The sequence below is a fragment of the Poecilia reticulata genome, chromosome 6 (assembly GCF_904066995.2).
Source record: "Poecilia reticulata chromosome 6, P_reticulata-male-v2, whole genome shotgun sequence".
Lineage (NCBI taxonomy): Eukaryota > Metazoa > Chordata > Actinopteri > Cyprinodontiformes > Poeciliidae > Poecilia > Poecilia reticulata.
The window spans coordinates 15548512-15665454 of NC_088835.1; the positions used below are offsets into that span (position 1 = coordinate 15548512).

The 116943-nt window shown below is 40.6% G+C and overlaps 10 protein-coding genes, 3 long non-coding RNA genes and 1 other non-coding gene across 23 annotated transcripts; 7 read left to right on the top strand and 7 right to left on the bottom strand.

Moving 5' to 3' along the window:
- Positions 1–8863: 8863 nt before the first annotated feature.
- Positions 8864–25406, bottom strand: LOC103466192 (uncharacterized). 2 transcript variants are annotated; one of them, XR_014087863.1, is made up of 4 exons: positions 25007–25406; positions 12428–16783; positions 9599–9661; positions 8864–9509 (listed from the first exon to the last, which is right to left on the bottom strand). It is a non-coding gene; the product is annotated as an uncharacterized LOC103466192 (transcript). The 2 variants fall into 2 exon arrangements; XR_014087862.1 differs by having other exon boundaries at positions 8864–9512; positions 25007–25405.
- Positions 25407–25825: 419 nt separating this feature from the next.
- Positions 25826–51286, bottom strand: slc41a2a (solute carrier family 41 member 2a). 3 transcript variants are annotated; one of them, XM_081608039.1, is made up of 12 exons: positions 51075–51286; positions 49465–49732; positions 49295–49363; positions 48804–48911; positions 47709–47780; positions 47463–47607; positions 45696–45842; positions 45380–45527; positions 45036–45115; positions 26863–26994; positions 26532–26680; positions 25826–26450 (listed from the first exon to the last, which is right to left on the bottom strand). In XM_081608039.1, the coding sequence occupies exons 2-12, from the start codon at positions 49606–49608 to the stop codon at positions 26283–26285; spliced, it is 1362 nt and encodes a 453-aa protein (XP_081464165.1). In that variant the 5' UTR covers positions 49609–49732; positions 51075–51286; the 3' UTR covers positions 25826–26282. The 3 variants fall into 3 exon arrangements, with proteins under 3 accessions (XP_081464165.1, XP_008409836.1, XP_081464164.1); XM_008411614.2 differs by having other exon boundaries at positions 49295–49732; XM_081608038.1 differs by lacking the exon at positions 51075–51286 and having other exon boundaries at positions 49295–51056.
- On the top strand, positions 35500–38322 carry LOC145551966 (uncharacterized). Of its 5 annotated transcripts, none has more exons than XR_014087866.1 (6): positions 35508–35879; positions 35948–36329; positions 36433–36483; positions 36595–36786; positions 37329–37440; positions 37561–38322. It is a non-coding gene; the product is annotated as an uncharacterized LOC145551966 (long non-coding RNA). The 5 variants fall into 5 exon arrangements; XR_014087868.1 differs by having other exon boundaries at positions 36620–36786; XR_014087864.1 differs by having other exon boundaries at positions 35532–35879; positions 35948–36007.
- LOC145551967 (uncharacterized) lies at positions 38143–40789 on the bottom strand. The gene is made up of 3 exons (XR_014087869.1): positions 40190–40789; positions 38783–39047; positions 38143–38660 (listed from the first exon to the last, which is right to left on the bottom strand). It is a non-coding gene; the product is annotated as an uncharacterized LOC145551967 (long non-coding RNA).
- Positions 51287–51948: 662 nt separating the features above from the next.
- washc4 (WASH complex subunit 4) lies at positions 51949–66808 on the top strand. The gene is made up of 33 exons (XM_008411611.3): positions 51949–52108; positions 53556–53695; positions 53773–53826; positions 53911–53976; positions 54072–54117; positions 54207–54274; positions 54365–54447; positions 55345–55387; positions 55488–55591; positions 56531–56651; positions 56743–56866; positions 56946–57073; positions 57163–57323; positions 57404–57530; positions 58059–58184; positions 58311–58418; positions 58518–58664; positions 58774–58853; positions 60008–60113; positions 61005–61121; positions 61617–61785; positions 62828–62982; positions 63062–63136; positions 63210–63314; positions 63401–63535; positions 64070–64178; positions 64278–64344; positions 64439–64525; positions 64670–64817; positions 64924–65020; positions 65118–65314; positions 65545–65635; positions 65781–66808. The coding sequence occupies exons 1-33, from the start codon at positions 52048–52050 to the stop codon at positions 65843–65845; spliced, it is 3510 nt and encodes a 1169-aa protein (XP_008409833.1). The 5' UTR covers positions 51949–52047; the 3' UTR covers positions 65846–66808.
- Positions 66809–67100: 292 nt separating this feature from the next.
- Positions 67101–76425, bottom strand: cnot2 (CCR4-NOT transcription complex, subunit 2). Its single transcript, XM_008411612.3, has 15 exons — positions 76271–76425; positions 73848–73973; positions 73667–73739; positions 73333–73480; positions 73068–73241; positions 72905–72984; positions 71751–71876; positions 71457–71581; positions 71210–71327; positions 70724–70880; positions 70550–70611; positions 69687–69736; positions 69496–69596; positions 68662–68806; positions 67101–68575 (listed from the first exon to the last, which is right to left on the bottom strand). Exons 2-15 carry the CDS (start codon positions 73953–73955, stop codon positions 68489–68491), a joined length of 1554 nt encoding a protein of 517 aa, XP_008409834.1. The 5' UTR covers positions 73956–73973; positions 76271–76425; the 3' UTR covers positions 67101–68488.
- Positions 76426–77194: 769 nt separating this feature from the next.
- Positions 77195–82261, top strand: lrrc10 (leucine rich repeat containing 10). The gene is made up of 2 exons (XM_008411610.3): positions 77195–78335; positions 78508–82261. The coding sequence occupies exon 2, from the start codon at positions 78648–78650 to the stop codon at positions 79497–79499; it is 852 nt and encodes a 283-aa protein (XP_008409832.2). The 5' UTR covers positions 77195–78335; positions 78508–78647; the 3' UTR covers positions 79500–82261.
- Positions 81610–84305, bottom strand: bscl2 (BSCL2 lipid droplet biogenesis associated, seipin). Its single transcript, XM_008411608.3, has one exon. The coding sequence runs from the start codon at positions 84303–84305 to the stop codon at positions 83055–83057; it is 1251 nt and encodes a 416-aa protein (XP_008409830.1). The 3' UTR covers positions 81610–83054.
- A 364-nt stretch (positions 84306–84669) lies between these two features.
- Positions 84670–92050, top strand: fnbp4 (formin binding protein 4). Its single transcript, XM_008411609.3, has 17 exons — positions 84670–84801; positions 85245–85316; positions 85725–85849; positions 86045–86219; positions 86448–86595; positions 86686–86785; positions 86865–87209; positions 87524–87716; positions 87818–87933; positions 88012–88116; positions 88315–88448; positions 89425–89585; positions 90056–90336; positions 90423–90537; positions 90710–90903; positions 91295–91452; positions 91550–92050. The coding sequence occupies exons 1-17, from the start codon at positions 84678–84680 to the stop codon at positions 91638–91640; spliced, it is 2637 nt and encodes an 878-aa protein (XP_008409831.1). The 5' UTR covers positions 84670–84677; the 3' UTR covers positions 91641–92050.
- A 363-nt stretch (positions 92051–92413) lies between these two features.
- On the top strand, positions 92414–100204 carry agbl2 (AGBL carboxypeptidase 2). 3 transcript variants are annotated; one of them, XM_008411607.2, is made up of 21 exons: positions 92414–92608; positions 93527–93656; positions 93806–93973; positions 94069–94173; positions 94447–94594; positions 94712–94967; positions 95309–95710; positions 95812–95954; positions 96661–96817; positions 96945–97071; positions 97159–97259; positions 97643–97755; positions 97867–97939; positions 98087–98191; positions 98291–98368; positions 98451–98516; positions 98642–98732; positions 98842–98958; positions 99042–99069; positions 99160–99356; positions 99843–100204. In XM_008411607.2, exons 1-21 carry the CDS (start codon positions 92597–92599, stop codon positions 99920–99922), a joined length of 2697 nt encoding a protein of 898 aa, XP_008409829.1. In that variant the 5' UTR covers positions 92414–92596; the 3' UTR covers positions 99923–100204. The 3 variants fall into 3 exon arrangements, with proteins under 3 accessions (XP_008409829.1, XP_017160803.1, XP_081464166.1); XM_017305314.2 differs by having other exon boundaries at positions 92417–92608; positions 93809–93973; XM_081608040.1 differs by having other exon boundaries at positions 92419–92608; positions 98454–98516.
- On the bottom strand, positions 95993–97270 carry LOC145551968 (uncharacterized). The gene is made up of 2 exons (XR_014087870.1): positions 97179–97270; positions 95993–97086 (listed from the first exon to the last, which is right to left on the bottom strand). It is a non-coding gene; the product is annotated as an uncharacterized LOC145551968 (long non-coding RNA).
- Positions 100205–100517: 313 nt separating the features above from the next.
- Positions 100518–102418, bottom strand: tmem17 (transmembrane protein 17). The gene is made up of 5 exons (XM_008411602.3): positions 102255–102418; positions 101953–102056; positions 101482–101595; positions 100900–101043; positions 100518–100771 (listed from the first exon to the last, which is right to left on the bottom strand). Exons 1-5 carry the CDS (start codon positions 102367–102369, stop codon positions 100694–100696), a joined length of 555 nt encoding a protein of 184 aa, XP_008409824.1. The 5' UTR covers positions 102370–102418; the 3' UTR covers positions 100518–100693.
- Positions 102336–106579, top strand: LOC103466183 (E3 ubiquitin/ISG15 ligase TRIM25-like). Its single transcript, XM_008411603.2, has 7 exons — positions 102336–102423; positions 103864–104484; positions 104646–104741; positions 104827–105060; positions 105253–105409; positions 105489–105533; positions 105632–106579. The coding sequence occupies exons 2-7, from the start codon at positions 103903–103905 to the stop codon at positions 106150–106152; spliced, it is 1635 nt and encodes a 544-aa protein (XP_008409825.1). The 5' UTR covers positions 102336–102423; positions 103864–103902; the 3' UTR covers positions 106153–106579.
- Positions 106580–106982: 403 nt separating this feature from the next.
- Positions 106983–112160, top strand: LOC103466181 (E3 ubiquitin/ISG15 ligase TRIM25-like). The gene is made up of 6 exons (XM_008411600.3): positions 106983–107846; positions 107936–108031; positions 108885–109130; positions 109215–109368; positions 109448–109516; positions 109598–112160. The coding sequence occupies exons 1-6, from the start codon at positions 107268–107270 to the stop codon at positions 110119–110121; spliced, it is 1668 nt and encodes a 555-aa protein (XP_008409822.1). The 5' UTR covers positions 106983–107267; the 3' UTR covers positions 110122–112160.
- Positions 112161–116943: the final 4783 nt, after the last annotated feature.

Consider the following 116943-nt stretch of genomic DNA (forward strand, 5'->3'; position numbering starts at 1 on the left):
CATAAAGAACTTCAAATCGTGACTCATCTGACCATTTTGCCTCACTCCTTTTTAAATGACTCCTGGCCCAGTGCAAACGGCTGAGCTTGTGAACCTTGCTTAGAAATGGCTTCCCCTTTGCACTGTAGAGTTTCAGCTGGAAACTGACGATGCTTTCTGGAAGTATTCCTGAGCCCAGGCTGTTATTTCCTTGACAGTGGCATTCCTGTTTGAGGTGCAGTGACGTTTAAGGGCCCTGAGATCACGAGCATCCAGTAGAGTTTTACGGCCTTGACCATTACGCACAGCAATTGTTCCAGATTCTCTGAATCTTTTGATGATGTTATGCACGGTTGATGATGATAACTTAAAAGTCTTTTCTATTTTACCCTGGGTAACACCATTCTGGTATTGCTGCACTATCTTTCTGCGCGACCATGGTGGAATTGGTGATCCTCTTACAATCTTGGCTTCAGAGAGACACTGACACTCTAAGAAGCTCTTTTTATACCTAATCATGTTGTCAATTGACCTAATTAGTGTTAATTGGTCTTTCAGCTGTTTGTTATATGTTCAATTTCCTTTTTCCAGCCACTTATTGCTACTTGTCCCAACTTTTTTGGGATTTGTACACTGTGAAAGTTTGAATCAACATATTTTTCCTTTAAAATGTTACATTTACTCTGATTAAAATTTTGATCTGCATCTATGTTCTATTACAAATAAAATATTGACATTTACCATCGCCACATCATTGCATTCAGTTTTTATTCACAATTTGCTTAGTTTCCCAACTTTTTTGGAATTTGGTTTGTAAATGTCTTGTTTCTTCTCATCCAGACTCTGCTTAAAGTAATTTTTTTATCACACTATCCAGAACCATCAAAACGTTGAATCAAAATTCAACAGTACGCTGTTGTAGTTCACCCATGCTCCCTTTTGTGCACCACCCAGGTACAGTATGTGTACCAATTTCAGGACCTGACCAAAACCTCTCATTGTTTTTACCTTGAGAAATAATTAGATTTGGCAAAGTATAAAACGAGCTTTAATGCCAAAACTGATCAAATGTTTGATGTCATACAAATGGATCAGCTACAGAGTGACATTCACCATCCAGCGCTGGGCTCCACTCAGCTCACCTCAGGGGTGACACCAAGTGACGCTGAGGCCTGAAAGGCGTGCAATAAGTTAAGTGTTCTGTTGTTTTTAAACTACTGTGTGTGTAGATTGTGTTTCTGGCTGTTTTCATTGTATGTGTACTTATTACTTGTTTGGCAGCTCTTACTATGCAGTTGTGGTGTATTTTGTCAGTGGTCATCTTCAAGATGACGGTATGGTGATGCTTCAGGAATAAAAACTCTGCAGACAAGATTTTATCCAAAACTCTGCAGACAAGATTTTATCAACGGCAAAGATTTTATTTCAAACTGCAGCCTAAGTCAGGAAACCAAATCAAGGGAAAATCTTTGCCCAGTCGAAGAAGATTCCTTGTGGATCTCTGGACAGCATCCCTTTCGTAGGGTTCTGACCAACACATGTACAGGTATTCTCCAACTTGTATACCCTATAAAATTATCACATGCTTTGTTTCCACTTAGCTCCTGAAACTAAATATCTCCTCATGTGCTTAAATCCATTCATCCCTTGTTTGTCTGGAGTCAGTGTGTCTGTCCTTTGCTGAGAATAATGTCCAAGTCCTCTGGGAAGTCAGATACTACGCAATACACACAATACACCCCCTTGAGTTCAAATGTCACCTGGCTCTCTCTCTAGCTCTTGGTGAAGGCAGAAGCTTTTTTCCTCTGCTCCCTTCCTGCCCATGCTTGACCTGCTTGCTGTTTTTGTGCTGTCTCTTTCTCTATTTTAAAAGCCTTTCTTTGCACATCCTCCAAATGTACAAATTATGAATCTGTTTTTTAATCTAACTGATCTCTCAATACAATTGATCAAATTTTCTCGACAAGTAGACTGGGTACAGGAGAGCCTTTTGTCCTGCAGTGGGACATACCCTGGATTTATTCATGATAACAGGATTTCTGCTGTTAGGAGCTTACAGACACCTGGCTTACCGACACCCAACTTCCCTATCTTATCTCTCTGTACTGTGTCATCGGACTAAATATGTGAGGCTTTGGGATGCAATTCCACTCATACCCAGATGTTGAAAAGATCTCGGCAGCAGAAAGCTTTGATATTCTTGGTTAGAGCCCTGTCCTGGTGTGGCAAGATCCTTTTTAGAACAGAACAAAGTTGAACTGCTGACTGTCCTCCGTGGGCTCAATCCCTTATCACTCCATGATCTCCATCTGTTCTCCAAGTCTGCTGCAGCAGGGTTGTGATCCTTGGGTTGAGCGTAGGGCAGCTGTCTAATCAGAAACCCGAGGTGTGGGCTAACAGATCTTGTTCCTTTCTGAGCAGTGCAAAGTCTTCACCTCCCTGGGGTTTCAGGGCACAGTCCTCCGTTGATTCTGCATCTTCGTGTGGCTGTCGACTCGAGCACTGGGGAACAAAGAACGCCTGGTTCCGCTTTCTCATAATCTTTATGCTCTCTGGCTGTTCTATTTTAAGAGTGGGCGGTTATTGGTACCATCCGATTCAGTGGAAAACAGGGGTGAATACTTGCGTCATCAGACTCTGTGGCAACAGTTAACCTCTTTGCACCTTTTCCTGTTTATCCCGTAGCCTCTCACTCCTCCACCCATGAGTTCATGACACAGCATAAGGCATCTAAGTTCAGCTCCTGTCTGCTACAACTGAATCATGCTCGACCATCTGTTAAATCATCTTCTTCACTGAATCAGATTCATCACTGGAACAAAAATAACATTCTTTAATCATCATTAAATCAGAATACAAGATTACTTTTCCACTCTCAGGTTTCTTGACGACCTGTTTTCTGCAAGTCCTGGAAAGATCTCACCAGTCCTGGCCAGGTTTCACGACGCAGAATGTTGCTAGCGTCGATTCAGTGGAACGACCAAACTAATTTGGGTAATTGGGAACTGAGGTGTATTGGTGAGACTTTAGGGAAAATTGAAATTTATAATCTACCCAACCTGAGACATTCTGCATCTGAATTGGCTTTCCCTGTGCTGCCTTGGAAGGGCTGCATATTTCCAATCTCCTTGAAGATATGTAAACAGAACGCTCCTTGCCACCTCACCCCCTCTTTTTGTCCATGCAGCTGTGGAGCTGAGCACTTCCAAGGACATTCCTTGCTAACAACATCATATCTAACTTCTACCTAGAGGCTGAGCAATGTGGTTTCATGGGGGCAAACGTGGGTGGTCTAGAGAAACAGGTGTTTGAGGTTATGGACAGCAGCAGATGTAAGGGGTGTCGTTGGTTTCTTTCTAAATAAATGCCGACTGCGGGCTGCAACCTATGTTATCCTCTCCAAATATCAGAAAGTTTCAAAGATGTGTAGAATAAATTATGTTATTGGTGATCTGTTCACAGTGGCGGAGCCAGAGGGGGGGCCAGGGGGGCCAGGGGGGCCAGTGCCCCCCCTGTCATCTGATTGGCCCCCCTAGTGGCCCCCCCAGATGATTGACATGTAACAGCACCAGGTTATTCCTGTACATTATTTGGAATCATTCTAAGCCAACCTAATATCTAAAGAAGAAAAACAATAATAAATATATCAAAAGAAAATGTATAAAACTTTATATAAGTCCATGTGACATAAATAAATAGATTTTTATCAGGTGTGATACCAGCCTCCTTTATACTCATAACAAGCTGATATTCTTCTCCTGGATGTTTCAGTTGCTGCTGTGATGCAACTCAAAGGCTAAAGCACTTCATACCTGGTGGTGATGGTAAAACACCAATAAGTTATTTATTGATCCTCCGCAAAAAAGAGAAAAAACCGAAGAGGGGCCGACAATGTTCTAGTTTGGATCAGAGGTGGTGCTGGAGTTTTTTTCGTTGTCCGTCAAAGAAAAAAATAATTTTATTTCCAATTTGTAGTCATCAAACGAAACATTTAGTATTTCTCTGTTAGAACGTTTTTGAAATCAGGTAACATTTCATGAAATGACGTGTTTAGAAGATTTCTAATCACGTGATTTCCTGATCCAGCATCACTTCCCTCAGCGGAAGAAAAACCAGCAGAAGCGGATCAGCTGCTGGACGCTCCAGAGCCTCTGGTCCGTTAAAGCGTCCAGATCAGAGGTGATTCTCTGACAGATATTGTTCTTAGTTTGATTAATAATGAGCTCCACGATGTTCTCTGCGTAAAATTGAAACTGTCTACGGACCAAGTGGTCAGCTGATCACAGAAACAGAAACCAGCGAACTGCTCTCTGTTCTTATCAAGACGAGGTGAGGAGGAAATCTGACATGTTAACTCAGTTTTTACTGGTTTGGTTTTTAAAACACCATTAACGTCTGGACAGAAACCAGCGAACTGCTCTCTGTTCTTATCAAGACGAGGTGAGGAGGAAATCTGACATGTTAACTCAGTTTTTACTGGTTTGGTTTTTAAAACACCATTAACGTAAGCAGTGTAACTATATATTGTATATTTGGCGTTTGTCATCTCATGTGTGATTAATTGGAGCGTAACCGTGGAGCATTTATTGCCCAGCGCTCTGCGCTTGTTTCTGCCTAACGGATCTGCACTTTAATTTCTTTCCTCTCTCAACAGTCAGCTGTTATTCCTCTACATAAACTACAATAAGTAGATCACATTCTCTTTAGGTTTTCTCTGTGTGCTCCAAACTCATTAAATGTAAACTCATTAGAAGCCCGAACCACCATCAGGCAAATAATTCTGGTCCGACCCGAAATATTGTTACCCGTCAAATTACCTGTCCAAGCAGAGCTTCCTAACCAAGGTGTCCATAACTCTTCAACACGCTGTCAAAGACGCATTTAGTTCAGTCCATGAGATGATATTCAGAAAGGATATTTTATTTGATTGATTTTAGTTTCCTCTGTGATGAACTCTGCATAAAGTCTATCATGTCTCCATGTGCGCCAGTCTAAGGTGTTAATTATAACATGTCAAATGACAGAGGGGCTTAAAAAATAACCAAATATTCAGTTTGGTTATTTTTTAAAATTATATATATGTGCACACACACATTTAAAATTTTGCCCCCCCAGAGGTAGTCCTGGCCCCCCCTTGGCCCCCCCAACTTTAAAAGTCTAGCTCCGCCACTGTCTGTTCACCGCTTCAAATCACGAATCGTTAGCGCACTGTGTTAGTCGAGATTTGCGAATGGGGAAGGGGATCGCTGTATTATTCAAAAATAATTTTGGCCGCACGTCAGAATTAAAAGAGCAGAGTGAGTTATTGGGTTTTATTTAAATGTATTTTTTCAATAGCTAGACCATATCCTGATTTTTTTATTTTAACAGAAAAGCTGGTGGGACAGCGTGCGGTCCTTATACAGGGTCAACGTTTCATATACTATCTAGTAAATAAGCAGCGGCCGACTATACCGCACGGGTACAAAATTGACTCATTGTTTTTTTTTTCATTTTTGGTAATTCTATCAGATTACCAAGGAAAAAGCAAGCCAGAAACCGTCATATAACGATCTCAGACAGAGTCTGGAAGACATGAAATCTCACTGCGTTGAAAATAACGTGAAAAGAATAGCAATGCCACGGTTTGTAGAAAAACTTCTACGGATAAATACCCTTAATTTTTCTCTATTTGAATAATTGAACGCATTGTTTTATTTCCTTCCGAATTGGATGCGGCTTGGATCGTCTGGAATGGACAAAAGTCTCACAGATTCTGCAAGAGGTGTTTAAACAGACGGATATTACTCTGACTGTTTTCTTCAAATTAGTTCCAGACACTTTAGCTTCTTCGCCAACAGGTGTTTGTACCATCACTCTGTTTTCGGACAAAAGAGTCTATTCATTCCCAAGGTTCTAACGACATTCCGGCACCTTTTCACTACATTAGATCATTTTCCTGTCAGGAATAGGGGCGGGAATGTCTAGAACTGGTTATCGTTAGAACCTTGGGAATGAATAGACTCTACGTCCTGTTCTCAGTCTTGCAAGGATAAAGTATTGTTTGAGGGTGTAAAAGGAAATTTCCTCTTTAGCCTTATTTCATCTTTGATGGAACTGATTATTTCTTTTACTATTTATTTACTGATTAATCTGCTGTGTTTTGCAATTTCTGAAAGATGTGTTTTTTCCATTAAAGAAGTTTCCAGATAATGTTTAGATGTTGGGTAAAATGCTTGATCTGGCAATTGTCTCAAAGTACTGTCATGTGTGGAATGTAGTTTGTACCCTGGTTTGACCCTAAACCCACGAGACAAAGAAGAATTAGAAGTTTCTCCTGAAATCCTTATCGTTTCTCTTTCCTACCATAAAATCATCCTCTCCAAGAGGTGGGGGACGGTTCATGAGGAGGGGGTCAGGATTGTCTCTGTGGTCCATCTGGCAATAGAGATAAGATCAGACTTTGTCTTTTCCTTGCTGTGACTATATACTGACGTGATGTGTGTCGTTCAGAGCTCTTCTCCTGACTGCGTTCAGTGAGACGGGTCTTCGAACGAATAAAGAACCTTAAAGACAAAGATCAATCTTTCTCCTATTATTGAAACAGATTCTCATTCTTTGATTAATGGCGTTTCCATAACAAGGGGGAAATCAATTATGTTTGCTTGGTAACAAATAGTGACAGCTAAATATGGGAAATTTCTTCTGCTAACGTAAGCCCATGTATATGTCCTCCTCCACAAATATCTCCTGTAAATATCCTCCTTCTTTGTTTACATTTTTAAAAGCCAGGCTGATTCAATGTTGCCAGGAAGTCTAGCAGAGGCAGCTGTGAAGAAGGTCCTTATTAAAAAGAACCACAGCAAATTCAAGGTTAACCTTGGCAAAAACAGACAAAACATACACTGGAGGTATTTTCCCCTGGATGCAAAGAACACTGTGTTTGGATGAACATCAACAAAGGAATAAAAATTATGCATGACGAGATAAATGTTAACTTCTACTGTCACCTACTAGTTATTTGTTTTGACATCTGCAGCCAAATGTTTGCAGGAAATTGAACACACAAAATGAAGTAATTCAAGACATCCTGATGTCAAGGGAAAATGTACATAAAGTTGAAACAAATCCAATAATTCAATACTACCATTAGTATAATACTCATTGGTTTAAGAAAAAATTATGAAAATAATAAATGACAAAAATTTAAAATATCAATAAACTATTAAATAATAAAGGGGGCTGGGGGGGAGGCAAATAACAAAAATTAAAACCAAACTGCAGCTGGTGAAGCAGGGAGTTTGCATGATAGGTATTTTTCTAGAACCTACATAAAAGAACCACAGACAACGTATATGTCTGTGGACATAAGACTCTGTCAACTGCTCCTCCGAGCCGTTCACAGAGCGTTCGAAACCCTTTGGTTACAGCTCGTCTTTTATTATCAAGCAACAGAGACGGAGGATAGGCAAGACAGACAGCAGAGAAAACAAACGGCCACAAGAAACAGCCAAAAGAAACGACAGGGGTCGTAAAACATTTTACCCAAGCACAGCAGAGGTTGTAAAACATTTCACCTAAACAACTAGCAACCCAGTTCCAGATGCGATATCTGATCTACGGTCTGAGTCCGGTTCAAATCTCGGTCAAACTGTTTCACATGAAGATGAACAGGCAGTTGTGACCTCCAGGTTAGTTCATACACACACTAAAGAAGAGAACACTTTAAACTGACTAACAGACTGAATATGAACTAAAGTAACAACAAAATGATACCAAAAAATCTCTATCATTGCAGGATCAACTCAAAAATGCTTCTTTCACTCCATTTTCTGATTGTACTCTTACCATCTTTGAACAAGTCTTCCCTTTTAACACAATGTTGGAGGCAAATATATTTAATCTGAATAGTTAAATGAAGTTGAGATCACACCCACATTGATTGACAGAGGAAAAGGAATGGTCTGTAGGATTCTTATGTTTATAAGAAGTACACTCTGCTGCATCTTTGTATGCAAGAAATCCCATGCACTCTTCTTCTGAGAAAGCACAGATGTTGAGCTGAGTACACGAAAGGTATTTGAGAGAGAGCGTTAGAGTGTGGTGGGGGTTGGGTCTGAAATATGAGTCAGTATTTAGACAAACTGCTCTGATAATTTGTATCTGAAAGTTTTCACCCAATCAGGTCGAGACACAAATTGCATTCCACGGTCTCCCTCCTGAGTGGGTGGATGGTAACTCATAATTGTGGTTGATGAGAGACGCCCAATCTGAAGGCATACAGGTCGACTCCCTTTGGAAGGCAGCCTGCAGTCTACCTGTTGTCTCTGATCTTGTCTGTTTCAAAGAAACAGCTGTACTTCCTTTCCACTTTGTTTATCATTTCTTGTCCTACAGATGTGTTTGTCAGTTCTTGGATTAAGCTCTGGTTTGTGAAAACTCCTCTTTGCTGCATGGAGAAACATGATCTTAGTTTCTCCATGCAGTCAGCACAGTTGTTGCTTCACCTCTGCTGACAGATGCCAGTGACCATCTGCTGACCGTTTCCTATTTTCCTGCAAGCTTCCTCACTATAGTTACCTTTTTTTCAAGACTATTTTTATCGAGTGCCTGTTTCAACACTTTGTCTCAAGTGTTGAAAGATTCATCACTTGTGTGAATGTTACATTGGTAATAATACATTCACACATTTTATTGTCTTCCGAGGTCATTGTCAAAATCGCATCGTTTAACATGCAATCATTAGCTCCACATATTTGAATATAAATATATAACATGCATGAGCATGATGCACAAACTGTATTCAGAAAGATGGAATTTGAACCCAAGAACTTTAGTGAAATAAAACCGCTTGTAAAAGATTCACTTCCTGTCTCTGTTCAGAAAAACATCAAGCTTTGACAAGTTGTTAGAAAATTGAATAGGTTTAATTGACTGTTAAGCATCACTTTTTATAAGACTTTTATGGCGCTTTGTACATTGCGAGCATTAAGTTGCTCTCTCATTGTTCTGATGTGTGTGTGGTTTCTATTTCAAAAGTATTCCATATAAATCTTTTCATTACGTGTGAACAGTTGGCAAAAAACAATTTACACAACAAACTAGAAAGACAAGTTTAGAGTTGAACTTTTCAAACAACCCAATAGGTTTCCGAGACAAAAACAAAAAGCACTATAAAAAAATAGAACACTTCTTGGTACAAAAAAAACAACAAAAAAACAAGCAAAGCTTGCCAAACATTTGGCTAATGCACTCATATGCAGAATATAAAGCAATCAGTTTCAATGTGTAGGCTTTTTAATGTAAAGATGAGGAAGCAGAACTGAGGTCTCTTACAGAGAGTAAACCTACAACATAGTATTAATCTACTCCCTGAGTATAGAAAATCAACACTGTCGGTAACAAAGTTTAGTAACATTTATGCATCAGTCAATCATCTGTCGATGTGCATGTCTTCTCCTTGTATTTCTTCTGATACTCATGGAAGAGGCCGACATTCTTAGAGACACGTAGTGGCTTGTATTGCTTTGCTTCTCTTGGATACCAGGTTCCTGCTAGGAATTTGATACACAATGATTAATCTCAGTACTTTTGATGTCAAATGTAATTTATATTGGAAAAAAAAGGAAAAATATTTTACCTTTTGATTTTGCTGCAACTTTCTTGTGAAATGTATCTTTTTTTTCTGCTGGTTTCAACTTATCTGGGGAAAAAAAGAGCATAAAATTTTATTTGAGTTACACAGAGAGAGAAATGAAGCAGATTCAATGTTGAGAGGTTTAAATTTTTCCAATCGATGTGGGCCAGAGGTGCAAGATTATTAAATTGCCATTGCATATGGCTCCCAGACCATGCTTTGGAAATCCTTGGTTTACAGAATCTAACAGCAATGTAAACTCAGAAATAGCTACCCCATTTTAGTCTTTGTTGTAGTGCACCTCAGAGGGGAGGCTTTTCCTGTAAAAGCCAGCTAGTTGCTGGTATTAATGTGAACAGAACATTTATCAGATTGTTGACACATGCTGTGCCAAGTTTCTTCAACAGAAAGTCACACTGACCCAGTTATTCTCAGACTTTCAGGTAGTAAACACAAATGTAACGGTTTCCGGAACAGCAAAACAGAAGATATCTGCCTGCTTTTGAGGGTCTTGGCTGATTTACAACGGAAAAGTTATATAACTCTGATGAATGTATGAATATAAACTAAGCAAACCCAGCCTATGCGTTTCCTTTGAAGAAAATGTCAAGATTATAAACTTGTGCTTCCAAATTAATGTCCCGGATTTATTTTTTTAAAAACTAACAATACTGACATGAGTTAAAAGAATCCAGTATGGAGGGGGGGGCAGGAGAGACAGCAAGACAGAGAGAGAGAGAATGAGAGTTAAGGAAGCCCAAGTTTGTTTTTTATAATTGAACTTTAGCTCAACTGCATTTTTTGCTCTGGCATTTCTCATCCACCTCTTGATACAACTACACTGGTTTGTGACTACTAACCAAGAAATATTCATCGCAGTGTTAGGAAAATAAATGTAAAATATGCTAATTTTTGAGCTCAACCGTATGTACAATATTAGATAAAATTATCAGCGTTTTAAAATAAGAAAATTGGGATCCAAAGTGCCTCCATGTCACTTTAGGTTGAAGCAGGAATCTGTTTTTTGATGAATTGCTCAGGCAGGAAAAGAAGCAAGATCTAGGTGAAAAATAAATCTGTCTGGGCTCGTAAGATAACTAGGGTCTTTGTTCAAATGTTTAAAAAAGGAGACACTCCAGATGTAGCTGGCATGAGAACATCCTGTTTTGATAGTGACTTTTGCTCTCTGATCTTTGCTCCCTTTCTCTTTGGTTTTGAATAGGTCTTAAAGAAGGTAACCCAATCATCTAGACTAGCGGTTCTCAACGTGGGCGGTACCGCCCCCCCGGGGGGAGTTCAGAGGACAGCAGGGGACGCTGGCGGACATTTTTACAAAAGGGGGGCGCTGAGATTCCTTTGGGGGGCGTTTGATCGAAGTTAAACTTTACACCTTAAATCCACAACAATACCAGTTTAGACTTTGAGCAACTTGGTAAAACTGAATTGTGTAACATTAAAACATGTCTAGCTGCAGCTGTATCGATGGCAGCTCTTCTTCTATTCAGTGTTTGTAGCTTCATGGCGCAGCTCCGCTCCGCATCAGTTCAGCGTTACACCTGCTGATGACGCTGCTGTGATTCACTTTGTCTGGTATTTATGTAGGCTACATATGTTTTGGCAGTTCTGTGATCATGTCAAAGCAGCAATTTATATTAAAAAGTGTACTATTTCCGTTTGAAAGCTGCCCGCTTCCATGGAAGGACAACAGAAAATCCCTCTTATAAGCATGCAATTACTAAAATAGCAATACCCTCACTGTGTATCCCTCTGAAAAAGGAACCCATTTAATTCAAGAAATCCCTCCATGGGTGATACCTCGATAGAGGGCGTTCATTTTATAGCGTTAACACCGGTGCTTTAAGTGGTCCGACATGAAACGGGTGCGATAGAACCGCAGCACTTTTAAATTTCAATAATCAGAATACCGAAATTGTTTCCGTTGTTTTAAAAGGTTTATGTCAGTCTGCCTTTTCCTCATCTATATGCTTCCCGACCGCCCTGCACCTTAGGGGGTAAAAAAAAAAAAAAAAAAAGATAAATAAATAATACGCCGCGCACATTGCGCAAAACTCTGAAACATGAGAAGCGGGCAAAACGGAGCGACAAACTAGATGTGAATTATGGCATAAAAACAGAGAACAGTGAAAAATCAACACATGATGTGAAACACATGACGATTAGGCGGCCCAGCAGGTGAGTGAAGATTACTGATGATGAGCGTCAATAAACGATAAAATAAATCTAGCAACAGGAAAGAAACTAAAGTGGACAGAGCAATAAACCGAGAGAGGATAAAGCTAATCAAATAAAACTAAATGGAAATGAATGAAGAACAAAATGCAAGAATAAACTAAGAAACTAAAGTAAATACGGAGGAATTAACTTGTATGGCAAGACCTTTCGAGCAATAATTAATACACAGGACTGTATGGCAAGAATAAACAGACACTATTTCCAGATAAAAGGTAAAATATTGTTGAAGTGCCATGGGCAGGGGCGCAACTACACATTATTCAGGTGGATGCGAAAACATAAATCGATTCCCAAAGGCGCCTTTGCTTTTTCTCTTATTTTTGTATTTTGTTCATTTTTCTACTTTTCTCAGGTAATTAATGTCCGTTTTATGGTTTGGACTCCTTGATGATTTGGGTGTGATCTATGCATTTAATTGTCTGAATAAAACTCTAGATATGTCTGAAGTTGAATGGCGACTGGTTGTTGTCCGTGTGGTTTCCACTGTGTGCATGCTGAGACTAGAGGAAAAGTAGTATTAACAGCAGAGAAGCCCTTATAAGATAATAAAAAATGTTCTTTAAAATAAGTTGTATTTACCTGAAACGGGTCCAGTCGCCTCCTCCGTCTCAGCAGACCCATCTGCCAAGTTAAAGGTGTTTGGCAGGACATTGAACTTCAAGACAATATTGTCATGGACCGGCATCTTGTCACTGGTTTCACCTCCCTGCTGATGTTCAGGTCCCTCGAGGGTGACAGTGTAGCGCCTCCTCTTTGTTTCTTCACGTGTAAGGCGATCAGCGAGGGCCCTCCTCTTATTCTTCTTCTTTAAACTCTGAATGTACTTTTTAGTTCTATCATAGAATCTGAGCTTAGGGGGAATTGTCTGTGCCTGCTCTTTTGTGCTTTCGCTAGAAATTACAGCAGGTAAACTGGTTTGCCTTTTCAGTTTGTTTTTGTGCCGAAAAAAACCCGATCCACTCATAGTTGGAATACTGCTCCTCCACTTTTCATAAATAAGCTGTTTGATCGAGTAGTCCCTTGTGGGATCAGATGGAGTGGAGTCCATTCCCAAAGAGCCTAATTTCACAGACAGAACTTCGGGAGGTTTGTGTTTTTCATAAGATATTCTTACTTGAGAAGAAGCCAGGACATCATGTTTTCTGAATAGAGAACTCGTCTCTGGTTGCCCAGCTCCAAACAACACCAATTCTACAGTTTTTCCTTCAGAGGCTAACTCTTGAGCTTCAGAGTTGTGATCTGTATCTGAGGCAATGGGCAGTCTACATTTTTTAGGTTTCTTTAGAGTTGGAAAATATTGGTCAAGACTCCTTTGTCTCTTCTCTGTTTTTATCCTATTGACGACAAAGTTCAAGGACGTCTGGCTGGTGGCGTCACTAACTTGAGTTTTGTTTTCAGAAGGTGATTCAGCCTGGTCGTCAGATGTTAAAGGAGCTTGCTCACAGTTTTCCTTCTGGTCAAACATCTGAGTTGGCTCATTTGTTTCAATAAAATTGGAAGGATCACATTTGGTTAGCTGGGTACCACACATTGGATCACTCGACTGCACAGCTCCTGTTGATGGCAGCTTTTCTTGGACATGCTCCAACTCGGATTCTCTCTCCTCTAAGACAATCTCCTGCATTTCTTTTGGAGAGGAAAAATCAGCAGAAGGTTCCCCAGCCTCCTGGCTGTTTACACTAACAGCATTTGACTGGCTGCTGGTCTGAAAAATGGGTTCCGATTCTTTATCATGAAAAGAAAAAAGTTGGTCATCAGTGTCGTCAGTCAAATCAATTATCTGACTAAGATTAATGGACAGATCAGGGCCATTCTGAGTAGCAGTTTGACGATTAGCAACCTTCTGGCCAATTAGTAAGCAATCAGGATCAGGTTCAAGGACAACGGTGCCTTCACTACCATTTTGTGTGTCTCTGCATTGGCATTTGGAGGATAGGTGACCTAATCCCGAGTTCATTTCTATAAATCTTGCAAGGCAGCAAATCTCTTTCAGCTGATTATCTGAAGATTTCTTTGGTTTGGGATCATTTTTTGTGGAATCCATATCTTCAGATCTCTGCTCAGAGCCACTTGCATCAGTTTCTTTTCCACAGTTAGAGCTTTGATGCTCGTCTTTCTGCCCTTGCTCAAAGATGACTTTTGCTTCCTCTGGAGGCAAAACCTCTATTTTAAACAAGTAGCTCAAGTCACAGCAATCTTTCCCCGAAGACTCCTGTGGGGAAGCAGTAAGGTCCTGGGGGGTTTCACTTTCTTCAGTTATGTCAACTACTTCACACTCTGTTAGAGGCAAAACTTTGTTTACCGACTCACTGGCAGCTTGTTCAGGAACGTTTTCGAAAGTCTCAAAGTCGTCGGTTGTGGTTTTGTCCACATAAAGATGTCGCTTCAAAGCCCAAGGGAAGCCAAACTCCTTATCTATGTCGTCAAGCTGATCATTGACATTCAACCACAAAGATCTGTAAGGAGTTTCTGAGTAGGCCTCACCTTCCTTGAGGATTTTGTACCGTTTAAGTTGGTCCTTAAAGTCAGGGCTAACTTCTGTGAGTATAGAAGTGTCCCGCTTGATGTATGCGTTACAGAATTTTTCTATATCAGAAGCAAAACCAATTTCCGGGTCTTTTTTGTAGCCAAGAAGCATTGCTCCAACATTTTTATCCCACATCGTCACAACTATATTGACAAGATTCGACACCTTGGAAGTGCCCGTTTGCTTGGGTTCGGCTTCCATCGTCATTATCAATTTGGTCAGATCCTCAGGAGTCCAAGATTTTGTTGGGAGCAGAGAAAGTTCACGAACAGGTAGTGATTGAGGTGAAGCCACTTCAGTTTGTTCTCCAGAACCAGTTTGACTTTCTGACTCTTGTGAAACCGTTTCAACAACAGATTCATCATCATCACGCTCTGGTGTTTGAGTCAAACTTTCTGGCTCTGATGCTGCTTTGTTGGTGATCATTTGGTTCTGATTAGATTCCTGGCTTCCAGGTGTAGCCTCACAAATTGTAGTTACATCGGGTGAAATGCAAATTTTTTCTGCATCATCCACAGATTCGCAAGGTTCAGCAGAGGCAGGAGAATTAGGCTCCTCCTGCGACAAGGGAGGAACGACTGCAACAGCTCTTATGCCGGTCTGACCAGACATGGAGGAGGAACAGCTTTCATTTTGTTTGAATGGTGAAGGCATTCCAACATCCTTATTTGAATGGCTTACCGCAATGGCTTGAGGCTCGCCTCTCTGCAATAACACCTTCTCATATCCTTGTGATGAGTTACTCAGTGAAACAACAGGAAATCTTTTAGTTACAGTTTCATTGACGTCAACTACCTGGCCATTTCCACCCCCGTTCCCTTGTGAGGAACGGGGGTGGACAACATTTGCTAATGAGTGTTGCTGAAATGATGCATTTAAAATTTGCAGTTCTCTTGACTTAACCCTTTGACGCCAAAGCCGTTCAGAGAGGAGCGAAAAAGATTGGCTAGCCTTCAAGCTGGGATTTTCAGAATGAGCTACGGTCGCAGTTTGGTTATTTTGATTAGACATTCTGGACACAATGGAATGATGGGAGCTCCCGTAAGAAGGAGGGGGATCATTCGTTTTTGTAAGAAAATTTCTTTCATTCAATACATTTACATTCCTGGAACTTCTATAGTTGTTATACGAAGGATTGCACCGAGTTGAAGGTTGCTGATTTGTTTGATGTACAAGCGAAGCATGTGCAGTCTGAGCATTTGAGGATGTACACCAAGTATCAACATTGTTGTTCTTAAATGTCTGAGAAGTTGCAGTTCCACATTTTGATGTATAGTTTTGAGAGCGTCCATCTTGAGAGAAATTTGGTCTGTGCATTTGATTAGAAGACACGTGATCTTGATCATTATGAACAGCTGCAGCTAGTGCTGTGTTGGCATTGACCGTCTGGTGATACGGAAGTGAGGGAGCAGCAGGGTACGATGAAACGGGTCTGGTCATTCCTCCATTTGCAGCTGGATGAAAAACCTGCTGGCTCCAGCTCTGTTGAAGATGTGAGGCAGTTGTGGTCCTGTTCATCTGAGCCCCATTATAGGGAACAGTCTGTTTGCAGAGCACCAACATGCTTTGTTGGGCATAGGTGGCGTTTGTGACTGTCGTACTACGTTGGCTGTGGTCCACTCCATTTTGAAAAGAGTTTTGCATTGGGGCTGGCTGAGATAGGCCAGTGTTTGTCACAGGAAGATTCTCATTTTGTAATTTGCTTAATCTATACTGCTGCTGCTGCAGGTTCTGCTGCTGCTGTAGTTGCTGCTGCTGCTGCAGTTGCTGTAGGTTCTGCTGCTGCTGCTGCAGTTGCTGCTGCTGCAGGTTCTGCTGCTGCAGGTTCTGCTGCTGCTGTAGGTTCTGCTGCTGCTGTAGGTTCTGCTGCTGCTGTAGGTTCTGCTGCTGCTGTAGGTTCTGCTGCTGCTGCTGCTGTAGGTTCTGCTGCTGCTGCTGCTGTAGGTTCTGCTGCTGCTGCTGCTGTAGGTTCTGCTGCTGCTGCTGTTGTAGGTTCTGCTGCTGCTGCTGCTGTAGGTTCTGCTGCTGCTGCTGCTGTAGGTTCTGCTGCTGCTGGCTAAGAATTATTTGGAAAAGGGCATGATCCTTGAAATGTGAAGCATTTTTCGACTGAGCCGCCAGACAAGCAGCATCAGAGCTCTGCCAATTTGACATTTGTCTGCCAGGGTTTGCTCCATTCTGCGAGGCAAAATTGGTGCCGTGAGACAGTTGCACTTCTCCGTTCCCCGTCACGTACTGCTGTGTGGCGTTTGCAGACCAAACTCCCAATGTGCCCATGTATTGATGGGTAGCAGCTTGTGAGGTTTGAGATGACTGTCCAATCTGAAGAGTCGGCACATTCACCAGCGCGAAGGAATGCATGTTTCTATTTTCTTAAACTTTTCCGGGACGTAGGCAATAAGACGTTCCTGAAATGAGACAAAACAGACTTGTTAAATATACATCAAAAAAAATTCTTGTAGATATTTGAATCTGTCGATTAGTGATCAAAAGACCGATATTGAAAATGGTAAAAAAAAATAAATAAAAAATTCTTTAAAATACATAAAAAATGTAAGACTCTGATGGACTTTTCAGTCCATCAGAGTCCATCTGACTCTGATGGACTGAAAAGTCCATCAGAGTCAGAGGAAGGTTGAACAATTACTTCAATTACTTCATTTTCTGTTGGAAAAGCAACCAAAAAAAACAAAAACACCTGTACAACCCACAGAATATTTTTCTCTCTTCTATATTTTTTACAGTGCTTAGAATACATTTTCAGTTAATTGAGCATATTGAAGACTGTGGTGGAAATTCCATAACAAAGGATAGAGAAACCACTCAATAAAGTGGAGAAAGGTCGACTTTTGTCTTTAGATGCTATATTTGAAGGCAAATAGCATACGACGACTGACGCCAAACTAGTCAGAGAAGCAGAGCCCAGATGCAAGTTGCACATTTTCCCTTATCCTGCTTACACACGTATAAGCTATAACAATAAAAGAAAAACTCAGCCCCCTTCAGTAACAGGAAAACAGCATAGCATATAAAGTTATAATCTTGCGAAACACCTGCTCGAATACATCTGCTCCTCTGTGGTTTCACACACTCGTTTCTTGCACATTATGCTAGACGCTTGCCTGCATGTACAGTATAAACTGAGTAAAGGAAACAAGACATACACACTTAAAAAGTTCAAATAAAACATTTAATACTCATATTTTGGGTCTTCATCTTCCTAAATATACTGCTCAAAAAATAAAGGGAACACTTAAGTGTTCACTTAAGTGTTTAAGTGTTCCCTTTATTTTTTGAGCAGTCTGTAAGTAGCCAAACCCTACCGTTTTTTTCCCACTCTTCCCCCATACCTGAGACCTGAAGCAGCTTTAGGATCACAGTAAATTGCATATCTGCCATACTGCATGATAATAGGCAGCTGTCGTAAAATTCTTCAATGTCTATTAATGAAGCCTAGCAGTATCAGAAGCAGCAGACTGTGTGCCATTAATACTATTCCAGTGTCAGAAATATGGATTTATTTAGATAAAAATGTTTACATGTTTGCAGATCTCTAAACTAAAGTACCATTGAGACCACCACACTTTACGACTGTTAGTTCCATGAAAGCAGCAATAAACATCCAGATATATTAAAAAATATATTTTAAAATTATTTGTGGCTGCCTACTGCTCATATCTAACCGTGACTTACAAGCTGTTTAATATGGGATTCATATATATATATATATTTTTTTTTTTATTTTTTTTTTTAAATCCAATTTTTGGGACAATACTAACGTAAATCAAAAAAGATATTCATCCACTCGGATGCTTTATACTTTTACTGCTTTACAAATCAAAAAATTGTAATCGTTTTGACAAAATAAAAAAGACTCTCTATTCTCTTTCTTGTCTTTCAGTTTGAGAGGGCAGCCTAATCCAGCCATATGTATACATGCACCAAATTCCTTCCATGTTATGTCTATAGTTGAACTTCAGGAAATTATCTGTGCCTAAGATACCTTTTTGGCCCATTCTCATGTTGTACACACACACACACACATATATATATATATATACAATTTTATTTTATTTTTTTTATTTTATTTTTTTTTCTGATTTGGTGTTCATGCTGTAGGGGTACCCAGGAATACCTTGGTATCAAACAAATTGCATTAAATTTGATTCATAAATCTCTCAAGATTGTAGTCATCTCTGTAGCTATCCTATTCCTACCACACTTTTTCCTTCCATTCAGTTTCTATGAATATGCTTGGATTCAGCATTCTCAATAATCAGCTTCTACAGCAATGAGCTTTTGTGGTTTACCATCAATGTCTTCTGGATAAACCTTTGAAGGTGTTCTTGTTGATTTAAGTTGTGACACCATGAATTTTCAATATTTAGGTTTTTCAAAAAAATATTTTAGGATGCTGAGAAACTGAATTTTAGCAATCCATATTCAGCCATGTTCATCAAAATTACAATAATTCAAGGCTTGAAATATTTAACTCAGCACGTAACGAAACTATGGAAGACTAGTTTCCTTTTCTGAAATGAGAGACAGAAAAAAAAGCGTTCTACAATACAATGGTTCTTAGAAAATAAATGGGATTGTTAAGAGAGATAAAATAAAAAAAACTGCTCATCAATCAAGAAAAACCCAGCCGAATTACTTTATCTCAAGGACTTGATCAGCTGTTGGTGATATTAGAATAATGGTAAATACTGGGATTAAACACAAATACATCAATAACTAAGGGTTGTCAAAATTTCTACCTTGAGGTCAGGGACAAATGTGAAGACATGATTGAAATAATTTCTGGAGTTAACATGCAAGCTTCCTGCTTAGGTAGGAATAGCAAAACAGATGCAAACCTAGATGAGCCTAGAGGCTGTGACATCTTTTTCTATCTTAGTCTAGCAGGCAGCGTAGAACAATAATTACTTTTTGGCATGAAAGAGCAGAAGAAAAAAGTGATGGTTTTGTTTTGCCCAAAACAGCAAGCTGTACAACAATAACCGACATGGTAAATGTGGAAAGTTTGAAGCAGTCACATAGGCTTATTAAAATACCCTGCAGATGTGTCATCTACGCCATTCTGGGAACCTTCGAAAAGAGACTACTGTTATGTCGTTTGGAGGATTTACGCAACTGGACTGGATTAAGAATTTATTTTTTAAACATCACAAGGTCAGAGTATATATTACAGTCTCACTTAGCCTTCGTGTTGAGTTGTTCACCTTGCCTATTTGAAAGTGGTGATTTTCAGCAATGACAGATTTATTATTGTCACCATGTCTACACCTATGCAGTCCAGGATTGATTTAACCAATGAGCAGAAAAGCTTTAATTCTGAAATTGACTTGGAAAATCCTTTCCAAGTCAACCCAAACTTGCAAGAACACCTCCATCCTAAATGAGCATTTAAGCACATTCAGTGCTCGCAACACCTAATTTCTTACAAGACTGTCAACAATACACTACACTGTGCCTTAGAACAGTGGTCCCCAACCCCCGGTCCGTGGACCGGTACCGGGCCGCGCAAGAAATAGTGAAATATTTCCGTTATGTATTATTTGAGTCTGGAGGATCTTTTATTTTGAAAATCCTTTAACCGGATTCTCTAGGTTACTTGCCCGCAAACACAAGCACAAGCAACAAAATGAGTAAGAAACAGATCAGATGTCTTTGGAAAGTTTCTTTGCTAAGGGGAAAAGGCCCAGAGAAGAGACAGGAGAATGGATTTATCCTGGACCGGTAGGTGAGTCCCACATTACAAGCCCGCTCTGCGTAACATGCGGCGACCTCCCGCTAATGAGGCAATGAAGCTTCAAGCTGCTTCGCCAAGTAGAGACCAAGCAGGCTGTGCATATAAGCAACACTTCAGGTGTCATTGTCTCTCATCACTCCCAGATGGGACCGTCTCGTTGCAGAGAAACAAGCTCAGGGCTCCCGTTTGTCATTATCCTGAGTTCAAGTTTTCACGAAAGTAAAATGTTAGTTTTTGTGGCGCATCTGTATCTTATTTTGAAGGGATATGTAAACGTTACCATAGTGACCAGAGTCAGAGCGTTTGGGCTGCGGTCGAGAGGAGATGAGTAGAGCTTCAGTCTTAAGTCTGGTTTAGACGGAAAGATTTAAGAATTGTCGGCCGATTCTCCAAACCTCTGTGACCACAGAGCTGATAAAAGTCCAACAGGTTTGTGTGTCCAAGGCAGGACCAACACGCCACACACGAACATCACGATTCCAGAGGATAATCCAGTAAAACCACCAACATAGCGGGAATTTAGAATAACCAAACACGGATAACGATGTAGAAGCAGTAGTGATAGTTAGTGGAGTCATTTGAATAAAAGACGTAACAAAAAGAAAAGGCGGTGGGTAAAAGACGACGGGAGCAGCCGCTCCATTTGCTGCACTATTGATTTGGAGGTGAATATGTTTTTTCATAGTTAACATTTTTAACTGAATAAACATAATAATGACCTTTAGATTTAATAATAAACATTTCCACATATCATCTCCGATATCCACCGGACTCAGTTGCGTGATATGTCAGCTGTTTGGGATTCCCCTCTGTTCTTACGTCACCGCGCTTTCTGATTGGCTACCTGTCACATTCAGCAGGTTGAATGAGAGATGTGTAAAGAATCTTTACACATCTCCCATTTTACACTGATAATTCAGAAACATTACATTAATGCTAAAATTACATACGGGTGAAATTGTTAATAAAGTTGCATTTACTGTATAAGTTTGGATAACAGATAAATGATTGTAAAACCTTAAGATAGGTTTCAAAATCATACTGACCAGTCTGTGCCAAAAGAAAAAAACTGTAATAATAGAGATAAAATCAATCAATCTACACAGCTCAGCTCTATAAGAAATCTGCCCATTTGTTCCCTCTTGGTGAAAACCTCCTGACCCAATTCCTTAAGACTCCATATGCACCTTGCTTTTAACATAAGACCATGATGGAAACATTTATGGTGCACTTGTAAAGCGAGTCCAAGTTGTGCAACGACGGGGTTATCAAACCTGTCACATTCAGCAGGTTGTATTCCCAGACAGGAAAAACCCCACAGGTTGCGATAAAAACTCCAAGACAACCCTCCCGCCCCCCGGGCCGCAGCAAAATTTTCAAAGTCTTGACCAGTCCGCGGTAATAAAAAGGTTGGGGACCACGGCCTTAGAACATACGATGTGCAATATGATTAAAGTGTATTACCTTCATTACATTTCAGTTACTAGACTAAGACTGGTAGTCTGGTTTTATGGAAGTGAATACACGGCATGGAGGTGAGATTAATGGCCCATTTAAACAGTTCTGGTTCCTGGAGGGGAAATGACCCTTCTAACACATGTCTGGATTCTCCAATTAGCATGTCATCCAGAGGCCTGCTAATGAGTTTCTTTAGTGGTGTTGGAGAAGGGATGAATCTAAATGTTGCAGGATAGCAGATATACAATATTGCAAGTAGGCACCTCCGTTTTACGTTGCATCACTAGATACCTGACTGTCCTGAAGATTATTCTTGGGAGCACAGATTTGATCTTTAATAGGAACAGACACAGGAGAGCTCTACTTGACAACGTAGAGTTCAATAGGTGACAAATAAGAGGTCACATCTTTTGCATGACCAAAAACTTGTTTCTTTGCATGTCAGGAAACTGATGCTTAAGTGGTGAGTAGTAGGAAAACAGAAGAATGCGTGCACTTTTTATAGGAAGTTTGTACCTTTAATAACGTTTTGAATATAACAGGGTCATTTTTGCATAAACTTGAGTCAGCACACAAGACAAACTAAAGGAAGCGATGGCACATGTGTGTAGGAGATAAGAATATGTACATATGTGCAGCTTGACAAAAGCTAGAAAGATTTTTTCAAGTGTCTGGCTGAGATGCATTTTCAATAATTACAAGAGAAAAAGTGTCCACACACATACTGAGAATCTGCCCTTAAAAATGATATTTGTAAAAACTAATTATTTAAAACCCTATTGTACTTCAAATTACATTAGTTAATCTAAAATACATTATTGTACATGGTCCAAGAAATCGCTGCACTGCAAGATTTTGATGTTTTCAGTTTTTTTTCCCCCTTAACTAGGCAAACCTACAAGACCATATCTATGGTTCAGATCTACAGTGAAATACGAATATTTCACTGTTGATCTGAAAAACAACTTTTCTTGTTTCATTAAAATATTCTGTTTAGTTTATTCCTGATCAGCTACAAATGTAAAAACAAAATAAATAGTTTTTGCATTGTTAATAAAAGGGGGAAAAAGCATTGTGTGCAGCCCCCAGAGTACTTTTTAATTTCACAATTTTGGTTGGCTCCCATGCCAAAATGTTGGGCTCTGTGATTAAGTATTGAGCGTCCTGACATCCGGTTTTCATTTCCTGTCTATTGTCAGTTGAATTCGCGATGAACAAATAAATCAAAAAAATAATTTGCATGAACTGCAGGCACTCTAAATGCAACCAGGAAAGCATATTCATGGGAACTGTTTATATGCACGGCTGCTTTTGACATTGTTCTGGCAATATTCTGTGTTTCTATGGCAAGCCGTTTTAACATAAATTCGGTTTTTCCGCCCTTACATTCCAGATATCTCAAATTGTTTTGTGACTAGACGTTTCAGCGATTTAAGATATCTCTAATTATATTTTGACTAGTCGAAATGACGTCAGATTTACCATTGACTTGTATAGAGATTTCAATTCAAGATATCTACAATGAATTACTGACTATCTGAAATACACATTTCAGATATCTACAATTAAATTATGACTAGTCATAAAGTAAATTCAAGATATCTCGATTTTGGTTTTGACTAGTCATAATTCTAATTAAAGATATCTCTAATGACTCCATAATTCAAGATATCTTAAATGTATTTTTGGATAGGAAAGAGGTAGTTTTGACTAGTGAAAACTAAATTATAGATATATTAAAAGCAAATAATGACTAGACAAAACTAAATTAAAGACATCTTGAATTGTAATTCTGACTAGTCAAAATTCCTTTTAAGATATCTCGAAATGAATTTGAGATATCTTGAATTATGCAGCTTTTCTATTTAAGATATCTGAAATTGACATTTCGACTAGTCAGAATGACATTACTGATATCTTGACTTAGTATTCTGTCTAGTCAAAACGTCCCTGAATTACGTTGCAATTTGAACGTTTAATAAAACAATGAAAACTAGAAAAAACGAAAAAAGATGCTTGAAAATGCATCACTTTCATGCTGAAAATGGTTTGACAAAAGCAATATTTTAGGTTCGTCGGAAATTAACAAACAGGAAATTATTTGTAGATATCAGAAGCAGTCTTATAGTTTAGAAAGTTTTGCTATCTCCGTATTTCCAACATTGTCGAGCTCTTTCTAATTTGTGGCATTTACTGACAATTTTTTACAGGAAATAAAAAATTCTGCAGGCAACTGTATGGACACCACAAAGGGGCTTCACGTCATTCTTAATTCAGATATCCAAAATTGTAATTTTGACTAGTGGCAATTACGTTCATGATATCTTAAATTGTAATTACAGATATTGTCCCGTCAAATGACAGATCCAGTGACGTCATTTGAGATATTTTGAAAGGAATTTTGACTAGTCAAAATGTAATTGAAGATATCTTGAATTATTATTCTTACTAGTCAGAACGTAAATACAGATATCTTAAATTACCATTCCGGATAGTCAAAATGTAGTTTTGTCTAGTCAAAATATACTGCTAAAAAAAATAAAGGGAACACTTCAGTGTTCACTTAAATGTTAAAGTGTTCCCTTTATTTTATTTTTTTTTTTGAGCAGTGTACATTTTTAGATATCTGGAATGTAATTACGGATAGTCAGACGAAACCGAATTTATGTTAAAACGGCTTGCCACAGTGCTCCTGCAGTGTGGGTCAGTAACTGAAGGCAGGTTGAAATGTGCAGCTGCGCTCTGGAAAAAAAAAACGTTTACAACGTTTGGTGGAGGCTCAAACCGAAATGTGGCTCATCGTCGTCCACAGATCAGTTACAGAAAGGCACAAATAATATGAGCTGGAGGTTTTAAAGTGACTGAGAAACTGATGCCGGGTCGTTTGAATGCTGCGTGTTTCATTTCTCATCAACAATCAGGAGACAGCGCTGCTGCTGCCTCTTCTTCTCCTGCTCTGCAGAAAGACATTGAGCAGATGGAGTGCTTTCTTCCGTTTCCACCCTAGTAACGCACTTTCTAATAATAAACAGATATAAACGGGACAATGTCCAAAGTTGGACAAAGGACTCCTCCATTTTCTGAGGCGTCTCGCCAAACGCATGTGGAAGCACACATTCAAGAATGCCTAAAACATGTTGCGCTGAGTATATCCAGTATTAAGTTTCAAGTTCTCCAAAAGTCATTTTGTCGACAAGACCTCATTTTTATTGAGACCAATTTTTTGGGGGATGTACCTCCTACCTATTCTTTTTGACTTGTTGCAGCGCAAAAGTTTATAGGGTGGAGGGGAAAAAAAACTTGGAAATGCCCACAGTCCCCCCTTCTCCGAGTAGCACTACAGTTAGGCGACTAAATGTTAGCGGTCGTTCAAACCAAACCAGAGCTGCTAAAAGGCATCGATATCAACACAACTTACAGTTTCACGGTGAGGTTCCGCTCCAAAGGCAGCGTTTGCAACCATCCGGAGTGCTTACTGTTAGCCAATCTCCCCTGTCCGCTGTCTCTTCTCATGAGCTCCCTCTCTCTCTCTCTCTCTCTCTCTGCAGTTGTTGTTTCAGAGTCATGAGCCAAAATCATTCCCTCTATTAGCCATCCATGTTACTGAGCTGCGCATTTCTAATTCCTCATGTTCTCCAGCTGCGGCAGCAACGACCAATAACGTCTTCCAGGAAACTGCGAGGAATCCTCTGCAGGGTGGTTGGTCACGTCAAACTGTTTGAGGGGCGTGGCAATGGGTTGATTTAAACGTTGTCGAGTGAAATTAGCCCCGCCTTCTTCTTTGAGCTACTAAAAATTGTTTTCAGAAGAATTTTGACTTTTTCTGATTTCTGACCGTTTTTAGTGCGTTAGGTTACGGCCACTAAAAAATTTTAAAAAATTTAAAAAAAGAAGAATTTTGACTTTAATCTCAGATCTTTAATCTTTTTTTTTTTTTTTTTTTAGAAATCCATCCATTAATCCATTTTCTTTACACCCTGGTCCCTTATTGGGGTCGGGAGGGTTGCTGGTGCCTATCTCCAGCTAACGTTCCGGGCGAGAGGCGGGGTCACCCTGGACAGGTCGCCAGTCTGTCGCAGGGCGACACAGAGACACACAGGACAAACCACCACACACACACTCACACCTAGGGGCAATTTGGAGAGGCCAATTAACCTGACAGTCATGTTTTTGGACTGTGGGAGGAAACCGAAGAACCCGGAGAAAACCCATGCATGCACAGGGAGAACATGCAAACTCCACGCAGCCCTTTATTTATCTTGGGAGATGACGGTTGCTAAGCTTACAGTCAACACTTATGTTGTTAATTATTGACTATATGCTTAACAGGGTTAAATAATGTTCTAAATGTGTTGACCAAATGTTAGCATCTGTATAAGCCAAAGATATGTATGATAAAAGACATACGTTTTAAATTTAAAGAAACTTAAAAATAGTTTGCAAGATTCAGATCATTACATTTCAAATAATGGAACAAGGCAAAAATGTCTGGAAACTGACAATTATTTTCCTGGACTATATGATAAAAATCTAATTTCTTGTTTTGTTTTTTTTTGTTGTTTTTTTATGGGAATCCTTGCTTTGAGAAAAAAAACACACTCTTCTCTTTTCCTCATATTTTCTGCTTTGCCATTATGAACGATGATTTTGCTGTTTTATGTCATTGCTTGGTTACTATCTTTAATCTATACACTTCATGAGTCTCCAATGCACCACAGCAAGAGAAAAGCAAGAGAGAGGAAAGCAGTTCCCAGAAGATCTCCCAGGGCTGTAAGGTAGGGTATGGAGTAACTGTCTGGGTCTTTGCCCCTCCTCCACAGACAGTGGACCAGGCAGTCAGCAACAATAAGCAGGAAGAAGACCTGAGAAAAAGAGGCAGGACACAGAGATCAAAGCATTAATAAAACCACCCGGTGAGGAATGTCACACCATGGCTTACTCACTTGTGTCAAAGAAGCAGACAGGAATAATACAGAGAAGAGAAGACTGGGCATCGTAAGGCCTCCTTTTATCACATGAATAATGTGTACAAAAATCAGCTGACCAGGAAGAACCAAAAGGAGCAGAACCTGAGCAGATCGGTGGTGTGCACCTGAAACAGTAAAGGTAAACATTTAAATATGTGTAATGGTACATTTCATGTCAACAAATTGACTTTAAAATGTAATTTCCTATAAGACAAACTATGAGGAGAAAAACACTGGTTAGATGTTCAGATGCAGCAGGCCGGTGTTAAGGAACACTTTACATACGGAAATATTAAAATGAGAAAACCTGAGCCAAAGAAGATTTGAAAGGGGTTGATACAGCTTCTGGAGCCCACAGGAAGCTCTCCAGGAGAATAATTCAAATGCAGATGAGTTGAAATCCGACTGGCTTGTACGGACACCAGGTTCCCGCCCACACCTCAAAAGAAAAACCAAAGCAGATGAAAGGGTTAACCAAAAAAACGACAGAGAAAGTAAATAAATCAAAGCATTAGTAAAATCAGGGAATGGTGTGGATTATCAAGGCATTGTAAATGCCTTGAATAGCAGACAAATGACTACAGCTCATTGGTTAGAAATTACATGGAACAAGGGGAAAAAACAGCTTCTCTGACCTTGGCTTTACAACAATGCCATTGAATTGTTTCTTTATCTCTCGTGACGTGCTTGACTGCCCTAGCGAAAGAAGATACATGTGCTTGCTATCTCTTCTGTAACCAAGTAGATTATCAGATGGATGAAACCCTCCCTATAAAACTGCAAGCTGACTCCTGCTCAAGGCCTTTCTCCGTTACCAACCGGTGTAAAACAGTTGGTAATACTTTAAGTTTAGGAGGAAAATTAGAAGTTTCACTGTGTGAAAATGTGACATCATATCAATATGAGCTATCGTCTGAAGGAAGATGTCCTCTTTCACTGCAGGAGACTGCAGCAGAGAGACACAGGTAAGTGTGTACTGCATCTTCAGTGTAATCCTGGATCTAAAGCAACAGGTGACAGTATTCCAGCTCAAAAAGTAGCCCCTTCATTTATTTCAAAGTCCACAGAAGTAATGTTTGAATAAAAGATTCTGTGAAAAGAGATGCTGCTTTTGCGTCCATTGTCGAACAGCTGCTGCGGCTGGTGAACCGCAGCAGCTGTTCGGCTCAAGCTTGTTCTGGAGCAAGACGGACCGGATGGTGATGAATGTGCTTGAAAAAAATCCAGACATATCTGCCCTGTAGAACCAGGTGTGACAGGACTCTGTGGAGGATGTACAGGACAGAATCATCCACTCCTAGTGGTTTTCTATGTGCAAACTGCAGGGGATCATCGGCATGCTCCGGCTGTAGTCACTGAATGTGGAGAAGCTGCTGCTCCAGTGTCTTCCTGATGTGTGACATGAGAGGCGGTCCCAGCCTTGTTGTGCGCTCTGGGTGAGTCACCATACCAGTGTGGCTGATGGAGGTGGGGATTGGGGGGTTAGAGGGGTTGGGGGTGGGTGCATAAGGCCAGCAGTTACTGCTTAATGTGCGAAAGACATTTTACTTAGTGTTTTAGTTGAGTGTTGCTAATTAGTCAGCATTTACCTGTAAAGTTGGAAAATGTTTGTTATGAAACTCATATTTTGGGAAGAAGTTGTGTGAGCTTATTTCTGTATGTGTGTATTTGCTGTTCAAAAATGCCAGTGCTGGATTTAAAGCCTTTATATATTGTTATTTAATATCAACGTCTTATCAGACAGGTACTCATAACTATTTGGTTATTAATTTCCTGACAATCAGGTGTTGCTCCGACTTGTCGATTTTAATGACTTAATTTTGATAACAATTGCTTTTAGCATTAATAGTTATTCATAGTCAAACCAAACCTATTGTTGCATAACAAGCAGAGCACTGCCTCCCAAATTCATAACTTTCCAACTGGGTTTGTGACATCTTTTAATCTTTTAAATTAAAAATGGCGGTTTTATTGTATTTATCTTTACTTCCGTGACTTCTTTCATGTAACCATACATGCTGATGTTGACATACAGCCTTATCTTTCTACTTTGTCATTTAAAGATTCTGACTCTAAGGTTGCAATGTGTCCCTGATAAAAGGGTTCCTGCTTTTGACGATAACGAGTTATCTTTTTGCCATTGGGTATCATGATTCTATCACTCAGCTTGTAACCATTAGAATCTTGTAAACCAGTCCTGTTTTACAAGATAATGCTTTACAAATGCCCAGCCTTGAGGCTCTGTAAACATGGGAATGTTTTTTTTTCTAAAACTGTAAAGATTTTAGCTGATTGTGCTCAACTTCCACTCGGAAACGGCATTTTAGAGAACCTTAAACATTTTTTATTTTTTACCCTTCCATTTTCAAGTGAACAGTAAAAACACATCTTTGGTGTCAATGCTGATGAGTTAACCTGACCTTTGACCCCAGATGCATTATACATAACGACAACAACGGCAAATGACATGTTTTCGATTGTGCTGCAAGTGCTGCAGAACCTCATTAATAAACTTCAAAAAAATCCTCCTCTGTACACTGTGCTATTTGACTCGTGCTTTGTTGTTAGAGAGATATATAGACCACCTTCTGTCAAATTTTAATCGGATGATTGATTGATGGCCTTAATTAATTGATATTAATTGATATCAAACCCCTCTCCCAGCCCCTCGTGACCGGATGTCCCCCCAATATTTACATACATAAATATTGTATGTATTTATGTAAAATACATACAATTTATGTATTTTACATAAATTGCATTACTTCACATGTACCAAGTTTTTCATTTTACTCACTAGTTTGTCACCACCTTCAGTTCTGTCAACTCCGTCAGATGGACTTTTTGTCGTTTTTTTTGTTTTAAATAATATTAATTTTGTTTCTTAAGAAGCATTTGTCTGTAAAATGAGTAAAAATATCACTAATAGGGTAATTAAAAATTATTTTATATTTATTTTTCAGATGGTGATGACAACGTTCTAGGTCAGGTCGATTAAAATTGTAATTTTTTTTAAGAAAATGCTGCAACTGGGAGCTTGTACCTTAGCATCTTTACATTTACAAAACATCATTTGTCATATTTGCATACTTAAGGTTGATAAATAACTCTATAGAGTTTGTCTTTCACTTTAACTGCAGAAAGCTGAAAGATACATTTGAGTAGCCTCACGATAAAAAAAAATAAGTTGATAGAAAACAAGCTTCCTGATTAGTTTCAAACACACTATTTAAGAAAAAAAACAAAAACTGGTGAATCTATTGGCTGTCTTATAATTGGGAACACGCGCCGGTCGCATAAATGGTATGGTGTGCTGAGGAGGGCAAAGGTCAGTCCTCTTCCCTTGTGAGATGGTCAAAAGCAGAGAGGTTTTTTGTTCAACTTTTAAAAAACGCACCGGCAGCATTTATTATTATTATTTTTTAATCATCCCTCATATGACCATCCCGAGTTGGTCGTGTCAGCTCACAGAAATGGTATGGTGAATCTATAGGCTGCTTTATGCTCGGGGACACACGCACACACAATTGCCTTGGTGTGCAGGGCCAGGGTCACTCCGCTTTGAATGTATTCAAGATCTCCACCCAACCGGCACACACGCACTCATCCCTTTCACTTCTCAAGCTCAGCAGCCAATATTGTTTGGAATATATATATATTTATTTATTCACTGCTAACTTACAAGTAAATTATTCCGTTTCTATTGGGTAATTCAAAGTCTAAATAAAGTCTTTGTTTGGGGAGGGGATTCAATCACGAGATGGTCACAAGGTGGGACATCCGGTCATGAGGGCGGGGGGGGGGGTGACATCCGGTCACGAGGGGTAGGGGGAGGGGTTTGATATTAATTAATATCAATTAATCAAGGCCATCAATCAATCATCCGATTAAAATTTGACAGAAGGTGGTCTATATACAGTGGGGCAAAAAAGTATTTAGTCAGCCACCAATTGTGCAAGTTCTCCCACTTAAAAAGATGAGAGAGGCCTGTAATTTTCATCATAGATATATACCTCAACTATGAGAGACAAAAGGAGAAAGAAAATCCAGAAAATCACATTTTCTGATTTTTAAAGAATTTATTGGCAATATATGGTGGAAAATAAGTATTTGGTCAGCTACAAACAAGCAAGATTTCAGGCTCTCACAGCCGTGTAACTTCTTCTTTAAGAGGCTCCTCTGTCCTCCACTTGTTACCTGTATTAATGGCACCTATTTGAACTCGTTATCAGTATAAAACACACCTGTCCACAGCCTCAAACAGTCACACTCTAAACTCCACCATGGCCAAAACTAGAGAGCTGTCAGAGGACACCCGAAACAAAATTATAAACCTGCACCTAACTGGAAATACTGAATCTGAGATAGGTAAACAGCTTGGTGTAAAGAAATCAACTGTGGGATCAATTATTAGAAAATGGAACACTTACAAGACCACTGATAATCTCCCTCGATCTGGGGCTCCACGCAAGATCACACCCCGTGGGGTCAAAATGATCACAAGAACGGTGAGCAAAAATCCAGAACCACATGGGGGAACCTAGTGAATGACCTGCAGAGAGCTGGGACCAAAGTAACAAAGGCTACCATGAGTAACACACTACGCCGCCAGGGACTCAAACCTGCAGTGCCAGACGTGTCCCCCTGCTTAAGACCAAACCTGCAGTGCCAGACGTGTCCCCCTGCTTAAGACAGTACATGTCAAGGCCCGTCTCAAGTTTGCTAGAGAGCATTTGGATGATCCAGAAGATGACTGGGAGAATATCATATGGTCAGATGAAACCAAAGTAGAACTTTTTGGTCAAAACTCTACTCGTCGTGTTTGGAAGAGAATGAATGCTGAGTTGCATCCAAAGAACACCATGCCTACTGTGAAGCATGGGGGTGGAAACATCATGCTTTAGGGCTGTTTTTCTGCCAAGGGACCAGGACGACTAATCCGTGTAAAGGAAAGAATGAATGGAGCCATGTATCGTCACATTTTGAGTGAAAACCTCCTTCCATCAACAAGGGCATTGAAGGTGAAACGTGGCTGGGTCTTTCAGCAGGACGATGATCCCAAACACACCACCCGGGTAACGAAGGAGTGGCTTTGTAAGAAGCATTTCAAGGTCCTGGAGTGGCCTAGCCAGTCTCCAGATGTCAACCCCATAGAAAATCTATGGAGGGAGTTGAAAGTCCGTGTTGTCTAGCGACAGCCCCAGAACATCACAGCTCTAGAAAAGATCTGCATGGAGGAATGGGCCAAAATACCACCAACAGTGTGTGAGAACCTTGTGAAGACTTACAGAAAACGTTTGATCTCTGTCATTGCCAACAAAGGGTATATAGCAAAGTATTGAGATTAACTTTTGTTATTGACCAAATACTTATTTTCCACCATATTTTGCAAATAAATTCTCTAAAAATCAGAAAATGTGATTTTCTGGATTTCTTTTCTCCTTTAGTCTCTCATAGTTGAGGTATATATCTATGATGAAAATTACAGGCCTCTCTCATCTTTTTAAGTGGGAGAACTTGCATAATTGGTGGCTGACTAAATACTTTTTTGCCCCACTGTATCTCTCTGTTGTTACTTGAATTATTTGTGACAGTTTGAAGGCGCTACGTCCACATAAAATAGTCAAATATCTTGAATATGTAATAATATCACTTTTTTTTCTTCTTTTGCATTTTGTGTCACTTTCCTATTGGTTTGTGTTTTGATTTGTGATTATTATTTAGTCAATTTGAAAGATTTGATACTGAATGTGAAAGGAGCTTTTTTTTTCCAAAATGGAAAGAATAACATTGGCCAATGTGACAAAGTCAGAAAGGACCCGTCAGAGGACTTGAGTTTACTATGTCACCAGCTACAGACAACAGAAAAAAGGAAATATGAACGCTATTTGAAATAGAGAGCAAACCTCACCTTCCCTGAGCACTAAATACTCACATTGTGACAAATGTAACCAATCTCAAATCTTTGCTTGGTTATGACTAGTCACCTCCACTCGTTAATGTCCCGTAGCTGTCTCGGTACGGGACATTAACTGTCTTTTTTCACTGTCGAGGTGAAAAAAATATCTTTGCAAACGGGTAAAAATACTTTTTAGGGATTGGAAAGCTGTGCAAACTAACATAAACAAAGCGTGTAAGTAACCCTGAAATCTTGGTTTTTATCTGTAATAGAAAATTTTGTTTTCAGTCTTAATTCATTCTCGAAGGAACTGATGATACTTTTTACCATTTATTTACTGATAATATCTGCTTTGTTTTTGTATTTTTGCAAGATGTGTTTGTCCATTAAATAAGTTTGCAGATAATGTTTAGATGTATCCGCAGCCTTGAAAGCAGAAGAGACCTGAAGACGTCTTGGGTAAAATGCTTGATCTAATGATTGTCTTAAAGGACTGATGTGTGGGATGTAGTTTGTACCCTGTTTGAGCTGAACCCATAAACTGACAAAGAAGTGTTAGAAGTTCCTCCTGAAATCCTTATCAACTGTCTTTCCTGCCATAAAATCATCTCCTCCAAGAGGTGAGAGATAGTTCATGAGGAGGGGGTCAGGGTGTCTCTGTGGCCATCTGGCAGTAGAGATAACATCAGACTTTGGGAGGGTCTTTGTCTTGCTGTGACTATATAACGATGTGATGTGTGTTGCTCAAGGCTCTTCTACTGACTGCGCTCAGTGAGAAGGGTCTTCGAACGCTTTTGCCTTCGAATAAAGAAACTTAAAGACAAAGATTAATCTTTCTCTTATTGAAACAGATTCTCATTCCTTGATAATGAAATTTCCATAACATATCCAGGGATAGAAAGTTATGAAATTTTCGGTTCAATTTTTGGTGGGCAATTAATAAATGGAGGGAACAAGACAAAATGTAGGTGGTGTACAAGACAATACTTTCCCACAGGCTAGGCAGAGGCGCTCCAACAATTATCATATAGAGCAGTGGTCCCCAAACTACGGCCCGCCTCCACATTTGGTCCGGGCCCCTGAACAATACCAGAGAGCATTCAGATTTTTTTTCATATTGTCGTGAAAACTGGTATAAGAATGTGAGATCTGTCCAGGTACACGCAGAAAACGGAATAAAGGCCTGAGAAATAACATCAAATCTTGTATATTGATTTAATGATGATTAAGAGAAACAAGTATAAAATATAATACACATGTAAAAGTAAGAATGTCTGTAATGTATAATCAAAATATATGTTCTGTCTTTTTGATTAGCTAGAATGTTAGTTTGAATGTTATAATGCATTATGGAAATTTAGGTTTGTACCTTTGAGTTAACAGTAACAGCTTGATTGTTGTATAATGATTATTAACTATCAAAGATTAGGAATTATGAGTGAGGAAAAGTCATACTGAAGTAATAAGTTGATAAAGTAACAAATTGATTATGGTTTGTGATGAATTACAAAGATGAAATGAAGAAAGACGTAAGATTGTGAGAAATAGAATAGACTGTGTTGCAATGAGTACACTGAGCTGGGCGCGGGTGCTGGGGAAACAGATGGCCAGTGGAAAAAGTGAAGTACAGAAGCGAGTTGCTGCAATGAGTCATGAGAAAAAGGGAAGTACCGAAGAGAGTTGCTGCTATGAGTCATGAGGGAGGTGATGGTTGGGGAAGGTTGGGACTTTCCACAGACAGTGGGACGGTTCGAAAATCACGTAGACCTGTCCCATAGACAACCATGGGTTGAAAGGGTATAAAAACCAGCGGATAGGGGAGGGAAGGGGTTCTTTGTCAGCAGCGCAGAAGAGGAGCCAACAAGAGGAAGCAGGCTGAAGACCAGCAGAGGACCGCACCCCGGGACCAAGGGAAGCTCAAAACTTGACGCCGCCAAGAAGGGACGAGTTCCATCAGCCCCGACCCTGGTTTCTGATCCGACCGACTCCTCTGCCTCTACCCAACGTTCTCCACTCTACTGCAGCAGACTTGGAGAAGAGACAGAGGTCATTTAATGACAGAGATTCTGCACGTTAGAAGGATAATGAACAGTTCTGCTCTGCTTCTCTTCTGAAAGAGGATGTTGCTCCGTCAGGGCAAAGACTTTGGCCAAGGATACCTGAAGGATACCCAAAGCCTCGCTCAGTAAACTTAGTGACACAGGTTAGGGACAGGATGTGATTGATTTTAAAATAATTTTATTATATTCTTACCAATTTCATAATCTTTGGAAAATAAACCTGCTTGTCATATGCCCCAGCTAAAGCTTGCTTAATAAAGTTATATTCCAAATATTAATGGACAGTGAATTTAATTGTGTCATTTTTAATCATTATTTGTTCTCCTGATTGTAGTGAAATTAGCATACATGATTCTAGAGATGTGGTGACTTTGTATTTTCCTCTGGTGAGTGTTAGAATAATGACCCTGGGACTTAAATCTGAGTCACTAAACCCAATCTAGCTGTTGACAAGTGCCGTTATTTTAGGAAAGGAGCTACCGTTAACAGGAGTGGTTGTGCAGCTGTGAGGGCTACTCAGCTGACTGTTCCTCAACTGAAAAGGGTCATAACTTCTGGATCGAAGGTGGTTAGAGCTAGACGAGTCCTTTCCACCCCCAGTTTTACTAGATAATCCTCCTTAAACTATCTCTAGGGTAAGACCCAAGTTTTGGGGATTTTCCGGACCTGTTAGACAGAGAGCTGGGCAGTAGCAAGTCCGAGGTGTGGTGAGACGTAGGCGGGGCTGACTACTGCAGAATAACAAACAATATATTGTATTCTCTGGTTTATATGTGGATTTTTCTTCAACCACCAGGGGGCTCTTTAGTATGGAGGACCAAAACTGACATAATAATAAATAAAAGAATAAATATATATACTATATATTTTCTTTTTTATTTCTCCATACACATGACTTTCCATCAAGAAAAATAGACATTTTTTATTTATTATTTCCTAACCGTATTTATTTCTTGATGTATTTATTTATTATTTCCTCGCTGTATTATTATTTACTCCTCCGTATTATTATTCACTCCTCCGTTTTATTATTCACTCCTCCGTATTATTATTCCCTCGTCCGTTTTATTATTCCCTCGTCCGTTTTATTATTCCCTCGTCCGTTTTATTATTCCCTCGTCGGTATACGGACGAGGGAATGTAAATATGTAAATGAGGAGGTCTGCTTTCTATGTCCTGCTCTTCTATTGGGTCAATCAACCGGAAACAGAACGATCAGTCTGCAGATCCATTGTTCATGCCTTTCTACTTTGCGCTTTCGGCCTCAGTTGAGCAGTACCTAAGGTATGGCGGAGTCACATGGTGGACGCTCAGTTTCTGACTTGTTAAGGGAGGCTGCGAATAGGTTGGAGGAGTTGGAACGCGGTAAGTTTTTGGCTAACTATACATTTGGAAATTTGTGGAAGATGTTAATCATACTCTCATTTCATTAGCAACCACCGGTTCTACTCCTCCGACACAAAGTCCCAGGGCCAGGCCAACGCGCAATTTTAGTAAGTGTTCTCTTGTTCCCGTCCTTGTGTGGTTTTTTTTTTTTTTTTTTTTACTATTTTTAATGTAATTCGTCAGCTTATGTTATGTTACTTCGTTATTGTACTTGAGTACATTTATTGAGTACTTTCTCCACCACTGATGGGCGGGGCGGAGCAGCAGGAAGACGCAGGCGGAACCGTATCAGATGGGGAAACGTGGATTGACATACTCCCGTTTCCTCCCACAGTCTATAAACGCGACTGTCAGGTTTATTGGTCTGTCTAAATCAGGGATGTCCAAAATGTTTTTAGTGAGCGCTAAAATGCAGAAAAATAAATGAAGGTATTTAGAGTCTAAATTATCCGTAGTTGTGAGTGTGTGTTCATGTTGCTTACAATGCCAGACTTTCTCACATATTTTGACACATATCTCATTATTTTCACAGCATCAGCAACACCTGGAAATGTTGATTTTGCAGGACGGCATCCGGTTGATGGTGAGCTATTTCATAGTTTTTAAAAAAAGGTTTTAAAAAGGTTTTTAAAAAATTGTCTTTCTTAAGTATGTAACTTTGGTGCTTTGAACACTTGATTATTTCCACCCTCAGCTGAGGTTTCTAGACTGTTTTCCAGCTGGACAAATCTAAGGCATCAGAGACGGACAAATCCCGTCTGTCAGACGACGTATACACACAGTTTCTGTTGTCTTGCACGGAAAGACTCCTCGGTTGTCCCAAGACGACAGGACAAAGAGCGTCTCCAAAGAGCTGGGCTGGGAGAAAAACGCATATGTTTCCGAGGTGGGTTAGTTATGTTACTGTTGCTTTACTATTTTGCTTGTCTAATAATGTATGTAAAATGTTTTAGTTCCATAAATTAAAGTGTGTTTGTAAGGACAAACCAATTATGTGTCTTTAAAAGGCCACACTGGTTTGCAATACATCAAACAATTTTATTTTGACAAGTTTGATACATTCCTTCAAAATTTCTTGCTTAATTTTTAAAATGTAATGATTTATGTTTCTTATTTGTTTGTAGAGTGCAGCAATGTACTACTAATGGAATGTCTTTCTTTTGTTAAACATGATTAAAAAACTTATAAAAAACATATAACTTCACGTGTTTGTACACGTGAAGTTATATGCACTTGAGACATGTTACTGCACAGTACATACAAATGCATGACACTGTTTACACTTGTATTTCATATGTCTCTTCTGCACATTAAAACACTAAACAAAAGACTTTACACATTCTTAGGCCTACCTTTATACGCATCTTTTTCAAATCTTCAATAACCTATATGTAGATGAATGTTTTTGCATTTCATTTCTTTGTGCAGATGTTACTTGATAACATCAACTGGCCTAATGACGAAGAGATCGATGAGGACATAGTCTCTTTGGAAGATCACTGTCTGATTATGAATTTCCTCCGCAGATTCATCGAAAGTGGTAAGAAATTATTTAAAAATACATTGGGTTTTTTCAAAACTTAATTGGGAAGAGTTTTTTCACAGATGTATTAATTAAATTTTAATCTTAACATAATTTTTGTATTTGTGTGCCGTAAAGGGACGTCGGACATCCTAAGGAATCTACTAACTTTTTGGACTGGCTGGGGTCTGGTCAGCTCCAATCTGGAGATTCAAGTTGTTGACTGCAATCTCCTGCAGTCATCTACTTGCTTTCTGATGTTGAAATTGTCAAAAAATGACAAAACCTATGCAGACTTCCACCAAAACCTTATAGCCAGCATTTCATCAAGCTATTCAGGTTTCGGACTAATTTGAACCAGGCTATTGCAACGCGTTACAAGTTTACGCACTTAGACATGCCCCATGACATTTCTTGTCAAAGTTACAACTTTCTAATTTTCTGTAATGGTTCTGAAGTAATGTGTAGTGCACTTGTTAATGACTCGAGTTTGACAGAACTTTGCATTATTGTTTAAAATATAACTGCTTCAAGTTATTGTACAACTTATTGAAGAGCTTGTTCTTGATGCTATCAATTGTTTACTAAGTTTACCTAGTCATTTGTAGTATCACACAAAAACTTTCAAAATATAAAACCATAGTAATACTTTATTTCTTAGCTTGAAATTAATTAAACCTACAAGCTAAAATCTGATATATATTGATTTATAATGAAAAGTCATATTAAAGGTGTTTTTATTACAGAAACATGTAAGTAGCACATTTAAACACTGAATATTGTTAATTTACAAATAGTTCACATCAAGTTTATTGTCTTTTCAATTACAAAATGTAACTGGACCACTGTGTAAGATTATGTGATGGTTATAAATAAATAGCAAGTTGTTTCTGTTTATAATGGAGTTAATTTTATTAACTTTTTGTCTGAAAAGGAGCAACATACATTATGATAATAAATTACACACTCAAAGAAAATATTTTTATCTAATAAGGAAACAAAGTTGCATCAAATTTTCAAGGACGTTTTTTTTGTAGCCTCTATTTACATATTTCAGTGAGAATATCAACTGTCTGTTGATAAACATTTATCACATTAGAAAACAAGGTCGTTGGATCTGGTAGTCTTTCAATTTCCACCCGAGTCAAAGGCCTTGGAAGCTCTACCTCTGGTACAGTCACGCCATCATGATGGTGACCATATTGCCTCTCCCCATCAATACCATACTGGTTGTCAACCTGTCAAAGATTTAAGAAATCGTGATGTAAATAAAATCCAAATTAGACACACTGGAGTTTTTTTTAAAACACACAAGTTAATTTATAATTAAACTTTGTGAAATGGAACACATTACACAAACCTGTGTGGGGTCGCCATCTTCATGTTGGTTTTGAGACCACAACAGTAGTGGTGACTGGTTCCGTTCTGTACGTAGTCGGTGGTTGTTCCAGCCGTCCATGAAAAATCTCAGATGTCTGTTGATTTGAGGTAAAAAGGTCCAGTGTAATGCGTATAAGTGCACCTCGTTGTCTGTTTGCAACAGGCCCTCGGTCTCCAGGTAGCAGAAAGTTGTATAAAACGGATCCAACACTGCCCCAAATACATCTCTCCACAACCTCTCAATCCTGGATTGAAAAGACATTTTAATGAGAAAGGTGAGAAAAACATAATACACTTATTTAAAGACCAACAACTTTAAATTCTATTTACATTATGTCACTCAATGTTATTCATGTCCTGTAAATGTATTTAGTCATTAGAAAACAAATTGGTTATTTAAAAATCTTTAATAACAGTCTGAGCGTCAATAATTTTCAGCAAATTCAGTCATGTGTACTACAAAAATTTGAAGACACAGACAACTGTACAAAGCCTTGGACTGCTATGCAAGTTAGATGAGTTAGAGCAGTTTAGTCTTGCAGCAGCCCATGACCATGGAGACAAAGACAGCGGAGAAGACGTGAGAGAAAACAAAAGCTAGGGTGTCATGGACTTGCACATCAGCTAAAAGCTACCCTTGCCAAATGATAGCTTGAAAGCAATGTATCATTGCTTTCATGTAGTCCATTAAGCTTCATGGATTACATGCATCTTAATGTAACCACCAAAAGAGAAACAAGAAACAGCTGCTTTCTCTTTTTCTGCAAGACATGGATAAACTATTTTTTTCCTGATAATGCCATAAGGCTTGGAGGGGCTAACAACTTTTATTGCATGACAGGAGTCATGCTCTTACAGGTAAATCCAGTATAGGTTGTGTTTGGATTTACATTAACAGCTGGCTTCACAACGCCACCCTGGTATCCAGTTATTGCTCTGTAGACATTGAGTTCATGATTTTGAGTTCCAGAAGCAGGGTTAGAACAGAGAACGAGCAAATCATTAATGAATATGAATATCTCACAATTCTGAACTTCTTCAGTGAATTAAAGGCTCAAGATGACATGTTTTATTAGTAAAATTTGATATTTGGACATTTGAACACAACAGATCAGAAACATGCGGTCAGGGGAGGCAGAGCGTCAGCTGTCATCATGAAATAATAATATAATAATAACATTATTTATAATGATTTTTGCACCCTGTTTTTCCTTAGCTAAACACTAACATGAATGGGATCTTATGATTTAGATAAGTCAGTACCTCAACAGCCATGAAACATAACCACACGCAACTGAAACAGATGTTCTGTAACAACTGGAATTATAATACTAATATTAAATACAAATAAGTTCCAAAAAGCAAAAGAAATATCACACATGCTTACCTTATACCGTACTCTGCCATTCGCCTGTGAACTGTTCTTTCACTGACCCCAAAAAGTCTGCCAATATCCATGACGGATACACCAGCAAGAAGAAATTATTCCAATACCTCAGCAGGCAGCAAATATCCAGGTCTTCCAACTGTTCTTGTGTGGTACACAGATTGGTGCAAACGGCAAGCCACTTCCTCCAACATCTGGACAACTAATGAGTCAGCATCATTATCCGTGTCTGCAGCTACCTGGACCAGCAACTCCATAAAAACATTGACACGAAAAAGCAAATAGTCATCACTGACTGTGCTACTTTCAGCTAAATTGGCAAGGTGCCTTAAATCCTCAGCAATCCTACGATACATTTCTTAAATTTTTTAAAATTCCTCTAAAAAAGGTTGCTCTGCTAAGAGAAGCACAGCGCAGGCATGAACAATGGATCTGCAGACTGATCGTTCTGTTTCCGGTTGATTGACCCAATAGAAGAGCAGGACATAGAAAGCAGGCCTCCTCATTTACATATTTACATTCCCTCGTCCGTATACCGACGAGGGAATAATAAAACGGACGAGGGAATAATAAAACGGACGAGTGAATAATAATACGAAGGAGTGAATAATAATACGGAGGAGTGAATAATAAAACGGACGAGGGAATAATAAAACGGAGGAGTGAATAATAATACGAAGGAGTGAATAATAATACGGAGGAGTGAATAATAATACGGAGGAGTGAATAATAATACAGCGAGGAAATAATAAATAAATACATCAAGAAATAAATACGGTTAGGAAATAATAAATAAAAAATGTCTATTTTTCTTGATGGAAAGTCATGTGTATGGAGAAATAAAAAAGAAAATATATAGTATATATATTTATTCTTTTATTTATTATTATGTCAGTTTTGGTCCTCCATACTTTAGCAGGAAGTTTGTCCTGTAAACTGTGGGTGTTTTGTTTTGCATGGCGCATTGCTGTCATCCGTTGGACTTTTAGGGAACTGCTTGACTTTTATGTTATTTAATCAGTACGGTTGTTTGCTAGCGGTAGAACAGATAGCAAACACGTGTTTGTTATGAACGCCGCATTCCAAGCAATGCCTGTAAGTAGCAGCTTATACTTCAAAACCAGCCTTTCAGAATGAGGAATTCATATGTTAAAGTTACTTTCCCTCAATGGAATGAATATATACTAGTCAGTCCCAGTGACCGTTTCACTAACGGTTTTTGCCCATGTGCTTTCTGGGTAAAAATCAATCGAGAAACTCAATCAATGCATAACAGTATTATGATTCTTGTGAGATGCACGTTCTCATGAGAACGTCTTCTGGAGCTATTTCTCTGGCCTTGGAATTACAATAAAGTTATTAAATTTTTTCTTTAGGGTGGAAAATAAAAGCGGTTTTATTTGGGGGAAATTATTGTTGGAGCTGAAATACCATCTAAGGAGTTGTTTTTGCGAAAGGATTCTTGGCAGTTCTCCAGTTCAAACTGACCTAAATTCCTTCCCTCCATTTGCGTACAAAGTGCACAGACGGACTCGGAAGGAATGCGGTCTCGACGGATAGCATTAACAAATTGGTCTGTTGATAGTTCTGTGAGGGAGCAGATGATTAGGTCTGTTGAAATCATGAGGTCTTATGTCCTTATTTGGACTCGTATTAAAGGTCGCCCAACAAACACTGGAGAAAAGCAGCTGAGAGTCTGTTGGCAGAAACAACCAGTGGTGGAGAAAGTACTCAAAAAATTTACTTAAGTAAAAGTACAAATACACAGTCAAAAATGTACTTAAGTAAAAGTCAAAGTACCACATTAACATTTTACTTAAGTAAAAGTAAAAAAGTACTGGCTTTTAAAAATACTTAAGTATTAAAAGTAAAAGTACTCGCTGAATGCATTACCTAATCGCTAATATCATTAAGTGTGCCGATCGTATTTAATTTTAATACATCAGAAATGTGCCATTTTAATTAACACTACCACAGATTAAACATGTTCTTATTGTGTTTATTCTCTGTAACAGTTTAGACTTAGATATGTGATTCTATGAATCATAATTTCAGGGATGGAAACATTTTGTCTCCTGTCCTAACATAGCATGAACTTCATTAGTCACATTTATTTAGAAAGAAATCTAACTAAAAGGGGATGTAAAGAAGGTGCGGGCGGGGTGGAGGACATGCAACCAAGGAGCCATGTAGCAGAGTTGTAGTCAAGACCACCGAACCCGAGACCAAGACCAGCGCCCCGCGCTAAATGACACAATAACATTAAGTTGACCTACCAAAATTGGTTTTCAGATTGATCTGAAAGATCCACATTCCCATAAAAACACCTAGATATTAAATACTTAGAGCTGAAATATATTTAACCAGTATCAATTAAAACTCACTTCATTCTGTTTTGCTTTCATCGCTGTGCTACAATCCGCAGATGTCTCCTGCTATCCCTAGAAAAATAACACCCTGGGTGGTTGCCCATATTGCATATGTCAGAAACCACAACTGAAACATCGCAATTAACAGTAAATAACGTTCAACTATGAACACTGTCCCAACGGCGCAACAAGTAACTAAGCAGAATGAGCACCGTGACTGTTTTCATCCTCCCTCCCACTGCAATGTTTACCACCATGACAGGAGACAAAATCAATCAATGAGCAATGAGCATGCTCTGTGTTCATACGTTCAACTTTTACTTATTCAGCGATTAAATGAATGTCTATATATATATATATATATATATATATATATATATATATAGCTACCGCAGTGTACACAAGAACAAAGAACGGCTCTCAGTGAGGCTTCAGTCCTTAGGACTTAGTAAAGATCCGTCCAGAAGAATTGGATTGTTCCTGAATGTCATATCACTATATTGCAGACTTTAGTCACAGCGTTGTCCCATATATGCCTCAGTCAACACCTCCACACAATAATTCAGCGCATGAGTGACAACTTTTTTTCATCAGATGCAACATGTGTCTCAGTACAGCTAGCTTTGCTAGCACAGATCTTACCTTTCTTTAAGCTTTCCTTCCAAGTGACGCTAAAAGTTGGACAAAGTCCCAACCGTCTGTGAAAGCGAAGCGCTGCTGATTTTACATGTCACCATATCAATTTATGCAGCGCTATTATATAATAGACAAACATCTCCTCCCGCTCAGAGGAAACCACTGCGCATGTCTGGAGCTCCGAGTGCGAGTAAAGGTGGAGCCGATGGGTGACAACAGACACTAAGTCACGTTATTGCTCGGATTTTACGGCGCCACCTTAAGTCCCTGATCTTCACATTTTAACGGAAGAAAAGAGCAACGAGACTTGGATGTAACAGTAACGCGACAGTTTTGTAGAAATGTAGTGAAGTAGAAAGTACAGATACTTACTGTAAAATGTAATGGAGTAAAAGTAGAAAGTCCCCATTATTAAATCTACTTAAGTAAAGTACAGATACACGAAAACTGTACTTAAGTACAGTACTTCGTTACTTCCCACCACTGGAAACAACACCCTTTCTCCATTGATTGAAACCTTCCAATGAACACTCATGGAGACTTGAGAGTATAAAGACTGTTGAATTTGAGACTGAGGAGAGATTTTTGGTATGGAAGATTTTATGTGTTGAACTGACGAAACTGATTCCGTGGGTGTAATAAATCTCCGGCTCGTCTATGGCCTAGCAGCAAGAACTACGTCTCTGTGTATTATTTTCCTTACTTATATATTTGAGAGTAGCCACCCTTCAATTCCTCAATATTATCAATGACACAAACATATGTTTGAAGTATGTGGCCAGAGGTTAATGTAAATATGGTCATATTACAGTAAATACCCGACCAAGCTACGTCACTTCAGGTTCTGACAGCGTTGACTCCAGCAGCCCTTAAAAAGAATGATGATAAATGTAAGCCCTACCTAAAAGTATGTAAAATGACCGATGAAGATATGACGTCTGATTCAAAAAGAGAAGCACATACATAAAGTGAAATGTGTTTAAAGCAACGTTTCACTTTTTTATGATATTGATATTGATGTAGAAATATTAAATATGTTCTTTGATAATGTATGCTTTCATACTATGTTTTTTGACAATACAATGCATAGCATAACCTGATCACGCTCTGAACTCATGCTGAACAATGCCTGAGGCTCGTGGTCATTGTGAAGCGAACGGCGGCCACACTATTATTGGAGGACCTGCCTGGGAGAGAGGAAGTGGCCATTAAAGGATGTTTGTTAAAGAGTATAAAAGATGGGGTAGTCCCTCGTCTTGGCAGAGTCTGCTGTGGGTTGCGTACGAACGCCCAGCCACGTGAATGCTTCTCTCTGCCTGGACTGACGGCTCTCCAGTCTTTTGTGTCACGGTAAGAGCGATATACTAAAGGAACATATATAGCATCACGTATCAATGTATGAATGATTGCTTTGCTGTGGCGGAATAAAAGACACATTTATTTTAGCAGATCAGCGTGTTGCCTCATTTTTGTTGCCGATCACCTCCGATCCTGTTCAAAATTTCACGGAACAGATATCAAAGCTTTAGATTCTCTAATAAATCCAATCAAACATGATCACAAACTATATTCATTGGTTTAAATTTTAAAATTTTGACTTGCTATAAATTAAAGTTCATTCTCATTTAAGTTGTGTCTTGTCATGTTTTATCATGCAACCAAGTTTTTTTCTGTTTTCTTATAATCTTGTGTTACAGGCTTGTACAAGTTGTGGAGTAATATTTTAGATTACTAAAAACGGAGGTTTCTTGGACTTTATTGGAATGTGATTCTTGTAGCATAAAATTGTTGCTAAAGAGATTTGTATTGTAAGCAGGATATACTGAAAGTTAGCAACTCACCATTTATTACCGGTGCATAAACTACAATTCCCATCAAGTTTGGATCTGACATAGTCTTGTCCAGAATAAGCCCTCCAATACTGAAAGACAAATCACAAGTTGGTGAATGTCCGATTGATGAAACACAAATACAAACACTAAAGATTTTTTGCTCACAATATAAGGAGAAAATTAATAACTAATTATAGGTATTATGCTCTGGAGCAGAGATAGTTTTGTTTTTGTGTTTTTTTATTGAATGGTATTTATATGTGACAATTTTTCCAACAACTAACTAATAAATTAGGAAAACATCAAGAATTTTAAACATACGTTGAACCAAGTGCAAATGCAGAGATGAATACCTGCTGATGACCATGGCTGTAATTATTGGTTCCCAGCCTGAATGGAGCAGGATGTGACTGGCTGGATGTTTGGAGGAGATCACCATCCAGACAGGGATCAGACACAAATACAGAAGATCCACCAGGTACAACACATATGGATAAAACTCTATCAAAAAATAGGAATTACAAATTATTTTTAATTACCAATTCCACTGTGAAAGATGCTAAAATAGGTTGAAAGGTGCCATTAAGTGCCAAAAAGTTCATTTTGTGAGTAATGTGTATAGGTCTTTCCACTGCTTTAGCGTTCAAACCTTCAAACCAGTTTTCTTACCCATAAAGGAGTAGAACCACTGACTAAAGCACGCCAACAAAGAAAGCGTAATAAGATCGCCAAAACTGGCTGCTATGGGCGTGGCCACATTATCAGGATTGATCCCCATCCGCTTGGAGCCAAAGATCACTCCCACAACAACAATGCCTAAAGAAGATTCCAGACAAGAAGAAATTAGAATAAAATAGCAAAAAGTAAAACTTGGATGTTGCTGTTAGTTGTTTTTATTTTCCATCCATCCATCCATCCATCCATCCATCCATCCATCCATCCATCCATCCATCCATCCATCCATCCATCCATCCATCCATCCATCCATCCATCCATCCATCCATCCATCCATCCATCCATCCATCCATCCATCCATCCATTTTCTGCCGCTTATCCGGGGTCAGGTCGCAGGGGCAGCAGCTTCAGAAGGGAGGCCCAGACTTCTTTCTCCCCAGCCATTTCTTCCAGCTCCTGCGGGGGAATTCCAAGGCGTTCCCAGGCACGCCGAGAGACAGTCCCTCCAGCGTGTCCTGGGTCTTTCCCGAGGCCTCCTCCCAGTGGGACATGCCCGGAACACCTCACCAGGGAGGCGTCCAAGAGGCATCCTGACCAGATGCCCGAGCCACCTCAACTGGCTCCTCTCGACGTGGAGGAGCAGCAGCTCTACTCTGAGTCCCTCCCGGATGACCAAGCTTCTCACCCTATCTCTAAGGGAGAGCCCAGCCACCCTGCGGAGGAAACCGCTTGTATCCGTGATCTCGTTCTTTCGGTCATGACCCAAAGCTCATGACCATAGATGAGGATGGGAACGTAGATCGACTGGTAAATCGAGAGCTTCACTTTTTGGCTCAGCTCTCTCTTCACCACGATGGACCGGTACAGCGCCCGCTTCACGGCAGACGCTGCCTCAATCCGCCTGTCGATCTCCCGCTCCCTTTTTCCCTCATTCGTGAACAAGATCCCTAGATACTTAAACTCCTCCACTTGAGGCAGGACGACCCCCCTGACCCGGAGAAGGTACTCTACCCTTTTCCGGCTCAAGACCATGGCCTCGGATTTGGAGGCACTGAGCCTCATCCCGGCCGCTTCACGCTCAGCCGCGAACCGCTCTAGTGAGAGCTGCAGATCACGATCTGATGAAGCCAACAGGACCACATCATCCGCAAAAAGCAGAGATGTGATCCTAAGGCCACCAAAACGGATCCCCTCAACACCTGCGCCTAGAAATTCTGTCCATGAAAATAATGAACAGAATTGGTGACAAAGGGCAGCCTTGGCGGAGTCCAACTCTCACTGGAAGCGAGCCCGTCTTACTGCCGGCAATGCGGACCAGACTCTGACACCGGTCATACAGGGACCTGACAGCCCGTATCAAAGGGCCCGGTACCCCATACTCCCAGAGAACTTTCTTGCTTCTTTTTATTTTAAATTTGATATCCAAAGTCATTAAGTAGTATTATTGAATGTTGAAAGAGTCACTTGCATGGTGCTGTAAGTTCAAGGAAAATACTTAAAATTTAAGGGAAATAAGTCATAAGTTTCTGAAAAGTAACCATTAAGGTCAAAGAAAATCCTAAGTTACGGGAAATTCCCTGTAACTTTTGGAAAACACAACTTTGGTTGTGCCAATATTGTTGTCAGTTTAACTACTTGACTCAGTTGGATCTCTAGGAGCAGCTGAGGTCTGCAGTCCATTCCCTGCAGACCCGAGCTACCTGGTTGACCCAAAGTTCAGAAGCATATTGTGCACTGTGTGGTTTTGAGAACAGTGCTTACCTTGTAGTAGTGATGCCAAAAAGGCAGTAGAAAGGCTAGTTGAACAGAGGAGTACAATATGGCTGAAGGGCATCTGTCCGTCTGCCATCCAACCCAGCAGAGTCACTATAAGAGAAGCCAACAGACCCAAAACTGTGGCTTGGAACTGGGAAATTTGTCAAATGAAAGGATCATTAACTTTGAAAGAAAAAAGAAATCATTAGTTCTTTAGTTAAATGAACATGTCAAGATTTTTTTTTAAAGCACCTGTTTAAGTGCAAGGTTTCCAAGAATCAGCATCCACCTTTCTCTGCTAGAATCAATTTTCCCAGCATTTACCTAGAAACATTAAAGATGTATAAGAACAGGGGAAAAACAAAACAACCTAATGTTTTATCAAAGAACATTTGGAAAAACAATAAAATACTTCCATTTTATTGTCCAACTTTTGATAGGTGACCTTTGACCTTTCAGTTAGGGGGCGTTAACATATGGTATCCGGCAGCCGGATGTCTGGTTAGCTGTTTTATGCCGCCGGATATCCTGTAACCGGATGTCTGGCAGTCAGACATTTCACCACCAGATTGTTTTACACAGTACCCAGAAGTGAGACCAAGAATGTCTGCCATTCATGGGATCAAATGTTTGTTTTTTTTTGTTTCTTTTGACAGGTGACCTCTGACCTGTCAGTGAGGGAGTTAACATACAGTAACAGGTCCCATTGGCAAACTGGATGTAGCAGTAGAATATTACAACTGGTCACAGAGTCTGAGAGGAAGTCTCATACTCAATACATTGTTGTGTATTAATAATTTTTAAAAATTCTTAATCACAGATTGTAACTACAAGAACAATCATTAATGGCTGGAGTTGGTGAATCCTAGTTGACTCCTCAGGATACTCAATCAGATTAATTCATAGAAGGACATTGCCTGGGATATTCAGTTATGGGTAATCATTAGCTGGGCGAGTCTTACTCAATAAACCAGCTAAATAGATTTTCTACAAATCCTAATTATGTAAGACAGGTTTGGGAATCTCAAAACATGTTGGATGGAGAGCTCTTTAAGTGTTAACGTCTCAGAGTAGGGATATAGGAGGAGAGGGGTCAGTTCATCCTATTGCCAAATTGCTAAAGGACAGCTGTCTAAATTTTATTTTGGCAGTATGTTTAATTATTGGCATCTGTATGAATTAGAGACAAATTTTGTTTTTAAAAATTTTGATTGTTATACATTGATTGCACAAAGGACCAGACCCAAATCAAGCAAATCAACAAAAGTCCGAAAACCTCTGAGCGGGGCTGTGCTTCTGTTAGCTGTCACCCAACCCTGTTTTCCCGCTTGCATTCAAAGGACTCACAGCAGTGGACAGTCTCGATGCCATAGTCATTTCCAGATTCCCTTTCAGTCCTAAAATAGCTGGAACCAGAATGAAGATCTCAGAGATCTCCTGGAAAACATCCCAGCTCTGCCACGAGAAAACACAGGGAACAGCTTCATTAGACCACTGACTCCAACTTTGATCTGAAAGAGGCAGTTATATTTATTAGGAAATATGTTATTTGTTTTCACCTAACAGCATATGTGAATGAGTTTTGAACTCTCTTATTTTAACCCCCATATACTTGCTTTATTGATTTCAGTGCACCACCATCATTCTTTCTCGAGCAACACAGTTTCCACCAAGTCTTTTCTCAAACTTTTCTTATTACAATCCATTTTCCACCAAAGTTGTCTGTTGTGTTGCTTCCCAAACCACCCTGTTCAATAACTTATCATTTCTTCACATTTCTATTTGACTTGCATGTGTCTTCCTAACCTTGGCTGATTGACCTCTATATGCTTTCTCACCTGCACAACATCAAGCAGCATCCCAGCAGAAACCGTCCCGAGTCCGGCCAGCACAAAGGGCACCAGAATCTGTAACACCATGGAGCACACCGATTCTGTGGGTCCACTTGAAACTTGTGCATCCTTTGCTCTCAGGGTTCTGCTGAATCTGGACACATTCGGAAGCTCACCAGAGAGCAGAGGGTCGGACTCACTGCAGTCCTGAGATTCGCCCTCCCAACCATCACTGACTGGAGATAAACTTCCATGAGAGTCACAATGGCTTCCAGAGAGCTGGGATAAGGATTGGACTGAGCCGTAGTGCTGGATGCCATGTGTTCCCAAATGGCTGCTTTGGGACAAGGTCTTATCTGGTGATTTTGGGACAACCATGGTGAAAAGTTGGTCGGGATGCTTCTCCTGCTGCGCAGAGTGGTGATTTTGGAACCTGAAAAATGTCTGAAACATTTGAGAAATTAGACAAGTGATAAATTGGAAGAACTCTTACACTCAAACATTAAGTCCCACTGCTCCCGTTAGAATAGGTTAAAAACTGCATGTCTTCCCCCCTATTCATTCTGCCAATATTCTGCCTTATCTACTGCAACTAAAGGCCATTAGTGCTAAAAAAAAAACTGTAAGAATTTGTCTTGTATCAAAAAAACACGAGGTATTTTTCTGAAAAAGTAGAGAAAGTAGTGAAACTTTCTGAAACTTCCTAGTAAAGCATCGGTGGATGTGGGATGATGAAGAAGACCCAGCCAACTCCACTGTATGCAGATGGATCCTTCAACTATGAGAAGGAAGGGAAACGGAGGCGGACAGTAAGGAGTGCTGTGAGGCCCAAATGTGTGACAGTTGGTTGAAGTCAAGGGTTAACAGATAAATGACATCTGTGTGGGGATTCAGGGTGAAAGTTAATAGGTTTGACAGATGGTGAGGCTCAGGCGCTTAATATATGAAAGGTGAGATGGTGAGATCAAGGTTAGGGGTCAATGGATGAGTAATAGGTTGTGGGAATCAGGGGTCAACGGATGACTGAAAGACGGTGTGGTCCAAAGTAAAGGGTTAATGAATGAGTGATAGAGGTGGGAGGGAGACAGTATTAATTAGTCCAATTTCGACACATTAATACTTCTTTGACTCTCTTAATTTAAGTACTGCAATAGCCTAACAAAAGCTTCTATTTAAATTATTTCAATTATTAACTTGAGTTTTCCAAATGAGTATTTTTATTTTGAATGATCTCTTTTTGGGGGGGGAAATAGTTCACAGCTGTTGTTTCTGTGTCATCTGATGGCATGGATTCCCTGCATTATCCATTATCATTCCTCATGCTCGTTTACCATCAGGAGCACTGAGGCCGCGTTGTATGATATGAACAGGGTTATTCATTTAAAATTCTGCAGCGATAAGCAGGTACCAACACAACAAGATTATCCAGTAAGTGAGGAGGAATGGTGCATAAATGCAACTTCATCGCAAGCTGTAATAATGTTGGAAAAATACTAGAAAGTGGTGAAAATAGTTCACATGGTGAAATATTCAAATTGTGTAACTTATTAAAGTGTTGAAAACTGAGTTAATGGAGATTAGGGGCTAATGTGTAGTCCTACACACATACAGAAATGTCTGAAGGAAAGCAACAAGCGTCAAAGAGTGTCAACATCATGAAGCAGAAATGTTCTCATCTTGATACAATGTCTCTCCACATTCAGTCTCAACCCTTAATGCCAGTGTCCTCATTTTTAAATATCCACAGCCTTACCAAACAGACAAATGATAAAGTAAAATGTCTTACCGTTTTGCATTGCTGGAAAGACTTCTACTCTGTGACACTGCTGCTCAGCAAGACTGTCTTCATCTGAATGGTGCAGTCAGTATCCACTGTGGCATTACCCATTAGCCCTATGCGCACACTCCTCCAAATAAACACTTTTACCCTTGTATGAAACAAATCAGTACCGTACACACACACGCGCGCGCACGTACACAGACACACACACACACACACACACACACGCACACACACACACACACTCCACTCATTTGACAGCTGTTTGTTATGAGTGCTTTTGCAATAAAAATGCCTGATGACAAAATTTTAACACCAATAGTGCTAAGAATCTAAATCAGTTCTGGTGCAGTAAATCCTCCAATTTAACCAGTAAGAGGAACATTTCATGAAATACATTGTTTGTCTGTTCAATTTACTAAAGACATCTTGTCATTATACTGGACCCAGTCCCAGTCACAGACAGTATATGAGCTTATTGCTGGTGATATATCATAAATATATTTCAGTTCTTACATAAGAAAACGATAACTTGAGAAAAAGGCTCTTCTCATATGCACTTTCAGAAAATACACAGGCTTTCTAAAATCGCATACAGCTAATTAAAGAACCGTGTTCTCCGAACCTGAGATGAACATCAACTTGTTTAGCGCCTCACGAATCACTCTCTTAGTGTGTTAAAATAAAAACCAATTTTGTTCTATGGATAAAAAAATAAATCTTCTTCTTGAAATTTATTGGTGGTTAGTAAAAAAAAACTGAATTAAAAAAATAAATAATAATAATAAAAATATATAGACTATTAATGTTTTTGATCCCATGCTTTCATCGTGACGACTTCGGCACTCAATGACAAGAAGTGGCGACTTCATTGAACTCAATTTCCCATAAGCACTAGCGACCAAAATCACAAGGTCCATCATGGGATATTGCAGCCCTACTTCATAACATAACCGAGTAGGGGATCTATTCTAGAGACATGGCAGTGGAAACCATCGCACCTGACTGGGAATTTGACCGCTTTGACGACGGTTCTCAGAGTAAGTCCTCCATGCTGGCCGAGCGTCCAGAGAGAAGCAGGAGCGCACTAAAGCTGTTGTTTGCTTCCAGTGTTAGCTTATGCTGCTAGCCAAATGCTAAGCCTCTGTGCTCCCAATTGAGAAAACCCTTCTGCAGTTTAGTTGAAGTATCAACTTTGTAAATATGTACATTTAAGATGTGTTGATTGGTTTGAGTAAACGTAGTGTGTACGCGTGAAATTGGTGTATAAATGAGTGAAATTGAAAGCTAGCCACGTTAGCTCACCCGCAGGGAGAACTGACAGTTTGACAGTTATGATCACTTTAAACCGGTTTAATTTAGTTACATTAATACTTAGCAACCATGTGTGATTTAATTAGTGATTACTGATTCTACCTATAAATCTTTCGGTGTTTATGTTTACTCAACATAAAAGCGCATTCAAGAGTACAGCAAAGGAGAGATGTTTTTAATCCATCCATGCCAGAATCTTTATCTAAAGAGTCCCTACAGGATTACTGCATGAAATATTTCTTCCTTAAATGGTGTATTAATCTTTTTTTTTCATTCGTTTTCTGTAAGAATACCTATGTCAATATAAGCAAGAGTTGAAAATATTAAGAAGCAACATTTGAGTGGTAGTGATGGCGTCAAGTCACACAAAGTTGAGTTGATTTCTTGGTTAGAGGAAAATAGCGTCTTGCAGCTAAAATTCCTGATATCAAATTAAACATAGATCCCAGCTTATGTAACATGAAGTAATAAAAGTCATTGACCAGACATATTGGAAGTTGCTCCATTTAAATTTTCCTTTCGGCTGTAACTTGTCCAAATGCATCTCCATTGATGAGCATTAAAAAAAAGTATCTAGACATATAATTTATTTATTTTAATCTACCCATCCCATAAGATGGACTCTTTGACAACATTTTCAGTTTTAGTCTCAGGACTGAAATTAGATTTATTATTATTATTATTATTATTATTATTATTATTATTATTATTATATTACAAACACTGAATGTTTGTAATTCAAACATTCAAACACTGCAGCAGTCTGATTCTATCCTTTACTGTTGTACTTTGTTTCATTAGAAGTACAGTCTATTGGCACAACGCAATAGTCTGTACAAACCACATTAATTGCAAATATTTGACACCCTATATTTATGCCTTCAAAAACTCTGGAGAGCGACTGCTCAACTACTAGACTCAAGTTGCATTTGTCATAAGAATGTGACAAATGCAACTTTGTCTGTTCAATTTACTAAAGACATTTTGTCATTATACTGGACCCAGTCACAGACAGAATATGATCTTATTGCTGGTGATATCATAAATATATTTCAGTTATTACTTAAGAAAATGACATACATGAAAAATGCATAAGTACATTTTTCATTTTGCTTACTAAAGGCAATCAAATTTACTTTCATGAATGGACTTGTTATTCTTCTTATTTAACAGAAATCCACACAGAGGTTCAGCTGAAGAACTACAGTAAGTTTCTGGAAGAATACACCTCTCAGCTGAAGGGCATTGAAGAGGCTCTGGATGACTCTATTGGAGATGTGTGGGACTTCACTCTGGACCCCATCGCTCTAAAAGTAAGTAGCTGCATGTTTACCTGTAAAAGGAGAAAATGACAGAAATTAAACTCATGCTTTTCTTTGATTCTTTTCAGCTTCTCCCATACGAGCAGACCTCTTTATTAGAGTTAATTAAAACAGACAACAAGGTAAAACAATCGTTTTTTTGTTTTTTTTTCCATAAATAAGCGTTTGTATCGTGGTATGAAGCTAACCACTTGTGTTGCACGCAGGTCTTGAATAAAGTTATAACGGTTTATGCTGCTCTGTGCGGTGAAGTGAAAAAGCTAAAATATGAGGTAAGCACTGTTAAAACAAAGGACTCTTCTTTTCTATTGGATTACTCTGGTCTGTGTGTGTTTGCTCTCTGGGACACTAATGCTTTCATTTCCAGGCGGAAACCAAATTTTATAATGGCTTATTGTTCTATGGAGAGGGAGGTAGAGTGTCAGCTCTTATTATTTGTAGACAATTTCCTTATTGCAGGTGAAAATATGGCTGTAGCATGTGCTGTTTTTTTTAATTACAGTGTGTGAAACCAGTGTTCATGAAGGCGAGTCACAGATTCAAATGGGCAGATTTATTTCCTTCCTGCAGGTGATTTTGTACATATTAAACTTCAGCTAATAAACTTTGTTCATTTTTAGTTTTGTTTTCTTTACTTATTATCTTTTGTTTTTTCTATAGGAACTGTCCTGCTTTGTTTCCAGATGTTACGAAGTGGTGGTCAGCATCATTCATCAGCTGGCTGCCCTCTACAACAGCAGCAAGTAAGCTCCACAGGTCAAGCACTAAACAAAATGTCTTGGATCCGATTGAGAAACAGTTCTACTATGAGGAGTCATTAATAAATGGATTATTTATTTTGGATGAGATTTTTTTTTATTTTTCTGTCATCCATATGTGGCAGAAAAAAATCTTTGATGTAAAATGTTCTGTTTTCATGTTTTTTTTCTTCTTTTTTTTCTTGCAAATGTACTGAAACGTTTTGAACATTTTTGTCAAGCATTTTCTGTTAAAGAATGTTTTCCACTTCATCTGAAACTACAGCCTGTTATTATAAAGTGTATAAATTCTTCCTTTACACTCTTCAAACCAAGAAATATCTCTCAACATCAGCAGTCCGTTTCATTTTTTATTTTTAAGATGTTTCCCTGAAAAGGTCGTAGAAATATTTTATACAATGGCAAACTATTCTCAAGTAATCTAGATAATAAATTGTTGTTTTGCAGCTACCAAAGTTCCCCTGATCTTGTTTTGCATTTTGTTGAGATCTCAAAAAAGCAATAAAAATTAAAGATGTCATTTATTTTATTTTTTTTCTGTGTCCCATCACATTTTACCAATGCATCTGCCTGCTCATCCAAACAACTCACCAATGACAGCCTGGCTGAGGAACAGTAGATTTTTTGTTAATAATTCAGTAATTTCTTTGTGGTTCTGCTGTACATCTGGATGACGGGTCAGTGTAGTTTCTTTAGTATTCTTAGTTTTTAAAATTATAATAATTGGTGCCAAACATCAATCATTCCAGTTGCACTTAGATTTTTTTTAAAGAAATTCAGTCCAATCCTGCCATCATTGGGTTTCGCTTGTTCTTAAAATGTTTCCATGTTTTGCAGGCTTAAAAAATAGCTATGTGCTTAATGTTTGCTCTTGTACTTTAGGGGTGCAACAAAAATCATTGAATCATCTGGTGTCCATTTCCAGGTTGGTTTTCTATTATTGTTTTTTTATTATTATTTTCAATTCTTTTTTTGTTAACTTGGCCTTCATCTCCTCCTGTGTCCTCTCTGCATTCCTCCTGCAGGTGGTTTATGAGCACCTGGGGGAGCTCCTAGTGGTGCTGATAACGCTTGATGAGATTATGGAAAATCACGCTACTCTGAAAGATCACTGGAAGATGTATAAAAGGTCAATACACACACATAAAATGTGCAAAAGATTTTCTCTCTTCCTGATCAAACCTTGGGAACTTAATTGCACATATGTGTGCAATACAATCTCTAGCCAAAACTTCCCCAAAGTCCTGATACATGGCACTTTTTAACAAAAAAAAAAAAGTGTGGGAAGGTTTTAACCAATCCTGTTTGACTCTGATTTACGCAAGTCCACTGGCAAGCTTCACACTGGACTCTCGGCAAAGATTCCTGGAATCATGCAGATATCACCGCAGCTGCAGGATGTCAAGACATCCCGCAGTGTTTAAAACTTTACCAACAATTCATCTTTCCACATTTGCCAAGTTATTCTTGGACGGCTACAGTAACTTGGTTTTCCAGACAAAACAAAGCTATTACTCCTCCTTCTGACAGGAAAATGCTTTCTAATGCCAAAAACATGAGCATTCTTCCACAACTTTAAATAAAAAATATGCTAGATTTTCTCCCTTATAAACCACTTTTTAGTTAATTGTTGGACCACACACATCCACTGACTCTTACTCAAAGCAGACATGTTGAGAACCAGTTCCTAGAGAAACCGCATGATGCAGAAAGACGTTTGGCCATCTTTCTGCAAAGCAACAGTTCTAACAATTTCACTGCTGTGCGACCCAAAAGCGTTTGTGTTGAAAGCATCAATTAATGAAAGTTGTAGTTAATTTTACCCCTATAAGCTTGCCAAATTTTCACGGTCAAAATATGTCTAATAAACTACAAACTACTGTCATTTTCCATTACTGATTCCCTTAGTTCACTTTTACAAATGACTGAAAGCTGTTTGTGAAGGTTATCAAAAATGCAAATCTTATTTAAGTAAGTTGGAGCTTTTGGACATTCTGCACAGTTACTAAATACTGTAATCACTTTACCTTGATTGAACATATTTAACGTATCTTGTGCATGTGTGTAGGTTACTAAAGTCTGTTCACCACAACCCTGGAAAATTTTCCATTCCTGAAGAAAAGCTGAAGCCCTTTGAGAAGCTCCTGTTGAAGCTGGAGGGGCAGCTGCTGGATGGCATGATAGTGCAGGTGCTTTTATTCCCTTCCTACCAGCAGATTTATTGCCTTAATGATCCAGAGTTGCTTTGAGCAACGTTAACCTCCCAGTGTTCGACAACAGGCCTGCGTGGAGCAGAGATTTGATGACCCGGCCGAGGGGGTCGGTGTCTCCAAAAACAGTTCCTTTGCCGAGGAGTTTGCCTTCAACATTCGCTCCATCTTCACAAGTGTGGAATCCAAAATTGGTTTGTGTCTCAGGGTAAATCATCCTGTCTTCTCACCTGGTTTCATTTTGAGCAAAGTTTTATTTATCTTCTTTTTAAGGCGAGCCTTCAGAAATTGACCAGAGGGATAAGTACGCTGCAGTCTGCGGTCTCTTTGTCCTGCACTTTCATATTTTCAGAAGTGTCGACAAAAAACTCTACAAAGCATTGCTTGACATCTGCAAAAAGGTAGACGTGTTCTTGGCTCGATTAAATAACATCTCATCGTTTTTGAAGTATTTTCTTCACCCATTTCTCCGTCTCTTTGTCTCTCGTAGGTCCCTGCTGTCACTCTGATTGCAAATATCATCTGGTTTCCCGACGCCTTCCTCACCGTTAAGGTCCCGGCCGCTGCCAAGCTGATGGACAAGAAGAGTCTCCAGACGATCAAAGCACAGAGAGACACCTACCTGCAGCAAAGGGCTCAAACGCTAACAAAGTTAGCACAAGAAACATTCACTCACGATAAGATGCTCTTGCAACGAATATAATCTGACACCTAGGTGCCATTTCTTTCAGGGATGTCCAGTCTTACTACGTTTTTGTAACTTCGTGGATGATGAAGATGGAGTCCCTTCTGTCCAAGGAGAACAAAAGTGACAAACTGGCTGAGGACCTCAACAGCAGATGCAACGTATTTGTGCAGGTAGGCTCTCAGCTAAGCTCGATTTTTCACGTTTCGTGAAGTTGTTTTGGTTGTTAGTTGAACTATCTGTCCATCATGGTCAATCTGAATGCATATGTAGTGGTTGTGTATAGAAATCACAGACAGCAGATGGTCAATACCCAGTTAAGTTTTTATGTAATTAATAATGGCATATGAAAACTTAAATGAAGAGTTAAAGAAGAAGGAAAGGGGCCTCATAATGGTGCAGAGGAAGGATTTTAAAATGCCAAGTCAGTCCATCGTGGGTTTGCCTCTCTGCTTTGTTCTGCTAACAAACCTTTAAACAAATCTTTAAACGAGATTTGGTGATAATTTGGCAATAAAAGAAACATGTGCTCCATTCCAGTTTCAAAACTACAGGAGCGTGAAATTATTCAACAAAAAAAGTTCATAGAAAAATCCCAAACACAACTCTGTCTTTTAGTCTGAATGCAGCTGAGAATGACGGAAAGCCTTCGTTGTTATTGGAAATCACTTGACGGTGTAAGTGCTGTCTCTTTCCCACAGGGCATCCTGTACGCTTACAGCATCAGCACCATCATCAAGACCACCATGAACATGTACATGTCGATGCAGCGGCCCATGACCAAGACGTCCGTTAAAGCTCTCTGTCGATTGGTTGAGTTGCTCAAGGTGGGTCTGCAGGTTTTCCAGTTGTCAAAATAAAGTGAGGTCTCACTATATCGAGTCGCTTTAAGCAACGAGGAGAATCTCCTGGATCAAACAAGGCAGTTTTTTCCCATGTGACTCTCCTCCCAGGCCGTGGGGCACACGTTTCACAGGAGGTCGATGGTCGTAGCCGATTCTGTTTCACTCATCACTCTGCAGCTCCAGTCTCAGGCCCTCAATGCCATCAGCAATGCAAAAGTAAGCACAAAAACCTCATATTTAGTTATTACTGTGTTATACAACTTTTTTTTTTTCTCAGCTCTTTAATTTTTAATTTTACCCTCCTGCCCCCAAAAGAAAAGGGTGATCTCTGATAAGAAGTACAGCGAGCAGCGGCTGGACGTCCTTTCGTCTTTGGTGCTTGCAGAAAACGCGCTGAGTGGTCCGAGCACAAAGGAGCGACGGCTGGTTGTGTCTCTGGCTCTGTGTGTCGGCACTCAGCTGGTACGTTGAAAGATCTTAGTCATAACACACGCACACTCACACACATTTAATGCTGATTCTCTAATGGCTATCTTTTTATTTTATTTGTTTTTTTGACTATTTTACCTAGAAAACCTTCAAAGACGAGGAGCTGCTTCCGCTGCAGGTGGTGCTGAAGAAGCTGGATTTGATCAGTGAGCTTTGTGAAAGGTGAGCTGTTCTTCCTGCGTTGTTCCTGGGATCGAGGTGGGAGGAGAGTTCCAGCAGCAGCAGAAACTTTTAAAACCTTGGTGGGGGGGGGGGTTGTTTCATCAATAAAACGTGATGAACATGTTGAATTAAAATCATTTCTGACCACTCCCTGATGTTCCTGACCTCATAAGCATCAAAATTGACCAGGGTGCCAAAACATTTTATTCATTTTGCTTAGTTTTAACATAGGAAGCTACCCTGAGACTCTTAAAGTCCTTGGATAAACTTTTGCACAAAGTTATAGCAAGCTTACCCTTTAAGGGTGCACATAGTTTCTTAAGCTTAGTGAGGCTCATACATGTACTTGTATCCAAATAGCATTACTTTTTAGTGTCATATTAAAGAAACAACAAAAGCAAGGTGTTAATACTTTTATTTGAAGCCTGATTCATACTTATTCAACAGCAGCCATGTGTGCAAAGAACAAATGGTCTCATAAGCAAATTGTCAGCAGAAACTAACCAGCAGAAGTGTCTGTACATGAAACTGATTCAACAGGAAAAGGCCCAGCCGCCTCAGTGTTAAAGCAGGATACTGCTTAGACTTACACGTGTCAGTTAAAGGTCAGCTTTTTAGCACCTATGAATAGAGAATAAAGACATCAGCTAGAACATTTGCTGATCATAGGGATAATATTGACACCCACCCTTGCAGGATATGCAGTTAATAACTTATAGATACATCTCTGACATTATGAGGTATATCACACCTTTTAACTTCTTGGAATAAGAACTTGGTTGTCAGAAAGTTCTCAGAATTGGTTGGCATGTTGATGTTTTGCAACCGTTTCCTCTCACACCTGCGTGTGTGACATGACGAGAGCTGTATGAAGAGAGAATGTCTCCTTGATACTTTGACTCTCAGCAGCCTTATTCCGGAGATCAACTGAAAGTTTTCTCCAACAAACATTGACCATAAAAGTAAAAAAAAAGATATTGAGAGTTCTTGATGAATGGACTGTTGCTTTTTATTCCCCAGAAAATGAGGGAACATTATTTTATTTTAATCAATAAAGCTAATTTTCATCAATTTTATTTGATATTTGCGAAACTCAGAGGCAGAATGTGTGTCAAAAGAGGATACTGTTCTCTGACGGTGGCCTTTGCTTTCAGGGTCAGGCTCCAGTGTGACTGCAGTTTCCTGTACTGGCACAGGGCTGTGTTTCCCATCTACCTGGACGATGTGTATGACAACGCCGTGGACGCAGCACGGATGCATGTAGGCAGATTCTTAAAAAAACAACAACTTTGTTTTAAACCCCTTTCTTATTACACATGCATATGATTAGAAAGCTAAGATTCTTGACAATCAAAGAAACAATAATGGTTGCAGACGCTGTAAACGCTTTTGTTCATCTTGGGTGTTATGGAAATTTCATTTATCAAAGAATGAGAATCTGTTTCGATAAGAGAAACATTGATCTTTGTCTTCAAGTTTTTTTTATTCGAAGGCAAGAGCGTTCGAAGACCCGTCTCACTGAACGCAGTCAGGAGAAGAGCCCTGAACGACACACATCACATCGATATGTAGTCACAGCAAGAAAAAGACCCACACAAAGTCTGATCTTATCTCTACTGCCAGATGAACCACAGAGACAATCCTGACCTCCACCTCATGAACTATCCCCCACCTCTTGGAGGGAATGTTTTTATGGCAGGAAAGAGAAACGATAAGGATTACAGGAGAAACCTTTAATTCTTCTTTGTCAGTTCCTTGTGGGTTCAGGGTCAAGCCAGGGTTTGACCTTGCATTTCACACATGACAGTCCTTTAAGACTATTTCCAGATCAAGCATTTTACCCAAGATGTCTTCAGGTCTCTTCTGCTATCACAGCTGCAGAAACATCTAAACGCTACCTGGAAACTTCTTTAATGGAAAAACACATCTTACAGAAATGTCAAAAACGCAGCAGATATAATCAGAAAATAAATGGTAAAAAAAAAGTATCATCAATTTGATCAAAGATGAAATAAGGCTAAAGAGGACATTTTCTATTACATGGGCAAAAACTGCAGGACTTTTAACTCGCCGGTAATAACGTGTATCTGAAATGTGAGGGATGTTTGTTGACTCCCCTTCTGCTTTTCTCTTTGTTATTGGTGTGACCAGTACATGTTTAGTGCGCTGAGAGACAGTGTGCCATGCATGCTCTACGCTAAACACTTGGAGTCATGTGACCAGCTGCTGGAGTGCTTCGACAAGGAGATCATGGGTGTGTTCAATGAGGTAAGCAGCGTGAGTAAGGATGAGGAGGAAACGTGTCGTAATTTAAGTAAGCTGCTTTCAGTTTGTGTTCTTCGTGTTTTAGTTCAGAGTAAAAACACAAAAACAAATGAGAATCCAGCTAAAGTCTGTGTTCTGTCTGAATTAACCGCTAACCTAAAACGGACTCATTCAGGCCCACTGGGGCAAAAAAAAAAAAGAAATGTGCTCTCCAATTATTGGTTATGTTTCTCCTGAGACTCAAATTACATAAGACTTTGTCCTTAAATAGAGTTAATTTACATAACATCTGACCTCTCTGGCTGCTCTCCCAGAAAGAGCTCCACCTCCTGTAGCTGTCTGGGAATGTTTGCTTTAAAAAGTCACATTTAGATCGAAACCTCAAGTTTGTTTTACCTAAATACTTTTGATCTCTTCGTCAAGCAAGCTTTGCCTTTTGGTAAATTGCCATTTTTCGCAGCTTTGCCGACGTTTGTTGTCGTTCCCGCCTCTCTGCAGCATCTCCTTGACAAGCTGTGTAAGGAGATCGAGAAGGACCTGCGCCTCTCCGTCCACACCCACCTGAAGCTGGACGACAGGAACCCGTTTAAAGTCGGCATGAAGGACTTGGCCCACTTCTTCTCCGTTAAACCAATCCGATTCTTCAACCGCTTCATTCACATCAAAGGTGCAGAGAATCGGTCAGACGCCTACGCGTTTCTCATTTTACGGGCACATTTCTTGGTCTTGCTGACACTTTTTCAGCAAGACCTCTGAATAAGGTCCATGAATTGTACCCATAAATCTGCTCCATCCGGTTCAGGGTCAACACACGCTCGCATGCGTACATCCTGCCTGAATCCTGAATCTCTGCCTGGTTGCAGATTTTTGACTAATGGACTTTACAACAGGAGATTAAACTACGCCAAAGTTATGGATTATTATTGTGGTCCTGCAATCCATTTCACCTGTAGGGCAGAAAAAGACTTCTTATAGTCCTTCACTGAACGTTTTTCAATTTGTGGTTTTTTTAAAGGTGTGTAAATGCGCTTGAGTTTTGGACATTCTTGCAACTGTTGTGTGTGTGTGTGTGTGTGTGTGTGTGTGTGTGTGTGTGTGTGTGTGTGTGTGTGTGTGTGTGTGTGTGTGTGTGTGTGTGTGTGTGTGTGTGTGTGTGTCCTTCAACTCACACTGCTGTCCTGCTGAAGACTGAAACCTGTAAGATGAACTCACAGTTGAATCCATCCCTTATTCTTCAAAATGCTCTTTGAGGGTTTGAACCAGGGGCAGGATTTTCATTTTTTTCTTTTTCCCACTGAAGTTTCACAAAAAAATTTTACTAATTTTACAATCCTATTTTAGCATATAGCTTATTTGTAAAATAGATCATTTTATTCCCAGGATATTTAAGGTTTGAAGGAAACTCAAAGCATTCCAGAGTTGGGAAAGAGTGGAATTTCATCAAAACAACAAAATGTTGTCTTTACCTCTAGGAATATTTAAGAATATTTTCTTCTTTTTTTTTTATTCAAGTAAAGTGATCAGCTGATGCATACATTCTTTTTAATTTGCTCTCCTTAGTTCACTAATGCAGCTTCTGCTCATAAACAAACCAACAATGCCTTTCCCTGGAACAGTAAATCCTGTTTACTTACAGCCTAAGCCTGACTTTCTTTTAAAGATTTGCGGGAATTGAGATTGTTAATTTCTTGCTTTTAACCGCCCTGCAGCCTATGTGACCCACTACCTGGATAAAACTTTCTACAACCTGACCACCGTTGCTCTGCATGACTGGGCCACCTACAGTGAGATGAGAAACCTCGCGACGCAGCGCTACGGGCTCACGATGACGGAGGCGCACCTGCCCAGCCAGACTCTGGAGCAGGTCCGGAGACGCGCCTCACGACGAAGGGAGACGTCAAGCAAACGACTTCACTAACTGTACCCCGTCTGCTCTCATTCAGGGTTTGGACGTTCTGGAGATCATGAGAAACATTCACGTGTTTGTCTCGCGCTACCTCTACAACCTGAACAACCAGGTAGGACTCGTCCGCCCGCAAGGCGCGGACGCTCCTGCGCACAGCGGGCTCTGAACTGATGCTTCCTCTGCAGATCTTCGTGGAAAAGGCGAGTAACAACAAGCACCTCAACACCATCAACATCCGTCACGTCGCAAACTCGATTCGGACGCACGGCACGGGCATCATGAACACCACAGTGAGTGCTCCTCAAACGCATCTGGACGTGTTCTCCCTGGTGTCTCGACTGGAGTTTTTCTTTTCTCGTCTCGTTTCTCCCGTCAGGTCAATTTTACCTATCAGTTCCTGCGGAAAAAGTTTTATATCTTCAGCCAGTTCATGTATGACGAACACATCAAGTCCAGACTCATTAAGGACATCCGCTTTTTCAGGGAGATAAAGGATCAGTCTGACCATAAGGTAAGGGATTTCAGAAGCTTGGAACAATGAAGTAGATCCACTCCTGAAATGTTGAATTCTGTCCTTCTTTGCCTTTTAGTAAATCACCATTTTTCAGCAAGAGGGTGATGCATTCAGGTTCATGCGCAGGGTCGGTTTTCCCTCCGCATATTGAGTTTTTACTTGTTTGCTAGAAAGTTCCATTTAGTTCTTATTTGACCCCTGAGTTCCTTCCTCCATGTTTCTGCTACATGACTTGTGGCAAACTTTAAACTGGACTTCTTATCACTTTCTTTCTTCTTTCTTCCTGCTGCTCGTCCAGCAGGAACTAGTTAATATGTAGCTCTTATCCAGCAGTGCATGAAATCAGACCAATAAAATCCACATGGTGATTGGTTGATTGATTTGCTTACTGATTCTGTGACATCTTGAGTCAGTAGGTTTGCCTGGACTTTTATCTTATGCTGAATTTGCATCGGAGTGTTGAACTAATATAAATACTTTTAAAAAGGCACTCACTTTTCTGTTGTGTGTGTGCATGTGTGTGTGTTGCAGTATCCATTTGAGCGTGCAGAGAAGTTTAACCGCGGCATCAGAAAGCTCGGTCTCACTCCTGATGGGCAGAGCTACCTGGATCAGTTCAGACAGCTCATCAGCCAGATCGGTGAGAATTTCTCCATCACATAAGGAAAAAAAAAACAAAACGCCTCCAACTTGCATGTGAAGATGAACACAGCGCCCTTTTACAACCACTTTGTTTCAGGCAACGCCATGGGCTACGTCCGTATGATCCGTTCTGGAGGCCTTCACTGTTGCAGCAGCGCGATCAGGTAAAAGAAATTTAAGTAACCTTCTCAGATCTGTGCAGACCCTTTTTTTTTTTTTTTAAAGTAAGCTCTCAGCAAAGCCTTTCATCGTTTTCAGATTTGTCCCCGACCTGGAAGATATAGTCAACTTTGAGGAGCTCGTTAAGGAGGAGGGACTCTCAGAGGAAACCCAAAGATCTGCCAGGTAGGAGCTTTGGTGAAATGTTTCCAGCGTTCACTGTTAGGTGTACTTCTGTATTTTGTCTGCAGGTGGCACCACAGCCATTCAGATAAACGGAAAGCGTCCTCAGGCCTTGCTTCTCATGGTCGTTTGTGTTTTTTTCCCCAGCGTCCTGGATTCAGTGTTGAGCGATCTGACCAGCAACTCTGCCGAGGGGACGGAGTACTTCAAGAAGCTGGTGGCCGTGTTTGCCCCCGAGTTCCGTAGCGCCAAGAACATGCACCTGAGGAACTTCTACATGATTGTACCGCCGCTGGTCAGTGCTGCGTGATGCTTCAAGCTGACATCTTGTTGTTTTTATGCGAAAACTTTTCTAACGACAGCCCTCAAAAAAAAAATAATAATAATAATCTCACTTTCAGACTGTGAATTTTGTGGAGCACTCAATCAGCTGTAAAGAGAAACTCAACAAGAAGAACAAAACCGGAGCTGCCTTCACAGACGACGGCTTTGCGATGGGTCAGCATAGTCGGAGAGTAAAATCATCCTGCTTATCTTTTGCTGCTGTCAACTGATGATGTTTGATTTTTCTGGGGTTTTTTGGGGTGTTTTCTAGGTGTTGCGTACATCCTGAAGCTGCTGGACCAGTATCTGGAGTTCGACTCTCTTCACTGGTTCCAAGCGGTTCGAGACAAGTACAGGAAAGAGCTGAGCGCAGTGGCGAAGGAGCAGACGGTGCAGTCTGCCGGTCAGGACGAGAAGCTGCTTCAGACGATGAATCTCACCCAGAAGAGGCTGGATGTCTACTTGCAGGTGTTTAAGAAACGCTTGAGTGGCAATGATGATCCACACGTAATCTTCGGTGTATTTTGTGTGAAGGACCAACACAGAGGATTAGGAAATATTTTATTCATATTTACTCAACCAGTTTTCTGACGTGGCTTAATTAGTAAACAGCGGATTTGTTTGTAATTCTGCAAAGTTTCTGCTAATAAAACTCCCCCTGCTGGCGTATATATTTTACAGTTCTCTCCTCTTTGCAGGAGTTTGAGCTGCTCTACTTCTCATTAAGCAGCGCGAGGATCTTCTTCAGAGCCGACCAAACCGCAGCTGAGGAAACCCAGGAGAAGAAAGGTAAACCTTGGCGTGCCGTTGTCAGCTCGGTCTGTCCGTCATGCTTGGACCCACCCGTCCAGCTGTCACGGGTTCGTCTTTGTAGGTCATTTTTGAAAAGAAAAGTTGGTCTCAGAGGTTGTTTCTTGTCCCTCTTGTCCTCCAGGCGAAGCTGGGAAAGTGGGAATGTCTCCGGAAGGCTCCACGCCTGCAGAGTTGTCCTCAAAGTAAGCCTCACGGTGAGACCGTTCTGGATTATTCCCGAGAGCTCTGCAGAGGAATGATCCCGCTCGTGTGTTTGTGGACAAAAGACTGAAAAATTTACCAAACAATGGATTTGTTTGATATTCCAGTCGTCCTAAAGTCTGTGTGCTTTAAGTGCTAATTCAGAAAGCGTCTCTAAACATCCAGTGGGTCATTTGCACAAGTGCCTACTACTTGAACTAATTTAAGGTAAAAACAAAATCATTTTTATCATGCCTCGCCCTCGGCAGACTGAGGAAATGTCTACAGAGAAAGTTTTCATTATTTGTTTCAAGTGTTTTGTTTCTTTGAGCATTTCATACATTGTATAAATGAATCATATGTGCCTTCATAAACTCTGGGTACTTGTTTTGATAATTCATGTGCAGACAGTAAACTCCACAGCGGATGCAAATTCGTCGTTTCATAATTCAAATATTTTCCTGGTGGGAAAATATTGAGCACTTTCTCCAAAATTGTTCACATCTGAGTGGAAAACATTTACCTTATTTTGGTTTTGTCATCTGGATGTTAATGAGATTGTTTAAAATCACAATTCAGATGACTTCACAGTTTTTCTAACATTTGGACCAACTTAGATCAGATGTTTTGAAATTAATGCCATTTATAAAACTTTTTTTTGTCAAATTTAGATTTGTTTATCTTACAGCAAGTAAGATGTCTGGGAACTCCCAATATTCACAATGTTTTTTTTATTTTATTTGATACCTTAACAAATAGTAGGAAGGTACTATGGTTGTTACTTAGTTCCCCACTTTTTTCACATTATTTTCATGCATCATATGCATGTGGTGCACATGTAGCATTAAGAGTTTTGTTCTAGGTTGAGGGTTAAAGTTAGTACCTCTCCAAAGGTCTGGTTGCACAGGTTCAGCTAGCGTCCATTTAAAATGTGTAATGTCTCAATAAATATAAAGAAATATGGTCTTAGTTGGGTTTCAATACTTTTTTTCTTTTGCCCTTAAATTTATGATGTGGCTTCATCATCTTTAATTAAGTCCAGGATCAGGTCCTAGTGACCTTGACGTGCTCCCAGGCTTAGATTAGAATGCACAAACCAGATAATCTGCAGTCTTCACAATCTCTTCTTTTATGTCCCCATTTCTCCCTACCATGTGAAGATATCAGAGCAGCACATGCGCTACTGCAGAACTCGGTTCACTTCCTGAGGTGTGGGGAGGAATATTGAAATTCCTGACGTGTAATAAACAACACACAGTGGTTCAGGAAAGCCGTGTCTGCTTTAATACAAAGGAAAGAAGCTTTGACTTGAAAAAATACAAGACTGGTTTCGATTCTTTTTAAGCAAATCTGAGTTTTCTCATTTCCCTATGAAGTAGTGTTCACTACTGTTGAAACTGCCTGAATTAAAATGGATCCCTTCTTTTTTTTTTTTCTTTTTTACTTTGGCCTGCAACTACAGGGATCGCTTCTTACACTTCTGTCTTTCCTTTTGAACTGGGAAAAGTGATATCTAGGCCTTTCCGTTATTGATGTTTTATTAATATTACTTTGTAAGTGCCCACAGTGCCAAAATGACACCCTGTCCAGCAGTTCCAGAAAATTTGTTACATCCACATATCCATGCTCGCCTCATAAAAAAAACGAGGTACAAGGCAGGGCAAAATTTCTCTCAAAATAGATATCATATAGATATATATATTTATATATACAGACATATATATATGTAGCAATCATATATACACATTCGTACATATAGTCTTATGTGATGCAAAAAAACAAAATGTACACATTTTTTTTTTTTTTTTACAAAAATAGTAACAAAGACTGGAAAGTGTTTTGCTTGCTCTCGAGCAAAGTTGTGTTATTTGTTCCGCCTCTGCGGGGATTTCCCCACGATGGTGGAGACCGAAGTCGCCTCGCAGGGTTTTACGTCCATGTTTTGCTGGCACAGAAGTCACAAACGGAGAGAGGTGCAGAAAAGAGTCGGGTGGAGCAACTACAAGCAGTCGGAGGAAGCGATGTAGTTCGATGGAACACGATGAAGGAAAGTATACAGAAACCAAATCAGAGACAAAAAAAAAAAAAAGATGGAAAATGTGTGATGGGAGTGTTATAAAAAAGCACAAACAAATTTTGTGTTCTTTTATTACTAAATATAGTGCAACAATAAACATTGCATTTCTTTCACCCTTTCACTTGTGTTTGAGGATGTCAACTTTGCTCTTTTTTTTTTTTCACCGTTTTGTGTTCTGAACACTTGCTGTAATTAAAAGGTGAAACCTTTGTTCTGTCATAGTCCCGCATCACACGGTTTGTCCTCCTCTCTGGTAGTAAACAGGCTTTAGGTTCAGAGACGTAAACATAACACAGACCCTGCTCAAAAGACCAAAAAAAAAAAAAAAAAAGAAGAAGAAAAAAAAACAAACGGGAACACAGAATAAAAACGGAACAAGTGTGTTTTTCGGGCAGAATGTAAATTCAGAAAGGCAGGACAGTTTTAATGACGACTTCGACGACGACAAGCCCTGCAGTCGGTTAGCCAAATCCTCCAGGAATAAAAAACCCAAGCTGTGTGCGTCACAGCGCCCCCTCCTGGACAGCAGTGCTGTGTTCAAGAACAGCTGCAGCCTTTGCACTGGTTGGGCCTCAGAAGGCCTGCTGGGCTGGATTGTAGTTGAACGTTGTGGGCACGTGAGGCCTCTCTTCCAGCTTGTCATATTCCAGATGAAACTCCTGAGAGATGCAGGAAACGTTTTTAAGCTTCGTCGCTCTAAAGCACAACAATCACTGCATCTAAAGCACACGGCCTCAACTCTCACCTTGGCTACTTTCCTCCAGTTAAGACAGTCGAAGAAGTAGTAGGTGCCTCTCTCGTAGGTGTTGGTCTTCAGGGTGGGCTCCATGCCGGGCGCCCTCGTTATCCAAACTCGCTCCTCTTTGTGGTATCTCCAATCCCGGTTGAAGCTGGACAGCAAGCAGAGGAAAAACCCGAGAACAAACAGTAAATCTCTACATTGTGGACAACCTGAGCTCATTGAGTCAAGTTTGGAGGTTTCTAGAGAAGAAATATTCTTCAAATTGTAAAAATCTGAGGAAATCTTGACAATTAAAGATGTCAAACGTCCAAAAGCACTGACCAGTTTTGCATCTGATCTGGGGTTTTTTTGTTTGTTTTGTTTGCAGATTTGCTTTGCCAATGGCAATTTAAGATGATTCTGATCCCTCTTAAATAATTATAATGTAAAAAGTTTCATAATGGCTTTAAAAATATATTTTTTATTCTTTGAAAAGTCAGTTATATTTGCTATATATGAAAGTAGAGGCAAGGTCAAAATGCTTGTGTGAAAACGGTTCAATGAAGCAGGTTTTATTTTTTATTCATTTCTAAATGAATGAGCTTTTCCACATCTCTGTGCTCCGTTTGACTTCATTTCAAACAGCTGACAGTGAAAACGTTTAATTTCACTCAGTAAAAGCATCCACACTGAAGAGTGCAGATATCAGTAGAGCCTGGCGCATTCACTGACAAGATTTTTGAGTTTTGGACCAGCTGGTGACTGGTCATATCAAGCTAAAGCTCATCAGGTTTTGATCACCAGCTGATTTTACCTGCATATCGCACATATTTACACGTTAGAAACCAAGTGACTCACAGCTCCACAGCTGCCAGGATCTGAAGCAGGTCCCCTCCGTTCATGTAGTACAGGTAGAATAGCAGGTCTTCGCCGTATCGAGCCAACTTAATTGCAGCTAACTGCACACAGGACAGTTTAAAACAAGCAGTTATTTATTTTTGCATAACTTCTAATTGAAAACTAAAGCTTTATCTGGCGCTCCTAGTTACCTTGTCCCTTATATGGATGTTGGTTAAATACTCCGACGGAACATGGAAATCTAAGAAGACAAATCCAAACACGAGCTATTTTATTTTCAGTCGCCACACAGATTCCACCAGAACACAAACTTGTATAACAAAAGTATCGGCACCTGTCGAATTGTTTCACGTTAAAAATTTACAACAACAAACTTTAATGCATTTCATTAGGATTTTAGGTAACAGACCAATCCCAAATTGTGCATCAAGATACATGTTCTTACTAATAAATGCCTTTCCACACTTATCAGCCTTCCCAATACATAAAATTCAATGTGAATTGGATTTTATTAGATACTCCTTAATAAAATCCAATGTAACTGCCTTGTTAACAAATAGTCCATCTGTATAATTGAATTCCATTATAAATCCAGCTGTTCCTTCAAGGGTGCGTTCCTCTCCACTCTCTACATAAACGGCTGCTTATATCAAGCTGAAACTCCTCAGATTTGTATCACCAGCTGCACCTCAGCAGACCCATCTGTGAAACAGACGACACCGGTCTGCAGATCAAACCACTCTTACTGGTCTGATCCAGGCACAAACTCGGCAGCAAAAGCTGATTCTGATTGCGGTCTTGGTGTGGTGCTGCTGGTCATAATTAACAGGAAGATTGATGGGGGGTATAAATACAGGGCAGACCCGGAAGAACACATGCTAGACTTTGTGTTTGTCTATCTTATACCTCCTAATGAAACACATTAAAATTTGGGGTCGTCACATGACCACATTTGGAAATCTCCAAGCGGAGATTGACAGTACTGCTGTCAAAAAACAACTTCCTGTAGTTGAAAGTGTTTTTAGTTCAACTAATCAGAGCCGGTCGGTCTTACCGATGTCTTGAGGTCGACATGGTGCAGAAGCCCAAGGAGAGGCGAACTTTGGATACAAGTTTCTGTCAAAATAAAAACTCTCATGACTCCCATGGATGACAAGGTTCTTGGAGGAACAAAGCTGAGGTAACAGTGAGTGGACAACAGGTTTTAAAGATAAAACAACCATCTTACTCTGGTGAATTTAAGTTGAGTCCCAGGGTTGTGAGGTCACTTCCAAGCGCCAGATGCACCATCCCCGGATCAGTTTCTGCGGCCCGGATAAACGTCAGCAGACCCACCATGCCGAATTGGTCCGTTACCATTCCTGAGGGAATGTTTGTCACCCGACCTGCAGCAGAGGAGCGACCCAGAGTCACCAAACCACAGGTCAGCAGTGAGCTGGTGACCGACAGAAAATACTTACTGTGAAACCAAAGCCACATTGTTACACTGTAATTTATGCACAAAGTAGACAGCAAACCAAGCCACTTACTTCTCCTCAAATATAACATTATAGTCTGTTTCATGTTCAATATTACACTGCTTTGCTCTATCCTATCTGACAGTTATCAAACCCCAAATGCAGGGTAGCGAGCCCAGCTGCCTCACCCAAGTTGTGGGATTAAGAAGGGATGTCTCAGAGGAATTGGAGCGATACGATTGGCTGAGAAGTCTCACCATCGGGCAACACCTGGATCCCTTTCTTCTGGTTGTTGTTCTGTGCCGAGGTCGTCTTGTCTCCAGGGAACTTCGGACCATCTGTGCTGGATGTGCTCTTGCTTGTGGAGTTCAAGTTCTGAACAATTAAAATGAAGAGACAAAATTAAGATTACATTTTTAACTTTGCAGTCGTCACAAAAAAAAGAAAAGAAAAAAAAAAGAAGAAGAAGAAGAAGGGAAAAGTACCAGAGTAGCTTTAACTTACAGTTTTGCTGTCATCGTTGTTGAGTGTGGGGTCTTTGTAATTTGGCCCAGGCAGTGCGGGGAAGTCCTCGTTATGTATGGAGAAGTCTTGTGTCTGATCAGTCGATGGCTTTGTTACCATGCCAACTTCAACAGTTTTAAACAGCGAGAAAAAAAAAAATCCCAGCAAAACAATAAACATGAGCAATTATTCTTAGTGTTGAGACAACCTGCTCTAAAACAAACCCTATTAGTGGTTTTACGAAGCCAATGGAGCAGCTGTCGATGCAACATTAGCTCTCCTCTAATGGCCTACCATAAGGAGCGCGTCCAGCCAGCGGGTTCAGCACCGGTGTTGGATTTCCAGTCCCTTCTCTCCGACTCCGGTCTGCTAATGCGGGGAAGTCTGACAGATCCAGGCCCATTATATTGTCACTCCCATCTGCATCAACAGGAAGAGAGTTCAATTTTAAAATTCCACATTTTTTCCCCAGACCTCATTTTTCAGCGGTTTATAACGAGTGCAAAACATTCACTTGGATTCATCATCTGTACGTTCAACAAATAACAAAAAAAAACACGTTCAAAAAATTATTTTAGCTTCCAGAAGTTTTGTAAAGAGCAATTTGAGAGCTTCTTTAGCAGCTGCATCACTTTCAATCATTGTCTCTTATATCCTAAAATACATAAATAACTGAAACAAATGAACTTTTCTAATTCACTGAATGGTTGTGTATGCAAATTTACATATGAATATGTTTTGTACATATCAAGTCCACGCTAAAATGATCAGAAAGAACAATGAATCATTATCGCATCATATGCTAAAAGCAGATATCATGCTACAGATGTACAAAGGAGAAAAGCGGTTTTCAGTTTAGGAAGAAAAAAATTAGCAATCTTTTATGCTTCGTGTCTGCAGACAAGCATGCCTGCTTATGCTGAAAATAACTGACCAACTTTATGTTTCCTATTTCCAAACAATGGACCTTCACAGTTGGTGTCTCTTCATTCAGGTTCCTCACCAGGCTCAGCTAGGATATGTGTTAGTCAGCATGCAGTCGAGTGTTTTGGGGGTGAGGGCATGAAGGCCACAACTTTAGATAACAGCTTGTTTGGGTTCTGAAGAAGATCCTGTATAAGACCCCAAGGTTTGGGATAAAACAATGATCTAAGAGGCGTAAAGCTGAACAAAATGTTCTTCTGCTCCACAATTTGGGTTCTCTTCTATCTGACAAACTGTAAACCCAAAAAGAATAAAAAGCTGGATAATAATGTGGAAGCTGTGTTATGACAGACCAAAGATGGCGGCATTTGCAAACAGTGACAACACGACCAGTACACTAACTTTTCAACACGTGTCACAACCAAATTTTATGGCCAAAAATACCCACTGAGTTATGTGAAAAGGTGCAATGGGTGAAGATTTGGTCTTTAAGCTCTTGTGACCTTCAGGTCAAATCCACCAACCTGTGCCATTGAAGATGTTGCTCGATAATGAATTGTTCATCCCAAAACCTTGGTTGCGGTTCATACCAAATCCTGACATGCTGCAGATAAAAGCAACAGTTTGACAGTGTACAGCCGACCTCCACAAATACCCACCCCGTCCCATCACACTACAAAGACCTACCTGTTGATGGTGCAGGGCTGGCGCGCTGGCTGCTGTTTGGGCATACAGATGATGCTGGGTGAGCTGCGGTTCGGACTTCCCAGCCCCGAGCTGCCCATGCTGCTGGTCCTGCCGGTTAACCCGATGCCCTGACCGACCTGAGAGTGGTTCAGGATGTTTCTCGATATTGTTCCCCTGCGGAAAAACGCTCGGAAGGTAAATGCGTTTTCCCCTCAGGCCTTTGCCTATACCGTTTAAAATTTCTGCCTCAGAAAACGGCACACACCTGCTTGGCGAGGAAGGGGTGTGTAGGGACAAGGAGGGGACACCCGTTGTTGGGGTGATGTGACTTGCTAGCTGCGTTCCTTGTGTTAGATTTCGGTTTAACTGAGGCGTACTGTTTCCCATGTTCCTTACTGGGAAGCCGATTGCACCTGCAGGAAAACAAATCAACAGAAGGGCAGGAATAAAAATGAAGCATTTGCAAACGAAAGAGAAAACTTTCCAGTTCACATCTGCTCAGTTGTAAGCATTCAAACCGTCTTAAGATGCGCAAATACAATAAATGGTGTGAAACTTTTGTCCAGTAGCCCTTCATCGAGAAAGATACAAGAACTCACTTTGTGGACCGTACAAACTCACACCGAGCTGCGACAACTGACTGGACGACGATGGCGAAGGAGAGGACAACATCTGGAGGACAAGAGTCATTGACAAAAGCAGCAAACGTTACAGGCAAGATTGTTCTGCAGTGTTAGCCAGTGTAAGGGTCAAAAAACCGACACAAAGGTCAAAACTTACATCTTTGTCCGACCTGTGGAACATGGACTGGTTGTAGTACATGTCATCGGCCAAGTCGTTGTCGACTCCGTCGCCGAAATCTGGAAAGGGTTTTCTAGAACCGAACATGCTTTTTTTTTTGGTCACCTAAGGAAAAACGATAACTTATATTAAAGATGATAATTTAGGAAACAAAAAAAAAAAGGATGGAAAAAAAAAAAACAAAGGCACCATTTGCTGAGCTCTAATTTTGTCTTTACATTCATTAACACCAGAAACTCACTGAGTGAGATCATTTTTATTGCAAATCTAGTTAATGCCTACAACAAATCTAGACTTTTTTTTAATTCTTTTTTTTTAATCGGGTTTAGCTCTTACGAATATTGTAAGACATCACCAAATAAGTATGTGGTTGGAAGTCAGGTAACCATTTTTAAGCAGTTTTGAATCTCTTGTAGCCTAAGGATGGAGACAAATAGATTTAAGCCTCGACTACATTAAAAACCAGTCTTAAAACAAGATGCTGAGTGTGTTATATATTTTACCTTTGAGTGTCCATTTTGTTACAGCTGGCAGGTTTATAAATTATTAATTTATTTGTTACATGCAGGGAGCACAGAGCTATTTACACCTAATATTTAATCACAGGAGAGCAATTTTTCCCACTACACTTATTTTAGTAAAAATGCACAAAACTGACTCCAGAGTTCACTGATAGCTGCTGCTCAGTTACATTTCATGCTGTACATAGAGGCTCGGTTATTAAATTATTAAGCTAATTAAAATAAACAAGTTATTATGGGAGACAAAGAATAAACATCAAAGTAAAAATGTTGACCAAATTGCATATTTAAATAAAAAAAGAGACTATTTTCTTGTTTCATGCAACTTGTGATGCCTTGTGTTTTGTTTGATAATGAGCTTTTTGATAACCACATCCATTTTTGAGGACAGCATAGCAAGCAATTATTTTATGAGCTGAACGACATGTCCAAATGAAACCTGCAAGATTTTCAGAATGTCTCAGAAATGATTCTTCAAGAACAATTACAATTTTTGAAAATAAGTCAGGTTCAGGCTCTAAACAACATGCTCAACTGATTGTATTACGCTGCTGGTGTGCGCCGTTTATATAACTTTACTAGGTTAATCTATTTCCTATGTTGTATCTGCAACATAAAGAAACTAAAGCAGGGATTTGTTGTTTTCTTTCAGACTATTAAAATCTTCAAGTTTGTCCTTTTTTATTAGCCGTTTTTATTTTTGACGTTGTCTAAACACATTTACTTTTCATGTAAATAATTAGTAGATTTTACCCTTTAATCTATTGTAAATATTAAATGTCACCGAAGAACTCCAACCACCACTTTTTTTTTGTTTAATAACCACATTTACCAACCATTTATGTACTTTGAAGCACTTTTTCTGAGTTTAATTTAAAAATTGCTCGCCAACATAAAGGATAAGGACGTGCTTTGACACAAAAAGTGTCTTGTGATTATTTCATTTTCTGTTAGATTCAGAATTACTACCTCAAACAAAAAACGATCTAATTTTAACACTGATCGCATCCTGTCCCTGTGGTAGTGTTATCCCTGTCTCCAAGGGTAAACCATTATATTCTGACAACATATTTTCTAAACCCTGGTTACATCGTCTGTGTAGCACATTAGTTCTGTTATAGTCCGTCTATAACATCACTCACCACCTGTCAGATTAAAAAGGAACTCAGTGAAAAAGAGGATGGGGAGTTATTAAATGTTCGTTTGGTAAGAATGTTTTAACATTTACTTGAACATACAGATCGCACACGAAGAAGACTGTTTTAGAAAGGTGTTCAAGTGAGTTATGAACTTCCATCTGTATTTCAAAGTATGTGCTAGAGCAGAGTTTACCTTCCAAAACAAAAACAGCTGATCGATGATAAGTGACTAAATAAATAATGTACATGACAGCCCCACTGGCTGTTCATTTCTGACTATGTATCCATTGTTAGAGCGTCTTAGTCACAGATTATAACTTAAACACAGCAGCAAAGCTAAGTTAACCAGCTAGCCTACACTATTGCTAAGTGGTTGTCGTTAGCATGCTAAGTTAGCATATTGCTAGCTCACGAATGACCCACTGCAATAACCAAAGAAAGGTGACAACCGCTTAATTACAAAACACTACAATTAAGCGATCCAACAACAGGTAATGCCAAGCTGGAATTGGTCATATCTGCACCCACATATCTACATTCAGCGGTCAATTTCCTTGGCTAACTTAGCGCTCCGTTTGGAAGTAGCTGCAGCTGTAGCAGCAACATTCTGCTGGTGCTAAAGGTTAACGACCCGCTGTGTCTCGATAAGGAGGGGAAGCAAGCGGACACAAAGCGCCTACTGGACGATAACATCAAGACCGACCCATTTGACGGGAGAAATAACAAGGAAAAATCCGCTCACCGCATTAATTTCACTTCGCTTCGTTAGATCCAAGATGGCTGTGTGTAGCACCAGCCGAAAGAGCCTTTACTCTCTGACCTCGCGACCTGCAGACCACTTCCGTACACAAAGCTGAACTCTGTAAACACCGTACTTCAAAAATTAGTTAAATATTTGTCTCTTGATAACAACGTGAAGATTTCTAAAATAAATTTCATATGACATTGATGCACATTTTTCTGGGGAAATTATTTTGTTATATCAGTATGAAGTTGTCCCTCAGACCTGGTACTGCAGCAGAATCAATGATGCCATTTCAAAATATTTGATTTTAAATGAAAGATTTCCATAAAGAATCCAACTGAAGTAAATAAATGTAGCATGAATTATTTTATTTTAACTTCACTTAAATTTAAAGGAACATTTTACATGATTATCGCTGGTTTAACTTTATTCTCATCTCATCAGAAAATCATATTTAAATGTATTAAACATTGGGAGAACATCAAAAAACTTCAATTACATTTTTACCTATGAGGTAATCCGTTTAAAAAGCAATGATAAAATATTGGCTGTAACCAATATTTTATATTTTAAGATCGTTAAATACTTCAAGGTCATTTTTTAAGACAATGCAGATAAAGTGTGAATAAAACAAATATTGAGATAAGAAATGTGTGTTGAAATTAATGCATGCTTGTCTTGCTGCTGATCAAGTCCTTGCAGCAGAGACTTTTCTTTTGACATCATCAAAAGAAAAAAAAAGCTTTTTTCTCTCCCTCTCAGATTATGAAGCTACCATAAAAAGAAATGGAGTTATAAAAATATTAATGTTCCAACTCATCAGAAATAAAATAAGATTATGTCACCTTCAAATTACTTGATGATCCTGTCTGGTGCATTCAAATCTGTTTTTGTCACGTCGTACATTTGGAAACAAACATGGAGACCATAGCCTGTATATTCATAACTTATTACCTAATGGCTTCAGCATGTCCCTCTGGCTACAGAACTACCTGGTAGTAAAACCTTATAATCTGTAGATTTGTGGCTATAAGCCATCACAAGTTGACTGGATCTTCTCTGCTGCAACGACTTGATCAGCAACAAGACAAGCGTGCATTTCTTAAAAAATAATCTTGAAGTATTTCACAATCTTAGCAAAGGCTCTAAGAAAATTTATGTTTGATGAGTGAACATTTTTAACTTGTGTTTTCCACCCCGTTGTAAGACATCATCAAATTGTGTGTTGTTCCTATCTGAGTTGTGCCTCTTTTGTTCCATCTAACTGGAGGCAGGGGAGCTCTAAAAACAGTGTGTGACTGAGTGAAAGCAGATGAGGGTCAAGTGCTAGCCCTTCTGATAAGGAAAATGAAATTCCTTTCCATTTTATCTTGTTAGAAAATAGCCCTAATGAAAGTATGCAAGATAGCATGGGGCAGATCACACCTCAGGCAGACAGAGATGACATGCATGAAAACAAGAAGAAATATTTGATTTCTCTGGAAAAAGAAACAAGAAACTATTGTCCCCTTTAAACTATTTATATATACCTAAGCAGAAAATTAAATCAGTCATTATCTCGTTGAAGCAGGAATGCTCAATGTGTAACTGCCAAACTTAGGAAATCCAATAGACGTCTGCGCAACTTGTTGAGAACTTCAATATTTGTGCTCAATGAAACATCTTTTGAAACTCAAATATTTAGCTCAATTAAAGTAAACATCTCATTCCATCTCGGCATAAGCTGCATCCGGATGTATTAGAGCAGCGCATGAATGTCTGTAATTTCTTCTGCTCTTTCAAGCCACAAGGCCCCTCCCCATCTCTCACTCCCACTTCTGTCATCTTGCAGAAGAAGTGGGGAAAGTCATTAGGCACAAAAAGGGGAGGAGAGAGCAAGTGGTTGCTATAGCCATGAAAGTCAGGGCTGAGCTCCACGCCACAGAGAGCTGGTGAGAGGACACCACAAGGGAGTATCTGCATGGGGAGGACAATACATTTTCAGCTTATTGAGCTGTATAAACAAATGGCTGACTGGTGGAGATGCTAGGTGTCATGAATGAGGGCTGAAAGACTTTGGAAAGTAGGTCTATGATGGCTTTTTATTGTTCTCAATGTGACTGCTGATTTCTGCTGACGGAAAAAATAGAAGCAAATGTCTTTTTTTTTTTTTTTTTTTTTTTTTTTGCTCATGTGATGTTGCATTGTTCCAAAGAATCAAAAACTGATCCCTACTTTATTTGTTTGCATCAAAGGATCAATAAATCCAGATGGGCGTCGGTGGAGCTTTAATGAGATTCCATGAAATTCACTTAAAGATGACAACGACCAGCTGGAGCACAGGCATTATTTCTCATCGACACAAAGTGGGGGATTTGACAAAAAACTGAGAACGATGGGCAACGCCATGCGAGGAGTAATCGCCTTGATTCCCACCGAGCGCTGCCAGCGCTACCTGGTGGGAGACCTGAAGGAGATGCCGCTGGACCGAACCCTGGACCTGAGCGGCCATCAGCTGCGGCGGCTGCCTGTCGCCGTCTGCGTCTTTGATGAGTTGGTGAAGCTTTACCTGAGTGACAACAACCTCAGCAGCCTGCCTGACGAACTGCAAGGCCTGAGGAATCTACAGCTTCTCGCACTGGACTTTAACTGCTTTGAGGAGCTCCCTGCAGCCATTTGTAGATTGCACCAACTCACTATCCTCTACCTGGGCAACAACAGGCTGCATCGCCTTCCCAGAGAACTGAGAGAGCTCAAGGAGCTTAACACTCTGTGGTTGGAGACCAACTGCTTCACCGATTTCCCCAAGGTAGTTTGTGAGCTTACAAATCTTAAGACGCTGCACTTTGGCTACAATCAAATACGCAGTGTGCCAAAAGATCTGAGGCGACTGGAGGAACTAAAAAGCATCTGGCTTGCCGGGAACCTCCTGACAGAGTTCCCTCCAGAGTTGCTTGAAATGCACTCTCTGGCTGTCGTCGATGTGGACAGGAATAAAATACGACAATTTCCGAACCTGTCTCACATGCAGGGTCTGAAACTCGTCATTTATGACCACAACCCCTGTGTTAATGCCCCTGTAGTGGGTGAGGGCGTCAGAAGGGTGGGCCGCTGGGCTGACAATTCAGACGACGAACAGGAAGATGAGGGAACCAAAGCACAGAGCGAGGACACAACAGAGATAGCAGAGGTTCCCTCAGAGGAGAAGCAAAACAATTTAGGGCAAGAAAGTAGCAATCAGCTGTGATGGGGCGTCAGAACCAGGCAACTTGAGTGGAGGCCGAAAACTAGTGCGTCACGAGGAGCATGGCCAACATAGAGGGCTATTGCCTCAGAATAGTCCTAAATGTTACCTGCAAGAGAATTAATCACAATTTTGGAAGTGGAAAAGTTTTGTGTGCCTTAAAATATTAGGACCGATGCAGAAACACACACTCACTGGCCGGTTTATTGGTAACTACTTCTGCCTTCAGAGCTGCCTTCATTTCTCCTATCATATATTAAACAATGTGTCTGAAACATTCCTCAGAGATTTTTGGTCAATGTTGACATGACGGGCATCATGAAGGAAATTTCTCACTCTACACATCCGACATGTACTCTTGTGGATCCAGATCTGGAGGACATCGGAGTAGTTAATTGTGTTAACAAGCAATTAAAACTGTGTACCTAATAAAGTGGCTGGCGAGTACACATTGTTAATAATTCCAGCAAATGAAATGCTTTTAGCGAGGAGGTTTGACTTCTTTTATTTTGAAGTGCAAGACAGCATTTCAAATCCTTTTTAACGGCATTTATAACTGCAAGTTTGTAGTTTTTCTTGCAACATTGTCTGTGTTTGCAGGAGAGCAATACATATTTTTCTATTAATCTAACTATGCACGTTGCTGTGCCATCTACTAGCTGAAAATCCAATCATCCAATGTCATCCCAACTCGCTTTGTGAAGGGGCTTAACTCAAAGTTAGGAAGCACATAAAAATGAGCTTTATTTCTAAAATAACTTCTGTACCTGCTGAGGCTAAAAAGAGTCTTCAATACGAGTGACGGATAGTCTGAGTCGTAAGCTGCACTCATTATCCAGGCGAATGCATAATTCATTTGATAAATTAGGACTGTGGCTTGGAGTAAAGGCCACTAATGGGGCTTAATATCATCACCCAAAGCTGTGGGTTTTGAAGAGCCAATGAATGCATGTTTGTATTTCCTCATTGTGCCAGGAAATGTTGTCTAAATGGAAATAAATGCCCCTCTGCACAATAGGATTGAATGCGTTTCAGACTTGCCTTTAATGAAGCACACAAAAAGACATTAAAAGGGCTACAAATCCTTCCATAGTCTAGGAACGTAACCATTTAAAGTTTAGGATTTCTGTAATTCAACTTTTCTCTCAATTTTGTACTTAGGTAGAAACTTACAAAATATTTTCTTCTTTCTGTGTGTGTTCTACAAAACTTTAGCATGTAGCTGTATTATTGTTGAAGGAAATAAAATACACATTCTTCGCAGTATTATGGTGTCGTTTTATTGCTATCAAGACCTACAGGCTGTTTGAAATTATTTTTGAACTTGATTCATGTTTGCAAATGCTTTTTCTCTGCGTAAATAAACAAAATGTTTGTCTATTTTATCTTTCCAAAAGGCCCTTTTTTTATCTGACCTTATAAAAAGAAATATGCAGTTCAGACAAAAATTATTTACTGTTTTGAAAAGGTAAAAATTTATGAGATACAGGCACATAACACCGTGTATCTGAAGTCGGAAACAGTTTGTATTCCAACACTACCTTCAACTTATTAGCTCCAATGGTAAAAATATAGAAAATCTAAAAATAAAGGAATGTTTTTAAATGCAATAATGTCACTCTGAATTTATGGTCTGGAAAATATCGCAAATATTTTAATATAAAATCACGGCCACAGTTATTTGGCTGAAAGCATCACATCCTCCATCACGTAGCGGTGGGAATCAGATGGTTTTCCACGTGTTCATCACTTTTTGCTACACATTAACTCGTCAAATTATTTGACAACTTAGTCAGTCTCATCTGGCCAAAGCGCATGGTTACAGTTAATTTAGCAACTTCACCGAAAACCAATGGCATGTAGATGACATCTAAACGTTGCTATGGAAACAAGCTGCCACCCATTGATGCAGATCTAACAGTGAGCTCACTCTTCCTCAGTCCAATATCAGCTCGGGTCTTCATCCAACTTGTCTAAACCGAGGATGCTTTATAACATTTATAAAACATCATAAAGCATTTATAATATTTTTATAAATGCAACACCAAAGCATAAAAGAAAAAAATAAAATAAAATAAAATAAACAAAGAGATGGTTAATCTTTACACAAAGATGAGGTCACAGGCATGTCTGTGTTTATTTTATTTGTTCAAACACATAAATAACATCTGTACATATTTGGAAAGATCCAACACATCTGCAAACATCTTTGGTACAAAATCTTAAATCCAAAACCACAACTCAGAGTAACCATAAGAATGAAACCCAACGTTTCCCTGACCAACAGGCTAAATACTTGAAGGCTTAGCCAGACAATCCCTACATCGCTTTTAGCAAGTGCATCAACTTCAAAACTGTAACTTCACTTATCCCTGCTGTACTACAGACTAACATTAAATATGCACGTTATAATAAACACACAATAAACAAGAGTGATTTAAAATGGTCTGAGAGTGTTGGTGCACCAAGTGCCAACTGGACTTCTGCAAAGACATGCAACAGGAATGATGATCGACCGCTGCTAAAGCACTCGAGCTTCAGCTCACCAATTACACTGAGACAGAACACGGCTTTGTTTTGCAAAACAGAAGAAGTCCCCATTGCTCCCCTCACGCTGGACCAAACTTTTTACAGACAGTTTGTAACAACAAAGACGCTTTTTGTTGAGTAAAGTTTCCAAATCAAATTGCTTTGAAAGAGCTTCTGCGAGCAAAAAAAAAAAAAAATCACATGCACCAGATCATTTTGTTTCAGCCGCATGCCACCGACATTAAACCAAGTCTGATTTCTAAAAGCATTTTAGTTGAACTAAAAAGGAATATTGTGATTTCAGAAAACACAAACGTGAACTAATTGGTCAGAGACTGGAAAAAAGGAAGATTTTTATTGATAGTGATTAGCAGATGAAATACTAAAACTACTACTTTTCTCTCCTATTACTAAATGCATCAGGATTTCTATAATCTTAGTCAATAAGTGCAGCAACTGCCAGCTTATGCTTTGCACTTCTTTGTGTTTTGTAAAAATCAGATAAAGGTTAGACATTCTTTCATGCACAAGTCTGAATAACTGTGTAATTTCAAGGTACTACCTCTACCAGGGAAACTACAGCACACGTTTTTTCCTCTTCTACGCATTATAATACTTAGTAAAAATCAAATTGGTCAAATTCTGAATTGAGCTTTGCAGACTTCAAAGGAAACAGAAATCGGAGTCGGCCGGAAAAGCCAGATCAGTGCACCTCTGGAAAACACTTTAATCCAGAGATTAAAAAGCAAGCAGGTTTGGTCACTTAAAAGGGCGTGTTGGACGACCGGCCGACATGCCTCCCGAACCGGGCAACTCAAATGCCACAAACATGTAAACTGTAACAGTGTTGGAACAAAAACAAAGTAGTAAACAAATCGAAACAGACACAAGACGATAAGATGCGACGCCAACTAAAGCAAGATGAGGCAAACAGCTTAACTTAACTTTATCAGACTGAAGGTTTGCTTTAGTCTACATCTACATTGCTGCATTCAAAGTGCTAAAGAGGATATGCAGTTGTTTTATGGTTTAGAGACTCATCCAAGGCCCAGGTCTGTGGCGAACTGCTGTCTCCCCAGTCTGAGACTGAAGGCTGCCATTCAACTCGTTTGACCCGTCGGTTTCCACAGGTCCCTCAGAATCATGAGACTCTTCTTGCTGTGTTTGTGCAGCTTCAGCCCCGGAGGCTCCTGGGATTACAGAGGGGCTCTCTGGGGAAGACTCTGACACGACGCTATTTCCCTGGAAATCACACGCCCCACTCATCGAGCCAATCACGGTGGGAGTGTAAAGCTCTTTCTGTGAATTTTCCCTCTCCATGCGCTTCCGAGCCTCCTCCCTCCGCCTCTGGATCCGGGTGGTGTCTCCCATCATGACCCTGACTCTGACCTGGTCCGGAGGCCAGAGCCCGCCCCACATGAGCTGCAGGTATCCGAACAGAGCAATGACGCTGAGGAAGGCAAAGTTGGTGGCCACTCCGATCACTGCCGACGTCAGGGGGAAGTTGTACAAAAGGTACCGTACGCCAGTGAAGTAGGCGTGGATGCGGAGCTGCGCTGAGTAGATCTGAATCAGCCTGGAGTGGATCTCAATGACTGCTCCCACGGTGGGGTGATAGGCGTTCGTCTTGTAATCGGGGTAGAGCTCCACTTCTATGAGTTGCTTCTGCTCAGCCATCCCGGTCAGGAGGAGAGGGGAGAAGAACAAAGTGCTCAGGGTTTGCAGGAGGCTGGAGCGGTAATGCAGCATCGTTGATCGTCCCACCGACGAGACAGTCGTCCCGCCTTTGGTGTAACAGGACATCTTGATCATGAACATTCCCAGCCGTTCGTTCACTGGAGACTCCGGCATCTCCAACTCAATAGACACTCTGTAAGGCTGGCCATTGGCCATCACCTGGTCCCTGTCATTCTTCATGAAGGATATGTTGGCTGTGGGGAAGGAGCACAGGCCTGGCTCTGTAGCATCACAATCAGAGGTGTAGTAGAAGTGCACAGGGGTGGAGAAGCTCACAGTGGGCATGTAGGAGTAGTAGAAGCTCCCGTAGAGAAATATGGACACCCACAGCAGCAGGCATAGGGTGCAGAAGAGGATGGCGGCTTGAAATAGTGTCCTTCGGGCTTTGTGGAAAGTCACAGCTGCCACATCCTGCAGCCAGTGGAGGAGCGGCCCCATCGCTCCCCCCATCGTGTCTGATCGGGAGCTCTTAGTTTGGACTGCTGATCCTCTTCGGAGCCCCGTGGATTGCTGCCTCTGTGGTGGATCGCTATGTTCTTGCATTAGTGAGTGGCTCCGATGGGAAACTGTAAAATCGCGTACCTTGACATCCCATGCCGACTTTGTTTAACTAGCTTCATCCTCAGAGTCCGACTGCTAATAATCTAGACACATTGTTGGTACACATGGCACCAGGAGACACTAATTTGTCGTCGAACATGGTAATATTTTGATCCATTTTCATAGTGGACGCTAACTGCTGTTAGCCGCACTGGCTGCTTAGCATCCGATGCAGTTATACAAAAGTGACTCTGTGACCCGGACGTTAATGCATCTAGAGCGGATATACTTCTTCCTTTGTGTCGGCCTTGAGTTGATGCCGTTTAGCTTCTACGGTCGACGCCAAAGAAGCAGTCCCATTCAATAGACACATTAATGGGGAAGAAAAGCCGCATCGCAGGAGGAGCCGTGGGTCGAAGGACGATTCTGCAACTTTCTCCACCTGGACATCGCGGCGGAAATTCCGGAGAGAGAGAAGAGGCGCCGTCGGGATCTGATGGTAATTTTCCTAGCATGTTAGCGGGGAAGCCCAACGCAAGGCTAAAAGAACGAAGTCTGTCAATTAAAACACGAACGTACTCAAACTTGTTGTATTTTTGTTGCTAATCAACGGCTAGTGTCACATAGCATGTTTCGTTCTGTATTAAAATGTCTAATTCTAGGGATTTATTTGCACAGCTAGCATGCTAAGCTAATGTTAGCGGTTAAGCTAACTGTGCTGGTTCACGTTTATTGGTAGGCCATTGGTGGATATATCAATCTCAGAGAGCCCAGATTTAAGAAAACAACATAATACCAGCAGTCTGGTGTCGTTTTTTTAAAATGGAGCAAAGTAGACTAAATTGTAGATGCTGTTATAATGATTAGATGTTAGCTAGCCAGTCTGCTAACGACTAACGTGGTTTATTGACTGTATTCTATTTTTCTGCCTGTTCGGTGCAGATGAACAAGACGGTGATGGGCACAGATTTGTTAAACAGACGAGCATGAAAGCGCCAACAGTAAAAGCCACAGGTGAGTTTAATTATTTTAATCCGAATAACCATGCCGATTAGGACAGTTTATGGGATTGATTCCTCGATTGTATGGAAGACTTAGTTATATTTCTTAGACCAAAAATACCATTCCTGGTTGAACGACGACAGAGAAGAAGTTCTAAAAGATGAAATTACAGATCCGTAAAGCCCAGTTTCCTTTGGGTCCTGCTGTTTAAGCATATGTTATGTTATCATTTGATGCTATATCTTGATACTAGTAACTGACAGTTGGCTTATTGTATGATAAAATGTACAATTTTGTAAGAGTAATTTAAAAAAAATATATATATACTGAAATTTTCAGGCACATGATCCGTTTGTCTGCTTGTAGTTTTTGCATATGCTTCTCATGTAGTAAGATATTCTGTTTTTCATTCTGACATAGAGGGTCTGTCGTTGCTCGGAGCCTACGAAGACAGCGATGAAGAAGATAGTGGAAGCCGTTCAGCTTCAAATTCTCAACACAACCAGTCAGCAGACATCGACAGTACCCTGGCCAATTTCATGGCTGTGAGTATATATACCTGACATCATAACTATAGATTGAATCAGTTTTTTATTTTAATAGCCTTCAAATTTAGTAAGACATTCTCTTTAGTTCTCTGGTTAAAGATAAGTTCCACAAATTTGTGGAAAAAAATAAGAAGGGCATGATGTCTTTTGTATTGCTTAATAACTCTGTTTCTACTGTTTCTCCCACTTCAGGAAATTGATGCCATCACAACTCAGCCAGCTGCAGACGACACAGCGGCTCCTGCCTCCGTTTCCAATGCCAACCCGCCTCGACCTGAGGTTAAAGCTCAGCAGCAATCTTCGCTGGATGGTCATGATCAACAAAGGACAGAGTTTGAGTACAATACGCAGTACTCCCTAGCCGGAGGTAGCTATATTTTCAGTTTATAGAAACATATACATTTTCAAAGGGAAGTTATTCTACATTGTACGACTTGTAGAAACCATCTTGTGATGAATTCTTCTTTAAAGGCAGCATTTAGATACAGTAGTAGCCCAGATCTAGCGATGCTAACACCCGATTGGTACCCAACCAATAAATTATTCTGTCAACAATTTCGAAACAACCCAACATGTGCATCATTTTGTATTCCAGTGGGTGTGGAGATGGGAGACTGGCAGGAGGTTTGGGATGAGAACTCTGGCTGCTATTACTACTGGAACACTCTGACTAATGAAGTGTCCTGGGAGCTGCCACACTATTTAGCCGATCAGGTGCAAAGTCTGGGACATTATGAAAACAGGTAAAACTAAAAAAAAAAAAGCCTTATGTTTTTTTACTGTGATCAACAGCATAGGTGTCTTTGAAGATAATGCTTGTTTTCTCCTTGTAGCACCAGTGTGAATGGGAATGGCACAGCTGGTGCAGGTTATTACGCAGAAGAAAATGCTGCTGCAGCAGCTTCATCTGCTTCAAAAGAGACAAAAGCGAAGGCGAGTGTCATTTATATTGTCAGTTTTATAGTAATCCTTCAAAATTTGTAACTATAATGTCTGCGTTTGATGCCAGCAGGAGATTGTAGAGAGTGTTGTAGCTCTGACAAGTGAAGAGGAGGAGCGTCAGGGAGTGGCTGCCTCTCTCCTTGGTCCGCTGATTCCTTCAGAGGTGAAAGAAGCAGAGGAAAAATGGAGGAAAAAGCTGCTGAAGGGATCAGATGAGACTGAGAACAGTTTGGATTCTGATGGAGAAGCTTCTAAGCCTGTAGGATCTCCCTCTATACCCTTTCTGGAATCTGACCCAAACCTTACAGTGCAGAAAGATGTTCCTATTAAGAAGTTGTCAGGAGACCAATCGGATGCCGAAGAAGAGGCAGAGGAGGACACGGTCGAACTGGAACTGGCTCTAGAAAGGAAAAAAGTGAGTTTTCCAGATATTATTGTGAGTTTAAAGCTGTCTTTATTTTCACCGCCAGACTTCTTGCATTAAGAAGCAGCAGACACTACACCAGCCGTGGTGCTTCTACTGAATATTTAACCTAGGAAAAAGTCTAAAAAATATGATAAATTCAATTGATAGTTTTGCATTACTTTTTAAAACATTTTCTTGCAGTTTGTTTCTCTCCTGTCTTTACAACAAAGGTGTAAATCTTTCATGAATGCCTTGTGATTTTTAAACCAGGCCTGCAACCAATGGTTCGCTTAACGTAACTCGCCGTTGTTACCCGTTTTTAGGCAGAGCTTCGGGCACTCGAAGAGGGCGACGGGAGCGCAGGTGGCTCCAGTCCGATGTCAGAGACCAGCCAAGATGCTGCAGGATCACGTGGGGCTCTGCTGAAGAAGAACCGCTGGAAGGCCGTCTTTCCAAGTGTTGCCAGCCCCGATTCTAACAGCAGAGGCTCAGACTTCCTGGACAACGCAGAGACGAGTGAGTTTAAATCTTTTATTCTGACATAGCAGCACCTCGGTGTATTTTAATTAGGATCTTGAAAATCTCACTGGGAACATTTGTTCGCATGTGCTTTTTAGCTCTGCCTAAAACCGAAAGTGTCGTAGAAGGAGAAGTAAAGGAAACGGACAATTCAGAGGAGACGGGGGTTTCAAAACTTCCCAACAAGGACGAGGTAGAGACCCCTGAGCTAAAGGTGAATTTAACATTCTCTTTACTGTCACATAAATATAACTTTGGTGCATCTCAGCATGTATTAATGCTAAATATGCAGTTTCAGATTGGAGAGCTAGCAAATACCCTAACTAGCAAGATGGAGTTCCTGGGGATAAACAAAAAGACCATCTCAAACTTTCACCTGCTCCTGCTGCAAACCGAGGTGAGAGATTGGCTCCATGTTCCGGCTCTCAGCTGTGACCTCTGAAATATTTAGCACGTTCTGTCATTAATTTTGCACAAGCCTGTATCAGATTTTAATATTTGAACTCCTCATAATAATCCATCACTGGACGTGCCTCTATGGAAGCCTACTGCAATTACTTCTTTCTCATCTTCCCCGTGGCGCTTCTTTTTTTAGACACGGATTGCTGATTGGAGGGAAGGTGCTCTGAACGGGGCCTATCTTCGACGCAAGCTGCAGGAAGCTGCTGAACACATAAAATATTATGAACTTAACGCCACCCCTAAAGGCTGGTCCTGCCACTGGGACAGGTACGCGCTCCTTACCTTTCACATCTATAACCTCCCTCGTCCCCCAGAAATCTTACGCTGTCACAGCAGGCCCTCAGTCCCCCGCTCTATGCCGAGGTTGCAGCCTTTGTAACATGACTTGGGGGAGAAACTTAACCTGTCCGAGTGGATTACCAGAAATAGACTTCAGGTTTCTGTGGTACAAACCTTAAGGGAGCATCCGCTCTGAGCCAGCCTGCTTCCTGTTAACTGGAGCTCCCACAGAGAGGACTCCATGTCCCTGTTACTGACTGCTCAGCCCGATTCTGGGTTCATTCGGTGAAACATTTGGGAGGGGGTGTATGTTAGGGGGTTTCGTGGGAGAGCTTTGCACTTTACAGGACTACGACTCCCATGATGCAAAGCAGACAGAGTGAGACCCGGGGGAGCGACAAGTGTCATGCATCAAAGTGTGAAGATGGAGCAATGACGGGAATCCAGAAGGTCAGACCAACTCTATTTTATCTGTCTTCCTGTTTTTCATATATTATTTTGAATCTTTTTTTTTTAATGTTTGTTTGTTTGTTATTTTTAATGTAAAATGAATGGATTGTGTGATTTGTTATTTCCTGACGTGTGATGGCTGAACATGATAACGGTGTTTCCTCCCTGGTTTGTTCCTGAATCTGGGAGGGAATGGTTGTCTAAAACAGAGCAAATGTGACAACCATGATGTGAGCTGCTGAAAGCTACTTTCGGGACCTAGAGATGATTTGTTTTACATTATTTATTCTTTAAAGCAAGGTGGGTCCTCTATCCACACCCATATCGACACCACAATTGGGCCCTTCTCCTGGACGGCAACCATTGCTGTCCATTACAAACATTCCTGCTCCCCTGTTGTTGCCATTTTGCCTACTTCCTTGCCCCACCGTCACAGGGTGATCATGCCGCTCTGCCAGTTTCAAGGACAGCGGTTGAGACGGTCGTTTTCTATGTCTGTTGTTCCATTCTTTAGAGAGCACAGGCGGTATTTCTATGTGAGGGACCGGACTGGTGCCTCCCAGTGGGAGTTTCCAACGGAGGAGGACAAGACGGAGGACCCAGTGGACTCTCCAAGTACACAGAATCTGAGCCAAGAAGAGACAAAAACATCTGGACCAGCTGGTGGGGCTACAGGTCAGCGTTGGCAAAGCATCTAAACCTGTAGAGTTCTGTGTTTGTATTCGTTATGCAAGTAATTTTATTATGGAACATATAAAATGTTTTTAACTTTTTTTAAATTAGGAAAACCTAAAGGTTCTGTTAATGTTATTTAAATAACAGCACTGTACAACGCTGACATATTAGCGCTGCAACTAACAACAATTAATAATCATTGTGACGATTAATCGGATCAAAGGTTGGCTCACTCTGAGGATTTTTCATTTAACCACTCAAGTCTTTTTTTTTATATATATTAAAAATATTAGAAATGCATTAAAAGATGCCAATAAATAATTTAAATCCTTTTAAATTGTTCTGCATGAAAGTCAAATGGACATCAAAGTTTATCTTTGCCTTTGTTGTCGTTTAAAGACGTTGCTTTAAACGACAACTATGACGTCTCCACCTGACTTCTGTTTGTTTTCCTTCTCACTTTTCAACAGAATTCTCGTCTGCTGCTCCACCTCCGCCTCCTCAGCCCAGTTCGTCCTCCTTCTGGTCCCCGTCCCAGCCACCCCTTCCCAACAGCCCTCCTCCACCCTCCAACGACCCTCCTCCCCCTCCCCTCCCTCCAGAGTCACCCCCACCACCTCCCCCGCCCCCCGACAGCGATGGAGAGATCATGGAGGTTGAGATGGATGTGGACGACGACAACGAAGAGGAGCCGCCTGCTCCTGGAACGGAGGAGGACGGCAGCGGGAGGTGTGGCTCTGTCAACATGAAGGTGAAGGAGCAATCACTTAATATATTTTTTTATAAGCTAGTTTACATCTGATAACTAAATAACCTGGTCTTTTTTTCTTGATACAGATCATAGAGTCGGCTCCTTTTGGAAAGGGACTGAAACGGAAAGCTGGTCAGGGGAGTAAAACTGTTACCATTGGCAGCAGTCCCATTCTTTACACTCAGGCTCCTGTTCCTGCAGGTAAACACAGTAAAAATCCTCCACGGTATTTCTCCTCTCCCCCCCCCCCCAAACTTTTTAAAATTTTAATGTAATTCCCGATTAGTGCAATCATTTCAAACGATTAAGCAAAAATCTCTGAGTACCATTCGTCTTTATTCAGCCGAGACCTGAGATTTTTCATTTTCTGCAGCACCTCTAATGCCAGCAGCAGCCTACTGGGGTATTCCGGCTGTGGCTGCCCCTCTGATCCCCTGCGAACCTCCAGCCCCACCTGTACCAGTGCTACCTCCTCAGCCGCCGCTGCCTCCCTCCCAGCCACCTTTTGAACCTGCTGCAGCCAAACCTTTAGCTGCAGACAAGACCAAGAAAACAAAAAAGGATAAGGTTGGTGTTTGGGGGAAGGGAGGAGAAATGGATCAGGCTATGTATCAAATTAAAAACCTGCATCTTCATCTAAGGGCTTTCATTCATCCATCTGTTTGTTAATCTATGCATATATTGATTATTCATCTGATTGTTTCACTGTTTATCCATCCATTCATTTATCAGGCCATTCATTCACTCACAAGCTAATCCATTCATCTAAATGTTTGTTTGGCCTTTTCTATATACGTTTTGCTCATTTTACCATAATTTGTCCATCCTGTCGTCCTCTGATCCATCTGTCCTTCTTTGGCAAATTGTCATTTTGACTCCATCTCGTCGACTTGTCACTTTATTTTGTTTTCTACCCGTTATCCTGACTTTTCCATTTTTCACTTATTTGTTTCTGTAGCCAAAGAAAAGCAAGACAAAGATGCCTTCGCTGGTGAAAAAGTGGCAGAGCATCCAAAAAGAGTTGGATGAGGAAGAGAAGAGCAGCTCCAGTGACGAAGACAGAGATCTGCTCAACAAGAAGAGCATTGAGGAGTGGAAACAACAGCAGTTCGTGACGTACGTCTGTGTTACCATGAGCTTGAATCGGTGCTTTTCAAATTGTTTTTCTTCTCTAGGTGGTTGTTTTAATGCTTGATTTTCTTGATTTTTCAAGGGGAAAAGCTTCGAAAAACGCCAACTTTGAGGCACTACCAGAGGACTGGCGGGACAGGTTGAAGAAAAGGAAGTTGATGAACAGCACGTAACACCTGCCGATTCCCACACGCTGCCCAGGCCGCGTTTGTAAAGCCGCTCCTACCTACACCATAAGAACATCCCTCTGAAGAGATGCAGATTTGTTTTACTATCAGTGGAGTTTCTTAGCTGTCCTATGTTCATATGAGACATTTTGAAGCCCTTATATGGCAGGCCATTCTCATCAAGGGGGTTTGAATGTCCTGTTTTTGTACGAGATCTGTAAATGTGCCAAACGTGCTGAGGTAATAGGTTCTCCTTTTTATAGCTCAGATGTCCACCAGTTTGTTTGGAAGAATTGTCTATTTTAAAGTGTGTTTTTACATGAGGAAGGAAGGAATGGGCCAAATTTGTGAGATGGGGAGGGATTGTCCCTGGTCTTGTAAATTTTGTAAAAAGTTATTAAATTTTTTTTTTTTTTCAAATCTGTTGCTGTTTATTTATTTTTCTTTAAATCTAGCCTTTTATTATAATTAATGCGAACAGAAAATGCCAAAAGTTTAGAGGAAAGACTGATAATGGGCTAAACAGAATGTTTATTTTATTTTCTCAATGCATTGCCTTTTTTAAGAGACGGTAGCATGTGCAATGTTTTTCTTTTACCTGTAAGAAAAACAGGTAAAAAAGGTTCTTTTACCTGTAAGTATGGAGTTGAGAAAATTCCTAATAAGTTAATTGCAAAAGTAATTAAAGAAATAGGTTTACTTATGTAATGAAGTTAAAGAACAAACAAAGTAAAAAAGAAAAAAAAACAATGTTTTTGCTGCAGGATACACCGAGGGATAACTTTTGTATACATTTTATTTTGGTATCAAACTAGTGTACTTATGGCTTGTACTTCGCGACATTGGTAAGGTTTGACCGTACGTATCCATGGAGAACACGGTGTTGTGCTATTTTGTTGCCTAGCAACGTCGAGAATAATTTTCTGGGTGTTTTCAGTCCCACGGAGCACTTAAAGGAAAATATGCCTACCGAGGTAAGTTGCTACGAGATTGTGAAAGTCAAATTTTGCTTAGTTTTCTTGGCATAATCTAACAAAATGTTAGCATTATGGAACAACCGGTGGGAAATAACCGTGATTTCCTTAAGGTAATTGTACCGATTGGGTTACGTAAAGATGGATATTCGTTGAAACATGGAGGCATGAGGAAAGTTTTATGTTATTCTTTCTAAAATATTTGTGGTCGAGTGTTTTAACTAGTTTCCCAAATTACAGCTATAATACATCCATTTTCTTTTACTCCCTTGTCCCTAAAGGGGTCGGGAGGGTTGCTGGTGCCCATCTCCCGCTAACGTTGAGAGGCGGGTTCACCCTGGACAGGTCGCCAGTCTGTCGCAGGGCAGCAATAATACAGAAAGAAGGAAATAAGCAACCCTATTGTGTCTTACAGTAGCTTAATATGCTATTTATCATTGACAGTGATTTTGTAATTGTCCACCAAACACGAAGCTGCGTCTACGAAAACAAGTTACAAGTGCAGTGTTCTTTCCCCCTACTTTTTCACATTTCAATTCATACCTCAAACTGATGATGTAGTGAGATTTCTACGCGATAGACTGACACAAAGTGCCAGTGAAAATTGGAGGGCTGTTGGGGGACAAACCTTTTTTACCTTCGCAGGATGTATTGGCAAACACTAAAACATCTGGTGGACAAATAATTTATTGGAGGAGACTAGACTGCACATTTAAAAAAAAGGGTCCTTTTATTAACCAGACTACCAAGAAAAGTAACCCAAACTGTCAGCAGGTGGCAGTGTTACCTCGTGACAGTCACTTTGGACATAAGTAGTTTATGAAGATGAAAGCGGCAAATGTTGCACACGCTGGTCGTATAATTCCTTTCGTAAAATCTTGCTGAATTCAATAAATTTAATGGAGATTTTATTTACAGTCTCAGACAAAGAGAACACCAGCCGCCGCAGGCGCCGTCATCAGGAGTTTATGGAAAACCTGCAAGACGTTGGGTCCTGACGAATCCAACTCAGAGGAAACTGAGGACGAATTAGCGGAGAGGAGGCAGTGTAAGCAACCTTGTGTGTGTACTATTTGTAACTAACATTTAATAACTCATGGATGTGTGGAATTAATAAAGTCACTGGGTGAAGCTAGAAGAATGTGTTGCATCACTTTGACCAAGATTACAGGTTATTAGATGCGACTCATCTTTCAGCAGTATGCATGAATCTGAGTCAGACTCTAAGGACAACGCAGCTGCTCTTAAACTTCCATGGTGGTCAGCCGGTTTTCCTTCTAAGGCCACCGTCTGATCTGGTTAACTTCCCTCGCCCCCGATGGCCAGTAGAGTGTGAAGTCATCAGCGACAGCATCCAGCACATAGGTAACATTTCTCGCTGTTTGACTTTTACAACCTGGTTAGATGGAGACCTATAATTACTCAGAGAGGGATTGTTTTTTTTGTTTTTTTTTTTTTAGAATGGGAGCCACCAGAGCCAGAGCCCTTTTATAAGCCCGCACACAGGGAGTCCCTCCTTCCAGCTGCTGATGGGCCAGGGAATGTCGTGTACTGCTCGGACTTTGGTAACTATGGGTTTGTTTTTTTTACAGTCATCATGGCGCCTAAGGACATATTATCTGACAGTTACACACACACTCTATTAAATCACACGTAACAATTTTCACGACAGAAAAAGTAGGAAGGTTTTTCAGTGATTATGATGGCTTTAAATCATTTTGGAAAGAAAAGTGCTTCCTCAAAGGGCTTTACATTGTCACATTATCAGTTTAGTTTACAGAACACCATCGTTTTTAATTCTGTGTTTCTTCTTGTCATATCTTTCTTCATTATTTAAGCCGCAAAGCATTTATATTTCACCTGCTCTCGTGTTGGAGGAAGCAGGGGCTCCACCAGTTGTGCCAAGTTTCTTGTCACACCCCCAGATATTAGTCTTGAATTTGAATCGCGCTTCGAAAGTGGCAACCTTCAGAAGGCCGTCCAAGTGTGAGTCTCTTCGCTCTTGGCTCATTTTGTTTTTGTCTTTTTACCCCTGAAAGTTTGCATCAATGTGACAACAACTGAACTCTGTATTCTTGTTTTTCTTGCTTGTGTGTGTACTAGGGGCGCCTTCGACTATGAGCTCACGCTGCGTACAGACATGTACACTGAGAAGCACACGCAGTGGTTTTACTTCAGGGTGAGGAACATGAAGGCTAAAATGATTTACCGCTTCACCATAACCAACCTGATGAAGGCGAGCAGCCTGTATTCCCTCGGCATGAGGCCGCTCCTGTACTCCGAGACGGCGGCGGAGAAAAATGGAGTTGGCTGGCATCGAGTAGGGTCCAACATCAGATACTACCAGAACTGCAGCGAGGTAGCATCAGGATCCGCTTTCAGTCCACTTAATGTTTGCAAATTCTGTTACATTACATGGCAACAAAAAAATAGCACGTATTTACTGAACCTAGATGAAGTTATTTTTGATGTTTTGTGCAAGGTTTACTTTTTCTTTGGGATGTGTGAATAGGCTGCAAAGTATGTGTTTTTAAAAAATTTTTTTATTAACCTTCATTCTAGAATTGCCACATGTTTATGTAAAACTTATAAATCTCAACAAATGATGGTATTTTCCACAAGCAATGCAGGTTTTACAGCTCTAATCTGGACAGATCTTATGTACCAATGTCAATGGACTTTAATGATGTGTCTGGGCAGGATCCAAACGAGAACAATGACACCGGCGACCGCCTCTACTCGCTCACCTGGACTGTCCGGTTCCAATATGACTCAGACACGTGCTACCTGGCCCACTGCTACCCCTACACGTATTCACGGCTGCAGTCCTACCTGAAGCAGATAATCTCCAATCCAGCAGTAGCGTCGTACTGCGAAGTGCGGACGCTGTGCCAAAGTCTCGCAGGGAACGCCGTCTATGTTATTACCATCACATCCAGAGGGAGCAGCCCGGTCGAGGTGAGAAACAAGAAGGCTGTGGTGGTGACAGCGCGAGTCCATCCAGGGGAAACCAACGGATCCTGGATGATGGAGGGATTTTTAGACTTTCTGCTCGGAGACTCAGATGACGCTCAGGTTCTCAGGGATAACTTTGTTTTCAAGGTGCGCAGTTTATTTTTGTCAGCTGTAATCCAGTTATTACTAAAATGCTTTGAAACTTCTCTGTCATAATTTTTTTTTTTAATGTTTCGTTTTAATTGCAGGTTGTACCAATGTTGAACCCAGATGGTGTTGTGGTGGGAAACTACAGGTGCTCACTGGCAGGCAGAGACCTCAACAGAAACTATAAAACGCTGCTGAAGGATTCTTTTCCATGTGTTTGGCACACCAGGAACATGGTCGAAAGGTAATAAGGCAACCAACTATTAAATGCATTGGGGGAAATATGTTTAGAATATCCTTCTTTTATTAATCACAAGTGGATATTGTAATTTTCCAAGAAACTAAATTTTGTGTTTTCCTGAGCCGTAATCATTTACATGACAAGAAATGAAGGATTTAATTAGTCCACTCCAAATGAAATTAATCTACAGACCCATTTAATAAAATAGAATATTATTGAAAAACCCATTTATTTTAAGAACGATAACATTAAATGAAGCACTTTATATAAAATAATTACACACAGATGGATGTTTGGAAACCACTAGCAGCTACTGAAAACGTGACATAAAATTTGAATACTATGTCACAACAATAGAAAAAAGATATGTAAAAACAAAAATGTGGGCGTAATGATAAATATGTTTAAAATCTGCTTAAAAGTTGTTTTCAACAAGTATTTTTAATCTGACAAGCAAGACCCAAGACCCATTCTAATTAATTTAATACGACTGTATACAATGATTTCTACTTTCTGAAACGAGGGGAAATATATTTAAGCTTTTCCACACATTTCAACACAACACAGAAGACATGATTAAACTCTACCAGAGCTTGCAAGTAGGTCTTCAGGCCAGCGTGAATTTTATGGTGCTGCTCTTACACATTCGAGCCCAATCCATTATGAATTTCTTCCAAACCGTTCCTGCTTTACTGTTCTCTCTCTGTAGACTTATGGCTGAAACAGAAGTGGTTCTTTACTGTGATTTTCACGGCCACAACCGCAAAAACAATGTGTTCATGTATGGATGTGACAGCCACAGCAAGCTGTACAAGTTTCAAGAGAGGGTCTTTCCGCTAATGATGAGCAAGAATGCAAGCAATAAGGTAACGTAGTGAATGTTTTGCAGAGTCTTAGGAGATAAAGCTTTAAACACTGCAAACATATTTCTCCGTATTTGTGATTCGTCTGAGGAAAGTGTGTTCAGCATCAACACCTAAATCATTCTCTCAGTTCTCCTACAAGAGCTGTAGGTTCAAGGTGCAGAAGAGCAAGGAGGGAACAGGGCGGATCGTCATGTGGAGACTGGGCATCAAGAACAGCTTCACCCTGGAGGCCACCTTCGGAGGATCCACTCTGGGTAAGTACGGGCTTCCTGTATGTTTTCATGCATTCATAGATGTGCATGTCACACAAGGTGCTGCAGTATTTTCTGCTGTTGCTTTAGATGACAGAAAAGGGACCCACTTTACTACTGGAGATTTGAAGTCGATGGGCTTTTACTTCTGTGACACCCTGCTGGACTTCTGCGACCCTGATCAAACAAAGGCAAGAAATGAAGCAGAATACACTTTCATGTAGAAACACGAAGTACTAATGTACTAATGTGAATTTTAAACTGCGCCTTGTAAAGGTGTATACATCCCTTAAACTCTTAAACATTGTTCATATTACAACCATATTGTCAATGAGTTCTGTTGGTACTTCAAACTTTTTCTATTTTTTGTGTGTGAAAACCTTTTGGAAACCTGAACTAGATATGGGTTGCTTTGTGTTTGTGCATAACATAAAATCCCAGTGCATAGATGAAGTTTGGGGTCTGATCGAGGCCAAATCTGGTAAAGTTGAATGGATATGTTTACTTCTGAAGGGCACTGGAAATGACCAACGGATAGTTTTGTTTTTTTTTCCCCTGTTCATTCTTACTTCAGGTGGCTCACTGTTTAGTAGAGGCATCAACCTTATTGAAAAAGGAGGACAGGAAGAAAATGAGCAAGAATCTGGAAACTGATGGTAGCTTTTCAATGTCTGACCTGGAAACCAGGTAATTTTACTATGTTAAACTGCAGCCAACATTCGGGGAAAGGGTTTAGTAAACGTGAATTGTGCTCTCATTTAGCTTGTTTTTTTGTGTTTTTTTTCATTGCTTTCTCAGCACGAGTGGCTCCAATAGTTCAGATTCAGACGGACTTCCAGTTCATTTACTGCACCAGCACAGAATTCTAGAGGTATCCTAACAAATTCAATTTATTTGAACTGAAGTCTATTTTTAAATCGCCAAGCAAGAGCACACAGGCATTAAAGTTTGGTTTGAATCATATTTGATCAATTTCTCGCACATGCACCTCTACTCTCTCACTCTCTCTCCCTTTCAGAAAACTCATTTTAAGAAGAAAAAGAAAAAATTTAAAACTCGTAAGGAAAGAGACCGACTCCAGCCAAGCAGTGCGAGGAGTAGGTCACTGACAAAGATTCCGGAGGTCAGCAAATACACTCTTAGGCTTATTATGCTGTATTCTTTTAACATGTTAATGTGTTCACAACTTCCTTCACGGGTTATCAGTAAGCTGTTTTTGCAGGAGTCCTGTCTTTCTCCTGAAAAGGTGGATGAAGTAAGAAGCCAAGAGAAACCTGTTGGAGGACAAAAGAGAGGAAAGGTCAGGTTTGTGGGATAGGAGTATCCAGATCACTAAAGTGTGCAATCTTGAAAAATAAGAGCTGTACTTTTTGTATGTAAAGCAGAATGACCAGAAGGGAAAATGTGTACTCTCATCTCTAGCCAATCATTCTGAAGAATTCAGCCAGGTAACAGTGTGGCAAGTCAAAGATCTCAAACTCTGACACCCGATTATCTTCTATTCTTTCTGATACTATTGCTCACTCCCGCCTTTACGATGTTGAATTATTTCAAAGGATACATTGTGTTTTAGGAGGACAGTCAGGACAATGACTGCATCTCATGCATGCAACACAAATTGAAGCATCTGTATGAAACCACGGCGTACATGGCACCTCCATTAGGTACTGCTACTTCTTATAGACTCCAGACGAAACTGGTCTTTTAGAATGTTTCAGGAGTCTGAAAAGGTTCTCTGTGGTTAAGGATTCGTACATCTTCCTCGCTTCGCAGGTGATGAAGCGGGTAGCAATAGATACAGCCGCCCCCCTCTCTCCCTGAAGGACCCTGCGCCACATCCTGTTCTCATGCAGCCCCCGCGCTGTACGCCACATTTGTCTTCTCAACAAGGTAGCAGAGGCATGTGTGGATGTTTAATGTCACGCTTTTCAGTTGCAGTCATTTGGCAGTAAATTGGTTATGTGCTCTTTTAGGGTCAACTGTCTTTGTAGCTCCATGCAGGTAAAGCCATACAGAGGAGTTATGTTTTCAAACAGCACAGGATGTTGAATGTGTTCGTTTTTATTGGTTTGTGTGTCTCCTCTTTGGCAGGTTTCCCCAATCTGGGTTTGTCAGAATTGTTCCGCCCATTCCTCCATCCGCTTCCGCATCCAGGAATTGCCAATTTTTCAAAGACAAACATGTACAGTGGATCTCTGGTAATTTTCCATCTAAGAGTTTCTCTGCATCGGTCACAGAAATAACCAGAGCCCGCCATAGAAAAGGGACCCAAAAGCATTCATCTGAAGGTTCGTCCCAACATATTTTTTTTTCTTTGTAGTACCGGTCAAATTTATTAGTACCTCTGGTAGAGACAAGTAAAAACCTTTTAAGCCACATTTCTTTACGAGGGCAAAATCCCATATTAAAAAATAATTGTTTTTACAACCCCAATTGCAACGAAGTTGGTATGTTATATAAAACATAAAGTGGGACAGGAGTAACACTTAGCAAAAGCTGAAATAACTTATGTAAAATCAATTATTTATAAAAAGTAAAAATTTTCCCCGTTGAATGATTGTTCCCAATTTAAAGTTTGAAAACCTTTTGAGTTTTGCAGTGGGAAATTATGCTAAACATTTTTTACCAGAGCTCCCAATAAATATGTCTGGCACTGTATTTAATTCAGTTACAATTTTTTATTTTTTTACCTTGTTTTGTTATTATTACTTTATACCCAAACATAATTCTATACCTCTTAGCTAACATCTCCTTCAATATACTCTAATTTCCAGTGGATACATCTTCGTTTACACCTCTCATGGATCAAACCCAAGGGGTCTCGCAACACGGGCAACCCCTTGAGAGAAAGTGAGGTATTCAACAATTTATTTGAGCCTGGGCAGAAGCAAAAGGGAAAACTTTAATCTGTAATCTATGTGAACTCCCTTCAATCTGTCTCCTTGCGATCACCTCAGTAAAAGACTTTATTTGCATTTGTTGTGGAATACATAAATATGTTCCCACATATTTCTGTCTCTTCATCGTGTAACTTTTCCAGAGCTTTTTTTTTTAAATTAAAAGCTTACTATCAATATATTAACAGTAGTCAGCCTGAATGGATGGACGGTGGACGAATAAAAACGTAAAAACAGAATCAGTCTGCTTCTCTGTCACAGAAACATGATGGAATAACAGATTGATGCACGGAATAATGAGATGATGACGACCGATGATAAGCAGATGGATGATGGATAGATAGATGACTGCGTGGAAATTGGATGGATGGATGGAATTTTTTTTACAGAGTGATAAGACCTACCTGGAAACAGAATATTAAACTAATCCTGAATTCATGAAATATTTTTGCTTTTCAAAGTTACTGGTGATGCCAGTACAAAAATAAGAAGGATTTTGTACCTAGAACTAATTCCTTCAAGAATACACAAAAAAATACAACCAGATCTGAATAAAATACAAAAATAAATATTTTATTTAAATATAAATCATATGAAAATATCAACCACTTGACGCGTGTTAAGTCCTTTTTTAGCATCGCCCTTAGTGTTTGAGAAATGTGCAGAAAGAAGGCATCCTTGTGACTCATTGCACACCAGAACAGACGTGGATGTCTGAGCCTCCGAAGTCAGTCAAACTGTTGGAGATGAAACTGACTCCCTGTGTGTCTAACCATGTTCCGCAGCGCTGCAAAACCGGAGGCAGCCTGGATCAGCGAGGAGAACAAAATGCACGTCACTCAGTAACTGTTGGATGCCAACATCACGAAAACATATGCAGCACGACGTGTTTTAGCATAAAATTGTAGTCTATGTTAGTTCGGTTTTGCCATACCTGTATGAGAATGAATACGATGAGCACTATGTGGACGCCCCTCTCCAGAGGCTGGATGAGAATGCCTTCATTAAATAGCTGGAAGAGGATGAGGGGAAGCTGCAGAAGGATGGTGAGCAACCAAAAGCCTGCCAACTCCGGAACCTTTGAAAAATGTTTAAAAAAAAAAAGTAAAATTATGAATTTCACCGTCCAGTTTTGATCCAAGCAACTATCACGGCTGCACAATATATCGCAATATTAGTGTGTGCAATATTTATATCGCAAAGGACTGTTTGGAGTGCAATAGTTATAGGATGAATATATTCAAGATGCTCTAAACTTACATTTTTCATTTACTTTATTATTTAGCCAGATTGATAGTTTTTCGACAGCTAATGTTCACACTGGACACAAACGGCACTGCCCAAAATGCTTGAATGTCACAGATTGATGGAAGCACAAGTGAGAAACAGAAGAAAAAATGGGAGCATATTGCACCTGATATTGTCACTGCAATATTTACCAATTATTGCCAACATAAGATTTTCTACTGTGCAGCCCTAACAACAATTAGCAGGCTTTTAATGACAAGTGTCTCACCTTTTCTTGCAGGTTTCCAGCATATCCGAGATAAAGTCTGATGGCCTCAATCAGAGTCATCAGCAGCAGAATAGTCACAAGGATGAACTTGTAGTATTCTGGCAAGGCGGGGTACTGGTGGAAACGACAAACGCCAAACCATTTATAAGATTTTTTGTGTGTGTGATTTAGTTGAAACCATTAAGTTCTTCAAGTCTAAGTCAAAATAATATATAGTTTAGCAAAAGATCAGATTGCTGCTGATTTAGCAACATAACGGCAGCATAATAGTTGTAATATTCAAAGGGATTTCAGGTATACTGGGGACTGGTAACATGTTGCGTTCTTTTAAATGTAGCGTGTAGGCTAATTACATCCTAAATGCAGCCATTTATATAATGTATACTTTGTATATCCGAACACCAGTTTAATCGGTTTGTCTCTTTCTGAGTCTTTTTGATCACTGTTTGCAGCTAATGTTCTCCTTCATACCTTGAGATGCAGCATAACAGTTTCACTGATCCACCAGCAGGGGAAGAACCACATGTTAAAATACAGCGACATCTGCAGCTGGAGGCTGGACAGAACTGGTTTCTCTGGAAAGATCAAAACAACAGCACAGCGAACACCAGGATAAACCCCAGAACATCCTCGTTGTTTTGTTTTTTTTTATTTAACATCAACTTTATCGGCAAAATAAGGAAAATAATGCTACGCAAGGCTTGTAGCTACACCAATGCTAACATATGTGCTAACTCGTCTATAAAGTTAGTCGTATTATTTTTGTGGTTTACCGTGAGGCAAGAATCCGTCGTTTTCTTCGGTGAACGTCACAATTCGACTCTGGTCAAATAAGATATTGCGAGAAAAGTCATCTAAGCGCTTTCTGATGGTCTCCGGCAGCTCCATCTTCTGCCTAAAAGCAACAGAACTAGAGAAAGGAACACACTCCGCCTCTTCCTGGTAAACAGAGCGATGGAAGCCGTCGCTGTTTCCATGGTAACCTGGAACACGCTCTGTGGTTTGATTAAACTATATTTTGTTTGTTGTTTACTTGTTTAGCCCTACTGACAGCTCTTGAATTATGAGGGAAAATCAAAGCTTACAATTTCCTCTGTGAAATTCATGGATCATATTTTGTGGGAGCTTTGCTGCACAAGGGACAGGTTTACTTTACAAAGTAGAGCAGTACATTAAAAACATTAAAAGAAGCTTCTTCTGGGATACGAGCCTCCTAAATAGACAGCTAGCAAAAATGGCCAAGCAAGTTTTGGTACATTTTCCCATAGAAAATGTATTGGTATGGGCTATTGCAATGAATATGTTAATTATAAATTCTGTGACTAACTCCAATCTCACCTTAACCAACCCTGTCACATTCTATGACTATTGTTTAACGTAACTTGATGTTTGTAAAAAATAATAATAAATTTGAGTCACTTAATTTTTTAAATTTAAATTTTTTTTTTTTTATATAGTTTTGGTATTAGAGACAGTGGACATTATTTAGTGCAGTGTGCCTCTCTCTCTCTCTCTCTCTCTCTCTCTCTCTCTCTCTCTCTCTCTCTCTCTCTCTCTCTCTATATATATATATATATATATATATATATATATATATATATATATATGCATATGCTTGGAGGTTGGAGGCTGCACAGTGGCGCAGTTGGTAGAGCTGTTGCCTTGCAGCAAGAAGGCTCTGGGTTCAATTCCCAGCCTGGGGTCTTTCTGCATAGAGTTTGCATGTTCTCCCTGTGCATGTGTGGGTTTTCTCCGGGTACTCCAGTTTCCTCCCACAGTCCAAAAACATGACTGTCAGGTTAATTGGCCTCTCCAAATTGCCCCTAGGTATGAGTGTGTGTGTGCATGGTTGTGTGTCCTGTGTGTCTCTGTGTTGCCCTGCGACAGACTGGTGACCTGTCCAGGGTGTACCCCGCCTCTCGCCCAAAACGTTGGCTGGAGATGGGCACCAGCACCCCTCCCGACCCCACTGAGGGAAAAAGGGTGCAAGAAAATGGATGGATGGATGCTTGGAGGTGTAAAAACCTGAGGCTTCCTTGCGGCCACAGCTTAATAGTAGTGTGTAAAAAACAAACTACTATGAGACAGCTAAGTGAAAATTATGAAAAACTATCTTTTTCATAAAAATAGTTTATCTTGCTTCTAAAAACTGACCTTCTCATAGTTATAAAAAAAAGATATTTATTTTTATGGCATAATCAGTTACAATTATACGTTCTTATGAGGGTTGTAAGTAGTTAAATGAAATTCATGAGAGAGGTAATTCATAATTATCAGAAAATATCTTCTAGTTAGTAGACTGGATATGTAGCTTAGTCAAAATTATGAGAAACATTTTTTTTTTCAATAAAGGGAGGAAAGAGGCTTTCACTTTCATTTCAGAGAAAGTGAAAGTGAAAGATACCAAATGCAGTGAAGAAGATGGCAGCGAAAAGTGAAGCTCCGTATTCTTTGTACTGCTCCGTATGCCTGGAGGCGATGAAGAAACCTGTGACTCTTCCTTGCGGCCACAGCTACTGCATGGACTGTGTAAGTAACTACTGGGACCTGGAGGGTCAGAAGGGGGTTTGCAGCTGCCCACAGTGTAGGCACACTTTCAACTCAAGACCTGTACTGAACAAGAACACGGTACTGGTTGATTTGATCGAGAGAATGGCCAAACCAGAGAGAACGACTCAACTATGCGAAAAGCAAGCTAAACCAAATGAAGTGGAGTGTGATTTCTGCACTGTGAAGAAACTGAAGGCTGTCAAAACATGCTTGGTGTGTCTCGCGTCGTACTGTGCCACACACGTCCAGCCTCACTATGAGTCTGCAGCTTTCCTAAGGCACAAGCTGGTGGAGGTGTCAGGCTCCATCCAGGAGAAGATCTGCTCTAAGCACGACAAGCTGCTCGAAGTGTACTGTCGCAGTGATGACGAGTGCATCTGTCTGCTCTGCGTCATGGATGAGCACAAAGGCCATGACACTGTCTCAGCAGCAGCAGCCAGAAAGGAGAAACAAGTAAGATCATTGTTTATTATTCTTGTTAATAATAATATTAATTATTAATCTTATCATAAGCACATGTGCTATGTTTCAGTGATAATGACACCTTCTGTTAGTTACAAAAATAAATTCTGTTTATCTAAATTAGTTTAAGTGACCACTAAATGTGTTCTTAGAAACTATTTGGAGAGAAGAAACAAAGAAATCAGCAAAGAATTGGAGAAAAGGTGAAGCAGGTGCGACAGCTGGGACAGAAAATGAAGGCATTAAAGGTGACTTTCTTTATCTCTCTTGGCTTAACATATTTCCATTGAAATAGTTTGTATAGTCTTGTTTTTTGGTGGCGACTGCTTTCAGCTTTCCAGAGATGCGGCACTTGACCAAAATGAGAAGATCTACGCTGAAATTGTCTCGGTGGCAGATAAAAGACGTTCAGTTGTGCAGGAGCTAATCAAACATCAGGAAAATGCAGCCTCCGGTCAAACTGAGACGCTCATCAGTCAGCTTGAGAAGGAGATTAGAGACCTGAGGGGGAGAGGGGACGAAATGAGGAAGCTGTCTTCAACTGAAGACAACATTTACTTTTTGAAGGTGAACAGATAAACGCACATCCCTTTTATTTCACAATCGTGCAATACTTTGTGTCCATCTGTCACATAAAAATACAGTAAAATTCATTAAGATTTGCGTTCGGCATGTAATAAAATGCAAGAAGTTATAAAGGTATGGCAACTTTTGAAAAGCACTGCATGATGCTGTGTTCTTGTTTTTGTGCTTCTCCAGCACTGCAAGCCTATTTTTAATGGCACAGAACCTAAAGTGAGCCTGAACTTTGACCTCCAGCAGTGCCTATCCTTTGATTGTGTGACAAAGACCATATCAGACTTGAAAGACAAAATGGAAACTTTGTCAACAGCTATTAAGGACATATCAGATACTAGTAAGAACACAACAGAATACCTAACACTTTTACATGTAAGCGTGTGGTTGTGCGATGTCACGTCTTTTTCTGTTTTCAGTTGAAACCGTTCCAGATCCAACGACAAGGCAGGAATTGTGCATGTGTAAGTTATTTATGTTACATTTTCAAAATAGCCTTTGTGGATCCATGTTGACCAAACTAAATGTTGTTTTTATCTTTTAATTTTTTTGGACATTGAAGATTCCTGTAGCTTGAGTTTGGATCCCAACACAGCTTTCGAGAACCTGCTGCTCTCCGAGGAAAACACCAAAGTTACTTGGACCAAGAAAGCCCAGGAGTATCCCTACCGCACAGAGAGATTTACCAAATATGATCAGGTGTTGTGCGCCGAAGGTTTGTCTGGCGTTTGCTACTGGGAAGTTGAGTGGAAGGGGCCCAGAGTTGAGGTGGCGGTGTGCTACAAAGGGCCAAACATGAAAGAAAGCTGCTTTGGATACAATGACCAGTCCTGGAGTGTTTCCCTGGCAAATTCTGGATCTACTTTTTGGCACAATGAAATGAAAATCAAAATTCCCAACCCATGTTCTCCCAGAATGGGGTTGTATTTGAACCATAAAGCTGGAACACTGTCCTTTTACAGTGTGTCTTGCTCTGAACAACTGGTGCTCCTCCATAAAGTTCAAACCACTTTCTCCCAGCCTTTATACCCTGGGTTTATGGTGTCCAAAGGGGCTTCAGTAAAGATAATCAAGCAGCAGTAAAACTGATCGATTTTAATAAGTAAGTTGCAAGATCCATACATTTAGCTGAAAACATACAGTTCGATATAGTTAAGCATCTGATATTCTGCTGTAAAGGGAAATAATGTAATTAAACTGTATCATTTCAGTCATGTAAGTATGATTACTCTGCCATTGTATTCAATGCAAAAGCAAAACGTGAACAACAATAATTATATGGGAATCTTACCTGAATTATATATATTGTGTAGATCCGGTAATGTCAGGATACAATGAAGACATGTAGAACTTTACTCTCCTCTGACATTTCCCTCGTTTGCAACTGCATTGAAACTGTGCTCAACTTTCATTACTGTTCACTCTGTATCTTCATCTAGATTTTTGTTAGATTTGTACCAAATCATTTCTTGTCTGTTTTGAACCACAATAAATGAAATATTGACCTACATATTTGATGTGTAAGATTTTGGTGATGGCACTCCTCAAAATATGATGTTTCTTCAGTTGTTGACTGTGTGGTGTTTTTTTTTAATATAACTTTGCAATGTTCTGCTTTTTTTATGTAATGCACCTTGAACCACCTTGCTGTTGAAGTGTGTTATACTTGTTCAGCAGTGAATGATAATAGTTTCCGATTGTTCTCTGTCGTTCTAACATTCCAACTTGTTGGTCATGTCTCAACAGTATGATCAGTTGAGATCTTTATTTTCACAGAGAAGCAGCTGTGTGCAATCATATTTGACATTTTATATATATATATATATATATATATATATATATTATTGTTTATATTTTGCATCTTTCAGTAATAGAAAGAACTGATTAATTTTCAGTGAATTAATGATTAAAGTTCAATAGTAGTGTTAATGTTTAACTGGCCTTCAGGGTACATTAATTTGATGGCCTACAAGAACTTGATTACAAGCAGCATTTTCTACAATAAATACATCAAGTCTAAGTAAAATGCAAATGTTTCTCTTCTCTAATATTGCATTTCTTGATTTGCATTTTTGAATACTACTGGAATTTTGGTGTGTCTCTTTAAGACGAGAAAAAGTTCCACCCTCTTAGATCACAAGGTCAAAGGCCACTCCTTTGTGAATGGAACTGAAAGTAACAGGTTTGATCGGAGGAAAATGGCTTCCAGTCTGGACCTGTTGGATTGCTCTATTTGTCTGCAGCTGCTGGACGAACCTGTGACTACTGCCTGTGGACACAGCTTCTGTAAGAAATGTATAAACACTTTCTGGGACACAGGACGAAACCTTGAAGGGAAATACAGTTGTCCTCAGTGCCGGACAACTTTCAGCCCAAAGCCTGCTCTTCAGAGAAACACAGTCTTGGCTAATCTGTTGGAGGAGCACAAGATGAAACCCAGTCAAAGTGCTGCTGGTGATGAAAATGATGTTGCTTTACCAGGGGATGTGCCGTGTGATTCTTGCACTGCGAGAAAACGAAAAGCTGAGATGTATTGTCTCATGTGTCTTGCCTCCTTCTGCGAGACACATGTGCAGCCTCATTTCCAACTTCCTGTGCTGAAGAAGCACAAGCTGATTCAGGCCTCTACGAGAATCAAGGAAAGCATCTGCTCCCGTCATGACAGACTTTTTGAAATTTACTGTCGCACTGATGAGCAGCTGGTTTGTCCACTTTGTGTGGTACAGCACAAAAATCATGACATTGTGGAAGTCACGGCAGAAGCCAAAGCAAAGCAGGTAATTGAATTCACCCAAAACCTAGTTACTTTTTTGTGACAATTTTTATCTTAATGCCTTTACAATTTGATGACTTGTTGTTTTAACAGGAGGAGCTGGAAAGAACCAGAAAGAAAATTGCAGATGCGGTTTGGGTTTCGCAGTGTGAAATAGGACAGCTAGAGGAAGCAGCAAAATCTATTAGAGTAAGTGTTGTAAATGAGCAAAAACACCTGAAATGTGAACTTCACTCTGTTTGCTTTTTAGCCGGTCACTCAAAACCTTCTTGTGAAACCAAATGCTTAGTTACTGCAAATTGTTAAGTATGACTGTGTTGAACCAGGACCTGAAAACATGAGTAAATTAACTTGTTGAGTCACTTGCTGTGCGTCAGAATGCCTTGCAACACGTGAAGAATATGTGTACATCTTGTAATGACATGGAGAGTGACACTTTTGTTCTCGTCTTCCTTACAGTAGACAAACGAGCAAAGTTTTTTACAACTTAACATTGCCAAACTAATGATTCGCCTCAGTTGTAGTGTGAACTGTGACATTTCGACTTGCCAGTTGAATAAATCAACTGGAACACCTTCAGGAGGCAGATTTTTCACTGGCAACGTGGGAGCATATAGTTACCAAAATACTTCTAGGCTGAGTTTGCAGTTTAATATGGCCGCTCCTTGCGTCAACATTAGTAAAATGTGGTGGAAACATGTTTATTTCACAAAACACACATAAGAGTGCATATAAAATCGATGTAGGACTTACTAACTGAACATATGATCTATGCTTATGGAAAGTAAAGCTTAAAACAATGTTCGTAAGAGGTGCTGCGAACAACACCATGGACGCTATGTTGAAATCCGAGTATGTTAACTGGAATCCTGTTAATCAGGTGTGACATCAAACTCAGCTCCAAGTTCTGATGTTGCAAGGTTAATGGAATGCCTACCGTATGTTTTGGTCCAATCCGCTTCCGACTAACCTTACCCCAAATCCCCCAACCTTACTGTTAGTGCAAGTCATGACGACTGTAATGGTGTTTGTTTTCCACAAGGATGCTGCTTGGGAGTCAAGTGACAACTTTGAGCAGCGATGCACCGAACATCTCCGTTTATACGCTCACTTTCTGGAAAAGAAATGTCTTGAGATGAGAGGCAAAGTTGAAGAGGTAGAGAAAGCTGGAGTTGACTGGACTAACGGTCACAAAGCACGACTGAAGCGTGACGTTCATAAACTGAAGGAAATGGATCAGAATCTCTGCCAGCTTGCACAAGCAGATGATCCCATTCAGTTCCTAAAGGTGATTCTTTTGTCTTATTTCCTCTTTTTTTTATTTTATTTAGTGTAAGGCTGTTGGGATTATGAATTTGTTTGGCTCTTCCAGGATATTCAAGCTGTGGGTGGCCTCCCTGTGTTTTCAGGTTCACATGAAGGACCGGCGCCTCTCAAAGAGTTTGTGTCTGCAAAAACCAACCAATTAAAAAGCATGTGTGACAAGCAGAATGTACAATTATTTGGCCATTTTATGGATAATATAAGTAAGTTGGGTATTTTGTAGCAAATTTCATTAGATTTGCACATTTCCTGAGTTTGAGAAAATAATTTTTTTCTTGTCAGTGTTGCGTATTCCCAGAAAGCTTCATACCAAACCAACAACAAGAAAAGACATACTGGCCGAGTTTATATGTAAGTAGAATGATAAATATATTTCGGCAGAAATGTGTTAAAAGTTTCAACCTACGAGTGAATGAATTTCTCCTCTCACAGATCCTACGCTGGATCCTAACACAGTGCATGCGTGTCTATACATGGCAAACACCAAGAGAGAGCTATCATGGGGAATAACAGGCCAGGCTCATCCTGATCACCCTGACAGATTCTCCCACTTTTACCAATCGCTGTGCCAAGACGACCTTCAAGAAAACCACTACTGGGAGGTGGAGTGGGACGGTGGCGTCATTGAGGTGGCCGTGTCATATAAAGGCATACAAAGGAAAGGGCAGAGTAAAGACAGCTGCTTCGGACACAACACGCTGTCTTGGAAAATCATCTGTTCTCCTTCGGGTTGCACTTTTTGGCACAACAGTCTTCATAAAGGTCTGATTCCTCCAGCTCAGTCACGTAGAGTGGGTGTGCACCTTGAGTACAATGAAGGAAAGTTGAGTTTCTACAGCGTTTCGCGCTTTGGCGAGCTCACGCTACTGCACCGAGTCCAGACAACATTCAGTGAACCTCTCTCTCCTGGCTTTAGTGTGGATTTAGGAGCGAGCCTAACAATGTGTACGTTTTAAGCTCTACTTCAACCTTGTTGTCAGGGGACTGAAATAAGAAACTAAATAAGCAGTAAATCTATTACAAACCGATTTATGTGTCATAGAATAGTCTATGTAAACTTAAATATTGATCTTTTTTAGGACTTTTTCATGTTTAATCCCATCTTTAAGAGGGATATGTAAGTTCTTGATGCATTATTTTCTGAAATGATAGCGATAAATGGTACAATGTTCAACTCAAACATAAATGTCACCATTTGATGCCTTTTACCAGATCATAGAAAAAGCCAATTTCCATCTGCAGACCCCTATTGATGCAAACATGTAATCATCACTATCTTGAACTGAGATTTTTATTATTATTATTATTCTGTCATTAAAGGACTTTGCAGTGATAACTTATAGAAATTCACTCTTTAGTGTGAATTGGTGTAAGTTTCAAGAAAATTACACCAAAGTGTGAATTTCTATGTGCATATATACAATGAAAATGCTTTACCGACATTAAGAATATTTTTAGTGGTTAAAGTGCTCCGCCTACGGGTGGGGCAACGGGTTCTGACTTTTGTTTGTGCTTATTTGTTTGTACAATAGTTAAGATTACCCACCACTTCTTGGAGTCCTTGGACTCCTTAGAAGGGGTACTGGAGAGTGCCCCTCCTGGGGACTCCCTTGCTCTACTGGGGGACTTCAATGCTCACATGGGCAATGATAGTGAGACCTGGAGGGGCATGGTTGGGAGAAACGGCCCCCACGATCTGAACTCGAGTGGTGTTCTGTTGTTGGACTTATGTGCTCGTCACAGATTGTCCATAACGAACACAATGTTCAGGCATAAGGGTGTCCATATGTGCACTTGGCACCAGGACGCCCCAGGCCACAGTTTGATGATCGACTTTGTCATCGGATCTGCGGCCGTATGTCTTGGACACACAGGTGAAGAGAGGTGCGGAGCTGTCCACTCCGGTGGTGGGGGAGGAAGCCGGTCAGACCTGGCAGGCCCAAATGTGTTGTGAGGGTCTGCTGGGAACGTCTGGCGGAGTCCCCTGTGAGATGGAGCTTTAACTCCCATCTCCGGCAGAGCTTCGAACACGTTCCGGTGTATGTGGGGGACATTGAGTCTGAGTGGACCATGTTCCGTGCCTCCATGCTGAGGCGGCTTATCAGAGCTGTGGCCGCAAGGTTGTTGGTGCCTGTTGCGGCGGCAACCCTCAAACCCGTTGGTGGACACCTTCGGTTGGGTGCTGTCAAGCTGAAGAAGGAGTCCTATCAGGCCTTTTTGGCCTGTGGGACTCCAGAAGCAGCTGATGGGTACCGGCAGACAAAGCGGCATGCGGCTCGGGTGGTCGCTGAGGCAAAAACTCGGGCATGGGAGGAGTTTGGAGAGGCCATGGAGAAAGGCTTCCACATGGCTTCGAGGTGATTCTGGTCCACCATCTGGCGTCTCAGGAGGGGAAGCAGTGCAGCACCAACATGGTTTATAGTGGGGATGGTGTGCTGCTGACCTCGACTCGGGACGTTGTGGGCTGGTGGGCGGAATACTTCAAAGACCTCCTCAATCTCACCTACATGCCTTCCAATGAGGAAGCGAAGCCTGAGGACTCTAGGTCGGGCTCTCAATCTCTGGGGATGAGGTCGCCAAGGTGGTTAAGAAGATCCTCGGTGGCAGGTCCCCGGGGGTGGATGAGATCCCCCTGCCTATTTAAATTTTGCTAATATTTGCTTATTTCATACAATCAAGAATTACAAAATAAAGTGTCCTTAATTCCATCTTTTGGTTTTTATTAACAGACACACTCAAAGCCCAAAAATGTAAGAATTTTCAATTTTAAAATGTTAACAGCATATGTCATGATTCTGTGGATCCTCATTTCCCCCACTCTTATGAAAAAAATTACTTGTACCTCCTAAAGAGTTATCTCATGATTATGAGATGCAATTTTGTTTTTTTCATCACTGCGGGGAAACAGGTTTCCATATGTTTAAGCATCTTAAACCTGTCTACAGGAATTTCTCACTGTGTATCCCTCTGAAAAATGAACCCATTTAAATAAACAAATCCCTCCATGGGTGATACCACGATAGAGAGCGTTCATTTTATAGCGTTAACATGGTGCTGTAAGTGGTCCGGTATGAAACGGTGTTATAGAACAACACCGCACTTTTAAATTTCAATAATCAGAATGCAGAAATTGTTTCCTTTGTTTTAAAAGGTTTATGTCAGTCTGCCTTTTCCCCATCGATACGCTTCCCGACCGCTGCGCACCACAGGGGGTAAAAATAAAATAATAATGATAATATAAAAAATAAAAAAAAGGCAGACTGACATAAACCTTTTAAAACAACGGAAACAATTTCTGTATTCTGATTATTGAAATTTAAAACTGCTGTTTTGTTCTATCACCCCCGTTTCATACCGGACCACTTACAGCTCCATGTTAACGCTATAAAATGAACGCTCTCCATCGTGGTATCACCCATGGAGGGATTTTTTATTTAAATGGGTTCATTTTTCAGAGGGATACTCAGTGAGGGTATCGTGATTTTAGCAACCAGTAGCAGGAGAACGGAGCTGCGCCAAGAAGCTAACAGAAGCTAACAAATACTGAATAGAAGAGCTGCCATCGATACAGTAGCAGCCAAGCATGATTTAATGTTACACAATACAGTTTTACCAAGTTGCTCCAAGTCTAAACTGACATTGTTGTGCATTTAAGGTGTAAAGTTTACCTTCGATCAAACGCCCCCCAAAGGCATCCCAGCGCCCCCCTTTTGTAAAAATGTCCGCCAGCGTCCCCTGCCGTCCGGGGTGGTACCGCTCAGGTTGAGAACCGCTAATTTATACCAGGTGAGTCTTTCTCCCCTGAGAATGTGGACCGGAACTGGACTGATTCTGAGTCTTCAAATGATTTTAACAGAAGTTTGCCATAACTTAGAAGTTTATGTAAAAAATAATGTTTGTTTTAGCCACAAAATGATTATGGTCAGCAGCAAACAACATATCCCCAACTACAGCTTAGAGCAGCTCATCGATGTAGCAGCCATGTAGCCTGACGTAAAAACATTTTGCTAGACAAAGTCAAACATTGAGAAGTTTTAATTATTATCAAACACGGTGTGTTATTCTAAAAACAAATCACTTTATAGTGTAATTGTGTGTTTTTGATATTATAATGACTTAGAAATAACTATTTAAAAAAAAAATCAGCTCCACTGAGGGGCCCCTTGGTGGCCCTAAGTGGCTGCTTAGTTTGCTTGTGCCTTGGGCCGGCCCTGACCTGGACATGACTCAAAGGAGCCAGAAAGTGGAGGAGATGAAAAGAAGTTTGGTTTCATAACAGAATGTTCCAAACAACCAAATCACCAAGTGAAGCTGCTGTAAAGGCCAGTAATATTGTGGCAGCATAGATCGCAAAATCAGGGAGAGTTTGGAAAAACGGTGCATGATGAAAGTTTGGGACCTCGTGTCCCCAGAAAAAAACAAAAACGTTTTCAAACGTGAGCCTGAGCAGAAACGCTGCAGCTGATCGCACCTATGATCTCGCCACCAATCTGTATGTCCAGCTAATGGAAAAGGGAAAAGATTTGGTGGCTTTCTGCCTTGCTGTGGATGAGAACAGCAACGGGTCTGATACTGCGCAGCTGTCAGTCTTAATCCGTGGAGTGGACTCAAATCTGTGGGTTTACGGAGGAACTTTTGGGATTAAGAACCATGCATGGCACAACCACTGGAAAGGAAATCTTTGAAGAGGTTTCCAAATGTTTAACTGAAATAAAGCTGCCGTGGTATAAACTCGTGGGAGTAACGACAGATGGTGCCCCAGCGATGTCCCGTCAGAAAAGTGGACTGGTGGGCAGGGCTCGGGAGAAGATGCGGGAAGAGAACTGTGCAGGTGAGCCAACTGTTTATCACTGCATCATACATCAGGAATCACTGTGTGGCAAAGCCCTAAAGATGGAACATGTTGTGACCACAGTGACACAAGTATATATATATATATATATATATTTTTTTTTAAATCGGAAGGCTGCAAATAGCAAAGAATTATACAATTTTTATTTAAATTTTATTTAATAAATTAATGCCATTTATATATTATTTTATTTAATTTTTTAAACTAAGGTGATATGGCGTCAAAATCTTTTGTACCGGCGTGCCATTGTCTCGCGTAGACCTAATAAGAGCTTTAAATCAACCACGTCAAGTCAAAGATGCTGCGACACAGACATATTATACTGATTTCCAGTTTGACGGTATGGATTTCCTCCCACCACCAGACAGAGATGACGAGGATCAACAACCAGCTGAGAATTACGTCGGCCAGGCTCAGCAAGGGAGGAAATATTTTTCGAACTTTTTGGTCCAGGACCCGATCGGTGCCTGTGGAGCAGGTATGATTAAAGGTCTATGCAAAGCCCTCAATGCTACACGAGGAATATGCTCAGATGTAATGAGTTTATTATTTGGAGAAGATTTTGATGACGAAGAGGAGAACCCATATGCCAAAATTGTGTGGCATTGAGACTGGCTGTTTTGTCTGAAGTGCAAGCTGGAGCAGACAGATTTGAGACGGATGCCGGAGCTAATAGAGCAGATTACCCGCCCTTCTTGGAGTTCTTAGAGGGGGTACTGGAGAGTACCCCTCCTGGGGATTCCCTTGTTCCACTGGGGGACGTCAACACTCACGTGGACAATGACAGTGAGACCTGAAGGAGCGTGGTTGGGAGGACTGGTCCCCCAGATCTGAACTCGAGAGGTGTTCTATTGTTGGACTTCTGTGCTTGTCACGGACCGTCCATAACTAACACCATGTTCAAGCATAAGGGTGTCCATATGTCCACTTGGCACCAGGACACCCTAGGCCACAGTTCAATGATCGACTTTTCCGTCGTATCAACGGATCTGCGGCGGCATATCTTGGACACTCGGGTGAAGAGAGGTGGGGAGCTGTCCACTGACCACTACCTGGTGGTGAGTTGGCTCCATTGGTGGGGGAGGATGCCGGTCAGACCTGGAAGGCCCAAACGTGTTGTGAGGGTCTGCTGGGAACGTCTGACAGAGTCCCCTGTGAGATGGAGCTTTTACTCCCATCTCCGGCAGAACTTCGAACACGTTCCGGGGGAGGTGGGGAACATTGAGTCTGAATGGACCATGTTGCGTGCCTCCATTGTCAAGGCAGTTTATCGGAGCTGCAGCCACAAGGTTGTCGGTGCCTGTCACGGCAGCAACCCTCGAACCCGTTGGTGGACACCTTCGTTGAGGGATGCTGTCAGGCTGAAGAAGGAGTCTTGTCGGGCCTTTTTGGCCTGTGGGACTCCAGAAGCAGCTGATGGGTACATGCAGGCGAAGCGGCGTACGGCTCGGGTGGTTGCTGAGGTAAAAACTTGCGTGTGAGAGGAGTTTGGAGAGGCCATGGAAAAAGACTTCTGTACGGCTTCGAGGTGATTCTTGTCCGCCATCCGGCGTCTCAGGAGGGGAAAGCAGTACAGCACCAACACTGTTTATAGTGGGAATGGTGTGCTGCTGACCTCAATTCGGGGCTGGTGGGCAGAATACTTCGAAGACCTCCTCAATCCTAACAACATGCATCCATTGAGGAAGCTGAGCTTGGGGACTCTGGGTCGGGCTCTCCAATATCTGGGGACGAGGTCGCTGAGGTGGTTAAAAAGCTCCTTGGTGGCAGGGCCCTGGGGGTGGATGAGATCCGCCCAGAGTTTCTTAAGGCTCTGGGTGCTGCAAGGTTGTGTTGGCTGACGCGACTCTGCAATATCGCATGGACATCAGGGGCAGTTCCTCTGGATTGACAGACTGGGGTGGTGGTCCCCCTCTTCAAAAAGGGGGACCGGAGAGTGTGCTCCATTTACAGGGGGGGGTCACACTTTTGGTAAGGTCTATTCAGGGGTCCTGGAGAGGAGGGTCGGTCGGATAGTTGAACCTCGGATTCAGGAAGAGCAGTGTGATTTTCATCCTGGTAATGGAACACTGGACCAGCTCTACATCCTCAGCAGGGAAGTCGGGCTCGTTTCCAGTGAGAGTTGGACTCCGCCAAGGCTGCCCTTTGTCACCGGTTCTTTTCATTACTTTCATGGACAGAATTTCTTGGTGCAGCCGAGGTGTTGAGGGGATCCGTTTTGGTGGCCTTAGGGTCGCATCTCTGCTTTTTGCGGATGATGTAGTCCTGTTGGCTTCATCAGGTCATGAACTGCAGTTCTCGCTGGACCGGTTCACAGCCGAGTGTGAAGCGGCCAGGATGAGGATCAGTGCCTCCAAATCCGAGGCCATGGTCTTGAGCTGGACCATGGCCCTGTTTGTTCACAAATGAGGGAAGAAGGAAGTGGGAGATTGACTGGCGGATTGGCGCAGCGTCTGCAGTGAAGCGAGCGCTGTACCAGTCCATTGTGGTGAAGAGAGTCTGGTGGCAGTGAAGACAGAGCTGAGTCAACAAGCGAAGCTCTCAATTTACCAGTCGAGAGTTCAGAGGGGCCGGCACAGGGCTTGAAAGAGTCACAAATAAGCGGGGACTCGGGAGGAGCACAAGGAGGCCAGGACTCGGGAGGAGCACGAGGAGGCGAGGACCCGGGAGGAGCACGAGGAGGCGAGGACTCGGGAGGAGCACGAGGAGGCGAGGACCTGGGAGGAGCACGAGGAGGCGAGGACTCGGGAGGAGCACGAGGAGGCGAGGACCCGGGGGAGCACGAGGAGGAGCCGAGGAGCCACTGGGAGGAACTTAATGTCTATCTACATAAAAATAAAAATTAAAAATCTGAGTGAAGCAAATTTTTTCAATTTCTTTTGTGTTACAAATCTAGTATCTACAAACTACTTACAGTTAAAGTATT

Bases quoted from the DNA above. Each gene is read 5' to 3' on its own strand.
- slc41a2a (XM_081608038.1), bottom strand. From the start codon at position 49,741: ATGTTTCAGACATTTTTCAGGTTCCAAAATCACCACTCTGCGCAGCAG. The intron at 45,843-47,462 runs GTAAGCACTGTT...AATCTTCTTTAG, and splicing joins TTTGGCATCACTACTACAAG to GCATTGTTGTTGTGGGAGTG. The intron at 26,995-45,035 runs GTGAGTTGCTAA...TTTTCTTTTGAG, and splicing joins TTATGCACCGGTAATAAATG to GTGTGGGCGGGAACCTGGTG.
- washc4 (XM_008411611.3), top strand. From the start codon at position 52,048: ATGGCAGTGGAAACCATCGCACCTGACTGGGAATTTGACCGCTTTGAC. The intron at 52,109-53,555 runs GTAAGTCCTCCA...CTTATTTAACAG, and splicing joins CTTTGACGACGGTTCTCAGA to AAATCCACACAGAGGTTCAG. The intron at 65,021-65,117 runs GTCAGCATAGTC...GGTGTTTTCTAG, and splicing joins AGACGACGGCTTTGCGATGG to GTGTTGCGTACATCCTGAAG.
- cnot2 (XM_008411612.3), bottom strand. From the start codon at position 73,955: ATGTTCGGTTCTAGAAAACCCTTTCCAGATTTCGGCGACGGAGTCGAC. The intron at 71,328-71,456 runs GTAAGTTAAAGC...TTAATTGTTCAG, and splicing joins ACAACGATGACAGCAAAACT to AACTTGAACTCCACAAGCAA. The intron at 69,597-69,686 runs GTAACTAGGAGC...TCCTGTGTGCAG, and splicing joins ACATCCATATAAGGGACAAG to TTAGCTGCAATTAAGTTGGC.
- lrrc10 (XM_008411610.3), top strand. From the start codon at position 78,648: ATGGGCAACGCCATGCGAGGAGTAATCGCCTTGATTCCCACCGAGCGC.
- bscl2 (XM_008411608.3), bottom strand. From the start codon at position 84,305: ATGCAAGAACATAGCGATCCACCACAGAGGCAGCAATCCACGGGGCTC.
- fnbp4 (XM_008411609.3), top strand. From the start codon at position 84,678: ATGGGGAAGAAAAGCCGCATCGCAGGAGGAGCCGTGGGTCGAAGGACG. The intron at 85,317-85,724 runs GTGAGTTTAATT...ATTCTGACATAG, and splicing joins GCCAACAGTAAAAGCCACAG to AGGGTCTGTCGTTGCTCGGA. The intron at 89,586-90,055 runs GTCAGCGTTGGC...ACTTTTCAACAG, and splicing joins ACCAGCTGGTGGGGCTACAG to AATTCTCGTCTGCTGCTCCA.
- agbl2 (XM_008411607.2), top strand. The intron at 94,968-95,308 runs GTAGCATCAGGA...GTGTCTGGGCAG, and splicing joins ACTACCAGAACTGCAGCGAG to GATCCAAACGAGAACAATGA. The intron at 98,959-99,041 runs GTAGCAGAGGCA...GTGCTCTTTTAG, and splicing joins ACATTTGTCTTCTCAACAAG to GGTCAACTGTCTTTGTAGCT.
- tmem17 (XM_008411602.3), bottom strand. From the start codon at position 102,369: ATGGAGCTGCCGGAGACCATCAGAAAGCGCTTAGATGACTTTTCTCGC. The intron at 101,044-101,481 runs GTGAGACACTTG...CATTTTTCAAAG, and splicing joins CTGGAAACCTGCAAGAAAAG to GTTCCGGAGTTGGCAGGCTT. The intron at 100,772-100,899 runs GTATGGCAAAAC...TCGCTGATCCAG, and splicing joins TCGTATTCATTCTCATACAG to GCTGCCTCCGGTTTTGCAGC.
- LOC103466183 (XM_008411603.2), top strand. From the start codon at position 103,903: ATGGCAGCGAAAAGTGAAGCTCCGTATTCTTTGTACTGCTCCGTATGC. The intron at 104,742-104,826 runs GTGACTTTCTTT...GACTGCTTTCAG, and splicing joins AGAAAATGAAGGCATTAAAG to CTTTCCAGAGATGCGGCACT. The intron at 105,534-105,631 runs GTAAGTTATTTA...TGGACATTGAAG, and splicing joins AAGGCAGGAATTGTGCATGT to ATTCCTGTAGCTTGAGTTTG.
- LOC103466181 (XM_008411600.3), top strand. From the start codon at position 107,268: ATGGCTTCCAGTCTGGACCTGTTGGATTGCTCTATTTGTCTGCAGCTG. The intron at 107,847-107,935 runs GTAATTGAATTC...TTGTTTTAACAG, and splicing joins CAGAAGCCAAAGCAAAGCAG to GAGGAGCTGGAAAGAACCAG. The intron at 109,131-109,214 runs GTGATTCTTTTG...TGGCTCTTCCAG, and splicing joins ATCCCATTCAGTTCCTAAAG to GATATTCAAGCTGTGGGTGG.